Source organism: Macrobrachium rosenbergii, chromosome 25 (assembly GCF_040412425.1).
Source record: "Macrobrachium rosenbergii isolate ZJJX-2024 chromosome 25, ASM4041242v1, whole genome shotgun sequence".
Classification (NCBI taxonomy): Eukaryota; Metazoa; Arthropoda; class Malacostraca; order Decapoda; family Palaemonidae; genus Macrobrachium; species Macrobrachium rosenbergii.
In genome coordinates this window covers 28,375,475-28,519,653 of record NC_089765.1, presented here as the reverse complement: position 1 = coordinate 28,519,653, position 144,179 = coordinate 28,375,475, and the positions used below count along the sequence as shown (strand labels likewise).

The 144,179-nt window shown below is 37.6% G+C and overlaps 2 protein-coding genes across 3 annotated transcripts; one reads left to right on the top strand and one right to left on the bottom strand.

The window, feature by feature from the left end:
- The first annotated feature begins 47,650 nt into the window (after nt 1–47,650).
- Nucleotides 47,651–71,212, top strand: ppl (pumpless). Its single transcript, XM_067127212.1, has 5 exons — nt 47,651–47,837; nt 55,949–56,028; nt 61,051–61,114; nt 67,740–67,871; nt 69,349–71,212. The coding sequence occupies exons 1-5, from the start codon at nt 47,708–47,710 to the stop codon at nt 69,444–69,446; spliced, it is 504 nt and encodes a 167-aa protein (XP_066983313.1). The 5' UTR covers nt 47,651–47,707; the 3' UTR covers nt 69,447–71,212.
- Nucleotides 71,213–76,499: 5,287 nt separating this feature from the next.
- Nucleotides 76,500–128,591, bottom strand: Myt1 (protein kinase, membrane associated tyrosine/threonine 1). 2 transcript variants are annotated; one of them, XM_067127210.1, is made up of 10 exons: nt 128,446–128,591; nt 123,908–124,043; nt 120,221–120,407; nt 114,957–115,158; nt 110,767–110,889; nt 104,403–104,595; nt 97,616–97,761; nt 83,338–83,503; nt 78,887–79,055; nt 76,500–78,720 (listed from the first exon to the last, which is right to left on the bottom strand). In XM_067127210.1, exons 1-10 carry the CDS (start codon nt 128,572–128,574, stop codon nt 78,483–78,485), a joined length of 1,689 nt encoding a protein of 562 aa, XP_066983311.1. In that variant the 5' UTR covers nt 128,575–128,591; the 3' UTR covers nt 76,500–78,482. The 2 variants fall into 2 exon arrangements, with proteins under 2 accessions (XP_066983311.1, XP_066983312.1); XM_067127211.1 differs by lacking the exon at nt 128,446–128,591 and adding an exon at nt 126,895–127,002.
- Nucleotides 128,592–144,179: the final 15,588 nt, after the last annotated feature.

The following is a 144,179-nucleotide window of genomic DNA, read 5'->3' as shown; positions in this document are numbered from 1 at the left end:
ATACATGAATCTTGTTAGTTTTCTGTAAAAGAAAACTATTGTGCCGGCTTTGTCAGTCCGTCCGGACTTTTTTCTGTCCGCCTTCAGATCTTAAAAAATAACGAGTCTAGAGGACTGCAAATTGGTATGTTGATCATCCACCATCCAATCATCAAACATACCAAATTGCAGCCCTATAGCCTCAGTAGTTTTCATTTTATTTAAGGTTAAAGTTAGTAACGTAACAACACAGGCCACCACGGCCGGCGGAGAGTCTCATGGGCCGTGGCTCATACAGCAATATACCGAAACCACCAGATGATAGATCTATTTTCGGTGGCCTTGATTATACGCTGTAGCGGCTTTACAGAAAAGCTGATTGTGTCGAAGAAACTTCGGGCATTTTTTACTTGTTTATTAGCAACACGGCTCAGACTAGACTGACCCTTCGAAGGAGAATTCTACATTAGAAAATTTTTCCTTCTCCTAAAACACCCTCCTGCATCATGTACTCATTCTAACTTCATACTGAAGTATTTGTGCAAAGACAGCATTCATAAATTTCTTATATGGCTTTAAATAGTCAAGGATAGTAACATGATCCTCGTCATCATCACGTTTACCTTTTTCGACCGTCCTACACAGGTTCTCCTCCAGACAGAATTATTCAAGAAAAGCCTGACTCCTTGCAATGCAGGACTCTAGAAATAACTTCCCTTGACTCTTTGTAGTTTCCTATCGATCTTCAATTATCCCCTGGCAGCCCATTAGTCAATGTCTCAGTGAGAACACCAATAAAAGTTACCCATTGCCAATTTGTCTCAATTTGAAAAGTCCGTATGACTGCCAGGGTACAGCGGAACTTGGCTACTGAAAGGACCGTAGAACAACCTACCTTCTAATATTTCTGTCCAGCTCTTTCAACAGACTGCGGAAGGGACGAATTTTCGTTGCTTTGGTTAGATAGAAGACAGATTGAATATAGGGTTTAGGCCAAAGGCCAAGGGCTGGGACCTATGAGGTCATTCAGCGCTGAAATGGAAATTGACAGTAAAAAGGTTTGAGAGGTGTAACAGGAGGAAAACCTCGCGGCTGCACTGTGAATCAATTGTTAAGAGAAGGTTGAAAGGAAGATGGAAGAAAGGGAATATGAACGGAGGTACAGTAAGAGGAATGAAAGGGGTTACAGCTAGGGGCCGAAGGATCGCTGCAAAGAACCTAAAGTAATGCTTACAGTGTACCGCATGAAGTACACTGACGCCACTATCCCCCTATACGGGGTCGTTGCTTTAGTGACAATCAAGATATCTTTGAATTTAACGATTTGTCTGATTTGCAATTTTCGCTTCTTTAACTTACCAATAGAACCTCATGCACTTCCCCACCCCGACTACAACCCACCACACGCAAATAATTACCTCGTGCACAGTTCACTGGATAATCACGAGAGGCACACTGGACCTTGGCAGATATTAAGCCCAGAATACTCCTCAATATCGAACCGAAACCCGGCCGAGGCAAATGCACTTATACATAATTCTCTTTGGTTGTAAGTTATTCCCAAGGTCAAGTGAATCCGATATCAAGGGGTATTTATGGCTTAATATTTTAGAGCATATAACAGACACGCGCGAATTAGTAACAAAACTATCGTATGTATGTATGTTTGTATAATATATATATATATATATATATATATATATATATATATATATATATATAGTATATATAAATTTCAGAACTCCTACTTCACCTGTTTTATAGGTGTATGACAGAGATAGAAATTAGGTCAGATTTCATGGAAAATATTTCAGAACACAAAAACATGAAAACTTACAATTCCTTCGGAGAAAGCAGCAGAGATACACACACACACACACACACACACACAAACACACACACATACATACGTACGCATATGCATATTTATATATATTTAATATATAAATATATACATATCCCTTTAGCGCCTTAAAAAACTAAAATAACTCCATTCAGTTATGGCTATTTTTTCATTGTAGTTAAAGTTCCATACAGCTTTGCTGAAAACTTGGGACTTCCATTGGAAGTTCACCTTCCAATTCCAATCTGCGCTGTTTACGCCAAACGAATTTTGATTTTTCATGTTCTGTTATATGTTCCATAAAAATTGACCAAATTTCCTCCCCTATCATACTCTTTTGAACCCCTATAAAATAGTTGATGAAGGACACTTCTGGAAACTTCCAGGGAAGAGTTATTAAAACTTCAAAAGGAGCCACGACATTTCTCGTCCAAACTAAAACGATTGAAAATCTGCCCAACACTACACCCATCGGGTTGGGGATGATTTGGAAAATCTCATAAAAAAAGAAAGAAAGATTTTGAAGCAGTTTCAAAAGCATGGGAACAGGGGGAATCTATGTAACCTATACCAGCCCTTTAAGAGACAGGTCATTCCCAGTGATCTGAATTGGTCAATGAACCACCTCCACTGCCCTAAAATGGAAGACTGCAGTATCTGCAAAAATACAAAACTGAGAAAAATGGTAGATACTCCATTGCCTTACTACTGATTTTGCACATACTGCAAATGGGACCTCTCTAAATACTTGTGGAAAGCATTGAAGAATCATTCTGAAACTGCAGTGACTTGCGTATTAGTGTTTCATGAGCCCATTAAGTGGCATATCTCAGTTTCAAAAATTTTGCCGATACTGCAATTTTCCATTTTAGGCCAGCACAAACTTCTGAAAAGACCAGTTAAACAAGGCTGACGACAAGGTCTATCTCGACAAGCCTTTAAAAGCACTGCCAGTGCTTCTACAGGGAAGGCAAGCAGTAGACCCTCATTGTCCCAGGTCTACAGGTCTTCCGGCCAGACCATCGAACTATCACACTTTAGTCCAGCGCCCAATTTTCTGAAGCACTCCAGGAGGTGCCCGAATTGTACTTGAAACAGATGATGATAGCTGATCGCCATAAGCAATTCTGGACGTCATGGACTAACGTGTATTCTGACCATTCACAGTTCTACAATATCAGGCTTTAGAATGTATGGAAGAAGAAAACTGGTGATGTGTAGGTTTGTGTACTACTTCGAACTTGGGCCAAGAGTCCTTGCAAAGTAAAAACTTAAAACTTAAAAGGCACTCGCCCCAACCCAAGGGTCTGATAGCCCAGGAGCTCGGTAATAACTTTAAATAACTGTGTGGAAACATTTTCCAACACAATGTACACACGTTCTATATATATGTGTATATATATGTGTATATATATGTTTATATATATATATATATATATATATATATATATATATATATATATATATATATATATATATATATATATATATATATATATATATATATATATATATATATATATATACACATGTACAGTCACATTCAAAATCGTCTCCTATGATAGTACAAATTACAAGGAGCTTGAACAAATCAGGAACAGAAGAGAGCCATCATGAGTTAAATTCCACAAAACACGGCAACGTATTTTTATCCATATCCAGTTAACTTAAAACCCCGAGATTTTCAGAACCATTTTCTAAACCACCGGCGTCGTACGATCCTTACGAATACCGCATTTTTCTCATGGCAAGCATCGAAGGGAAGACTATACATTGAAAAAGACCCCACGCCCACTGCAAGGCACTGGTGCAAATTAATCAGCGCCCTCGTGAACTAACAGCACTTATCAGCCAATTTCCTTACGCAGCAGAGCGTAAACAGCTCCAGGACCAATTTCTCTCCATTTTCCCGGGCTGATTTCCTCCCGCCTTCCTCTCCCGACAATGTGGATCAGTGGGTCCGAAATGGGTTGCATTATGGGGAGCACTCCTTCGGTTCAGCAGCAGAGAGAAAGTAAATATTCACCTTGAAGGGACTGATCTCGTTAAATATGCTATAAAGGAAAACATTAGTTTGGATATATAAACAGTTAAAAATTAAACAGTTAGTATTTTGAACATAGCCTACTGATCTCCGGTGTTATCAAAATTAAACAGGTAAAAATGCGCCGACGTTTCTTCGGCGCAGTCAAGTTTTCTGTACAGCGTGTAATGCTGTATGAAACTCTCAGCCACGGCCCATGAAACTCTCAGCCGTGGCCCATGAAACTTTCAGACGCGGCCCGGTGGTGGCCTGTCTTGTTGGCACAAAGAGCTGTGTAAGATGCACGATCATGGCTAACTTTAACCATAAATAAATAAATAAAAACTACAGAGGGGAGAAGGCTGCAATTTGGTATGTTTGATGATTGGAGGGTGGATGATCAACATACCCATTTGCAGCCCTCTAGCCTCAGTAGATTTTAAGATCTGAGGGCAGAAAGAAAAAGTGAGGACGGACAGACAAATAGCCATCTCAATAGTTTTCTTTGACAGAAAACTAATAAAAACGAAAACAGTATTTATCAGAGCATCCTTTTTATGGAAAAAACTATATTACTGATTGAAAAACAGTCTCGCGGCTACCGTTGGGAAAAAAATCTTAAAACTCACAAGGCTTCACACGTAGGCTACTTTTGGCAGTAGGATTTTTTTAAAGTTTTCTAGAAAATTTAGCATCGGTCAACAATTACTCATATCCCCGTTTCGGACCTCTACGTCCTTCCTTGTGTGATATGGTTTTTGTGATTATAAGCAATTCCAAAGTAATTCACATTTAATTAATTTCGAAAATGTATTCATCAACGAGAATGCGAGGATTTTTTTATCCAACCCATTCAGTAAAGACCTAAGCAATGTCTTAATCATTTTGCTGGAATTACTATATTCCATGTACAGAAGATTTAGCATACGGTCATCAAATGTGAAAGGAAGATCTCATAAGCAACTTGAATGCAAGAAATTAATGTTAGCAGAATGTCCAGAACAATGACAACAAGCATTGAAGCAATTCTCATAAACCAGCTGCTAAGAATATTAGGCATTACACACTGAAATGTGGCCCATTTGTGAGAGACTTAATTCATAAGATTCAAGATAAGATAAAGCTGGAGTGGAGGTCATGTTATGCAAGATACAGATATCAAGGCACCATATGTTTGTATTATCAAAGATAAAGTCAGACAGAACAGAAATGCTCTGCTCAGGGAGAGAGAGAGAGAGAGAGAGAGAGAGAGAGAGAGAGAGAGAGAGAGAGAGAGAGAGAGAGAGAGAGAGAGCAAAGACAACGAGTAAAATCCAACTGAAAAGGTACAAGAGAGAGAGAGAGAGAGAGAGAGAGAGAGAGAGAGAGAGAGCAAAGATAACGAGTAAAATTCAACTGAAAAGATACAGGGGAGAGAGAGAGAGAGAGAGAGAGAGAGAGAGAGAGAGAGAGAGAGAGAGAGAGAGAGAGAGAGAGAGAGAGAGAGAGCAAAAACAACGGGCAAAATCCAATGGAAAACGTACACGCAATAAAAGCCACAAAAGGGAAGAATCGAAAAAGATAAAAAACTGACAGACAAACAGAAAACGTTTTCATACCTCCAAATAAAAAAAAATAGGAAATTCCAAAATGAGAGAGAGAGAGAGAGAGAGAGAGAGAGAGAGAGAGAGAGAGAGAGAGAGAGAGAGAGAGGACGGTTCTGCAAGAGTGCAATGAATCACAGAACAAGAGATTGTAAAACTACGGTTTAAAAGTGCATAAACTAGACGAGATATCATAAGCCTGACGTGAATCATGACGTGAATGAGAGATATTCTAAAACATTAGAGGAGGAGATTGAGAGGATTACAACATGACTGACCATGGGCAACAATTCTTAGTAACTGCAAATAAAATGTGTTTTACAAATATTGCTTGGATGGAAAAGGAACAGTCAAAATTAAATTAGTAACTGCGATGATAATAATAATAATAATAATAATAAAATAAAATAATAATAATAATAATAATTTTATAATAATAATAAGTTGCTTAGTTTTATGGACCAAAGCTGATTAACAGCCTCAGGGCTGGCCTGAAATTAAATGAAGATAAGGATTGGTTACTTACAACGGGACCTACAGCGTATTGTGGAATAATAATTAATAATAATAATAATAATAATAATAATAATAATAATAATAATAATAATAATAATAATAATAATAATAAAAGGTTTTCGAGAGGTACTTTTATTTTAGAGCTTTTGAAATATCTGCCATAAGATTATCTCAAGAAGATATTAAAAACATTCGTGGATTAGCGATGCCCTCAAAGCATCTGGCTGGATGCCTTTATTGCCCCAAACAAAAGAGAATCGACACAGCGCCAAAGATTAAATATTAACAAATCAATCCTGGCCGCAGATTTTTTAAACGTTACTTTATAATATCGTGTGTCAACATGTTATTTTATGACAGAGCTTTCATTTCCAGAAATCTGTTACGTAACAACAGGTACCCAACGTTGGAAGGAAACCCCTACAAGAATTTTAACGTAGTGCTACCATCACATTATTGGCATACTTCCATTCAAAAAAGAAATTAAATTCACCAGCACAAGTAGGAACTAAGAATAATATTTAATTCCGACCCCAACCGCTCCGCCGCAACCCAAAAAGAAAAAAAAATGACGTCGGCATGATCTATTCCCAGAACGTGTGGCATCAATAAGATTCTTGGAAAGGAAACTCTTTAAGCTTAAGCCTGAGGGGGAAGAGTAGTGTTTAATCAGACTAATTCGAGACTCCAGACTTTCCCGGATGCGGAGTCGGAAAGGACCCGGTGCCAAGTATAGACGACAAAGGTGTGGTGTGGTCCACGTTTTCTTGGCCAGTTCAAAATTGTTTGAGATGCATTTTACCTATTATAAAATACATGTTTGAGTGCATGCGCTCATATATATTATATATAGAACAAATATAATATAAATATATATATATATATATATATATATGTATGTATATATATATATATATATATATATAATTAGGTATATATATACAGTATAATATACAAATATGAATGGAATAGAATATATATATATATATATATATATATATATATATATATATATATATACATATATATATATATATATGTATATATATATATATATATATATATATATATATATATATATATAGATAGATAGATAGATAGATAGACATAATGGAGCTATGGAAAAGCATTCTGTTTTCTATCCATTTTTTAAAATGCCGACGTTTCGTATCGCTTGATACATCTTCCAGGCTGAAACAGCAATTAAAAATAAACAGTTTTTGCCTGTAAAACATAAGATATATACACATTACATACTTATTTACACCATATTAGCGGTTAAAAAACAGAACAAGGGGAAAAACCAAAAGCAGAGCCGAGAAGCGTAAAACACCTATACACACAATGGTAGCGCAAACCAGACTAACAAGAAATGCAGAACAGGAGGGGGAGAGAGAGACGGGGGGGGACGGGGAGCACAGACACAGAGGCTGAAAACAAGAGCAAACTATGCAATGAACAGTTGGGTTGATGCTGATTGGTGACTGAGGGTAGGGACAGTCAATTTGATCATTATAGAGTCAAGGGTGGTCAGTTCCTCCATACTTCGTGTTCTACCCACAATACTAAAGTCCTTGGCGTCTATATGTGTTTTGCTTTTCCACAGCTCCATGATGTCTACTGTCTGCGTGTCAGCTCCTGCCTTCGTATATATATATATATATATATATATATATATATATATATATATATATATATATATATATATATATATATATAGTCTAAAAGGTTCCATATTTTGAAATACAATCATACGCTGTGCTGTAAGTCTTTATATGAGCACGGCATCTCTATCTTGCCACAATGTGATTTTATTTCCATTTCTTCCTTAATTGCAGACCCATATGCTGTAGGATTTAACTCGGACAAATGAATTCCTAAACTCAATATTGACTGTGAGTGAAGGACTTTTAATTAATGAACTACAATGGTACAGGAACGAAAAGAAATATAAGTTGCTGTGGATACGTGTCTGCGCACGCGTGTTTTGTGTGTGTATGAGAGAGAGAGAGAGAGAGAGAGAGAGAGAGAGAGAGAGAGAGAGAGAGAGAGAGAGCAATGACTAATATTCAATGGAAAACGTACAAGAGAGAGAGAGAGAGAGAGAGAGAGAGAGAGAGAGAGAGAGAGAGAGAGAGAGAGAGAGAGAGAGAGAGAGCAAAAACAATGACTAAAATCCAATGGAAAACGTACAAGAGAGAGAGAGAGGGGAGAGAGAGAGAGAGAGAGAGAGAGAGAGAGAGAGAGAGAGAGAGAAAAGGTACAGAGATCAAATTGAAAAAGGTACAAGAGAGAGAGAGAGAGAGAGAGAGAGAGAGAGAGAGAGAGAGAGAGAGAGAGCAATGACTAAAATCCAATGGAAAACGTACAAGAGAGAGAGAGAGAGAGAGAGAGAGAGAGAGAGAGAGAGAGAGAGAGAGAGAGAGAGAGCAATGAGAAATCCAATGGAAAACGTACAAGACTAAAATCCAATGAGAAAGAGAGAGAGAGAGAAGAGAGAGAGAGAGAGAGAGAGCAATGACTTAAATCCAATGGAAAACGTACAAGAGAGAGAGAGAGAGAGAGAGAGAGAGAGAGAGAGAGAGAGAGAGAGAGAGAGAGAGAGAGAGAGAGCAATCCAATGGAAAACGTACAAAAGAGATGGAGAGAGAGAGAGAGAGAGAGAGAGAGAGAGAGAGAGAGAGAGAGAGCAATGACTAAAATCCAATGGAGTACAAGAGAGAGAGAGAGAGAGAGAGAGAGAGAGAGAGAGAGAGAGAGAGAGAGCAATGACTTAAAACAAATGGAAAACGTACAAGAGAGAGAGAGAGAGAGAGAGAGAGAGAGAGAGAGAGAGAGAGAGAGAGAGAGAGAGAGAGAGAGAGAGATGACTAAAATCCAATGGACAACGTACAAGAGAGAGAGAGAGAGAGAGAGAGAGAGAGAGAGAGAGAGAGAGAGAGAGAAAAACAACGGGGTAAATCCAATGGAAAACGTACAAGAGAGAGAGAGAGAGAGAGAGAGAGAGAGAGAGAGAGAGAGAGAGAGAGAGAGAGAGAGAGCAATGACTAAAATCCAATGGAAAACGTACAAGAGAGAGAGAGAGAGAGAGAGAGAGAGAGAGAGAGAGAGAGAGAGAGAGAGATCCAATGACTAAAATCCAATGGAGAGAGACAAGAGAGAGAGAGAGAGAGAGAGAGAGAAATCAAATTGAGAAAGAGAGAGAGAGAGAGAGAGAGAGAGAGAGAGAGTAAAATCAAATTGAAAAGGTACAAGAGAGAGAGAGAGAGAGAGAGAGAGAGAGAGAGAGAGAGAGAGAGAGCAAAAACAACGGGGGTAAAATCCAATGGAAAACGTTCACGCTCTAAAAGCCACAAAAGGGAAGATAAATCGAAAAAGAGAAAAAACTGACGGACAAACAGAAAACGTTTTCATCATACCCCCAAGTAGAAAAAAAAAGTAGGAAATTCCAAAATGAGAGAGAGAGAGAGAGAGAGAGAGAGAGAGAGAAACGAAACTACGCAAGAGTTTTCCCGGCGAAAAAGAGCGAAGCCCCGCAAACCTGCGAAATCGGATAAAAAGCTGTCTTACTTGACGAAACCTTTGAGAGAGAGAGAGAGAGAGAGAGAGAGAGAGAGAGAGAGAGAGAGAGAGAGAGAGAGAGAGAGAGAGAGAGTCGTGTTTGGAGGCTCAGTCAGACGGGGACGGAGCCAGCCTGTAGCGGAAGAGGGAGATATCACAACTGCAATAAAATCGACAAAAGTGAGGAGCGAATAAAGCCCTGAACTTGTCAACTGGAGAGAATGTGGCCTGATGGAAGTCGGGGATCGGCAGAAGAAAGGGATGGACGCCGACGGGGGCGGGACAGACACACGGACAGGACGGTGACTGAACAGGGGAATGATTGCTCGGCGTGGGACACAATGAGTACCCGTTGTTGACTCTGCGGAAGGGATAGGGGACGGAGGAAGGGATACGACAGGTGATAGAAGAGGAATGAGATAGATGAAGGAAGGTTAGATGAAAATCAAACATGAAACAGTGAAGTATTGATTGGGAAATAATACGCGTATTTGGGGAGGATGTAAATAACATACAGAACAAGGGAGGGGAGGAGGAGGAGGGAGGAGGAGGAGGAAAGGGGAAAGGGTTGGATAAAGATCTGGAAACGCGCAATGGTGGGAAGACGAGACCGGGGAAGGGAAGATGGCACTTTGTGGGAGAGGAGGAGAGTGAATAGGCATAAAAAGAGAAAATGACAGAGGGAGAAAGAAATGAGAGAAAATGAAAGAAAATGGAACAGACAGAAAGGAAAAGGGAGAAGGGACAGCCGGCGGGGAGGGTAGAGTAGGGTAGGGGAAGGGGGAGAGAGAGAATGGTGAAAAGGGGAGATTATGGGAGGGCGAGGAGAGGAGCGAGTGCCAAAGAAGTGGGGCCATGAAATGGTGAATGGAGGGAAGGGAGGAGGAGGAGGAGGAGGAGGAATTGAACAGCGAGGGAAAATTAATCTCCCTCCTCTTAATTATCTGGCAAATGTGATTCATCCCGTTCCACTCCGACAGGACATTTGCATTTTGTTAATTCATTTCCTCTGTGCTTCGCTCAAAAGTTTCGGATGGTTGACCGCGAATCGGAGTCCATCCATTTTGCAAGCTGCCGTGAGTAAATTGATCGGCGAGCAAGAGCGCTGTACACTGAGCACTTCATTCGGAGGGTTGGGGGGCCAGTTTAATGTTTCTGGTTGACGTCATGACCAAGTTTCTTCCACTATAAAAAACGCAGTTTGCAAAGCTGCTAATTACAAGAAATACAACGAGCGTGGTGATCATTGCTTTCTCTGTTTAGCTATTTTCAGTTGGTGGACGCAAAAGCTCGTTTAGCCAGATTTAAAAGGAATGTTTTGTATGATGAAACTAAGAATAAAACTGTTAAAACTAAAAGTGTTCAGTGAAAAGATTCATCGCTTCGACTTGCGTGATTAAGAAAAGAAATTCTTCCTCTATGCACAGGTTCACCTCCAGACGATGAATCACCCCGTCGAACTCCCCTCCCCCCCCGGGCTGACGCCGCCGCCACGCAGTCTTGTTCCCAGGCCCCAATTATATACCTAATAAATGCATTGCTACTCCTCAGCTTTTTGTTACGACAAAGTCTGCCTCGTCAGAAACCTGAAGAGCTCCTTCTGGTGAGGATGGAACAGAACCAGTCATCGAGTCAAAGAGGGGAATACTTAGGTGCAATAAAGGGACAGAACAAGGAAAACTCTCTCTGCACAAACCTCCATTCTCCACTTCAAGTGTCCTACCACAGGTTTCCTTGCGACCGAAATCACGTTCACTCTTTCCCTCGCCTCCCCTCCTCTGTCGTCTCCGTTTGACGTGAGCTACAGCAAAACCTATGGGAGAAAAAGCACCATAGACGGAAAATTCAACGGCTTTCCAACGACGTTCCAAACAATAAAGGCAAAATTCCTTGCAAAGATGATTGTCTAACAAGTATCAATCGTCTTTTCTTTTATATATAAAGTTTCGTTACTACAGCTAGTCCTACTTGCGCTGCAGCCTGCAGATTTACATTATACTTCGCCTCTTCTCACCAACAGTAGAATATTTACCGTCAAAACAGACTTGAGTAATTAAAGTGAAGAAGGGAAGAGCACTATCCCGAATGCATTACTTTCAAAGTTTCCGCCGCGCAAAATGAACGCTGCATAGACAACTTGTATGGCACAGCAAAAATAATCACAGTTTCAAAGTGCATAAGACGATCATAATTCATATGGATTAAAATGAAAAAATCTGCGAAATAGAAAGGAAGGGGGGATTACGTCAATGAAGTCTAAGATGGAAGAAGAACTGAGGAGATGCAATTACAATAACCTCCAATGAAGTCGAAGTAGAATGAGAAAAACCACACACAAACCACCAAATAAAGGGAGGTTTGATGATCCGGATGACCTTAACCTTTCACATCATCAATTTTAATAATGTTCCGAGACCACCACAGCATCCCCCGGGGATTTATGTCTTCGAAAACAACAACCCTGAAATTCCCCTTCCGAAAGGAGAAGTTAAGAGCCCACGCGACCCCCAGACACAAAGCAATATCTTCCATGATGAGAGAGAGAGAGAGAGAGAGAGAGAGAGAGAGAGAGAGAGAGAGAGAGAGAGAGAGAGAGAGAGAGAGTTAATACCCACCTCTCAAGAAGGTGACTGACTGATTAATATCAGATTATCTGGTGCCATAACGACGAAGATCATCAACACCGAAAAAAAATGTTAGTCCAATCATTTTTTTAAACCATAAAATGGTAACCATTCTCGAAAAAACGATGCAATATCAAGTTCAACCGCTTCAACAACCCAAACATGAAATGACCAACCGGAAGCTATGAAAAGTGAGAAAACAGGAGGCTCTGAATCAAGAACAGGGAAAAGCAACACGCGAGTCTCCCGGCGAAAAAGCACCAGAGCCAACACGCAGACAATAAATCCGGTCGAAATGCAATAAACACAAGTCCCGCACGATGCTGCAAAAGCCAGACTCTATCGCTTACGATCTGCATTTCGTTAACTTTAGCTCTACGTATGAATTACAGTTTATCGAGGCTTCTCTCTCTCTCTCTCTCTCTCTCTCTCTCTCTCTCTCTCTCTCTCTCCCCTCGTCGTCTTTCCTTCATCAGCAACCGCACACCCCCCAACGATCCAGACCCCCTCCCCCCAACCCCAATACGTTCGCCAACACTCATAATCACACAAAACAATCAATAAACCCCGACGTGTCCGAAGTCATTTGGAACACGGACGATGACCTATGAAACACCCATGTGATTAATGGGAAAAATACCATTATTTTGTCATCGCTGTATAAAGAGGTATACAGCAGCGAATCAAAAGCCATTTGCAATTACAGTTACCGCTGGGGTCATTTAAATCAATGAAAGGGAACAAATGCAGAGCGGACGAACCATAGAGACCATACCAGTTATGGGAACGATCTCATCGGGACGGATCGCTCAACGCGCGAGGTTTAAGCACTGCGTTGGAGTGAGTGGGAGTCGGTGAGTATGTCTGTACGTACGTGCGTGCGTGCGCGCTCGTACGTGCCGCAGCTCCGTGTGCACAGCTGGAAAAAACGCGCGTGTGCCTATTCATTAGGCATAACGAGGTGGCTAAGGTGATTCACAGGATTCCCTCGGCGATTCCTTCTCCGGTTCACACAATGGCCCCCATAATAAGGCGAGATCAGGTGCACCCATACCATTATTACGCTCGATTTAGGCGGCCTTCCAGCCCTTCCACCCCCAACAAAACGAGGGCCCGACGGCACCGCAGCCTGCCATGCGACCCTCAGTCAGTTACCTCACTCGATACATCGTCAATAAACTTTCGGGGAAAACGGAGAGGCACAAAACAAGTGGTAGATAAATGTTTAATGGAAGCAAGAGCTCTTGCACATGAATAAATCAAAGAGAGCATTTCCAGATAAATTGATATGCCAGCTCCATATGAGAAAATCCTCCAGAAATGAACAGATTAAAATTTATGAAACTTTCTAGCAAAGAGAGGGACTTCGGTGCAAAGTAAGTCAACAAATCAATTTCCAGCTGCACCAGGGACGGACATATAATTAATAATAGTCACTGATATTATTGACTTCCTGTCAGTTAACATCAGCAAATGACAGACTGCATCAGTTTCACAGTAGACAGAAGAGTATTGTTATAATTACATTCAAACTGGAACATAACGTGAAAAAATTAAAAACGGTATAAGGAAAGAACTAACGTCAAATACAAATAAAATGAACGAGTGAATACATTAAGAATTAATAACAAAACCTCACCGACTTTAAAAGAAAAAAAAAAGAGAAAAAAAGCTTTTTATCCGATCATGGAAAGAAATGCAACTCGGGAGACTTAGTTTTTAAAACTTTCTACTTTTTTCGTCAAATGTACATTTTCCCAGACTTTTGCAAACACGGCAAATGTAATTTGTCTCGGGAGAGACAATCTCATAACGGAATTCCAGCCTCTTAAGTATTAAATAATGAAGGAATATTTATTATTCAAGGCCTCTCCTTAACGAACACTCCTATATTGAGATACCAGGAAAGCAAGAGTTATAGGCCTACCTCTCATTTTCATATATATATATATATATATATATATATATATATATATATATATATATATATATATATATATATATATATGGTATAGATTCTCTCTATCTCTCTCTCTCTCTCCAGAAGACCCATGTCAAATTCCACACCGCATGGCACCCACTCGAACACATTAATTAGGAAACTGTCGAATTTTTTCCTTTCGTTGGAATAGATATATCAGAGGACTATTTCGACCACTGAGAACGAAGTCCGACTATTTTGTTTATCTCTCAGTATATGTATATATATATATATATATATATATATATATATATATATATATATATATATATATATATATATATATATATAAACACAAATACAAATATATACATATATATACTGTATATATATATATACAATATACAAATATATATATATATATATATATATATATATATATACAAATACACATATATATATATATATATATACATGCTTAAAAATCACAGTAGATGCACGTGACTTCAGTGTATAAGGAATCCCCAGGAAAAAGACAGGCAGAAGTTTCAGTAGCACCAAGCGCTTTCACGTTTATTGACGCATCGTCGGGGCACATTTTGTGCCCTGACGATGCGTCAATAAACGTGAAAGCGCTTAATACTACTGAACTTCTGCCTTTTTCCTTTTTCCTATGATTATACATATACATATATTTATAATTTTATATATATATATATATATATATATATATATATATATATATATATACATATACATATATTTATAATTTTATATATATATATGTGTGTGTGTGTAAATATTGAGTCAATTATGGAAAATAAAATTCACTGCTTCCACGGTGGTATCTGGTAGTACACTCTGGGCTTTGCTTCCCCAGGAATACCAATGGCTTGGGGCTCTGATGCACCATATCCAAAGGCATAGAACTTTCTTATCGTTTTGATTCGCAATGGCCCTAAGAAGGCAGAAGAAACTCTCACTTATTCATGGCCACAGGGAACCACAAATGCCATGTCAGTCCATTTAATGAAAACTGCTGCTGCATTGGTATTAAGTGGTTCATCCTGGACAATGCTACCTTGTTTAATGGCAATGGCTTGGATATGTTGCAGTAAGACTGTGAAATCACCAATTCACTTAGGGACATTCGATCCCCAAGGGGCTAGTACTAAATACGGCGAAACACATTTGATCCTACAGGGGCTAGTACTAAACACGGCGAAACGCATAAACCGATACCCGAGAGGCTAATACTACCTTATTTAATGGCAATGGCTTGGATATGTTACAGTAAGATTGTGAAATCACCAGTTCACTTAGGGACACTCGATCCCCGAGGGGCTAGTACTAAATACGGCGAAACATTTGATCCCACAGGGCTAGTACTAAACACGGCGAAACATTTGATCCCCGAGGGGATAGTACTAAACACAACGATGCAGTGTCAAACATGAATCACTGTTTCGCCGTGTTGATGCGTATGAGGCTGAAGAAAAACATTGCCCTAACAGGGATCAAATGAAGGAAAACATTCCCTATGTGAACTGTAACAGATATATACGTATACTGGGGAGGGTGGGGTGAAGAAAAACATTGTGATTTCACTGGGGAATTGTGAAGAAAAACAAATTTCAGGAATTTCGTGAAGAAAAACATTGCCACTGGTTTCTCAGCCACTGTAACAGATATGTGTAACAGATATACGTATACCGGGGAGTATATGTGAAGAAAAACATTGCCACTGTAACAGATATACGTATACCGGGGAGTATATGTGAAGAAAAAGTGTCCCTAAATGTCAGACAAGCCTCTTTCGCTGAGGTGAAAGGCGACCACGCTTTTCGCTCCAGTTGGGTGCCATGAAGGGATACCAATAGCATTCTGACTGCTCTACAAGCTGTGAAAGTCACCATGGTTGGGGCTATGGGGACTGCAGCTCCATAACCCCGTTACTGTACTGCAAAATACGGAGAAATAGTAAAATACTATATCGTTGGGTTTTGAATGAGAATAGATGGGGTGCAGGAATGTACAGTATAATAACTGCTTCGTGTTTTGACACTTACTGAGACAAAGGTGAGACAACAACAATGTGCAGGAATGGGAGACACAAAGTGTGTCTAGTCTGGGATAGCTGAAGGTACTAGGGACGGACAGACGAAAAGCCATCTCAATAGTTTTCTTTTACAGAAAACTAATAGATGTGGAAGTTCCAACCACAGCCGTCCATCTTCAATTTAAACTGTAAAATTAAACTGCAAAAAGGCAGAACAAGAAACATGCAAATAAAATACACAAAGCAGACGCTCACGTAACAAATAAGAGGTCATAATAACACAAAGACCACAAATCTAACGTAAGACACGAGAGAGGCAGTTTCGTGCCCGTGTTACGTCATCATGCTTCAAGGCAAAGTCAAGTCAGTCATAAATGCGCATCGAACCATTTCCCAATACGTCTTCGCCCAGCGGACACTATCTCTCCTGGGGAGTCTCGGCTCTCTTCTCATGATGAAGGTATTCTTATTTGAACAGTCCTGGAAAACTCGAGGTGCACCAGAGACACACACACAGAGACAGAAATAAAAAAATTTTCTAAATATTTTATAAATGGTTTCATTCCTGTGGGGAGAGGATTACGCCGTCATTCTCTCTCTCTCTCTCTCTCTCTCTCTCTCTCTCTCTCTCTCTCTCTCTCTCTCTCTCTCACGCTATGACCTACGACAGTCACAGCAACAAGGTACCCGACTGACTGTTGAGTCAACGGAGGAAACCAACACTTTTAAGAAAATCGCTCATATCGTCCCCTCCTCGTCCTGTTTCGGGATCGAACGCTACCACTTGCCCTTAGAGAGAGAGAGAGAGAGAGAGAGAGAGAGAGAGAGAGAGAGAGAGAGAGAGAGAGAGAGAGGGGGTTGGGAGGCCTGCTCAGAATTCACTCGAACATTCTATAGAGAGAGAGAGAGAGAGAGAGAGAGAGAGAGAGCTCAGAATTCACTCGAAAAATCCATTAATAATCAATACATTCTTATATGCAAGGTTAACAATCACGAGTTTAGAGAGAGAACTGTTAAGATTAGGACACTTTTACATCAGCGAGGCCCTTTCATCAATATTGTCTCGTAAGTGCAATCAAGAGCTAAAGAGGCCAGCTGTGGTCCTCTGGACTCGGTCTAACCAAACAGAATGTTTATACCATCCAACCAAAATGTTTACCGAGTGAGAGAGAAGGGAACTTCGGCTGTAACCTAATTCCTCCGACATTAAAGGTAGGGATGGTGACACGGAAAAAAAAAAAAAAGTACCTACAGCCCAGAATGACGGGAATATCAGCGGACACATAACGGAAGAAAACGAAAGACTACAACCAAATAAACACAAATTCAGGGCTAAGGAGAGAAGAATGCACAGCTCCTACGGAGGAGGAGGAGAACGCAAAGTGATTTAATGGCTGAGGAGAAAAACCCCTGACTCACCCAGAAGGGAGCGAGAAAAGAAAATGCAATTGGGAAGACCGGATGTGAGTATAAAGAAGCGGGAAAATCGACATGAGTGAGTTTGAGGAAGTGATTCAAAAGAGCATAAGAATTCCGAGGAAAGAGAAAATGAACCGAATGAGAAACTTGGACTAAATTGAATGGAATGGAATGGAATATAAAATTTAGGCTAAAGGCTAAGCGTGGGACCTATGAGGTCACTCAGCGCTGTAAGGGAAACAGTAAAAAGGTTTGAAAGGTGTAACAGGAGGAAACCTTGCAGTTGCACAATGAAACAATCGTTAGGAGAAGGTGAAAAGTATAACGGAAGAAAGAGAATATGAATGGAATGAAAGGGGTTGCAGCTAGGAGCCGAGGGGACGCTGCACAAAACCTTAAGTAACGCTTACAGTGCACCACCCCCTACGGAGTAACACCTCGGAGGAAAAACCGCAAATTCATGAGATGGGGCAAAGGTAGGAAGATACCCAACAAAAACAAAGCCTGGACTTAACCTCTGCACAAAATCCAAGACAAAAAACTAAATATTTCAAAATACTGAGAGATCAGAAAAAAAGTATCCCTCTTCCAATATTAGCATTAAACATCTCCAAAAGAGGAGCTTTTGTTAAATATATAAAACGGCATCCACTTGAGAAAAGAATTCCTCTTGACCTGCTAAAAGGAAACAGGCCAAGCCAACACTCGAAGAATAAAAGAACTGGTGCGAGGTCTATTAAATTAAAGCCACGGAAATTCCCACAAGAGAGCGGCAGCCACACGGAATGAGGACTGCAGGACACCGTCAGGTCCTCCAATGACGCAATTCCCCAAAATACAAGAGAAACGGGACGATTCTACAAGTGTTTACTTTTCATTTGCAATTATCCACCGAGTACCCTCACGGGGACGGTGAGACCATAAACGAACATTAAATAGTAGAATAACCATCGGCTGGGTCTCTCTCTCTCTCTCTCTCTCTCTCTCTCTCTCTCTCACCCAAGAGCGCAGCAATTTGTGCTGCATTAAATTACGCTTTCCCTCTCTGAGGAAATGCCTATGGTAGTACCGACATGATGAAATTAGTTTTCCGACCATTCAGTTTAATCATATTTGGTGAGACACGCACTTAAACAAGCTTTAATTTTGACTTACAGTATGGGAGAGAGGTGCTTATTACCACTATCACAATATCTAAGTCGCAGTCTCTCGACGCGTCCCGACCATATTAAAACATTCCGACTCCCATACCAGCGCTTCTCATCTTGAGTTCCATTTCTACTAATATTATCCACTTGTGCCGATTCTCCTGCATTTATGAAAATAGTTCATCCTTAACTGCACTACTCAATTTTCTCATCACTTGTCATACCCTTTTTTATTTCAACTTTGTGGATATTGTTGATAGATCATGACTGGGTTTATTATGAAACTATTTTATTCGATTATCGTTATTTCAAAAATTAATGTTAGCTTTTTGACATGTAATTCTTCACGATTCATTTTATACAAATCGGTCTATATGTTTGTCAAAAAAATTCCAAGTTTTTAGCAGTTCCATTTTTTAGCAAAATCAGACTTCAACCCCTTTTGAGGACCTGCATTTAAATTCACAAAATGCATATCAACTCTTTTATATCTCAACACCCTGCTCTTCCGTAAGCTCCAGCATAGCCTTTAATGGAATTGGAATATAAAATTTAGGCCAAAGGCCAAGCACTGGGACCTATGAGGTCATTCAGCGCTGAAATGGAAATTGACAGTAAAAGGTTTGAAAGGTGTAACAGGAGGAAAACCTCGCAGTTGCACAATGAATCACTTGTTAGGAGAGGGTGGGGAGTAAGATGAATAGAGAGAATATGAAAGGAGGTACAGCAAAAGGAACGAAAGGGGTTGCAGCTAGAGGCCGAAGGCACGCTGCAAAGAACCTTAAGCAATGCCTACAGGGGTCATAGCCTTTAATGGAGCCATTTTGCTGTTCCATCTATGACCATTCTCGAAAGCGGTGACATGTACTGTTTTATCGGGGTCTGCTTTTACAGGAACCCAATCACATCCGGTCTATGTTGTGGAACATTTGGTTACTCTTATTTCACAGAACTGGGATATTACTCGCCAAACACTGACGCATATTAAGTCTCAACACATCTCGTGGCCTCAATTTTAACCAAGTCTGATCTTGGTTGATCAGTCTTCCTTTCCGTTATCTATAATTTACTGATTTTCTAACCGCTCTCCTTTCCAGTCATTAGGCTGATTTATCTATGATGTAATTTTTCTTTTCGTGTCTGTTTGTCTTTTTTAATGTTTTTTGGTCCTGTGTCTTATTTGATGTCTTTTATTAATCTCATCTCGAGTTTGCTTTTTCTTAGTTTTATTGGCTATTGTAATTCACCGAATTGTATTAGTTTTAAGTCACTGTGTTTTCTTTTCTGAGTAGTGTTTTTTATGGTAACGTAGTTTATAAAAAAATTATTCTCGAGTGTGGCCTTTCTTTCGTTTCCATTTTACTAGTATAGATTTTTATGTTTTGGTGTTTTGCCTCTATTTTAGGTCGGAAATGGCTTAGTGCGTTAAAGCCGAAACGTCCAAATGGAATAAAATGTTGACTATAGCGTTTGTTTGGCTGTTCCTGATGAGGATCAGATTCCCTAGGAATCAATCTCTAGGAACTATATCACATCATAAATTATCGGAGGACTCAAAGTCCATTGTCGTTTACATGATGTTTCCAAGAGTTCTTCAACAAGGAAGCAGAGACCCGGTTATTCCAGTAGGTTTTGCCGCTATATAACAAAATTTCCTCGAAATTTTGCACGATTGAACAGGGGAAAAAAAACAAGTAAAAATGCGCCGAAGTTTCTTCGGCGCAATCAAGTTTTCTGTACAGCTGCTACAGCATATAATCAAGGCCACCGAAAATAGATCTATCTTTCTGTGGTCTCGGTATAACGGTGTATGAGCCGCGGCTGATGAAACTTTAACCACAACCCGGTGGTGGCCTACCCTACAGCGTTGTCAGAAGCACGATTATGGCTAACTTTAACCTTAAATAAAATAAAATAAAAAATACTGGTACGTTTGATGAGTGGAGGATGGATGATCAACATACCAATTTGTACCAATTTGTAGCCCTCTAGCCTCAATAGCTTTTTAAGATCTGAGGGCGGACAGAAAAAGTGCGGACGGATAGACAAATAGCCATCTCAATAGAAAAAGAAAAAGTGCGGACGGACAGACAAAGCCGGCACAATAGTTTTCTTCTACAGAAAACTAAAAAGAAATACTGAGAGATAATCTTACAAACACTCCACAAGAAATATAGCGTATCCTTCTCAACTCCCGCCTCGGTTAATTTCCTATCGAGCGTCTTTCCTCCAAGGACAGGACAAAACACCAATCTCCTCATCAGCTGCCACCACCTGACAGACGTTCTCGTGGATAGACTGCCATACCTTCCATCGTCTGTTTAAACCTCGGGCCACTTGTCTTCTAAAATCATGAAATGAGTAACACATTTTATTTCACTTTGGTTTTATGTACAGCCCTCCACAGGGATAATTCCCTCTCTGTACGTTTTCAAAATAAGGTTCTTCTTATATTTTATAATTGTCTTTCAGTGTTTTCTTGTCAGTATCGTAGCTTTCTGCAGAATAGGAGAGTCTTTAGTTCTTTTTTAAATTTGCTTTCTTCTTGTATTAAATTGCGTGGAAGATTATTAGTCAACGCCATGATCCGTATTATTTTTCACCTTTGACACATATTCTTTATATACTGTGCACTTATTGCCATCATAAGTTTTATGTTTAGTATCACTATGACCTTTCTTCACACAATTTTTACACTTGGAGATGTTGCTAGCACATTCATCTGATGTGTGATTTTCACCACATCTAGGGCAAGCTTGGTCTTTTCCTTACTCATTTTAAAATTCACAGCAGGGAGAACGAGTAGCCTTCCATTTAGGTGAGCATTTTTCTGATGACTCATGATTACCGAAGCCAGACAACTAACAATCAATTAAGAGTTCAATCTTGCATCAACCGCTCCAAGCGAAGACATAAAAAAGGAGAGAGAGAGAGAGAGAGAGAGAGAGAGAGAGAGAGAGAGAGAGAGAGAGAGAGAGAGAGAGACCTCCAACATCTCGCCTTTCCACAATCTTGGTTCTCTCAAGAATTTACATGTGCCTTTTTTTATCGAGCTTTTCAAAAGTTTTCGTAAAAGCTTGTCTTAAAAACTGAAAATCTTGGCTTTTGTTCGTTTTTAACAATACAGAGCGCCCCTCTGTTCTTTTCAGAAAAATTGGGCCTCTGAAAAGCATCACAACTTTACAACTTTTCAACCCAATCTCACGGAGTCCTTTTCAGAGTGTTGTTTGCAATGGTGGCCACAGAACGATGGCTTATCCCAAGTAACGGGTCTCTTAACTAAAAGCTACGTCTACATTTTAAATTTATATCAACTCACCACCATTTCATATACACAACACCATTGCATGCAACATAAAACAAGTAAAAAATTCGCCGAAGTTTCTTCGGCGCAATCGAGCTTTCTGTACAGCGTATAATCCTGTATGAAACTCTCAGCGCCGCGGCCCATGAAACTTTCATCCGAGGCCCGGTGGTGGCCTGTGTTGTTGGCACCTATAGCGGTGCCAGACGCACGATTGTGACTAACTTTAACCTTAAATAAAATAAAAACTACTGAGGCTAGAGGGCTGAATTTTTGTGTGTTTGATGATTGGAGGGTGGATGATCAACATACCAATTTGCAGCCCTCTAGCCTCAGTAGTTTTCAAGATCTGAGGGCGGACAGGAAAAGTGCGGACGGACAGACAAATAGCCATCTCAGTAGTTTTCTTTTACAGAAAACTAAAATTGTAAACAATTAAGGAAAACTATCCTCCACGTACAGTCTGCAAATATTTCGTGAACCAAATCCACTTTTTTTTTTCTTTAATTACTTCACGTTTTATTCTTTATTTCAACTGAATAAAATTTTAACATTTTACGCGAAGTCGCATAAATGTTTATGTACTAGACATACTTGGGAGTTATCAAAAATTACCAAAACAGCAAAGCCATTATTATCGTTCCAACCAGACTGATATTCACCAAATTAAACATTCCATAGCCGGAACAAAACGGCCGCTGTTTGTGCTAACAAGCGCTGTGTCCAATCGCAATTCTCGTAAATTTAAACAACAACGGGATGATGTAGATCGTCCCTTTATTTTTATATAAAATAAAACATACAGAAAATTTGTACCAAAAGCAAAAATATCATTATGAGTTATGCATAAAGTAATGGGACGTGACTAAGCTTGTTGTGATGAAACGGCGCGCACTGCTTCAGAACAGACTGTATGTGAATAAAAACGGTATTTAAGTAATGTGTAAACTACAAACACATCACACACACAAAACAGATATCTAAAATAAAGGGAATCCTGACAGATAAGGACGAGGAAAATTGGCTGAAGAATGAGAACTTACAAGTTATGGCAAATCAAACAAGTAGAAAATGCGCCGAAGATTCCTCGCCGCAGTCGAGTTTTCTGTACAGCGTATAATGCTGTATGAAACTTTCAACCACGGTCCATGAAACTCTAAGCCGCGGTCCATGAAACTTTCAGCCACAGCGTGGTGGCCAGTTGTTGTTATCTATAGCGTTGCCAGACGTACGATTATGGCTAATTTTAACCTTAAATAAAATAAAAACTGCTTAGGCTAGAGGGCTGCAATTTGGAATGTTTGATGATTGGAAGATGGATGATCAACTTACCAATTTGCATCCCTCTAGCCCCAGTAGTTTTTAAGCTCTAAGGGCGGACAGAAAAAGCGCGGACGGACAGACAAAGCAATCCCAACAGTTTCCTTTTACAGAAAACTAAAAAACAGATGTCTAAAACCCAGGCACTAGATAGTGAATCTCCCGATACCACATATCTCGAACCATGACAAAAGACGTCTACGACCCACATTCAGCGAACACTCAAACACAGCATCTCTCTAACAGAAAACTTGTAAACGAACAGACGTTGGACGCCTGGAATCCAGACTCTAAGCAGCAGCATTTCTCAACCAGGGTTCCCTGGAACACTAAGGTAACGAAAAATAACCTGATAAATAGCCTTATCATTACGCGTATTCATTTTTGTCAATGCCGAGGATGAAATACGTGTGCGACTTTACCTCAGGTCAAACAATGAATTACTTGTTAGCGTACCAACAGACATGTACAGGTTTCAGTATGCAAATTAGCTTCAAAAACAACATTGCTTTGACCCATTTATTTATTCACATGACAAACTGCCTTGATTCAATTTGCCCTTTCAACATTGTCAATAAAATATCAAGTTATCGCGGTAGATATAATCTGCTTTAGGTTTTACCTTTAATAAATTATGCTGTTTTTATGTGTGGGTTTTGTGTTTGCAGACAGGGTTGATGCCCTGGGCGAATGAAAACCTCCTTACGATTTTTCTTGAACAAACAGTTTGATTTCATTTTTTCTTCTTTGCCGATGTCTTGTAAAAATCAAGTTAACACTAAAATCAAAATGAACATTCGTTATGTTTTCCTTATGGAATTTAGGTTTATGAATGAGACCGAAAGAGAGTAATGCAGATATAGGACAACTTTTATGTTGGAAATCCCTGATACATGGGTTCTATCGGGGTTAGAAGGTTCAGAAACGCTGCTGTGAAGACATTAAAAGCTGGATTCCGATTTCTAAACGCTTGAGAATTACACATAACCGTCATGGATTCTGGAATCCATAGTCCAGGAGTGTGGAGCAAATCAAGAACATCTTTTAGATCTCAACACTAAACGCAACACCAGACGTGAGAGAAGGTCACTGGAACGCAGACCACGAGATGTTAGGCATCTACAATCTGGACGTCAAAGAACCCCAACAGTAAATAGAGGAACCCTTGTGAACACCGCACACCAGTCACCAGATCAGATATCATAACGAGTTATACGGTCGTAAAAAAAAATTAGATAAAAACAATCACATGACGGAAGATGCCTCCGGAAAAAAAAAAGGTCCAAATGTCACAAGATCTGAGCGCGGCCTTTGACGGGGAAAGACCTTTATTACAATTAAATATCTGCATAAAGATACTCATTGTAATGATATGTGACCTTAATAATTATTTAATTTGTATCATATGATGGCGTCGCTGCAAGAAAGGTCAACGACAAAAAAAAAGAAATTAATCACTACAAGTCGTTACGATGCACTCGATACCAACACCCACTCATAAATCAGCCATCAAACTAATTACTTAAGCAAACAAGCGTCCCCTTATCATGATCAAGAGTCCCACCAACATCAACTACCAAAAAAACTTCTTTTATTCTCAGAGGAAGACCAGCTTCTTCGACTGAATAATATATATGCCCATGCATTTCAGAACAACTTCCCCTTCCAGCACCCAGGAGGAGAGATGGCTATAATTTTCACCATGTCACTATGAGAGGAAACACCAATTCCTAAGACCAGGCCATTTAACTGACAAATGCCTAACCTTTGCATGCAAAACCCTTTAGGAAAAACACAGCTGCTGCTTGATGCAATTCCAAAACAATTCTCGTTTCTTGTGTGTCAAGTGAACACGTTCGCTTCTCTGACAGTTAAAATGTTACTGCAGTGAATATAAACTGGTGATGAAATAATACCTTTCGGCTTATGTAAAGGGTAAACTGCAAATACCTTACAATAAGCTTGAACTGTCACCCTGTTAATAGAAATTTAAATTTAAAATGTATTTTGACGTAAATCGCGATAAAAACGTGCAAACCGTTTTGTTCAGAAGACATACAGCAATTTACCATTGAAACCATGACTACCCTCTGCGGCAAGCATGATGTAGACTAATGGAGCCAACGCAGAACGAACATTTTTGGAAACGGACTCCAGGGCACAACGCATCCTGGTTATTGAATTGGTTGGCAAAAAAAAAAACTATAACACAAGACAAAGCACTTACCTATTCACAAGCAGTTTAGACACGGAATAACAAATTAGTCAAGATAAATGAACTACGTGTGGAATGACAGTGATCTCCCCGACTGGCTGAAGCAGGGCCTCCAGAAAAAAAAAAAAAGGTGTGATGATCAGAGGCCCACCAAGCTGAACTTGATGCGCGAAAATTATGTACACTGTATATACGTACACATACATGCACTATATACTTATGCATATAAATACATACATATACACACACACATATATATATATAAATATATATATTTATATAGTAAAATATATATATATATATAATTATGTAGATATATATATATATATATATATATATATATATATATATATATTTAATATAAATATATATATATATATATATATATATATAAACGGTAACCTTCGACCTGGAATGTGATATCACTTGAGGAAAACTGTGTATCTTCTGCCATCAAGAGGAACATATCAAACGGTCGTTTGATATGTTCATTCTGATGAGGGGAGGTGGAGAGTCAAAAGATTAGTCTTAGAGCCATTTTTAATGCAACGCATTTTAGAGATACTTTTGGCGAAACGAAGAGACTCGTCTGACTGAGCTCTAGAACAACCGACATACACAAACAACCTGTTTCCCGTTTCATACTCAAGTTTGGGCTAATAAGGGCATTTGGTTTCCCACCCTGTATGTTTTTGCTATGACAGAAAAAACTGATATAATCATCGCCATAAATACATTTGACAACAAGAGGATTTTGAGTCTGGTTGCTATCAGCCTGGTAGTAATTATTTTGTCATTAATTACCGTGAAATTGCAGTGACTTGGGAGTCAGTAATACAGAACTCTGGCCTTGTGTTGTTTCAAACAAAAAATATATATATTACATTAAACGTTATATTATTAAATTTTACCGGTGACCCCGATGTGGTGTTATCACATGTTGATTTCACTGCTGACGCATCGCTATTAAACATACTAAATACAGTAGAAAACCATAAGAACATTAGCCTACAATACAACGCGAACATGCAGCAGAGAATAAACAACTGGTATCCACATGCGTGCAAAAAGAATTTCATGTTACTTTCATTCAGAGTCAAGATAACAGAATCTTTCGCATTTTAAAAGTCAGCATGACGAGATTATTCAAAACCCCAACTAGCCAGCTCACCAGGATCTTCTCTGGAGATATGGGAGCATCTCCACGTCTGGGCTTGGATTGACTCTTGACTTAGAAGACGCAAGACAACTTAAGTATCGGTACAAAATAACGTAATTAAGATGCTATCGTTCACTCCTAGGCTACTGTAACCCAATCCGCGGTGTGGTCGTTTTCATATCCCATGCATAGCCCTTCATCACATCCTATGTTTATCTCGAATCATCTGATGTTACAATCGGGAATAAACGTCTCAGATTGTTGTTTGCAATTCGTTAATCTTTTTAGCTAATAATCGTGTCTGACAAAAATTACGACAGTAATAATGTACACGCATCTCTTTGAAAAATATGAAGAGCATAACTGTTTTTCCTTTATATATTTAACCTAAAACAGTGCTTTAGCGAAACTACTGGCACCGCTACACATCTCCCGCTTAAATAGCCTGTCAAGTCGAATGTCAACAAAATAGAAGTACACGTCTACCATTCACGAGGTTCCGATGAAGGCAAAAAGCCCAACCGATCATTGTCATTCCTTGATCAAAAAGGCCACATTCAGAAGAACGAAGACAAAACGACAAGTTTTACTCACCATTCAAAAGGACACCTGCAAGACCGAATGAGATATTGTGAGTGGGCAAAATTGCGGCGACCGATGGACTCCCATCTACAGAAAACACTTGCAGTGACACTGGGCTAAAACTGTTTCTGGAAAACGCGATGCGATTGGTTGACTGTCGACAAAGCTTTTTAACAGTATCGTGTCTGTTCGACACGTAACAACACTAACGTTAAAAAAATACGGATGGAGAGTGAAAGAGACGGCGGACGCGGTTTGCTCGACTTCCCTCCAGTAGTTCTCCACGCACACTGTAGTGTCTCCCCTGGAATCGTCGCCGTATGCTACGATGTGGATCCTTTCCCTCCCTCCCCCCCTTACCATCCAGTACCCAACGGCCCATCCAGCCACTCCCCATCCAAGCCTCCCCTCCAAGCCGGAGGGAAAACTGGCGGGTTGTGATGAAAAGGTTTCCCCTTCTTTTTTCGTATTTAGTCTAAAGCCATCGTTTTCGAATGCACATCTTGCGTACTGTATGTTCCTTCTAGTCTCAAGATTTAGTCAATCTTCAATTTAATTGCATCTGAAATAGTGTATTATTGTATGACGTAAATGTTTTGCCCATCTCTCCCTCATCCCCTCTCTTGATATTCTTACGTAACCAGTCATGCACAGATATTAGTTTATGTAATAGTGAATTATCGACATCAGCTAACATGCTTTCACTACCATTATCATACTACCGCAAGGTTTTCCACTTTTCAAGGCACATTTAAATGCCTTGTCTTCACACACACACACACACACACACACACACACACACACACACACACACACACATATATATATATATGTATGTATATATGTATATATGTATATATGTATGTATGTATGTATGTATGTATGTGCAGTTTATAACTTCTGGAACGAGCTTTGTTAAAATTTTCAACAGCTTTTCATATACAGTACAATAAACCTGAAAAAAATAATGTAATTATGTCGGCATGGCGGATTTTAAACATTTTTTAGCTTGGCCATTTTTCATAAAGGTCTAGAAATAACACAAGTCCTTTAATGAAAAATTATTAATTACGTTTATAACTCAGTTGGCGCTATGTAGATTCTTTTTGCCGTTCTTTTTCATACGCGATGGGGATTTAGCCGTAAATTGATATAAAAGAAAAATGATCATTGATTCTGTTCATTTCTTTTCTGCCTTTGAGTAATATGAAAAGGGGAATCACTCCTGCCATGGCATCGATACTGTTGTTTTCCGTAGGGGGGTTAGTGCGTCAGTGCACCTCATGCGGTGCACTGTAGGCATTACTTAACGTTCTTAGCAGCTGCAACCCCTTTCATTCTTTTTACTGTACCTCCATTCATATTTTCTTTCTTCCATCTAGGTATCCACCCTTTTTTAACAATTATTTCATAGCGCCACTGCAGAGGTTTTCCTCCTGTTTCACCTTTCAAACCTCCTTTACTCTCAATTTTCGTTTCAGCGCTGAATGACCTCGTAGGTCCCAGCGCTTGGCCTTTGGCCTAATTCTTATATTTCTATCCTTCCAATACTGTTTTTTTTCCATGAACAGCAGAAGTTTGAAAATGCAATGACGTCACAGAGACATCACTTATGTTCCATTAACTGCCTTACAGTCTTCCAACACTTTTAAAGAAAGTGTAAATGGTACTCAAGGAATTAAAGGGTAGCTGACTGGAAATCAGGACCACCTTGGTGTGGGGTGGGGATACCCGAAAGAGAATAAAGTTGTTAGGAAGTGAAGTAGAGGACAGTGAAAGTATGGAGCAGACCACCGTGCACTTGTTTTTAAAGGAAACTATCATGAAAAAACCTTGATCTACAAACTTACGTAAACTCAGGAGGGCTTCTTGCAAAAATCTAATCGGTTATTGGCTATTGGATGAGTGATCTCTTTCCTTGAATCTGAAACTAGTTGCTACAAAGAAACAATGCAGTTCTTTGAAAAAGCGGTAATTCCAATGGAGCGTACGGGATTTGCAATATTTCGAAAATGATAAGTTGAGTATACCTTAGCTTAACCAGACCACTGAGCTGATTTACAGCTCTCCTAGGGCTGGCCCGAAGGATTAGACTTATTTTACGTGGCTAAGAACCAATTGGTTACCTAGCAACGGGACCTACAGCTTATTGTGGAATCCGAACCACATCATAGCGAGAAATGAATTTCTATCACCAGAAATAAATTCCTCTAATTCTTCATTGGCCGGTCGGAGAGCTAGCCGAGAACGGTACCGACCCGTCCAACGAGGAACTTTAGAAAATGATAAAAATTATTATATCGATACAGTTGTATTACTGTACGGAAACGATAAGGATTAGGAAATCATATGTTAATTAACTGTTTTAACAAACCTAATGAAACCGGCTGTTATTCTAAGGCCTATATCAAATGGCACACTCATGACTTCCATCTAAGTATCAGGGTAGACACAAAAAAATAGAAGGATGATATGACCAATGAAGCACCACCTGGCAGTTAGGATTTTCTATAATTGGTTACAATGAAGTGGGAAAAGTTTCTAGAAATACAAAACACCTAATTTCGGTTGAATAACTTTCACAGAATGTGCTGTATAAATAGAAATGATTCATGCAGTTCTCAGTTATTCAGGCTTTTCATTTTACTGGATAAAAAACATGATGGCTATCTTTAGGTCAGTCGTGACTTTGGATACTGTTAAGGCACTATGCTATTACATATCGTTTACCAGTGCAATACTCGCTGAGCATATATTTTTCATTGGGTTAGCTGGGATGCTCAGTATTCATTGGTGAATGTGTTTTATATTGCCACATTCCACTGAATACGGTTATATGATTGTGTTGGCGCATTCGGGTCGTTTCGGCCGTAAGTCGTTTCGTTTACGTGCAAAATGGGCGCGTGTTTAGTACCAACCCCTTGGGGATGTACGTAAAACACAAAATAATAACGGTAGATACCATAAACAAAACGGTAAATACCATAAACATAACGTCTTACATTGTTTTGGATGTTACGGCCTAAGTGACTTAAGGCCGAAACGACCAGGACCGGCGTTGGCAAGGCACGAAACGTCTATCTTGAGAGCCGTGTGTTCAGTTGTGGGGAAACTGATTTCCGATTCACGTTTAACAGGAAAGCCCCCGTAGGAGGGTAGTGCCGTCAGTGCACTGTAGGCATTACTAAAGGTTCTTTGCAGCGCCCCCTCGGCTCCTAGCTTCAACCCCTTTCATTTCTTTTACAGTACCTCCATTCATATTATCTTTTTCCATCTTGCTATCCACCCTCTCCTAACAATTGTTTCATAGTGCATCTGCGAAGTTTTCCTCCTGTTAAATTTTCAAACCCACCTGCTCTGAATTTCCGCTTCAGCGCTGAATGACCCCATAGGTCCCAGTGCTTGGCCTCTGGCCTAAACTCTATATTCCATTCCACAAGAAAGCTGCCGAAGCTTATCTTCTATACGAACACCGACGGAATGGGGATTTAAAAGGAGAGAAAGAAGGACAAAGGACAAGAATAATCCCAGCTCCAAACGAAATGACTGATCCCCATCTCGAAAGAAGGAAGGGTAAAATGAATCAAGCAACCAGAAGCCAGCAATATATCACGCATGAAAATAAATCAATACATTTCCAGTATCTATCCCATGATGGAATTTTCGATCTTCAATGTCCCAAATTTTGGTTGACAGTGATAGAGCAAGCTTAATACTTGTGGTACTCTGAAGAGGATTAAAATAGGTTACATATACACTCGTATAATTTACAGCTCCAGAAAACTGCCTTAGTAACGTATCAGCAACTAAAGTATATATTTAGACAAGGAAAAGCGTTCCTTGCTTGCCCAGAAAAAAAGAAAGTCCTTCACGTTCGTACCATTTCAGAGATACTCGTATCTACATCTGCAGTTCGGACCGGGATTTGTTGATAAGTCCGTAGCCCCTCTTGACTCCCTCAGCCTGCAGTCGAGATTTCAACTCTCTCTCTCTCTCTCTCTCTCTCTCTCTCTCTCTCTCTCTCTCTCTCTCTCTCTCTCTCTTCTCATATAAGTGAATTTTCCTTTTTTCTTTCTAAAATAAGATGGCTTGCAGTGCTATTTGGTAAACGTTGTATTCCTCATTATAATGTTTCTTAGTACAAGTGCATCTCATGACACTGATAAAAATAATAACACAAAGCCTGTCTCACATGTGAGTTCATCCAGTATCATGAGGAATCACGGGGGAGCATCTGACCTTTGGAATTTGTTAACCTTCATTTTAATGAATTGTGAAATTTGTGCAAGATTTTGACTTTGGATTCTTGTTTTCAATCTTTTTTTTTTGCCATACTCATTGGAATTTCGTTCCATAGTAAATCTAGTGTATGCCCGAGGATGTCCATGGGTTAATGTCAGAGAACAGCTGTCGGCTTGGGAATACGTGAGTGGAGCGACATAGCAAAGGTTTTAGTTTATTCCTTTAAGACTTCAGAACTGAAGATAAGGGGAAACAGCGGAGTACGGAGCTGTTGCCAAAGAAATGTAAAAGGAAGACTGTTTCTCGTATATATATATATATATATATATATATATATATATATATATATATATATATATATATATATATATATATATATACATATATGCAATTATATATATATATATATATATATATATATATATATATTATTTACTTATATATATATATATATATATATATATATATATATATATATATATATATATATATTATGAAAATATTTATCCACTAATACATATATATATATACAATATATATATATATATATTTATATATACACTATATATACATATATACAATTATATATATTTATTTATTTACTTATTTATATATATATATATATATATATATATATATATATATATATATATATATATATATATATATCATATCTGAAAACTATTTATCCACTAATATGATGATGAAATCATGATGCAACTGTTCTCAATTTTGACGTAACCATTTACTTCCAAATCTTCTTAATGGGGTCACATACTACGAATGAAAGTTACAAATTGACTATCATATTATGACGTAAGACATTACTAATTAAGTATCCACAGTATTCGGAATTTTCGTTACTTCTGTTTTACTTCCTTTTTTAAACCCATATTTTTGTTCACAGCTGGCAAGATTTTACTTTTACTTTGTTCGTTAATGATGTCCTTAGCATATCAATGTCACGTGAATGGCAGAATGAATTACTGGTTTCGTTGTAGGTCTCAAAAGTTAGTGGTCAACTCTTATGAATTATTATTATTTATAGCAATAAATAATAATAATGTTAATTGTCATTATCAGGTTTATTTTGTAATATATATATATATATATATATATATATATATATATATATATATATATATATATATATATATATATATATATATATATATATATATATATATATATATATATATATATATATATGTATAATTTTGATATTAATATTTACCCGTAGTCATTTCTATGCAATGAATTTTGTTTTTACCAGTAACCTTTATATTATTCAGCTCTCCTTCTCTGTAACAATCTTCTATCTTCAATTTCATCATGGCCTCTGTTGTATATTGAGTCTAAACAGCGCGTCCTTAACATCCAAGTATAAAAGTCTAGCAGAGTTTAGCAGACGGTCGTAAATACGAAGAGCAAGAAAGCAAATCTTGCTCTCTTCGGCGAAGTTCGAAGGGATTTCCGCAAAGTCTATCGAGTTCGCTGTCACGGGACTCATACCTGTCACGCGCTCTCGAGAGCAAACAAATTAAGCTTTTAACAAACTCCAACAAACGATGCGGTCATGTCCTAGTGCTTCATGCTGGATAGACTTCCAGCTTCCCAGCTTATGTGTAACGCTGCTTTTACCTTGTGGTTTTTTTTTATTGTGTTGTACGTCTGAACCAAATGATACACAAGTTCTGAGCTTCGTAACACTCTTGTCCTATATACTTTCCCCTTATTTGTTTTCAAGTATTTCTCCAACATGAAATTAAAGAAAAATATGTGTACTTAGTGTTCCTGCAGTGTCTGAGTTCAGAGCACTATTCATTCCACTCCCACCTGCTTCTGCTTGAACATATGCAGCAGACAGAGTTCAATGCGAATGAGGATTTTGGCTAAGTTTATCCAAGGGTTGGCGTCTTCTTGGTGTTCAGTACAGTATCTTATTCCTTTGGTCATCTTCTTTTAGTCAGCCTATTTACCGTGCATTTGTGTAAATGTAAATGCGACTTTCCATTTCCTTTAATTTCTAAAGGTGGGCTCCCTTAATCATGAAATGCTTTTGAGGACCAAACTAACTAAAGAGAAAGAGTCCTAGATGATTGTCACACTAGACGACAGGTGAAGGAATATCCTTAATTTAAAAAGTTATTGAATTGGAAGAAAAGTTTTTAATCGTTTTATTTTGAGAAATTCGAGACCTATTAATAACTTACATTAGAACGACTAGAAAACATTCAAAGTGAAGAGTTCAGTATAACAACCACCAATCACTGCAACGCACCTGCATGACAATTCGAATAAATGGTGATTTGCTTGAAGCGTGTTACCTGCGACTGAGAAGCACTACAAAGACTAAACTATCTATTTATTTTCATCTCTCTGCCTTGTTCTTGGTTTAGTTTGGAAGCCTGACTTGAAGAGTAAAATAGCCTTCTTTCTTAGACTGATTTTCTACCAGTTACTCCGTAATTTTGGAAAAATGTGTGACTTCTTTTGCCAAAGATATGATTTCATTTCTGTGGCCACTGCAAGAAGAAATCTTGTCAATTCAAAGTTGATGTTATTTTCTTTATGGTGAAAAACATCAGACATGCTTTTCTGTGAAAGCCTCGTGAATGGCAAGCCACGTGAGAAAGGAAAACTATAATACAGAAGTCTCCCTTGGTGGCTCTGTCTAAAGCGAACCGTGCAGGTCATGAAGAAGGCAAACGTGTAAGTACAATGTGTGACAGATATGATTTGACTTACATAGTATTAATAGATCACACACAGTTAAAATAACTGGAATAGAACAGAGAGAAATAAATGATTTATGAACCAAAATAAACCTTTAATATTGAAGTACTCCTCAGGCAAGAGATGCCAGACGTCGCCTAGCTAATTAAGATAATGTGCGTCTAGATGAATTTAATATCCCCCTAAACGATTCAGTTGGTTGAGACAATGACCGCATCTAATAACTAGAGAGTCCTTTCATATCTATAAGATATAGTGATGGAGAGGAAATATGGATTCGCCTGAGTTACACGCAAGGTTTCTTGAGTCTCTACGGGACTAACAACAGCGACTTCTTGGAGTAATTTCGATCGTCTTCTGGTTGCGTTCTCTCTTCAGGAAGGGTTAATTCTATGTAAAATTATTCTCAACATCGAATTCGTATCTCCCATAACATACCATTATGTATTATACAAATATGACGGCAAAAATAACGTAGTCGTATTCCGGACAAAATTTTCAAAATAATTTGATAATTTCCCATATGCAGTTCATGGGAGGTATTTCTGAATGAGGTACACAAAACTTGGGTAGTATCAACGCTCCCAAGATCATTTTCTTCTCTCACTTTACCTTGTCTTCTCTGTCTTTGAAATCATGTTTACTAACTGGAAATATAGCCCTTCAGATTTTATAAGTTATTTATACTTTTAAAGAAATGCTGGAGATCTGGGCAAGTTCATTCTGCCTCTAGGCAAAAGCATATTCTGTTCAGATACCACAAGCTCTTGTCCTCTGAAGATTTCATCCAGATTTATTTGGGACTTTTCCGTCCCTGACAACACCCCCTACTGTTAAGTCAGCAGAGTGGCAAATTCCATTGTCAATTGGCACAAGTTCGAGTCACATTCAGAATAAGAAAAGCAACCGAACAGGTCTGAGAATCCCCATGATGCCAGCCCCAATCTCTGAGTAAAAGAGAAGATCTGAGTTTCAGGCTGAATGTAAATGCAATTTACCTCCCAAGAGGGTAAAGTTATCCATCCATTGAAAAAGCCGTACTCTCCTATATGGGAAACTCATCTCATGCTTATATACAATTTTATGGTTTTGACTCAAATGCTCTCTAATGAGTGAGTGCCGGAGATATTTCTCTGGTGAAATTAGTCCTACAGAACATTTCCCTTTTAGAATAAGGGAATCTATGTCTCCCCCTGTGTTTCCTGATTTAATGACACCTCCTCATTTTAATAGGCCAGTTAACTTAACATTAAGGATATATGGGAATGAGAACTAAAATTTAGTCTTTTGCACACCCCTACCAGTTCTTAGAATATACAGTTCAATATATATATACTGTATATATATAATATATATATATATATATATATATATATATATATATATATATATATTTATATATTTATTTCTATAAGTACTTGTCACTATGTGACGATGTAGTGTTCAGCGCATTCCAGCGCACAGGTGAACGCCTGATGATCTGCGGAGCTCAGCACGGAGAGCCCAAACGAAAGTCACCTTTAGATACAGCTGTATCAACGACACATGTGCAGAGGTGCTTAACCCCTTTTTTTTTTTGTCTCGAATGTTCTAGAAGCCCTGTCCGGTTTAGATCCGGATATGGGTGTGTCGTGAAGAAGGTGTTCGTACGTTTGTCGGCGATGAAAAGTGGTTTGTAAGCCATACATTCGATTTGTTGGAGCCAAGTGAGAAGGACTCTCTGGGACCAAATTCCTTGCTGTGAAGGTGAGTTTTAAAGTCAAATAATAACTTCACATTTTAGTGGCCTGTCATTTTGTTATCATTTCTTATCATTTATTTTATGGTATTGTGCAGTGTCACAGACTAAGTCTACTGAGAGATGATTTCTCTCTACAGATTTTTCATGCAGGTGCTCGTGGATAGTCATGTATTGCCATGCATGCTCATGTGTGTCATGTGTAGACACACCTACATGGCCACTTTTGGATGTAGCCATTTAAGTGAACTGGTGGCAAAAGACAGATAATCAAAGTGGTGACTAACTAGTGAGTGTGGGGGTTGAAATGGGAAGAATCCCACTTATAATTTTGGTGACTGATCAAATGTTTGGGGAAGACATTCATTTATCTTTTTCTTTTTCTTTTTAGGATTTTGTCTATTTACCATGTTTAATCTGTTATGTGTTAGATTTTTAAGAATAAACTTTTGTTGTAGAACACGGTTTGATTTACACACACTAGATGTGGGGTAATTAATATTCACGAGAGAGAGAGAGAGAGAGAGAGAGAGAGAGAGAGAGAGAGAGAGAGAGAGAGAGAGAGAGAGAGAGAGTTGGGGGGTGGAAAGCCGCTTGCCCACGTCTACCAACACTTTCAGGTAAGTCTGTAATTTTTGGTTACATACATACATATATATATATACATATGTATATATATAAATATATTTATATGTATTCATATACAAATATATATATATATATATATATATATATATATATATATATATATATATATATATATATATATATATATCAAGCAGTAATAAGGCCAATCAGAATCAGATTTTCCACGAATGCAAGACGCCATTATAAAATTCTAAGTTACTCATGTTGAAATAATTTTCACTATTACTTTAAACTATAAGTTCAAATTCCGTAGAGTTGTATCTTGTCCGTGGCCTAAATGTACACAGATCAAGGAAATCTATACCGTTTCTCACTGACAATCTAGCTGTTTTATGTATGTGTGTACATATATGTGTATACATATATATATATATATATATATATATATATATATATATATATATATATATATATATAAAGGTGTGTAAGAGACAGCATATTTATCCATATAATTTCCACCATTATTCATAAGTGATAGAGTTACAAATAGAGAGAGAGAGAGAGTACGCACGATTATGGCAAACCAATTTATTTTGGATCAGGGGACAATTCATCTTCATACGCTCATACCTGAATGAGTTTACACAAGAAACTTCCAAAGTGATCCGTGGAGCAGCTGTCCTAAGTACAACTGGTATCACTGACTGACAATGCCTTAGTCACAAAGAAGGGGTTGCGTGAAGAGGAAGCCAGAGATTCCTTTGAGCATCATTAGATTCCGAACACCTGCAGTAACGTTTACCGTTTCATTTCGCCTCCTCCGCTGCACTTTTGTGTGGCTGAATATTCTAGCTGAGCTGCGAGGCGGAAACCTCTGAAAGATGAGGTCTCTGAATAAGAAAGGAAGATCGTTTGCTCACTCCTGAAAAAGTCGACGTAAGACTGCATTCATTTCTCTCCACTGCACGTTACCGGAATTTCATTTACTCCCTTTGACCGCAGTTGAATGAAGAGGAAACCATATTATAAGATAAGAGAAAAAAAAAGACAATGGGAACTTCCACCCTGCAGGTAAAGTGTAAAGTCCAAAGTCCTTTCAGGACTTTACGTATTTATAATTGTTGAGTTCTTCATGCAAGTGAAGCTTGATTACGTAAGCGAATGAAGGGAAGTTTTTAAGGTGAATGATTGTCTACGTGACAGATGGGGGCATGAGAACTGGCAAAGGTAGAAAGAAGAGTGAGGGAGTTTTGAGGGTGTTTGCTCCTGTAGGCACAATGATCCTAGGGTTGTGTAAACAAGTCAAACAAGTAAAAAATGCGCCGAAGTTTCTTCGGCGCAATCGAAGTTTTCTGTACAACCGCTACAACCTATAATCAAGGCCACCGAAAATAGATCTATCTCTCGGTGGTCTCGGTATAATGCTGTATGAGCCGCGGTCCATGAAACTTTAACCACGGCCCAGTAGTGGCCTGTCCTATTTCGTTGCCAGAAGCACCATTATGGCTAATTTTAACCTTACATAAAATAAAAACTACTGAGGATAGAGGGCTGCGATTTGGTATGTTTGATGATTGGAGGGTGGATGATCAACATATCAATTTGCAGCCCTCCAGCCTCAGTAGTTTTCAAGATCTGAGGGCGGACAGAAAAAGTGAGGACAGAAAAAGTGCGGACAGAAGAAGTACGGACAGAAAAAAGTGCGGACTGACAGGCAAAGCCGGACAATAGTTTTCTTTTCAGAAAACTAAAACTGCAGGAAGAGAGGGGAAACCTTTGAAATATGAGACTAAAGGTGTGGCCAAAGTTTAGGAACTGGAGCTCCTTAACCATTTATAGCAGCGGCCACATCTGCCCTTATCCTAAGTTAAAGATGGCAGCTAATGCAGTAACAGGATGCTTCTGAATCTATGATATGCCTTTGTAAACAGAATTTCAATCACTTCTAGAGCCTGGCAATAACATCATCAAAAAATAAATGGTTTTCTTCTGTAACATCGATACAGACAGACTTGCAGGCAGATCGCATGAATTATCACCGACTGTTTTAATTATGAAGCCCACTGTTTTCAGCACGTCATATTCGTAACCTCAGGTAATGTTCATATTTTGAGCATATGGTGTGAAAATTTAGATGAATTGCTTCCGTCAACATGCGTCGCCTATGTGAATGGAAGCGTTTGTCGTTGGAAGACAATTATAAGTTTTCTGTAAAAGAAAACTACTGAGGTGTCCGTCCGCACTTTTTCTGTCCGCCCTCAGATCTTAAAAACTACTGAGGCTAGAGGGCTGCAAATTGGTATGTTGATCATCCACCCTTCAATCATCAAACATACCATCAGTAGTTTTTATTTTATTTATGGTTAAAGTTAGCTTCTGGCAACGCTATAGGGCAGGCCACCCCCGGGCCGTGGCTGAAAGTTTCATGAGTCGCAGCTCATACAGAGACCACCGAAAGATAGATCTATTTTCGGTGGCCTTGATTATACGTTGTGCAGAAAACTCTACTGCGCCGAAGGAACTTCGACGCAATTTCTACTTGTTATATGGAGTAATCGATTTTGTTTCCGCAAAGTGCTTACCAATGAATCATTATCCTACTGACAAAGAATGCATACATCATAAATTTTCCCACTAAAAAGGATACATACATCATACATACGCTGCATCAATCACAAAAATGAAAATACACTGGCCATAAAAATGTTGAAAAGGGAAATATCCGCTGGACAGACTTCACTTTTAATTTTGAAAGTATACCAAAATGAGCGTTGCATGAACATCACCTGTTTTATAACCGTGCGTGAATCATGAAAGGGTGATTGCATGTGATGCCATTTCATTTAGAATATTAGACTATGGCGGCTCTTTCACACACACACACACAAAAAAAAAGAATTATGATTATAAAACATATGAGGTAAGCCGAAAATGTCACTCTTTGCGTCGTAATCATAAAGGCATGAGATGCATACCTTTGATAAGATAATCCTTTTGGCTTTCTGTAAAAGAAAACTATTGCCATGGCTATTTGTCCATCTGTCCGCACTTTATCTGTCCGCCCTCAGATCTTAAAAACTACTGAGGCTAAAGGGCTGCAAATTGGTATGTTCATCATCCACCCTCCAATAATCAAACATATCAAATTGCGGCCCTCTAGCCTCAGTAGTTTTTATTTTATTTAAGGTTAAGGTTACCCATGATCGTGCGTCTGGCATCGCTATAGGTGCCAACAACACAGGCGACCATCATCAAACATATCAAATTGCGGCCCTCTAGCCCCAGTAGTTTTTATTTTATTTAATGTTAAAGTTACCCATGATCGTGAGTCTGGCACCGCTATTGGTGCCAACAACACAGGCCACCACCGGGCCATGGCTGAAAGTTTCATGGATCGCGGCTGAGAGTTTCATGGGCCGTGGCTGACAGTTTCATACAGCATTATGCGCTGTACAGAAAACTCGATTGCGCAGAAGAAACTTCGGTCCATTTTTTAACTTGTTTATATTTAAGTATTAGACATTAATATAGGGCTATGCAACAGGTATATTCTCAACTTTATTTTAATATATTTTATAGAAAGAAGAGAACCTCAAGAGGTGTAACAAACACGCAAAGAGAAACACACTAATTTAGTTTATATCGCCTTCGCCGTGTAGGTGATAGGTAATGAATATGGAAGACTATTTACCTTATTATTAAGATAAAAGGGCTGTTTAATCACTTTTCTTAGGAAAACAGAGAGGCCATTCAGTCACGTTTTGCAAGCACCTCTTTTTTTTCAATGATCTATTCATTTTTTTTTAAATAGCGGATTTAGTGTTCATGGTTGCGTCTGCGTTTCATGTTTATCATTGTACATATATTATAGCAACAAATAAATACATATTCCATCTAAATTTGCTTGCAGCATATCGTGACATCATTTTTTGCATATGAAACATTAAAAAAATCAAGGTCTATAAAGAAGCAAGCACTAGTTTTGAGCTATGGCATGACACGTATGAATACAGCGTCCGTACCTTCCTTCTGTCTGTCTGTCTGTCTGTCTCTCTCTCTCTCATGGGATGCTCTAAGAACAAGAGCCCATGCCAGCCCAAGGTTGGATTGATCCAGAACAGCATCTGTGTGTGTGTGCGTGTGTGTATGTGTGTGCGTGTGCGTGTGTCTGTGTGCGTGTGCTCTGGCCTTAACGGTGATGATCTCTCGGCGGTGCAAAATATCGATTGCACTGAAGCAACAGGACCTGGCCACTTCCCCGCATTTGTATTGAAAATATGCAAAAAAGAACTTAAAAACATTCCTACTATTCTGCAACTAATAACACTGCAAAAATCTCCAAAAGTGCTATTGCTTGACAAACACTAAAATCCAGTGGTGAAAACTATCTGCCGAATTCGTACCGGGCCAGTTCGCTAACAAATGTAAAACATCTAACAGATAAAGATATCCCCTTAACCAACTGGTTTTACTCGGGGTAGATCTACGGTATCTCAGCTGAGTAAGCAAGGAGATTCGAAAATCAGTCATTGAATCAGAGAGCGAAATCGATACAATTTACCTTCACTTTGCTAAGGCGTTCTACAAAGCTGATCACTTTTCAGTAAGGAGCTAAACAACGCAACTCGATTTCAAATCGTGCGTTTCACGCACTATCTAACGAAGTATTGTCCAAAGTAATTTTGTGTTCCACAAGGCACAGTTCAGTTCTCGGTTCGCTGCTGTGTGTCAAAATGAGCTATATACAGTGATGAAATTCATCCCTGGATGCAGAAAAACAAGGTAATCTTTAATAGGGACAGTTTTGATTTGATAAGAGATCACAAAATTTCGCTCAGTAGCCTCATCTAGACGGAAATTTTATTTCGGTAACGCCCATATCTTAAGCCTTGGGGTTACCAATTCTGACAATTTAACATGGTCTTACATGTCAGAATTATAGCACGTGTCATGAAAAGTTGGCGGGCTTCTAGGAACATTTTCAAAGTGAGATATCAGTATCAAGCGCACACTATGGGTAAAGTTGATTAGACCAATTAGGAACTATTGACCACCGATAAGGTCTCCCTATCCAGTTAACTACATCCAGATGAAAGACTGCAAAGAAAGCTTAGTAACTTTACAAAAGTAAAAATACAGCACTTGCATGACGTCCCCTGGAAGCAATTCAAATAAGCAATGTTCAGCATAGGTATGACTTCTATAAAATATTATAAATGCACAAAATCAAGGATGGCTTTGTTCCAGAGCCTAGTCATTCGCGCTCGCGACCTCTTAACTTTGAAATTGTCTCCCTCGTTACATTTCGGCCATCGCTAACCCATCAATACTCATATTTGGAAATAGGTGAGATGAGCTCCTGGATATTCTGCTGTGAGAGCCAAAATACCTCTATGACCCAAATACAGAACGCAATATCAAGTCGATTTGACACCTTGGGGAGCGCCTCAACAAAGTAAGCCTAGCCCCGGGGAGGAGTAGAACCAGTACACAAAAAAATCCAAAGACAATCTCTCTCTCTCTCTCTCTCTCTCTCTCTCTCTCTCTCTCTCTCTCTCTCTCTCTCTCTCTCTCTTCTCATTCCAGTTTCTAAGCTTGTATTTACAAAATGTAACACATACTTAGTTGATGGGTACAGACATATAGAAAGGAACAAGATTTGTTACTTAAAAACAGCCCTTGATCTAGTGCTCAAAACAACAAATTACTCTATAGCACGAGAGTTGCCTTAGCGAGCAAATGGAAGGAGAGCCAAGGTTAACTGAAAACCATTCCTTTCTTGACTGTGTAAAAACTTATTGGGTATAATTAATAAAAAACTGCCAATTTACAGGGTGGCAAACGCATAAACTTAACAAAATCTAGAAATGTTGAGGAAGAAAAAAAAGTATCATGTAACCAGTAATTATAAACATTCCCAACATTTGAGGACCATTGTGTGTGTGTCTGTTTTCAACTCCCAAACGGTTCCACTTTTCTGCCTGCCTCATTCAAATATCTCAAGATCATAGAGTTTGGAGAGAGAGAGAGAGAGAGAGAGAGAGAGAGAGAGAGAGAGAGAGAGAGAGAGAGAGAGAGAGAGAGAGAGAGAGAGAGAGAGAGAGAGAGAGGCGGGGTAATGTGAGTAACGCTTTAAAAGATCAATAACAGCACATTGTCATTGATCAAAGTGGAACAAAGTATTGATCTTGAACTGTTGTAAAGCAAATGTCCTTCGCCTTAACTGTCCTGAGGATCTGAAAGCTCTACTACTTCGTTAAGGCCGCTTTTCTAGGGAAGATGGGATAAAAGACAAGTACTGCTACCCATGCAAAACCAGTTTCTCTGAAAAAGATATTCCGGTTTGGGATCATATCAGAGGAGGGTTGCTCAAATTATGCACTCGATGTTCAATGGTGGTGTCCTTCGGTCCCTTAAAATTGCGTGTGCTCCCTGACCTTTAGCATGAGAGTGCAACGTAGGTTGTTACGTTGCTGTAATTGAAACCCAGTGGCTAGTGGGATATATACATACCTTTTAAGAAGCCCAGCCAAGTTTAGAAACGGCAGCGATAATTCAGTCTCTTGACCTTGACTCTGCTATCACTACATGGGTTGTCTCTACTGGGCCATCTTTCTCAAAACAACGGTTAGCTTTACGTATAAAGAGTGAATATTTATGTTCGACATTGATAGCATTTATCGTTAAGCCTGTAACTGCATTGACGACTTATACAATGAGTGATTGATACCTGTTTGATAAAGAGACAAATATTTGAAGAATAAAACCTTAGTATAGTCCTTGCCCGATATCATCACCACAGGTTATTAATTCTGAACACACCAGTTAAGATTTTCTCATGCAGCCGAACAGTACATCTGTCGCAAAAAAACACTCTTGAAAACCAAGGTTTAAATCAGCTCGAGTAGCGACATTCCATATATTATAAGAACCGTTCATTATCTATTCCTAAATACCGAATTTCATCTGGCTACCTAAACAGCATCTTAAACTTTCAACCACACAGAAGCCTAATCTCTGGTTATATAAATCATCTTAGATCGTGGAGTAGTGCTGAAGGACGAAACAAGCTTATGTAGTCGCTTGAGCGTTGCTCAAGGGCCCTAGAAACTTGCAAAATTATTTAGATGTAGATGCTAATATTGCTGTGAGACATTAAATAGGACGCAAAAAGTAAAAATGCCGTGAACATAATCTTGCATTTACAACCTAAACGCGTACTCTGTGTAGGTAGAGACGAACTTTTCAGGCGCTAAGATAAAACGAATATGTCACAGTAGAGTTGTCATGGGCGGCTATATGACATAATAGATTACACAGGTAGTAATTAAAAATATATATCAATAAGAGAGAGAGAGAGATAAAACATATGCTCATCACTCGGCTATTGTTTTCATTAACCTTGTAGTTAGAGCGGAGCAGAAAGTATCACAAACAAGCCACCCAAGTTATTCGTTACGTAAAACAAACCTGAATAGACGTAAACAAGCTGCTAGTATGAAACGTAAAATAGCCATTGGAATATGAAATATATAATATAACAAATGAATGCTGGGTCGATTGTATGTGTAAGTTCATTTAGCATTTAACAAGGAAATTTATTAGAAAGGGTACCAGCTACTGAATTTCAAACGTTCCATTTTGTTGTTTTTGTATCAATCCCTGCTTTAGTTTTGTCTTGCTCCTGTTACGCATATGTCTAAATATGTTCTGTTTAGCTAAGCGAAAGATGAAGAAGGCATTGCCATTTCAAAAAAAAAAATCTCAATTTCAGAAGTATATCTCATTACATAAGAGAACGCGAGGAAAGGGGGAAAAACGCGCTTTCCTCAGTTTCGTACGAACGAGAGATGCGTATTACTTCTCTCACAGTCTATAGCAAGGTCTAGACCTTGGTCTATAGAACGTGTAGCGGTAGCGGTCAGAGCGACCTTTGACCTTTTAATGTAATACTTTTACTTCTTATTTCACAAATGAGATGGCAAGAAAAATGAGACTCTAGAAGGAGATGACGTACAATGTATGATCTATCTTTCGTGTCAGTCGAACAGATACGAACTATAAATGGAACCTGGAGTACGTGATGTTGACAATAAATCGTCCTATTTCACACCAAACAACATTCTTCACGCAAGTTTCACCATTTGTCACATAAAAACCACATTATAAGCAATGCGTAGACTTGCCGACGTCCAGTCCGAGGCTAGCTTCTCTCACCAGTGGTTTGCAGATTGAGGGGATCTTGGTTTCAACTTCGGGACAGTATGTAACATCCCCAGAGTGGGACGTACCGTCTTGACTTTCTCTCATTTGCCATAATTTCTATGGTCCGGCTACATTAGTAATATTATAATCTCTTTGAAAATGAATTTATTTCTTTGCTTATTTTTGCATGGAAGTCTGTCTTGACCGTGAGCATCTCTCAGTTCATCACCACGCATAGAATTCAATACATAAAGAACCTGTGATGTGACTGGTTATACACATAAGAATTTACCCTTGTGCGAATCTGGGGGACTTTGCAGAAGGACTAAATCTCACTTCCGATGCCCACTCGACCTTTCGTCAAGACCAGCTGATCACTCCACTATAACATAATAACAAAACAACCAAACAGTTGACTACAGACCTGACCTATAACTTGTTCTTTATCACTTAAGTTCTTCTCAATCTTGGCGATTCCACGTTAAGGAATGATAAAAGTGAATCGGTCTTTAACAATTTACCAAACTGAACATCAACTTCAAAAGAGTAACTTTAAATCATTCTGGGAAACGTGATTTTACAAAGTTTATTATAATTTTTCCTACGGAGATGCTCCGGGTCACAGGTTAACTCGTGTGACTGACTGACAACTATAAATATTTGCTCTTAACTGCAATGTTAAATCGATTAATCTATTTGCTAACTAAACAAAATGATTAAGAGAGTCAGCATGACAAAGACTGGCAATTATTATGGGATTAAGGTCACGATAAGTGTCACCCACTTCTTGGAAAATAAATTACAGACCCAATGCGTACAGGTGAGCTGGGTGGCAGGGTTGAAACCAATGGGTTGAACAATAAACTGAAACATTCAAGAAGACCATGTTAGAGGGGATGACCGCGGCGATGGCTTCCATTTTGCATGTCTGCTCCCTCTGCCACATGACATTTTTTTATTAATCGCGAGGAGGCTTCTAGCCACCTGCTGAAAGCCAAAGCCACAGATGAGGTACCCGACCAGAGTCAAGGCCACAGGTGACCGTGAATTAACTGAATCGCTTTAGAAATTGTGATGTGAGAATTTCAGACAAAAAATTGAATAGCATAAGGAGAATCGGCAGGCACTGAGGAATTCCACTAAGCCAAGAGGGTGGGGGTATGACTACGTAGGCATCTACTTGAATTCAATAGAAGGAGTTTTGAAACAGACTCCTGCATTCTGTTCAGCTGTCTGCTAGCTAGGAAAGCAAAATAGTGGGGTGTTGGATATACACAAGAATACCACATTACAATTATTGGGTCAATTCCTGTTATAATCTGACTTTTTATAGAACACACAACATTCTAACTAAGATCTCATTTATGGAGGGATCACAGGAATGCGAGCAAGATAGAGGTGAAAGAGTACAATTACATAAGGTGGCTGGGTTCGACGTATGACTGATGAGACTACCACTTTGTTGGGCAGTGACTACAGGTTTGTTTCTTTGTAGTAATACCTTCTTTTGAAAATGGCGTATTCGCGTAAGGAGAATAAAAACTTCAATAATAAATGTGTACATTTTTAACAATTTATCTCGCTTTTGTCTAGACTAGAAATCTCAGTCGTTCTTAATACTTAGAGATGCCCGTGCTGTTGCGCTAATGCCACACGAGTTTGTTTTCTCGTACTCATGCAGTTACTGTGTAGCCTACTTGTGTGTCTTTCTTTGGTTAAATGGTATTTATTTAAATATTATAGTACTTTTTATTTCAACGACTGCAAAATATCATCTGATACCATGAACTGACTCGTACACACGCATTCGTTAGCATGTGTTTGAAAGCTTACACATGTGTATAAACTAGAAAGCACATGTTTGTTGCCACAAATATACTTATGTGAGTGCTATTTTGTCCCGGGTGGCGGGCAAAGAATCAAGATCTTGCGTGGGTGCTGTTACTATGCAAAGATTAGGCAACTTCAGAGAAGTATCTGCATTAGTGCTGATGTAAGAAGTACACTTTATTGGCACATGCTGTTACAAAAAATCACCATCGTTGTCAAGAATGCTGTATTATTTTATCAAAGAAATGCTGCATAATCATAAGATATTTTTATCGTTGCGTACTCTCTCCTGCAGTTAAATCTTAAGTAACGTTTTTCAACTAGCGCGGAACTTAAAATAGCGGGACTAAGCAGTTTCAGGTGTCACTGAACGCTACCGGATATGCCGCACTTCAGGGTAGAGCAGAAACTACTTTACTGCTGCTGATTAAGTAACAAACATCCTTGACTACTAATGGTTATAAATAAAATTCATGTACTACAGAGAAAAGTCTACTGATATTGCCAAAATCAAAATAAACATACGAAGAAAACTCGTAACAGTAAGTCCACAGACTTGTAATGTAAGAATCAAACAGGATCATGGCGAATTACATCGTCTTACATAGGTACTCTCCCACGTCAGATATCTTAGGCTTTATCAGTACAACTGAAAAAATTTGCCATATTTGGGAAACAAGTACACCTCACCATAGTGCATGGTTCACAGTGGGTGGTGAGGAGTTATAACTTGAAATTTACTGTAATGAGTCTCATTTATGAAAATGAGATTACGCACTAAACATTGTTTTGTTTGATGAATAATTTATGAGTAATACAAAACTATACAGTATTTAAATATATTCAGGTTAAGTGTAAAATGGCCATTTACAATAATTTTCTATACACCGATGTATCTAACGTGTATACATAGTATAGGTCATCCATACCATGGTAATTGAATTAATATTCTTCAAATAGTATTTTACTATAACGAATTTCAAAGCAGATAAAAACAGTACATATACAATGTGGCTAACAACAAGTGAGAAACATTATAAACTTTCAATCAGAATGGAATGCTCACTGTATCGACCTTTTCATTTCTCGTCTGCGTCTCCACTTAGTTCGACATGGCAGTAACACTCCGCTTGGTGTCTCGCTGTATTCGCCCAAATTTTTATCTTCAGAGATTACCCCAAGCTATTCCAGCCTGGCAAAATGTGGCTAGACACCTGACCACGACGAAAAGCGTTTTAGGAGGTAAGATCAAGAATGCACGAGGGACTTTTTCAGAAATTGCAGTCCTGGTGTCTCTCGCATGGAAAATCAGCTGATTGCTGGTGGGCCATCGGCAACAAGTCAGTCGTCTGAATTTGGGGAAAAGATGTGATGACAGTTGTCAGAATCTTAGAAAGATGGTCATTCGTGGGCACAGAGGGTTTTCGATAAAAGTATGAAATGTGGTTCTTTTTATGAAGGCGGATTTGCTAAGTCCTTCTGTCTCTTGCATTCTTAACCGGGACCCGTCTGCCCGAGTTAGCATAACTTAGTCGACAGCAGGCAAGCCCGTTCTTTAATCTTGGGTTATTATTATGGCGTAGACTACCCAAGAGATGTTTCTTTATGTCACTTAGCCCGTGGGGTGTAAGTTTGGAGTGACAAAGAAGGGCTGACATCACTTTTTCGAAAGTGGCCATCAGTTTTTTTTTTTCTTAAGACTACACGCTGGGCTACTTTAGTGTTTTGTGTGGTAGATAATGGCAAGTGTGGTAGTAGCGTATCTGGTACTTTCACTATTTGCAGTTTTTCATTTAGAGTCGTTGTTAATGAGTTATGGGCGCGTCCCACGGTTGTCCACACTACCCGGGGTAGACATTGGTAATTTCGCCTCCTAGCGTAAATTTCCGTAGAATGAAAGTTACTCTGCATGCTTCAAACTACACAAAGGGTAACTTACGTGGTTAATTTCTGTCAGTTTGCCGAATTACAGTTTTTTTTCTATGGAAAGTAACTTTTGCTAAGTACCCACTTGGTGTGAATGATGTCCCGCTTTCCCGCAGTTCTTACGGTAACCATCATTTGTTGCACTGACCACTTCGAATTCAGTTCATGGGTAATTTAAACCTGGCCAATCAGGTTAGGGCACAGTGCCCTAAGTCAGGTTAAGAAGGGGAGGTTTGGTTAGGCCGGGACATGGCTTTCTAGGAAAGGTCAGGTTTGGCCCATAGTCATGGTTGGATTTCTCAAGCCTACCTGTCTCCCTACCCTCCATCCACTCTTTGATACTTCAATCCTTAGCCAAATACATGATCCATATGTTTGATATTCTCATTCTTAGCCAAATACATGATCCATATACTTGATACTTTAATTCTTGGCCAATTACTTGATCCATATACTTGATACTTTCATTCCTAGCCAAATACATGATCCATATACTTGATGCTTTAATTCTTGGCCAAATACTTGTTCCATATACTTGATATTTTCATTCTTTGCCAAATACTTGATCCATATACTTGATACTCTGCCAAATACATGATCCATATACTTATGGATGGCTATCTAGTGTTTTATGCATTTCTTTCCATTATTATTAGTGCAGACACTGCACTCATTTTGTGTCTTCCTCTCCCCTTTATATCCAACAGTTATGTTGAACCCCAGTATGTAACCAGGGTTTTGAGTAGGATAAAGCCAAAAACAAAGAGAATTGTTCAAGTTAGAAAGGTAGGAAATGGTTTTTTAAGAATATTTGATGTAAATTATATTGTTTTAGTGTAAACCATTATAGCAATTTGGGCTTGAAAATATAATTTTGTTTTAGGCTAATGTCTGCTATGAACATTTTTGATATTCATTTCAGTATCAAGTGAATACTTTTGAAGATAGGGGACCCCACTTGAGAGTGGAAGTAGGATTTGGGGGAGGGTGGGGAGGCGAACAAAATGAGTGGAGTACGTGGGTGTTAATCCCATTGATAGTTCTCATTCAGAATAAGGTAAGTTTATGGAATGTATTCACACTGATATCATGCACCAGGTTAAGGACTGGGTGCCTTAGGTTAGGTGTGAGTGGTTTCACAATAGCTGGTGCAGTTGTTGAAGCTTGGCAACAAGGTTGTCAACTGGCAGTTTGCAAGTGATGGGAGAGGGGAACCCACTGGCTCATTTGGCAATCAACACTTTTACTTCAGCTGCTTTGCCTTGCAAATTTACAGTAGCCATCTCTCTATCATATGGCTGTTATTGAAACTTGACTTGCTGAGCATTTCTCTGTTAGAGTTGTTATTGATTGTGGCATGTTTATGGATTATTCTTTTTGCGCATGGAATGTTGACTAGAAAATTATTCTTATATAAATGATCAGTGTAGGTAGCCTGGGTTTGATTGAGTGTCTTTTGTTAACTATTGACCCTCATTATAGATGTGCATCATGCAGAGGCCAAGAATGGTTAAAATTATACTTTAAACCTGGACTGCCTCATAGGCTACACACGATATTTTTCTTGCTTGTTTTGATGGTTTTTGCAGGTTTCATACCATTATTGTTTTGAGAAATGCTTAGTTTTCTGCTTTTTTTTTTTAAAGTAGAAGGTCATTGTTCGGAAGCCTCCAGCCAGCATAAAAAAAAACATTTTTTCCTGATAGTTTTCTTGTTTTGTTGTTTTCTGATGTTATGATCTTCAACAAAACTATCATTTTCCGATTGTCACTACCTCAACATAACCCAACAATGTGGGTGAGGCTATTTTTTTAATGGTCATTTTTTTTAACATTTCTGCTTTGAGTTTGGGCATGGCGGAATGGTGCTTCTCGCCTTATCTGCATTTTGAAAGATTCTTGGCAAGCTCGTATAATCTGGCAGGCAGTAATGTTGCGCTGCGCGCGCTAGCCACAGGTTACAGAAAACGAGCGATGTGAGGAAGGTAGTAACAGAAGACAAGCGATGCGCAGAAAATAATAAAAACAGCAAAACAGAACAAGAAAACTAACAGAAAAAATATTTTTTTATGCTGACTGAAGGCTTCCAAAAAATGACCGACTTTAATTAAAGTTGAAAACTAAGCATTTCCGAAAACAATAATGGTAAGAAACATGCAAAAACCATCAAAACAAGCAAGAAAAATATTGTGTGTAGCCTGAGAGTCACTCACTACGAAATTGCAATACTTTCTCCACTTGCTTTTACTGTAGCACACGTAACAGTCACACACCCACTGCTTCTTGTCTTCTCTTTATCTACAAGGTTTTTCACACTTTCTACATGAAGCCTGCATGGGCAGCACCCCGTGTCTTCATAAAAAGTCCACTGCCTTCTCCACTTCAAAAAACTCGTTAAAAGTTCGAAAGTAAGATATATTGCACGAAACACACAATGGGAGTTATTCCTTTCTTGAGGTGAACAACTAAGTGATTTGAAATTTGAAATATATCCGGAGTCTACCCAAAGACATTTGAATAGTGAACTCCCATTGGCTAGAAAAGACTGGGAGAGGCTTCAAATAACACGCCAACTGGAAAAAATTGAATTTATTGGATGATTTAACTGCGTGGGCGGAACTTCACCCAAACAATCTTCAACGAACAAACAGGAGCAGTTTCGGGTGGGGGTAAGATGAACTTGAGACAAAATTTTCAGTTTATTGAAGAGTGAAAAATCGGGTTTTTAAATAAATTTGTTATATAAGTAAATTTTGGTTTGCAAGTAATGATATATGGGTTCAAAATGTTAGTTTTGAGGAGCCCTACACGACTGTGTTGGTTATATAGCTCTATTGTATATTGGTAACTTTTCAACTTTTATCAATCATATCTCCGAAACTGTTAATTAGCGAATGGAAAGATGGGGGTGTTTTGAACTCCTCTCATTGCGTACTACCTATGTATGTGGGTTTCATAGTTGGGTTGCAGAGTGGGTGTAAAATATAATAATACCCAAGAATGTTTTCTTTCTCAACTGTTATATATTGTGTATTTAGTTACCTGCCCAGTGGAGGAATTATGGTTTGAGTAGCAAGAAGGTAAAGAAGATTGTTAGTGTCTTCCAAGGGCAATGCTCTGACATTATTACTTCTGTCCTGTGCTGTGCTTACCCTAAACCTTGCTGCTTCTACTGAAACGATGACCACATGGTGCACTTTGTGCATGGTACTATTGTTTGAGTCTGCTTTCTCCCCCACCTAACTTGATGCCTGCCTCTTTGGCTTCCTCTAGTTCGACCCCAAGACATCCCCAGGAGGGACAGTAGCTGCTGAGTGAGCTGTAGCCTTGGCCAGAAGTTCCTTATTCAGATAGGTGTTTAAGGATTCCATGGCTTCGACTATGGCTCCCCTCCCACAACTATGTGTATGTTCCTGCTGTTCCCATTGTTCCTTACTGTAGCTTGTTTGGCAGCTCTTGCTGATGTTCCTTTGGGGATGTCACCTTAACTGTGGTCTTGGTGGACATTGGAACAGATGAAAAGCTTCATTGTTGTGGAAGGTCAAGCTTTGTTAGTACTGATAGATACAAGAAAGAAGTATCCAAACAGTGTCTCTATAACCTTGGGAAGTTTTCAAGCAGGTGTATGAGTCATCTGACAGCTGAGCCAAATGTACATCCTGTGCAAGGGCTCACAAAGTCAAGTCATTCTCAGCATCACAGTACTGAGGGCAGGTATGTGGTGCAACCAAACCACTGTACCTCTATCTGAGAAATGTTCTCCTCAGGACTTTTGGTGGCTACTTAATGTTTTGCATTGCTATCCAAGCTTCATTGGAAAGAACAGCATCTTGCCTCCCAAGATTTATGGTGGTAAAAGATTGGGTTAAAGAATGACTGGTATTCTTTCCCTTCTTTGATCTTTCTCCCAACAACCAGTGGTTGTGCTCTTGCTGGTTGAGCCATACATGGGTGAGTTACTCAACAGAGCTTCCAACTTCTGGCTTTCATTAGTCAGTAACTGTGACTCTCTATGTTCCCCTTATAACATTTAGGGACAAGTTTTATAGTATATACAATATATTGGAATTTTGCGATATACCTACTACCTTTTGGGCTGTTCTTCCTTCCTGCACGGAAAACCTAAGTCAAATCCTCCCTTTTTCTTGGAGCGAGGTTACCGAGAAGTCGCACTGTGACACAGGGCTGGTGTTCTTAACTTCGCATGTGCCGGGAGGTTACAGGAGTCATCCATCTCATGCTCACCAAGTGGAAATTCAGTGCCAGTCTTAACCTCTAAGGCTTATATTCTCATAGGAACAAACCACAAATTTTTAAGATTTGCATTTATTTAGATGACAAATCTGAAGTTATTATAATCCCACTTGTAACGTCCTGCAACTGTCTGGTTTCCGAAGTAAAAATTGTGTTGCTTATTAAGTGAATGGATGGATTCGCTCCCTCACCAGATGATAGTTACCATGTTACCAATCTTCAATGACTGGACCAGGTATTGCTGAAGATAATCAGTATAAAAGACTAAATTTATATATCTTGGAAAAAGGTAAATATCTTTAAAATTTGCAGTTTACACAGTATTGTGTCTGATTGTAGCTTTAAAAGTAACACACCATTAGCAGAACTATAGTAGGGAGCCACTGCCTTGTATGGTGCTTTAGTTTTTTCCAAATACTCTTAGTAAATTCCATATATCTCTGTGAATAAAGCACGGTTTACACGCTACGATAAATTGTAGTGATTTATTGTAATGAAAAGGTTGTTACAATTTGTCGTTACATGTAAACAGGAGATCGTAGCGATTTATTGTAGCGATCTCCTGTTTACACGTAACGACAAATTGTAACAACCTTTTCATTACAATAAATCGCTACAATTTATCGTAGCGTGTAAACCGTGCTTAAGACGATGTTTAGATAAGACGAGGTAAAAAATTATGGCAAATTTTCTTGGATTTATCTCATGTCTGTATTATGAGATGACTACTAAATTACAAAACCATCTGTGTATATGCTAGCTTTTGCAACAACAGTTATCTTATGAAATATTGGTTATGTAAATATGATGTTATTACAAATGCTGTTTTACTTACTGTATCCATAGAAATTCAATATAAATGAAATAACAAAGCCGGTTTTACATCATGTTTTTCCTACACACGTCGCCTAAAAGGGAACCATTGTTTTGTGTACGTTTCATCGCCAATCACAAACAGTCCTTAACAACAATAAGATAATGTACGATACTTATCATACATAATTATTGTTCGTATGACTGAATTGTTCTAAACAGTTACAAACAGCCTTGTGTATTAATGGCCATGTACTGTACTAAACCTCATCAACATTCACAAAATTATAACATTTTTTATTAACCACCAGCGAAAAGAAGAAAATATGAGGCTAGTTTTAAATTGAAAGCCATAGAATTAGCAAAGAATTCGAACAACTGTGCTGCTAGAACATTTGATGTGACCGAGAAGATCGCATGAGAGTGGAGAAAGAATGAGGATAATTTAAGAAAAATGTGCAATAAGAGGAAGCACTCATTGGCCAAAGTTGCAAAATGATGTTGCAGAATGGTAGTCCAGCAGAGACAAGATGGCCACATTGTAACCAGAAATAAAATATCATATGCCCTAAAATGGGCTACATCAAATAAAGAAGAAAATAAGAGAGAAAACAAAAATTCACCCAAAAACTCTCGAGAGATCTCGATCACAAGTACGGTAACCATTTTCACCATTTCGTGATTCACCTGAGGAAAAGAACTAAAGTTTCCTCCTGGTATTTTTTTTTTTTTTTTTCATTTTCATGAGAAAGGATGGAAGGACGAGAGTGGTGTGAAATTATGGATTGAGAATATTTGGAACAGAATTCAAGGTTTGACTTTTAGAATGGTAGTATAAGATGACCCCTAATTTTTAGGGGTGAATTTTAGGATTTAAAGGTGTTCTTATATACAGAAATATTATATGGTGTACTGTATACTAAATGCTAAAGATTAAAATTTTCCCATGACATTTTACAGTATATTTTTACATACTGTATGTAAGAAGCATTTTAATATGCTTATTAAAGCCTAAACATATGACATAGGATTGCTAAAAAGAAAACATGACACAAATGCATATTTATCAGCGAAAGTAGCTAGGTTCAAATTTTGTTTCTTGTATTCTTATTTTTTGTCATATGTGCATTTTTAGGCAAGTACAGCATATATACTATGTACTTTATAGTTCATATATTTTAAGACACTTTATTTTAAAAACTACAGTATTACAAATGAAGACTTTGTAGATGCAATTTATTTTCTAACATTTGTAATAATATGTAAACACTGCTAAATTATATGAATACTTGAGTTTGTGAATCTCCATCAAGAAAATAAGGTCCACCACTAAAAACCTTTTGGTCTGAAAGTACTTTCTTGTACTGTATTGCCATATTGTAAAGTTAGTATTATAGCAGTATTGTTTCTGTGGTGGTTTAGTTTTTAATTACCTTTTGGCAATGCTTCTTTACACTGGAAGGTTTAGTAAGTTTGTGCATTTGTTGACAAGTGACTGGAACAAGACTTCTATAGCTAGCTAGAGAACAAGATTTACTGTAGGTGTCATGTTGAGGAGAGTACTTAGTTTTTCAAGGAAGAAAGAAATTTTGTTTGGAAATCTTTCTGCCTCAGAAAAGCACAGGGAGCTTAATTGCTTTTTTTCCCTTTGCTTTGATGGCATTAATCGTTAAAGAATCATGCTCAAGCCTCTTTTTAGGTTATGTGACACAATACGTATATCCAGTGTCCTTGTTGCTCTTAAATGCTATATACACTTGTCTGGAGGCAGGTTTGGTATCTGATGAAGGGAAGTTTAAGCTTATGACCATGTTTCAGACGAGCAGAGAAATGATCATCTTGGGTTAGTGGTGTAAGTCACTTTTTAGGTTATTGGTAATGGCAGAATGTTACTTGTCACAGACTTATTGTATAGATTTGTACAGTTTTGTAGAAAGAGGGACATGAGTTGTTGTTACCATACCAAGTTTGTTGCAACATATTGGATATCATTATGTCACTGTAGGTAGTTTTAGTAGTTTCATTAGTATAGCAGCTCCTCATTAGGAGTTAGCGCTGGATAATGGTACTGATTTTTGAGTTTTTGATGGTAACTTGACAATGTTTGGGACAGATCAGGAGTTGTTGAAGAGAACTTAGTAATGTATTAAAGGTAGAATTTAACTTGGCCATTCACAAAGCACTGCACTACATTAACTACTGGTAATTTCTGTACCTTCATAGTTGTTAATTTAGACTGAATAAAATACTTACCTACTTTGTATGATTCACAGTTTAAAGGTGAAAGGTTTTTTATGTTATGAATATTCTATTGATAAACCTGAACATACTGCATATCTGCAAAGGTCCCATTCTTTCCAGATCGTAGATTTACTGAAAAACATGAATGGGTGGATGTCACAGGGAACATTGGGACCATTGGTATCACAAACTATGCTCAGGTGAGTTATGCTTTTTTTGTAACCAGTTTTGAGTGGTGAAATCCTCCATTCCTAATTGTTTCTTTGTGAGTATGTAGTGCATTAACTTGAAAATTACAGGTACTGTTTGTGTACAGAACTGACCTATTATCCTTTTGAAGCATTTTCAGCTCTGTTCTTAAGTGATTTACCCGAACTATATTTGTTTTAACACAAATCCCATAAGTTTGCAGGAGCGTATCTGTACAGTCTGCTCTTCAGTAGACAAACTTTAAAATGAAGAACACTACCCTGTTCAGCCTGAGCATGCCTGTCATTTCTAGTCCCATTTTTGGATTTTTTTTTTTTTGCTTGACTAAATGATTTTTTGATCCTGGTGTCTTCCAAGGTCCAATTGTTACAGGACTCTCTCTCTCTCTCTCTCTCTCTCAATGACATAGATTAGCAAGTTCAGAGAATTGCCACCATAATTCCTATTGGGATAGGAACAACCTGGTCAGCATTGGCAAATTATGCTTACTCATCTGTTGCTTTTGAACAAATTCACGTGTTATGAGTGGAGCATTCAGTGCTCTACTCAGTTGTGTTTGAAGTAGCTTCTGACACTCCTTGTCCCCTTCAGCAAAGAAGGATGGATGAGTTGGCAAAAACCTCCTGGTGGGAGTTCCACTGGACACCACTTTTTCAGAAATGCATTTATTCTCAGATGCATTAAAAGAGATATGGGATGCACACATGAATGACTCATTCACTTCAGGAGTGTTGACTTGAGACAGTTCTCAACGTGTACATCAAGAATCTCAAAATGGGTACAGAGCTGCTAGCACTGCAAGCATTTTGGGGTTGATTCACAACATACTCATTGTGGTGTAAATCAATGAAGAAAGTGGAATTGTCTTCCTCCTTTTCTGCAGGTTGCTGAGGCAGGTGCATTGTCAGATACAGTAGAGCCCCAGTCCTCGACGGTATTCCGTTCCAGAAGGAGTGTCGAGATTCGATGTAGTCGAATTCTGAATCAATTTCTCCCATAAGAAATAACTGAAAATGGATTAATCCATTACTGACCACCAGTCATTACCCCAACCTTGCCTTTTTATACAAAACATTACACAAATTACAATTAGATAAGTTCAGAGTTGAATAACGTACTGTATCAGAAGCACTTTTTACATTTTTAAATGCATACTGTATCAAAAAAATTGGCCTACGACCAATGCGGCCATATTACCGATGGTAGACCAAGTGCCATAGGCTAGGCTAGGTAGCCTATAGGCACCACCAGAATGTACTATAATGGGTACACACAAAAACTGTTGTTAATAATGATAACATTTAAAAATATGCCTGATTATTACAGTAAATTAATAATACAGTATTTATAAGTTGAATTAGTGTGTGTCTGTTATCATAAAATCAAGAAAAATTTCGTAAATTATGTCAGCACTCGGCAGCTTGTGGCATGAGCAGATGTAAACAAAGCACAGTGCTACCCTGGTGGTGTATCACGGTGCTAATTACATTAACGTTGTTTACATTCAGTATTTATGGTAAATTTCATACAGAAAGCACTGGAATAGTGTACAAAATCACTGTAAAACATCTTTCAGTAAATATTAAGATACCCTAACATTTTGGAACCCATGATTGGATGAAAATTCAGTGCAGAAAGCCAAAAAAATTATGATATACCTGTACAAGCGTGTACTTCTCCAAACAACAGCAGCAGCATGTGTGGGCTTTAAATGCTTTTAAATACGTGTGGGAAGAATGCCACCAACAACGCCAACTAGCGGCAGCCACCCAAAACTCTTTTTTTCTACAAACATCATATGATTCATCAGGTCAGATTCCGGTTTGTTGTTTGAGCTCCAACGCAAAATTTACTGAACATTTCGCGTCGAAATCCGATTATGTCAAGTTCTAGTATAGTCGAGGACCGGGTTTCTACTGTACATCCTTAGCCATCAGAATGTATTGGCAGACCAGCTTAGTTGTCAGAGGACAGTCATATTGACAGAATGGTCTGTGCACTCTTACATGGCAGAAAGGTTTTTTAAGGTTTGGGAACAATGGTGATCAACCTTTTTGCCACACAGGTACATAGGAAGCTCACTGTGCTCTGATTTCTTGTACTGAACTTGTGGCCTGCTTTGGGAGAGTTTCCAATACTCTTCGAACAACCTTGGTGCATATGTCTCTTCCCCCTTTCCAGCCTGATCTAATGAATGATCAACTGTGTGCTGATTATTCCCAGTTGCAGAATAGTTTGGGGGCTCCTTGTTGGCCTTAAGCAAAATTGTATCCCAGTCTGATGGACCGTCTCACCAGGGAACTAAGAGTTACCTCTCTGGCCTTTGTTGCTCTAGCAACCACTTATGGTGAGGTATCTAATACTTGTGGAGTTGCTTGTTATTCACATCTGGAGACAGTGTCATCAGAGAGTTTTTCTGGTCAGAGCCACTAATCAGCAGATCAGAGGGCCTCTCCTCATTCTCTACTGCTGAGCCCTTTCCAATGTCTTATGGCTAGGGTATGGACCTCCTGCCTTTGTTAAGGTCTTTATGCTCTAGAGGAGCTTTGTGCAGTCTTGCCTGCCCAGCAGAACTCAGGTTTCCGGAGTGGGATGTGACTTTGTTCCCCTTAGTCTCACCCAAGTCAAGGGGTAACAGCAATTTGGTCTTGTTAGGTGATAAAACTAAACCTAAGAATCTTGATCTTCAAAATGGCAGTAAGCCATGCTTTCTTATTGTGATGTTAGAATGCAGGTAGGTGGCAGTTTGCTATTGACAACTGGGGTTGGTGACCTGGTGTAGGATACCTGGCTTAATCATATGACATGCAGTTTTGCTATATAATACCAACTGGAGTGTCTTCTATGCCCTGAACTCTTTATTTTGCACTCTTGTAGATAGTATATGTTAAGTTTATCATCGTCTTCCAGGTCAGACTGTTTTATTCACAAATGAACACTTGTTCTGAAAGTATTCTTTGTCCTTAAACACCTGCTGTACTTCAATTTGCTAAAATCTGGCAGTGACAGCATCCTCAGTAAATGCAGGTTCTCTGTATTTTCACATTTTTGAGCCCATACCTATCACTGGGGTCCTTAAAGGTCGGGTGCTTTTTGGCGCAGTTTTTGGCGCCGTTTCTTGGGCTCCAGATTTTTGGCGACAAGTTTTTGGCGCCCACACTTTTGCGCACTGAAATTTTTTCACCAAAATAAGAATGAAAATATCAAGAGGATTACATTAAAATGAAAATTTGAATGTTCCATCACAATACCACACGTCAGAATTCTCGTAAAAACACAGTCCAGCTCTGTCTTCGAAAATTAAAATTCTTTCGTCTGATCGACCATTGTCACCAATTAAAAAGTTTTCATGCTCACCATTGTTTTCATATAAAGTTTGTATTCATCTGGGATCACTAATTCACAAACATTGACAGGATTTAGGCTTATTTCTCCTTCTCTTTATTATTTGCTTCATTATATCATCACCTGAACTATAATACAGAAGGCTGATCAATTTTTTTTAAACTAGTTTTAATAGCAGCTACTTCTACACTTGTATTATGTGCACCATAAGAATGTTCATTTATTTCATTTATCATTTCATTGTCAGTGTGGATACGGGCTTTGCACTCACTCTTATTTTCACATCTCCAAACTTTGTACTAGGTTTTCTTGCATTAAAGATTGAATATTTGGGTTTATTTTTCTTACTTAGAATAAGTTTAGCCATTTCTGTAGACTATTCTTAAATTTTAACATGTGGGGGTAGTAAAAAGCTGTTTCTGTACTGTGGAAATTGCTGTCAAGTTAAAGAGAAACACTAGATAGATAGGCAGTTAAAGAGAAACAGATAGATAGGCAGTTACAGAGAAACAGATAAATGGCAGTTAGTAGTAACAGGCAATTTCTATTCTCTCAGAATATTTTTAACATGTTAAGAATTTTTCTTATTTTTGGCGCCAAAAAAATCGTCGCCAAAAACCCTGGAGCCCAAAAAACGGCGCCAAATAGAACCATTCCGTCCTTAGAGCCATCCTTTACTTGATGAAAATGGTGTCATTGATGATTTGGAAGTTATTTAAACTCAGTGGTTTCTGACACATGTTGCTGTCCATGGGAGCACATTTTCTGTTTATGTTGTCAGACCATGAGTGTAAATACTTTTATGCATTCCTCAAACACTTGTCTCTTACCAAGGATGTTTCTTTGGTTGTTAAAGTGCCAGAAACAAAAACCAAATTTTTTCTTTTTGCATTATTACCACAATAAATTACTCATTGTTAGTAAACATTCGGGTCAGTTCTGCAGTTGTAATTTTCTTTTGATATATTACATCAAGAATTTTAATTTTTGACCAAAGGAAGGGACTTCACAGGTTTTTTGTTTTGCAAAACTACTACAGTATCATTGCAATTGCACTTTCGGTCCATATTAGCTGGGATTTTCACAAAAGGCCACTACATATACAGTGGCAATAATGTGAGCAAGTGTGGATAATATTGTCCAGACTGTGGATGCTAGAATGTAATTGGTACATCAAGCACGGATATCACATTGCTTGGTGTAGTATGGGGAACAGTTGCATGAAGATGAATGATGAGCTTCTGGCCAACATGGTAGCCACAGGAAAGTTTTGAAATGAAACAGCATTTTCTGGATGTTTTTTGTTTTATATTTAATGTTCTTCAGTTAAAGATAACAAAATGCTACTTCCAGTGATTGATAACTGCTTATTAAGTATATGTTCAAACTAATGTATGTTGTGTTATAAATGAGCTAGTATTTTACATGTTTGTTTTCCAATTTTAACAATTAGAAAATCTGTTGCCAGGCAAAATTCATCCAAGACTAACCTGAAAACTTTCGTAATAATGGAGTTGGTATTGTGAGATTCTAGTGTGCAAAATTATTTTTAAATGCTCTTGTCTATTTGGTTACTGTAATTTTTAAACAAATTTTTTTAAAAGTCTCTGATACAGATGGAGAATGAGATAGAACTTGTAATCCTAAACTATTATTGTGTTTTATAGGAATCCCTTGGAGACATTGTGTATGCTCAGCTACCTGAAGTTGGTGGAGAATTTGAACAGATGGGTAAGTCTAAGAAAATGCATTGATTTCTGTCAGGTAATACGTTTCAGGTCTATCATGTAAGCAAATTTCAATTTGCTTGTTTCTCAGTGTAATTTTTATCATACAGTGAGTAGCTTTCAGAGTATGTGGATAATTTTTAGGATACTTTAGTAAGAGTATGTTAGTCACACTTCATGACTCATAAGGCTTACCAGAAGGATTGTTACAAGGTAAAATTGGAACGAGGGTGGATAGAGACCAAAAGGAATTATTGAACAGTGATGGATAAGAAGTCATGCAGGTAGGGCTGGACATAGCCTGCTAAAAACCTTGAGTACTGCCTGAAGTGTGCTGTGGAAGGCATATTGTAAGCCACACTCCTTACAAAGTATGAGAGTAAAATTCCTTAACGAAATTCATGGTTCTCAAGTTAGCTCTGAAAGATGGTAGAATGTACCGTACCAGTACTGGATTGCATGTGCTCAAACCATTACTTATAGACCATTTATTTGATAATGTAAACCATAAATATGAAATGAAAAGTTTCAGATACTAGTATAGTGTCAGTATAGTACTTAGGCTAAGTTTGTTTCCTCAGTGACAATGTTCTATCCCTCCACCAAAGAAATACAATGGGTAAACAAACAGTTTGGGTCTTTGTAATATTGGGCTTTGCATAGATTTTGAAACTGGCACATCTAAAATTATTAGGGTTTTAGGTAATGCAGTTCAGAAGTATAGCAAAATTATTTAAATTTTCAAAGTCTATTTTGAAGTTACCACTGAAATGAATAGTACATAGATGGATCAGGCTAGAATAATGCTATGTATATGTTAAGAGAAAACCAGTGAGTACAGCACAGGTACTGTAAATCTTTTGAATTCTGTTAAGGAGCAAAGAAGGAAAGCTGGTGTCAACCCATGAAGGTACAGGTATTGTTGCTTGATGATAGCAAAACATACGAGGTATGACAATAAAGAAAAGAGACTTATCTCAAAATAGTTTTATTACAAAATCTACAGAGAAATTACACATTGTCCCCTTCAAAGTAATCCCCCCAGGGTTAATGCACTTCTACATTCGCGTCTGCCACCCATGGGAGCACTCGGCAAAGTCCTCTTCCCTTAGCTCCCTCGTCACAGTGGCCTTGATCTCTTCTACAGAGGTGAAATTGGTTCCTTTGAGCAGTCTTCAGCCTGGGGAAGAGCCAGAAGTTGCATGGTGCAAGATCGGGAGAATAAGGAGAGTCATCGAGAACTTTGATCTGTTTGTTGGCCAAGAACTGCCTCACACTGAGCGCGGTGTGTGCAGGCGCCTGCCTGCTGCGCCACACCCAGTCATGGAGGCAATTGAGGACCTGCTGGTAGAGGTGCTGGTTGACTGTCTGACCCTGAGGTATGAACTCATGACGGACCACTCCCTTCTGGTCAAAGAATGTGGTCAGCATGACCTTGATATTTGATTTGGGCATGCGAGCCTTCTTGGGTCTGGGTGAATTTGGGGTCTTCCACTGCAGGTTCTGTCTCTTGATTTCTGGGTTGCACTGGAAGACCCAGGTCTCATCTCTTCTGATGACGCATCCCCAGTCGACTCCAGCAAGTCTCGACAAACACTGACCCAGTGCTCCTTCTGGTCATCCGACAAAAGCTTGGGCACCATCTTGGCGTACACCTTATGCATTCCCAGCTTCTGCACCAAGATGGTCCTCACTGGCTCCCTGTTCAGGCTGAGCTCCTCCTCTATCATCCGCACCGTCAATCTGTGATCACTCTGCAACAACTGTTGCACTGTCAGTGTTCTCAGCTGTCTTCATTGAGGAAGGCTGTCTTGGCTTGGGGTCATCCTCCACCTCCTCGCAGCCACTCTTGAAGCATTTGTACCACTCGAAGACTCGCGGCCGGAAGAACGCATCTTCTCCATAAGCCTCTTGGAGAAGTTTGAGACATTCGGTTGGACCCTCCCCCAACTTAACCAGGAATTTCAAATTGATTCTCTGCTCCGTTTGTGCCACCTCCAGTTACGTGACAAGGCCTAACAGTAGTGTGATACACAACAGCCTGAAACAGAAGCACAGAGTGAATGAGGTGAACAGTATAGCAGAATAGTGGTGAGATGTTGTGCAAAGCAGTGACATAAGCGGTTAGCCAATTGGCATTGAGGCATAAGTGTGGCTTCCAGAGTCTCGTTTCTTTATTGTCACACCTCGTATTACAGTGTAATTTGGTAGTAATGTGAGAACAAAAATGGCCAATAAGTAAAGTTGGAGGTCTGTATGATGGTAAACAATCACCCCATGACACTTAAAACCAATTTATTCCTAACCTGCTAGGATAGGAAATTTAAAATTCTTTGATATAGCCGAGTAGCTGGCATCCTCAAGGCCTCCTTTAAGAATTTGATAGCACATACTACATTAACACTTCTTGTGAATAAAAGTACAGAAGCTTCTCATTTTATGGTAAGGTTACCTTATGTTTTGATAGATTCTTTTTAAAGTGAAAAAATTAAGAGAAAATTACCATAGCATAACTTAATCTAGCCAAAACTTGAAGCTTCAGGAAACATTGAAAGAAATTATTACAAATACCTTAATAAATAGTTACCCTAACAGCATTTAACCCTTTCCTGCCCAATTGACGTCATATTACGCAACAACCCCCTACCCCCCTTCTTGTCTGACTGACATAATTTTACGTAAAATTTACCGATAATTTTCGTACGTGTGGTAGGGGTAAATTTTTTTAATTTTTGGACAGTTGGTGGTTTCCATAGGCTAAAGCATACCTTGGACCGTGTAACTCAGGCATCGATACGCCAGGCAAGCAGTGCCTATACTGCGCATGCGCAATTCCCTGGCATAGTAAATTTCTCACAATGACATCAGCTGATCCTACCCACGTTTCTCTCTCGTATCTTAAATTTTTTTTTATAAAATGTAGGATTACATTATAGGAAACACTCTGTTTGGTATCCTCTATTTTCTATAAATTTTTAAGTTCCTCTACTGTGCATGCGCAAATCCATGGCGTAGTAAAATTCTCACAATGACATCAGCTGATTGCACCCACGCAGGCCTGGCAGGCCACACTTCTGTCAGAGACCATGCGTACGAGGTTGGGTAAACACGTGTCGCTGTTTACATACAGCGGCGTCAATCGAGAACAGTTTCCAACATGCTTTCGCAAAGTTTTTACGGTAAAACTAGCGGAAATTTGTTAGTGCATCACATAAGAGACGTCTGGATTTTAGGCAGGGCTCTGAATCTCATTTTTCATTATCATATATATCGTTATTTAGAGAATTTTGTTGGCTTTCTCATAAAAAATAATTCATTCACCTAACTGTTATAGCTTTTGAGCTACGAATGATAATGTTGACAACGGTAACATTTTTTTTTCGTTTCGAACCGCTTATAACGTCAAAATGAAACTGTTGCTGTTACCAAAGCCATTTTTCTTAACTCACTTTATTCCCTCAACCTTTCCTCTACATTTTTGTATATTTACAAAGTAATTTCTATGAAAAAATCCGAGGTAGGGCTCTTGAAAAAAATGTCTAGCGATAATTCTCACCGTATGCCTGGCAGCGCTCTGTTTCTTACCCACTTTTCTATCAATTTTTCACCAGCTGGACTTATTAGTTTTCATTGTTTTTTATGTCGTTATTTAGAGAATTTTCTTGGCTTTCTCATAAAAAATAATGCATTTGCCTAACTGTTATAGTTTTTGAGCTACGAACAATAATGTTGACAACGGTAACTTTTTTTTTGTTTCGATCAATTTATAACGTCAAAATGAAACTGTTGCCGTTACCAAAGCCATTTTTCTTGACTTTCCCTTTATTCTTCAACTTTTCCTCTACTTTTTCGTATATTTACAAAGTAATTTCTATGAAAAATAACCGAGATAGGGCTCTTCAAAAAAAAAATTTTTCTAGCGATAATTCTCACCATAGGCCGGGCAGAGCGCTCTGTTTCTCACCCTCTTTTCTATCAATTTTTTCACCAACTGGACTTATTCGTTTTCCATTGTTTTATATGTCAATATTTAGGGAATTTTATTGGCTTTCTCATAAAAAATTATTCATTCGCCTAACTGTTATAGCTTTTGAGCTACGAACGATAATGTTGACAACGGTAACATTTTTTTTCGTTTCAATCAATTTATAACGTCAAAATGAAACTGTTGCCGTTACCAAAGCCATTTTTCTTGACTCTCACTTTATTCTACAACTTTTCCTCTACATTTTCGTATATTTACAAAGTAATTTCTATGAAAAATAACCAAGATAGGACTCTTCAAAAAAACTTTTTTCTAGCGATAATTCTCACCATACGCCGGGCAAATCGCTCTGTTTCTTACCCTCTTTTCTATCAATTTTTTCACCAACTGGACTTATTCGTTTTTCATTGTTTTATATATCAATATTTAGAGAATTTTGTTGGCTTTCTCATAAAAAATAATCCATTCGCCTAACTGTTATAGTTTTTGAGCTACGAACGATAATGTTGACAACGGTAACATTTTTTTTCGTTTCAATCAATTTATAATGTCAAAATGAAACTGTTGCCGTTACCAAAGCCATTTTTCTTGACTCTCACATTATTCTTCAACTTTTCCTCTACATTTTCGTATATTTACAAAGTAATTTCTATGAAAAATAACCGAGATAGGGCTCTTCAAAAAAACTTTTTCTAGCGATAATTCTCACCATACGCCGGGCAGAGCGCTCTGTTTCTTGCCCTTTTTCTATCAATTTTTTCACCAACTGGACTTATTCGTTTTCCATTCTTTTTTATGTCGATATTTAGAGAATTTTGTTGGCTTTCTCATAAAAAATAATTCATTCGCCTGACATTCATAGTTTTTGGGTTCTGAACGAAAATCTAAAAATAAGTAAAGATTTTTTTTTTTTGAAATAACTCACATTTTTTTGTATTTAGAGGGCTGGGACTCTTATTCTAACTATTCCACCATAAAATATAAACATTTAGAAAAAAGGACAGCAAAATGAATGTTGTTGGCATAAAATTTCTATTTTTGCTGAATTTTCGAAATTATTTTTTCGCACTGTCGAGCGCTCCCAGACACATCGGGGCTCATGTGCCCTCATTGATGTGATAACTATACAGATATGAAAGGGTTAATTGTGAAAAATAAAAAATATCCTAAGCCCACATATACATAGAATATAAGTAATCACCTAGTAATCAGTTCCTTGCTGGGTGAGCGGGTTCCGTTCTCAGCTACCACTCTGTTGGTTGCGAGTTCGAATCTCCGACCGGCCAGTGAAGAACAAGAGGAATTTGTTTCTGGTGATAGAAATTCATTTCTCGCTATAATGTGGTTCGGGTTCCACAATAAGCTGTAGGTCCTGTTGCTAGGTAACCAATTGGTTCTTAGCCACGTAAAAATAAATCTAATCCTTCGGGCCAGCCCTAGGAGAGCTGTTAATCAGCTCAGTGGTCTGGTTAAACTAAGATATACTTAACTTAGTGATGCTCCTAGAAGAATACAAACCTTCATCTTTTATATGGATATACCTGGTGCAACTGTTTTGATTGTTGAGGCTTGTTAACAGGATAGTTAAGTAGTGGCAGGAGGTGGTGGGGTTGATGTACAGGTACCCACAACTCACTAGACTGCCATCCCTCACTTTTTCTGCATGTCTGCTGTGGCATCGGTCATGGAACTTGACTTTGGTTTATAAACCTGTATTATAACTTGTTAATTTTAGTTGTTCTGTTTTTCAGGGATACTAGGACAAATTTAATTTTTGGTAGTCTGTAACCTTTATAGGTTTGCTAATTTTGATGTCATCTCCTTGGGAAGTTAGTATACACTGTTTTGGGCTCTTAAGGTTACCCCTATTCTGCTGATGAACCTGCCTCTCTTTTGGAAGGTTTAAGTTGTAGTAATTTGAATACTTTAGGCAGGTGAGACTTCAAGATTCCTGTTAGTCTCAAAGTCAAGTCAGACCAGCCTTGAAACACCTTTTAGTTTATTTGCCCTCTCTCTCTCTCTCTACGACACATAGAGGATATCCTTTGTGTTGAGGAGAAAATATTCTGATCATTGTGGAGAATACAAGTGCCACTCTGGATACATAACTTTGTCAAGACCAGCACCCATTTTTTTTTTTTTTTTCCAAGTGCTCCCTCCTGGTCTATTCTTGATCTTCGTTTAACTTCTCTATCTAGAATAGAGCACTTAGAATGTTCTACATGGCATTCTTCATCTCCTCGTACATTGTGGTTTTGTCCGATCATTATATTCTAGGTTTCATCTGATACCCAGGGTTTCCTTTTTGTTACCCCGTATCCCAGTACTTTATCCATCAGACCGACATACACATTTAATGTTAAATGAGCCCTTGTTGATTATCTTTTCTGCTTCAGATATGGATTTTAGAACTGCATATCTATTGCGGCATTCAATGGTAGTATGTCAAATTTGATAAGAGTAGTAAAAATGGTATTGCTAAACTTTCCGTCTATGAATAAGATAATCTGTGAAACCATTTCATTTCCAGTGTCAGTATTTTATTTATATGCTAAGTCATACACCCTTATGAAGAAATAGTTATGTTATATGATGCAAATTGCCCATTGTGCTTGCTACAAGTAATCCAAGATTTTATTTACAGATGAATGTGGTGCTCTGGAAAGTGTCAAAGCTGCAAGCGAATTATACAGTCCTGTATCTGGTAAAGTAACAGAAATAAATACTGCAGTGGAAGAGCAGCCAGCTTTAATCAATCAGAGCTGTTACGATGAAGGTTTGTGTGTGTGTTTTTCTTTTGTGTGTAAATAACTGTATTTAATTATAACAGTTTAAAATTTATACTCTAGGATAGTCTTTCATTTTTGAATTTTGAAAGACTGCTGGTTAAGGTTGAAGTTTGATAAATGATCTCTCAAGTAATTGTATGAAGGCATATTCCTATACTGTAACTGTTAGGTTCCTTAAACTTGGAAATCTGTCTGTTTATATGATAAGAATACATGAGTATAAACACTTGTTTAAAATTATGGTCCCCTGTGGCAAAAGTCCTCAGACAGCACCTCAGTCTGGTTGACAAGTAACTTGCAAGGGGGAATTGTCTAATTATTCAGATCAGCCTCACTTTTGTTGCATGAATAACTTTTCTTTGTTATTGCCTGTAGTGAAATATCCTTGCTATAATAGCTAATAAAATTGATATTGACAAGAAGCTGATTGTTGTAAGAAGTAGAATTAGCAAAAATGTGTGTAAATCAGGACCAATCATACCAAATGTTGGCTCAGATCCTTTGATGTTTATCATAGCCCTTTGTAGCATAATTAGGATCAACAGTTGTAAGATATAATACCAGAAGAAGTATAGCTGTTTTATAGTCTTTCCAAGTGGAGTGCAAATTATATATTGTAATAATAAGTAAAAAATTAATAAGTGGCACCTCAACGTAACAGACAGTGGGGAAAGGTATACCCTTTTCAGTAAATAATGAAATAGCCTGCTTAACAGTATCCTGGAGCAAGCTTGCTTAGCTTATAGTGAACAGCAATTCCATATAACGTAATTGGTAACCTATCGTGACTGGTATTTTTGTAATTATCTTTCAATTTAAAATAATTTACTTATTGAATTTCAGTGACATACCTGCAGAATAAATAAATGTATACAATGCTGCAATACTGAACAGTTTAGATTAATAAAAACAGGTGATTGCAGTAGTTCTACATACATAAGCTAACAAGAACTGTAAAATACATAAAACTTGAACAATTTAAAAAAAAAAGTGGGAGAGGTTGCAAAAGATTGTGGGAAAGGGACACCTGGAAGGTTTTTCATGTATAATAACTTACTGTTTAATAGGTGGACAAGTGGAATGGAAAGGAGAGGGCTAGGGTGGCAAATCTCATTGTCTTTTTATTGTACACTTTTTCTAAAATTACTATATAGCTCTATCTAAATATTTGTCATCAGCTGAATTCATGTGCTGAGGATAATACATACTTTTGCCATACACTATTTTGTCCACATAAACAAAAACAAAAAGCAGGGTTTCCATACACACCTGTTGATTCATATTAAACCTTTAGTGACAGTCTTATGTTCTGAGAAACATTGCCGACTGTGATTGCGGGCTTAGTATGACTGATAAGTTGGTGATGAACAGTTACATTTTCACAACATAAAACAAGTTTTTCAAATTGTGTGTATATCAGACACAACCCACAAAAATTGTAGGTAACTGAATTTTATTTTCCAGGCTGGTTGTTTAAAATGGAACTGACTGCCCCTGCTGAGCTGGAGGAACTCATGGATGAAGAGGCTTATGAAAAATTCTTGAAGGACAACGAAGCTTGAAAGTCAACATAATTTTAAACTTTTTTTACTTCAAGTTAACATTGGTTGACATGTTGGGTATTTGGATTTAATTTTTTATTGTTTTCTTCAGATAAACTTAATCATTTATCAGATATCTTTGTGCCTTTATAGATAATCATTCCCCATATTTTCATGTTTAATAATTTTTTCATGTTGCTTATTCTACACTGTGAAAGAGAGGCTTTCCTTACTCCTATAATGTTAAGTCAGATAATATTTTACAACACATTTAGCACAAAAAATGAATGAAAACTACCTAGATCTTTTAGTGTGACATTGAAATATTTGGTTTATGAAGGATTTTGTCAATTTTGCAGTTAACATGCCCATCCAGTATTGGTGCTCTAAATGACAGGCATCTATTTTCTGTATATACTGAATTAACTCAAGGCTGTTCGACCAAAATTAATTTTTCAAAGTTTAATCACAGCCCCATTGTTATTGTAATGATTATTCCCTGTGGAATATTATACCCTTTCTTAGGTGTAGGCCATGGAGCATCTGAAATAGTCCGGATTTGTAAAGGGGAAGGTCACAAAATGTATATGACGTGTGTTCACTTACCTGTGATGTGATGTATAAAGTGGCATATTAAAATGCAGTTTACATTTGTTACAAGCAATTTTTTTGCATCCATAGGATAGATCTTAAGAGAAAGCTATCATTGTAATAAACTTTTCTTAGAAGCCAGTCCTATCCATTATCACTATTTTTCAGTTTCTTTTCTATTTAAGGAGACAGAAATGTCTGATATCACATTATAGATTTAGGAATTACAGGGGGGGAAGGGCAGTTGATTTCCTTTTGATACTTGCAGTTGCACTCACCTTATATTCCTCAAGTATTTCATATAACCTGTTTTTTCAAGTCAGAAGATTCTGTACCTTCATGAGACAAACTACCTTGAAACTGTTCCCAAAAATTTCTTGAACGATGAAGTAACTTTACTAAGCACATTGACTAAGAGACAATTTTTAGATTGGTATTGCCATTCATGTGAGATTCCAGTAAATCTCACATGAATGTAGAAAATGTGATGATGAGACCTTTTGCTTACAAAAGGATGCATAATGCAGAAATTTTTATCTTTCCCTGGGTTCACCATTCATTTCTGGTACTCTTAGTTATTATAAATCTTAACAACTTAAAAATGTTAGACAAAACCAGGTTTCAATATGAGCTTAAGATTGATGTATATTTAAATTTATGGTATGGTTTTTAGATTTTCTTCTACTTTTGTGTGCTTGTTATACTTAATTTTGTCTTGTAGCAAATGTTGTTGCACAACTTGCATGTTTTTTCCTTCAGTAATTGTCCGTTTCATGAGCTGCTGGCTATTTTCTTTTCTTCTGAGCCATCTTGTTTGTGTAAGCTCATATGTGCTTTTTTTCATTCTGCTTCTACATACTATTTTGCAAAAACTTATAAAATCAAGTTTTCAGTTTGTAACATACTTATAGTAGTACAACCTGATTATTGTAAGTATAAAGCAAGTTAGCTGTTGTAAATTAGTTGCAAGTTTTATTAACCTCCATACCAAATGCCATAGTACCAGCTTCATTGTTTCTTTTGTAATTCATTATCATTTTCTCTCCATAATTATCACTGAAGTTTCAAAAGTATAATACAAGACTGTTAGTATGGCATGTTAACTGTAGGATTTTCTTGCCTCTCATTCTGTTGAATATTTAAAGCATTAGTATTTTGCCTTTACTGATGTGTGCAATAAAAGCTTGTATTGAAAATTTCATTCTTATTTACAATTCTCTCTGTAGGGATTATGGGGAATACTGCCATTCTAATTTTTGTTGCTGTGCTTTTTAAAGCTTTTAAGCTTTAGATGTAGTTTGTGTTTTCAAGGTTAGTATGTTGTGATTTGTTGACTTTTTAACTATTTATAAATACTTACAGTAAAGAATAATTTCAGTGAGAAATTTTTCAAAGAAAGTATGTAAAATTCTGAAAGTGGATGAGTGGCCTCAGTTGAAAGTGTACAGTACATGGAATTTGAAAATGAAAGCTTTACCAGAAATAATGAATACATTACTCTGTATATTATATCTGTTAGTGAGGAAAACACAACCTGTTCTCTACATGAAAATCATGCTTGTCTCAGAGCTTCCTTAAGAAATGAGGAATTTTAGTAGGTGGTGAAAATGTGTTTTGAATCTAAACATTTGTGTCCTTGTGTGAGAAGAATGCAAAGCCCCAGAAGCTCCTGAAGTTTTTGAAACCATTTTTATTCATAAAGACCTAAATGTATCCAGACCTCATTTAGTGACATCCTGTTTATCAAGATTTTGCAGTAATGACCCCCTGGCTCCTAGCCCCTTGTCAAATGGTGGGCTTTAGGGAGCAGATGCTAAGAGTCAGTTCAGAACATGTATGCAGTACCTGGGTAATTGCTCCAATTTAAGTTTATTTGGCATTCTCACCTCATACCTTGTATGTTTTCTCTTCTTCCACTGTCAGGATTGACCCTTAGCCAACAACACAAGTGCATAGAGAATGTATTGTTTAGATTACTTTAGAATGTGGAGGAAGGTGAGGGTGGATGGCATGCCTCACAAGTGGAATTTGAGTAGCTTGATGTATGTGGTCAAGCAAGGCTGAAGTATTGTTAAACCTTGCTCTCTGTACTGGGTCCAATCCCTAGAAATATGTTGGATTCTTGCATACATTAAGGAAAAGAAGCCAATAAAGCAACCAGAGCTGTGAGTACTGTGACGATGATTATTATTATTATTATTATTATTATTACAGTTAGTGCTCTAGTTACAGTGGGGATACGTTACAATGACCCCATTGTTACTTGAAAATATCATAACTTGGAGGCACCGTAGCCTACACTATATAGTCTATACATACACTGTACAGTACTGTACTGTTACTTTTTTTATTTTTAATTGGTCTGTAATTATTAATATCAGCTAATTCTTTTTTATTTTCATTTGGTCTGGAGGTTCAATGCAGATTGGAGATTTCACAGCCAGTGCACCAACGAACAAGACTTATGATAACACATGTACAAACAAAGAAATTGCATAACACAAGAATTGGATGTGTACACTATTCTCCAAGATTCAGTCTGTCGTCAGGCATACCTGAACGATGTCAGGATGTTGATGGCTACGTTGAACTAAATTTTGTAAGGGGAGGATGGCGATGACAAAGCAGCAGGTTCATCAATGTGCTCCCCTTCAGCTGTTATTTCTTCGGTGCGCGCAATTTAAAATATTTTCAATATTGTCACATCGGTATCTCCATCATGACTTCAAAATGTCGTAACCGGTATTGCATCGTAACTTCGAAATATTGCAGCTCAAAACATCGTAACTCAAGGACTACCTATTCAGAAGATGAACCTGTTCATATGGAAAAAGCCCACAGGGGCTGTTGACTTGAAGTTCAAGCTTTCAAAGAATTTGGTGTTCTTTAGAATAAAGTAACACAAAAATATTCTAATTATTGATCATATATCTCTAAAACCCATTACAGTAAGTAAATGGCAGATGATTTGGAATGATGAACAGGACAGTGACAGATTAAAATAGACCAAGCTTAATACTGGATATGGAATTCATCATATTGAAAGGACAGACATTCACTCAATGTTTGATGTATCAATATTTGATGAATAGCCTTTATAATCCATTCCCTATGTTTGTACTGTAGAGTAACATTAACAGTCAAACCGCTTTTGTGTGAATGCTCAAAATATAGTAAAAAATAAACGTCAAGTTTTGGATACCGATTGGCTAGAATTTTGTCATTCTCCATTTTCAAAATTAATCCATTAAATTTTAGAGATGTGCAGTCAACCCCAGGTATTCGCAGGGGTTAGGGACCACAACCACCCATGATAAGTTGAAATCCAGGATAGATGGAACCCCCCCCTCCAAAAACACTTCCAAGTGCCAATTTTAATAGTTCTAACACCAAATATACCTTGAACTCTCATCCTGAAACACTTTAAAATCATTTCAGTCATCTTACAACATTACCCTTAAAAATACGTATATGACTTACAGCTATGCATGAACACTCCTACAACTGTTACTGTACTCTTACAAGGCAAAAACCAATCAAGTTATCCCTGTACTATACCTATTTAGGTAGACACGTCTTTCATACAGTATTCAAACCTTACCATTTTCTTTTAACATAGGGTTGACATTGGTTAAGTAGACAAGTGCAGTCACTAGGGTCGGTGTTAGCGATAATTGGTCTTGACACCTCAACGTTTTGAAGAATTGTTTGATCTAGGAAGATGATTGGGTTAGTCCTTCAGTCTTGACACACTGAAGCTGTTACTGTTTGGCTCTGTCTTTAAGGACCATGGGCATAACAGCCATCGACCATACCATTAAAAATATCTTCTTGTCCGGTCAGAGAAGTTGAGAAACAATTTGGCTGGTCAGTACTTGGATGGGTGACTTCCTGGGAACACCAGATGTTGGCGTCTAGGAATCTCTTTCGCATTCATGGTTAGAAATGTTGGGGTTAGTCAATACTTGGATAGGTGACCTCTTAGGAACTTCAGATGCTGTTTGCATCTAGATATGTCTCGCATCCACGATTCAAGTCTTGTGCTTACGACTTCCTGTCATTCTGCCCGATTCATCAAAGACTGACAATGTGTGAGCATTCCGTTTTTAAGGACCCAAAAGGATACCAAGTGCCCAAAGGCTTTTTGCATTGTCACTTTGGACTTCACCTCCAAACTAGTGACGACAACTTGATTTTGGTTCCAAATCAGCCAAGAAGTGGTGTCTAGTACCTCCACTTCTTTTGACTTTATGTTATGGTCAAACGGGCGTACTCCACAGCGGTCATGTTGGACAACAATACGTTCCGTGCAAGATTTCGTAAGGTCAGGGGCACTGGTCTGCCCCTAGCATTCAGGAAGAACCCATCAGACAGGTACTAAGGATGGGAATGCGGTCACAACAGTTCCTTATTGTACTCTTGTTGAGGGGTTTCCTGATCTGCTGGTCCTCTGGTCGGAGCACCATAAGAGCAATTAGCCCTGTTTCCTTGTCTACCTCTCATTCACTTTGCCATTGATCGGTACAAGTCCTGCATCTTTACACTAGAATTTCCAGCAACTCCTGAGGGTCTGATTTTCTTGCAGGGTAACAGGAAATTAGTAGTGTACCTTTGAAGTTTTTGGAGAACATGCTTACAGGGGTGGTGCATCTTCTATGATTAAGATAATCCAAGACTTCCCCCTTTTACTTTATCCAAGCCAGGTCCCTTTCAGTGTCTTTGCAGCCTTTCATCTGATTGGGTTAGACCCCTTCTTGGTGGAGCTCACAATATACTGTAAGTGCAGTACGTTCTCTCGAAATTTTCAGTCCTAAGTGACTCGTTCTTGGTGCTCTAAGCCTGACAAGAACTTCTTTCAAGATTTAGATTGTTCTTTCCTGGCCTTAGCATATACTGTATATGTTGAGGGTGGCTCTCATTCCATTTTTCCTCAGTGAGTGGTAGCTCATGACTCATCTCTTTTGACAAGATTAGGAATCTAATTTCTTATTCCCTCCGAATGCAAGTTGGAGATCCAGATGAGACTTGGTGTTGCTGGCTTGTGCTTTCAGTACTTTCTACAGTTATCCATTCCTGGAGTTGGATTGTATTCTTCTTTTATTAGTGCTGATTAGTCTGGAAAGAGTAGTCTAGGAACTTTTTATCTGACGTCTCAGACCATCACCACCACCTCCTCTGAGGAGGTTGGTTCCCTTCCTGTGGGAGGGATCTCACCGTTTTGTTGAACCTCTTGGATTTCTGGGTAATGAGAGTTGGTGTATTATTTTTCCCTATTCCTCACTCTACCTGAAGGATGTTCCCTTGTAAGTCCTGAATGCCCTTCTTCAGGACATGTGATGGCTGTCCAACAAGTTGTGCAGTCCCCTGGTTCAGTGTACTTTAGCCTGGAGGTGGAAATGGAATGACTGGAGTCCATTCCATCCTTATTTCCTCTTTCAGTAGCAGCATCTTGGCTAAAGTACATGCTGGAGTCTGGCAGGGTACAGGTGACTGCACTCTGGGCATTTTCTCCCATTTGATAACTGGGAGGCATTTCCCTCATTCCCTTTTTTAACAATGGAGAAGGGGGACTAGGTAAGTTTAATCTGGCACCCATTTCTGGAATTTACCAGGACGAAACTGCCAACTAACATGGTCTTCTGCAGGAAACGTCATGTTCTCCAAATAGTTTCTGAGTAACCCTTCTAGCCTAGAGGCACTAGAGTCCAGGTCCCTACTAATCAGAACAACCATTTCCCCAGACTGGTAGGAAGTTGCAGGAGACATGACAACTGGGATCATGGCAATACTTTGGTGGTTCTCCAGTCATTTGAAGGGGACTGACCTACCAAAGAAGCAAGTCTCCTAAATAAAAAGTGGTGGTTTGTATTCCCATAGGTACGAATAAATATTGAATAACAATTTGTATTTTTCCCAGGTACACAAACCAGAGCACTTTATACTTTTACCTTGCCTCAACCACCCCGCTCAGTCCCTGTAACCATAGTGAAGGTAACGATCAGTAAATGAGGGATACTCCCCCCCCTCCCCACCTGCTACCCACTTTGTTACCAAGTTATAAACCAGTTCCTGCTCATGCTGAAAGGTACTCCTATATAAGATGCTGTGGTTTATATAATAGGGAAAAATACAAATGGTTTTTTAAAATTTTTAATTTTTCTATAAATGAAATTCCAATGAAACTTGGTATATATAATGTCCTAAATGTGTTTAAATTTTATACCAAATTAATAGCATAAATATTGTAGACTTATTTTCCTCTATGAGGAAATATAAATCAACTTATCCATAAAGTTTACATGTTTAACAAGTTGACCTGAGAGGAGCCTCGAGAGACAATTTCATTCTTCATAATCAAACTAATTCCAAGTCAACTGCATATGCCCTAACACCAATTCCAATAGCTCCAAGTTTGACATAAAAGTAGCTTTTCTCTAAGTTACACTGGGAACAACTACAGATAAAATGATAAATAAATTACAATGATATTCAAAACTATATTCAAATTACAAATCTTTACAAGCTGTAGAGTACTATTTTACATCACTGAGGTATATACAAAAATACAGTAGTTTTTACTTATCTTCAAAATCAGAGGCAATTTACATCTTATAATTACTGACTAAATACAAATTTTATAGTGGAAATGGGTACTTGATACGCAGAGGCTTCACAAGAATACATCAGTGTGAAAATAAAATTAACAAATGAGCCAGTTTTAACATTTGGCTCAACCCTGAAGATTTTTTGCTCCATGTACCACTAATAAATTTAAATGGTTACAAAAATAAACTTCCAGTAAGCATTTAAAAAATAAAATTAGGTTTTAAATAGACTGAGTACATTGACTACATACTACTATTATGGTCCTATTTCCAATATTATCATTATTAATCTAACCAAACCCATGGTTTTATACTTTCCTAGGAAAAGAGAGGAATGAAAATGGAGTGTTAAGAGATACTGTATTCCTTATATTTCTATAAAAAAAAAAAAAAAAAATCCTAAAGTTAGCAGCTACTGTACATAAAACAGTGCCCTTTATTCAGTTCCTGATTGAATTCGATTATTGTTACTTCCATGTACAGTAATTTAGGTACTACTATATAAAAATTCTCTAACAAACTGTAAATTTTTACTGTATCACTAAAAGTTGCAAATCCAAGGTTAAGTGTTTAGCCTTGGAAAAATATTTACTGCAGACACTATGTTGCCTAATACTTGGTCAAAGAATCCTAAAACTATTTATATAACTGACAAGAATAAATTAAAGTACCACCAGAGATATAGCCAATACAAATCACAGTAAATTATATTCCTGTACAATCACAGTCATCTTCTTGTATGTAGTTCTGACCAAAGAAAAAGACTAAATATTTCTGCAAGTCAATGCATGTTCAAACCAAGGTAATTTTAAATTTCCCTTGCAAACCCATCATTTTACATGAAGTTGATGAGGTGCTAAATATATAGCCACATACTGATTATAGAAAATCACTTAAGTATATTTTATTTTTAAAGGTGGGGAGGGCTGTTCGGCAATTTAAGTTTTCTTGTAGCAAACTAATATTTTAAAAGTTACTTATGATTTAACAAATTCCTTGTCTATTGCTTTTATGTATTGCACAAATTTTACTGTTACCCAAGTACTAAAGCATTAGTTCCAAAAGTAGTTCACCCATATTGTTAGTGGAAAAGTAAAAAAAAATTGCAATTTCTCTTTTAAAGTGCTTACCCTTTGAGATGGGATGCTGAAGTCTGGGATCTAGTTCAACTGTCAAAAATATTCTGATCACATAATTATTACTATTATTAACAGACTGGAGAGAGAGAGAGAAATTTGCTTTGCTGTTTCATTTCAGTTATAAAACATACAAAGCCGGAGAGCTCATTTCATTATAATGATGAATGTAAAAATCTCAAGAATGAATGACGAGTAACTTGCATATTGTGCTGCTATATACAGTTAAACACTAATTATAAAACACAAAATAATCAATTATCAAGATAGGTACTGAGGAACATAGCATTTTTTGGTAAACTTAGGTAGAAAAGTACTCTGTATTGTATATCATTACGAATCTAAGTAAAATTAGAAAAGTACAATGTATCATATATCATTACCAATCTAATCATTATGAATTTCAGCCACTAAATGCACTGCAACTGATTTATAAACAAATAATTACTTCCATTATTACCAAATTTAGTATAAAATACTGTACTTGAAATGTATGAAGAAAATTTTCTATACAACAAATGTAAAAACATTTTCCATAACTTTCATATCCATGACTTTTTCATGTAAGAAATATTAACAATCCAAAAGTTCATGGCAACTACAGACTGCATAATCAAAACTATTACATGTACAAGGCTTTAAACACAATCTGCTCCAAAACTAGTCTAGACTTGCTTAACCACTTTATAAGCTATTTCACAAACCAGCATATGAAAGATTGCTATTCAGTCTTCATCCGATTCTGCTGCATTGAACAAATCTATCAAGTTTCTTGAAGTTAGATTCATGGGTGGGAAAGGATCCTCATCAACTACTACCTCCCTTTTAGGACTGGGAGAATCACTGAATGAAGAAGCAATGCTCCCACTCTCATTTTTTAAATCAGGGTGCTTTTCAGTTTGATGCAATCCTCGTCGCCTAAGAAAAGACGGTGTATCAGCAACTCTTGGACTTGAATTAAAGCTGCAATACGTAAAATACCATTCATTAATACTGCTCCTAACAGTTAGAGCTGTGATAATAGAAACTGATATGTCAGCATAACAAATTTGAATACAGTATCATATGAGAAACAACATAATAACTGGAGCAATTATTTCATGTCAATGAATGCCATCAAATACCACACCTATTTCTAATTATGGGAGAAGTTCTGATGGCTTCATGGCGTAGTTTGAAATGGTGGCCAATTGGGGTAGAATTTCCAAAAGGGTGCCCATGATAGTGATTTACTTCACTGCTTGAAGTAGATATGTCACTCAAGGGATGAGCAAGGCTGTGATCATCTAAGCCCTCATCTGAAAGAAAGGAAATACATAATGACAATTTTTTTCTACCCTCATGTAAAATATAACCCCAGTACCTTTAAATTCTAATTTTTGTATTAAATTTTCTGAAACAAAATCAAGTGTATTCCATGGTTTTCAAAGTAACTATGAGCAAAATGGGACTTTTAGCCATGGTAAGGTGTCATGGCATTTTGTCAGCCAGAACCTAGAAAAGCACTACACTATAGCTAATCATTGCCTTACCATACTACTAACCCTACCATCAATGAAAAATATCCTTAAAACAAGGCAGAAGGGCAATTGTTAACCTAGAAACCTGGCTGAAGTACTGCCAACACTACTGAAGGCCAAGGCTACCATCTATATCTGAGCATTCAGAAGTTGCAAAAAAAGAAGTAGCCTGACTGGAATGATCCTAAACATTGCCTGAGTGGAAAGGATGGAAAAGTGTGTTTTAAATCATGAAATACCCAAAATGCATTTATTTAATACATTTTTACTTCTTAAATTTAAACCAACTATTATAATACAGTAATGAATTATGACCTGACTAGCTAGTTAAGCAAGTACATCCTGAATGAAAAGTTCTAGTAATTCTCCACAATTAATACATATTCCCACTGCTTAAATAAGGGGACCCAGCACTACATACATAAACCTGTCATTCTGTGTTGATGAGGGATGCTTAATATGATAATCTTAAATGTGATTGGGTAGGGAGGAAGGTCCTTCTAAGAGTACAAAAGCCTTATTTTCTACAATAACTTAAAATCTTGATTTTATGTACTTATCAACAGACAAACTTAAGCTCAGTTACTACTTACAAAGGGAGGAAGTCTGTACCAACTCTCTGAAAGTGACCAAATGGAGATGCAAAATCCTGACTGTGGGAGCCTAAAACTTTTCACAGTAAGGAATGAAATCCCTGAAATCTGATAATGCTTACCTGCCAGGTTTCATTTGGTGAGTAAGGATATGTGTCACCACGACCAAAAAGAATCTACAATTTACTGCAATGTAGACACAAACTAGTCAAGCAATGATCATGAGGAAAGACATGTCCATGAGAAAATCTCAGCAGATGAAACTGTTAAAAGCTGTTTAATATTTCCAACACCACATTAATAACTGAGCAAACACATTCCTTATAAGCTAGATCTATAGTGATGGTTCTATTATCTGGTTTATGACTGATTAACCCTTAAACGCCTACTGGACGTATCATACGTCGACTAAAATTGTCTGTTGGGTGCCAAGTGGACGTACCGTACGTCGACTACAAAAAATTTCAACCTTCGGTCAACTTTGACTCAACCGAAATGGTCGAAAAATGCAATTGTAAGCTAAAACTCTTACATTCTAGTAATATTCAATCATGTACCTTCATTTTGCAACAAATTGGAAGTCTCTAGAACAATATTTCGATTTATGGTGAATTTTTGAAAAAACTTTTTCTTACGCCACTGCGGTAACTCGCCGAAAATTTCAGAAATTCTTTCGTCATTTTGTCATAATTTTTGCACTGTTCTATATTAGCTGTTACATAAAGTTTTATATATGAAAATGTGCACAATTTCATGTACAATACAACAGAAAATAACTCATGGTTGTAGCTTTTATCAGTTTTGAAATATTTTCATATAAATCACGATAACTGCCAAAATTTCAACCTTCGGTCAACTTTGACTCGACCGAAATGGTAAAAAACGCAATTGTAAGCTAAAACTCTTACATTCTAGTAATATTCAATCATTTACCTTCATTTTGCAACCAATTGGAAGTCTCTAGCACAATATTTCGATTTATGGTGAATTTTTGAAAAACTTTTTCCTTACGTCCGAGCCAGAAATTCTTTAAATCACGTTGTCATAATGTTTGCACTGTTTTATATTAGTTGTTACATAAAGTTTTATATAAGGAAATGTGTGCAATTTCATGTAGAATACAACAGAAAATAACTCATGGTTGTAGCTTTTATCAGTTTTGAAATATTTTCATATAAATCACGATAACTGCCAAAATTTCAAGCTTCGGTCAACTTTAACGCGACCGAAATGGTCAAAAAACGCAATTATAAGCTAAAACTCTTACATTCTAGTAATATTCAATCATGTACCTTCATTTTGCAACAAACTGGAAGTCTCTAGCACAATATTTTGATTTATGGTGAATTTCTGAAAAAAAAATTTTTTCCTTACGCTCGCGTATGTAACTCGGCCGAACATCTTGGAAATTCTTTCGTCATGTTGTCGTAATGTTTGCATCGTTTTTCGTTTTACATTAGTCGTTACATAAACTTTTATATATGAAAATGTGCGCAATTTCATGTAGAATACAACAGAAGATAGCTCATGGTTGTAGCTTTTATCAGTTTTGAAATATTTTCACATAAATCACGATAACTGCCAAAATTTCAACCTTCGGTCAACTTTAACTCGACTGAAATGGTAAAAAAACGCAATTGTAAGCTAAAACTCTTACATTCTAGTAATATTCAATTGTTTACCTTCATTTTGCAATAAATTGGAAGTCTCTAGCACAATATTTCGATTTATGGTGAATTTTTTGAAAAACATTTTCCTTACGTCTGCGCTGTAACTCGGCCGAACATCTCAGAAATTCTTTTCGTCTCGTTGTCGTAATATTTGCACCATTTTATATTAGTCGTTACATACAGTTTTATATATGAAAATGTGCGCAATTTCATGTACAATACAACAGAAAATAACTCATGGTTGTAGCTTTTATCAATTTTGAAATATTTTCATATAAATCACGATAAATAGAAAAAATTCGACTTTCGGTCAACTTTAACTCGACCGAAATGGTCGAAAACTGCAATTGTAAGCTAAAACACTTACAGTCTAGTAATATTCAATCAATTAACTTCATTTTTCAACAAACGGGAAGTCTCTAGCACAATATTTCGATTTATGGTGAATTTTTGGGAAAAAAAAAAAAATTTTTTTACGTCCGCGTTCATTTAATTCATGCATCATTTTGTGATAATATTTTCTCTGTGTTGCTTTGATCGTTTTACAATTTTTTATATACCAAAATCATCGCAATTTAGTGTACAATACAAAGAAAAAAAATTAACTCATTAGCTTTAACCGTTTTGCTTACAACGCGATTTGTATACAATTATATAAGAGTTTTTTTTGCTGTCATATATTCCAATATTTATATATGATAATGATATTTTTTTCATTTCTGATGGTTGCATACTAAACTTCAGGCAATGACAAAAAAAAAAGGAGCCAAAAATGAACTCTTAATCTTAAAAACTAAGCGTGCTGTGACTTTTTGAAAAAAACTTTTTTTCTGCTTCGGCGCTAACTCACCAAACGCCGCCGGCATACGGGAGACGTTTTTGTAAATAGAGGCTCGGCGTTTAAGGGTTAATAAGTTAACAGGTGTCACAATATCAATGGCTCCAAATACTGAAAGTAAGTTAAAATTCATGTATACTAAACATTTCACATCCATATTTCCATATACTCAAACAAAACTGATCAAGTCATGAAACATTTATAGACCCAATCTGACTAACAACCCTAACTTTACAGTACCTGAATAAAAATGTACTTATTAGGTTATTATAAAAATATCTTATATAATAAACTTAAAAGCAATCCTAAATAAAAAAACTCTCTTCCAGTACAGGCAGTCCCCAGGTTACGACAGTCTCAACATATATTGATCCAACCTTACGACACTTTTCAAAAATATTCATAAAAAATTCATCTCTGACTTAAGGTGAAAATCCGAAGTTAAGGCAACGTTAGGCTGGGTAGTACATATATTTTTCATGATAAAAAAATTATTTACTAATTTTCAAATAACACTAATGTAAACACAGCAAAATATCAGTAAAATGTTTAAGCAAAATCCCTTAATATTGATCTGTTATCATCGTTATTTATGCACTGTATAAAAAAACCATCTCAACATTTGTAACTGTTTACTGATGTAAACATAACTCATTCACCAACCCCACTCTCTCTCTCTCTGTGTCTCTCTTTCCCAAGTTATTCTCTCTTTCTGTCGTAATTCATGAATAATTTCTTACCACTACTGGTAATATAGAAGTGACAGACATATATGGGGCATTTATTGACTAATGCTATCAGTCAAGAAAAATATTTTAGTACACCAATTCACTTATTCAGCAATTTGACAATATTACTGATGTTTTACAAAAATGTAACAAAGTAACCACAGAACCTACAACTGAGGTATTGGGTAATTAACCACAACATACAGAAATTGATGCTACAAATGTACTTACCATCTGAATATCCACTTGCAAAATCTGACTCTGTTATCTTTGAATTATCAGGTGAGCTCCCAGAGTGAGTTCTCTGGCAGACACTTAAGAAGGGACGTGAAAGGAACATAAGCATTACAGAAATGTACAACCAAGTCTGCATCATCACTAATCTGGCCTTCATTACCTGTAACAATAAGTTGAACCTAATTAAAAAAATGTAACACAACAAGAATTACATAGATCAGTTTAAAAGATAACAAATGCAATCTACTCTCCAAGTCTACACGAAATCTTAAGAATACCATAAAATGTATGTATTCACAGTTACCCCACTAAACATAGTAATGTGACCAAATCCACTTAGCCACATATTTTTGGCATATACACTCTTCAAAATGTATAAAATTCCCATGAAATTGGCAGTCACATCTTTCTCTAAATCTTTAGCAGAAAACCCTTATGGACACAGGCAACACACTATAAACCCAAGGAGGCTCCACAGAGAAATAAATCAGCTAAGAGAGAAGCTAAAGGAAAAGGCGACTCTACTCCTGTTAGTTGCCTTTGAGAAATTGTGAACCACAATAAATCTGACTGTTTTCTATCCCATCAGTCATAGACTAATGTCCAGGGTCAGGCTCATGAGGTCTTTGTTGGCCTTCAAGATCTCTGCCATCCTTAGAACTGGTACTTGGCATTACCAGAACACTCTGTTGAGATTTTTATCTGCATGATGAGATTAAGTCTTTTTGGTTTGTACTCACTAGCTCCCATCACTGGTTTATCAATCGGGAGGGATATGGGCCATTCACTTTCATTCCTCTTGCCTGATGCACACTTAAAATTACAATTTTATAATAAAATAAAGTTTTATATATGCTTACCAAGTAATTACATAGCTATTAGTTTCTATTAACCAGCAGCTAGAATTTTGAAATTCGCAGTAGCTCTACTGTTATTTTGGCTAGGCAAGCGACCCCACCCACTTTCGGGGTAAGAGAGGAACCAATTAGCAAACTGTCTCTATATGTTTATGCCTTCCTAATCATGCGAGGGGGGGAGGGAGGGCTTTGATTATATAATTACTTGGTAAGTATATATAAAACTTTATTTTATTACAAAAATGTCATTTTTATATAAGCTACTTACCAAGTACAGTAATTACATAGCTGAATCCCACATTGTAGGAGGTGGGGTGCATGGATTATCTATCCTAATACATTAAAATTGTAATGTAAAAGAAATACACTTGCTAGTATTAGTAAAAATGCTTGCTGGTTCCTTACCTGTCGAGAGAGCTGCTGCAGGAAGGTACTGCCTCTGGATGGCGCTCATCTCAACATATAGCGGTGTGGTGGTGTAGCCAGGAGTCGCCTACTACATTAGTGGGATTCCTTTGTTGCAAAGGAGTGTCCGATTGCACACAAAGAATTAACAAAGTTGCCCCTGCACTAGGCACAGTACCAAAAAACAAAACCAAAGAATAAAAAACACAATCGCCTACAGCTAAATGTTAAAAAAAATACCATTACCCAAGCACTAATAAACAAAAAATTGGTGAGCACTCCAAGTTCATCCAGGCTCCCCTACAACTCAACACCATGAATCCAGGTGAGAAAATAGGAAGGATGAAGGACGACTTCCTACACTCCCTCTCCCAACACCATACCAGCTACCGAAATAGGACCCCAGGTACTGCAATTTTCACAGACAATTTCAATTTCACACAAATAATGAGCTGCAAACACCGATTTGCATATCCAAAACATTGTTTGTATAATAGAGGTAATAGACAAATTATGCCTAAAAGCCAGGGATGTGGCAACTGCCTGACTTCATGCGCTTTAACTTTCACTACGGGCAACACATCCTCTTCAATTTGAGTGTGCGCGTCTAGAATAAGAACCCTCATAAAAAATGCCAAGGCATTTTTTGAAAGAGGGCGAGGACAATTCTTTACTGAGCACCAAAGGTTGCTCAAAGGCCCACGAATCTTTTCTGTTCTAAGTAAATAGTATTTCAATGCCCTTACAGGGCAAAGGGTTCTCTCTACGCCCTCCAGACCTAAATATCTATTAAACTTTTAATAATGAATGAGTGAGGCCAGGGATTGGAAGGGGTCTCATTCTTAGCTAAGAATCATAGGGTAAATGAGTAAAGTGCATTACCCTGAGAGAATCCAATCTTTTATCAAAAGCATGTAACTCACTCACCCGCTTGGCAGTCGCTAACGCTACTAGGAACAGAGTTTCCTAGTTAGGTCCCTCAAACAGATAGATTGCAGGGGTTCAAAACGTGGTTGTAACAGCCACTTCAGAACCATGTATAAATTCCAGGCTACTAGCTCATCATCTTTCTGTTTGGTTGTGTCGAACGACTTGAGATCAGAAAGATCTTTATTAGCGGAGAGATCTAAACCCCTATGTCTAACTACAGAGCTCAACATTGCCCTGTAGCCTTTAATAGTTGAGGTAGACAGATTCCTGGAAGACTTTAAACAGAGCAGGAAATCTCTTATCTCTGCTACAGATGTCTTAGAAGATGAGATGTTGTGTCTCCTACACCAGTCACAGAAGACTGTCCACTTGCCTTGATAAACTGTTCGAAGAATGTTGTCTACAACAAGCAATAGCATCTGCAACTGCCTTTGAAAATCCTTTGCTCGAACCAATCTGTAGATAGTCTGAAAGCAGTCAGAGTCAGAGTGGACAGTCCTTGATGGAACCATCTGAAATGTGGTTGTTTGAGTAGTTTGGATTTTAGAAGCAACAGCCTCAGAAAATCCAGCAAGTCCGAGAACCATTCATGTGCTGGCCAGAATGGGGCTACTAGGGCCATCTTTACATTTCGATGATTTCAGAACTTGTTTATTACTTCTCTCACCATCTTGCATGGGGGAAAGACATAAAGGTCCATGTTCAACCAATCTAAAAGCATTGCGTCCGTCACCCATGCTGGCAGATCTGGCGCTGGCGAACAATACAGAGGGAGACGATGGTTCTTTGCAGTCAAAAACAGATCTAGAACTGACCTTCCCCACAGTTTCCACAACTCTAGGCATACAAGAGGGTCGAGAGTCCATTCCATGGAGAGAACGTGCTTTCGACGGCTGAGTTCATCCGCTAACACGTTGAATTTCCCCTGAATAAACCTGGTTAAGATCTGGGTTTGATCCTGATCAGCTCAAATGAGCAGGGCTCTTGCTGCTTGGCAAAGGGTAAACGAATGAGTTCACCCTTGTTTTCTGATATAGGACAGTGCCGTGGTATTGTCCGAGTGGATGGACACTGTCCATCTCCAATGCAAACATTTGCAATCTCCAGTGAATTCCCATCAATTCTTTCACAATGATGTGCCATTTCCTCTGTTCTGAAGTCAAAAGGCCTGAAACTTCCTTGTCTCCCAGGATGGCTCCCTAACCTAGGTCTGATGCATCTGAATAAACATTAGGTCAGGGTTCAGAGGGAGCGATTTTCCTTGAGTGAGCCTGTCTCTTGAATTCCACCAAACAAGATCCCCTTTTATTTCCTTTGCTATCCGAAAAACGAAAGAATCCTGCGTATTTCTTTCTGTTCCAGTTGATTTTCTCATGTGCAGCCTTCCCAGGGACACAAACTGTTCCATGGATGAGAGAGTTCCCAACAGGCTCATCCAGCTGTTCCCAGAACAGGACTGAAGGGTGAGAAATTTGTCTACCTTCTGAAGGCACAAGTCTACCCTTTGGGGGGAGGGAAAAGCCCGAAAACCCGAGAGTTTATCCCCATCCCCAAATAAGCTATCTCCTGAGAAGGGGTCAGTTGAAACGTTGGGAAGTTTATCAAGAGACCCAAATCCTGGGCAAGAAGAAGGGTCTTGAGAAGGTCCCCGACACATTTTTCCATCGACTAGGAGTGAATGAGCCAATCATCGAGATACAGTGAAATGTTGACCCGCCATCAAGTGTAACCATTTCGCTATTGGGGCTAGTACACGCATGAATACCTGTGGGGCTGTCGACAGGCCGAAGCAAAGGGCTCTGAACTGGTATGCTTTGTGCTGGAACACGAACCTTAAAAACCTCCTCGAGTCCTGATGAATCGGGACATGGAAGCCTTCATGTCTATCGAGATCATCCAATCTTCCAGACGAATGGATGCAAGGACGGACTGGGACATCACATTTTGAATTTTGTTTTCCGCACATACAAGTTCAGGGCACTTACATCCAGAACCGGCCTCCAGCCCCCCAAGGCTTTGGGTACTACAGTACAAACAGCCGACTATAGAACCCCGGAGAGGAGGTGTCCTCGACCAGTTCGACTGCAGCTTTTTTGAAGAGTGCTGACACTTCTTTGAAGAGCCTGCCGAGTAGGCCGTCAATGAGACAGGCTTGTTGGTTAAAGGAGGTTTCTTCAGAAACGGGATCGATCTCAGGACTTGTACAATCCAACTCACCGCTCCTCTCGCGTCCCAATGCTCCTAAAAGTGGAAGAGTCTTGCCCCCACAGGTGTGGGGAGGACTACATCCTCACTTACATGCAGGTTTATTAGAGGACTTCTTGCTTGCCTGAGGGGTGAAATGGGCGTTTCTGCGAGGTCTGGGGAAGCCTCTTTGTCAGCCTCTACCCTGAAAGGGGTGAGATTGAATTGGAGAAACTGTCCTAGAGTTGAAGGCTGGAGACTCTCTAGGTTGCCTCACTGATTGTGCGAGAAGGTCCTGAGTGGACTTTTTCTGCAGATTAGAAGCAATCTGATCTGAGGGAATAGGAGCTTCTTGTCAAGAGGAAAGAAGAGGAGCATGGACTTCTGAGAAGGTGTAACTCCCTTTGAGGTGTAGGAACACAAAGCTCCCTTTTCTTGAGAATTTCCATCACAAATAGCAGGGATAATTCAAATGAACCATCTCTAATTCCTTTATCTAGGCATGAGATGACCCCCAAAAATCTGAAGAGAAGTCTTCCAGAATATGAGGGCAATCCTTTAACCCTTTAACGCCGAAGCCCTATTTTCAAAAACGTCTCCCGTATGCCAGCGGCCTCCGAGAGGTAGCGCCAAGCGGAAAAAGTTTTTTCAAAAAATCACAGCGTGCTTAGTTTTCAAGATTAAGAGTTCATTTTTGGCTCCTTTTTTCTCATTGCCTGAAGTTTAGTATGCAATCATCAGAAATGAAAAAATATCATTATCATATATAAATATTGGAATATATGACAAAAAAAAACGTATATAATTGTATACAAATCGCTGTAAGGAAAACAGTTAAAGTTAAAGCTAACGAGTTAATTTTTTTGTTGTATTGTACACTAAATTGCGATGATTTTGGTATATAACAGATTGTAAAACGATTAAAGCAACACAGAGAAAATATTATCACAAAATGATGCATGAATTGCAACGGGCGGACGTAAAAAAAAAGTTTTTTCAAAAATTCACCAAAAATCAAAATATTGTGCTAGAGACTTTCCAATTGTGCCAAAATGAAGGAAATTGATTGAATATTACTAGACTGTAAGTTTTTAGCTTACAATTGCATTTTTTGAACCATTTCGATCGAGTTAAAGTTGACCGAAGGTTGATTTTTTTCTATTTACAGAAGGTTTGAAGGGTTTTTTTTCGTAACCCGAAAATTTAAGTCGGAACATCGTTATTCAAAATCATAAGAAAATATTTAAAATCTGCATTGAAGAGCTGCAAATTGAGAATGATTTATTTTTGTTGTATTCGTTACATGAAATTGAAGAGCTAAAGGAATGATTTATTTTTGTTGCACACATTTTGATGTATAACACTTTATGTAACGAATAATATGAAAGGGCGAAAAATTACGGCAAACTGACGCAAGAAATGACACGATTTTCAGCGGAGTCCTAATGGAGCTGAGCGGAGGAAATTATTTTTTCAAAAATTCACCAAAAATCTAAATATTGTGCTAGAGACTTTCCGTTTGTTGCAAAATGAAGGTAAGTGATTGATTGTTACTCGAATGTAATAATTATGGCTTATTTAATGCGTTTTTCGATCATTTCGGTTGAGTCGAAGTTGACCGAACGTTAAAATTTTGTCAGTTATTGTTATTTCGTGAAAATATTAAAAAACTGTGAAGAGCTAAAGGAATGATTTATTTTTTGTTGTATTCTACATGAAATTGCGCACACTTTGATGTATAACACTTTATGTAACGAATAATATGAAATGGCGAAAAAATTATGGCAAGCAGACGCAAGAAATGCCAGGATTTTCAGCGGATTCAGCGCGCGTGGAGCGAAGGAAATTTTTTTTTCAAAAACTCACCAAAAATCTAAATATTGTGCTAGAGACTTTCCGTTTGTTGCAGAATGAAGGTAAATGATTGATTGTTACTTGAATGTAATAATTATGGCTTACGGATGCGTTTTTTCGATAATTTGGTCGAAGTCAAAGTTGACCAAAGGTTGATTTTTTCTATTTATCGTTATTTCGATGTAAATATTTAAAAACTGTGAAGAGCTAAAGGAATGATTTATTTTTGTTGTATTCTACATGAAATTGCACACATTTTGATGTATAACACTTTATGTAACGAATAATATGAAACAGCGAAAAAATTACGGCAAGCTGACGCAAGAAATGCCACGATTTTCAGCGGATTCGCTGCATGGGATTTTAAGGAAAATTTTTTTCAAAAATTCATCAAAAATCTAAATATTGTGCTAGAGACTTTCTGTTTGTTGCAGAATGAAGGTAAATGATTGATTGTTACTCAAATGTAATAATTATGGCTTACGAATGCGTTTTCGATCATTTCGGTCAAGTCAAAGTTGACAGAATGTTAAAATTTTGTCATTTATTGTTATTTCGATGTAAATATTTAAAAACTGTGAAAAGCTAAAGGAATGATTTATTTTTGTTGTATTCTACATGAAATTGCGCACATTTTGATGTATAACACTTTATGTAACGAATAATATGAAACAGCGAAAAAATTACGGCAAGCTGACGCAAGAAATGACAGGATTTACAGGTGGATTCATGTGGAGCATGAGCGGAGGAAATTTTTTTTTAAAAAATTCACCAAAAATCTAAATATTGTGCTAGAGACTTTCCATTTGTTGCAAAATGAAGGTAAATGATTGATTGTTATCGAATGTAATATCACGTTTTCAATCAGAATGAAAGTTGACAGAATGTTTTTTGTCAGTTATCCAAAAAAAACTGTGAAAAGCTAAAAAATTTATTTTTTGTTATATATATATAATGCGCACATTTTGATGTATGACACTTTATATATAATATGAAATGGCAAAAATATAAGAAATGACAGGATTTTATATATATATATTTTTTTTTCAATATTCACCAAAAATCTAAATATAGAGACTTTCCGTTTGTTGCAAAATAAGGTATAGGATTGAATATACCAGAATATGAGATAAATATATACCCAAGTAAAAAAATATATATATATATATATATATATATATATATATATATATATATATATATTATTTTATATTATTTATATATATATATATATATATATATATATATATTGTTTTATATATATTTATATATATATATATATATATATATATATATATATATATATATATATATATATATATATATATATATATATATATATTATTTTTTACTTTGTTAGTAAAACATAACTAAAAGGAATGGTTGTGAAAAACTTTGTTTTTGCATAAAACGAAATTATACAAAACAGCAATGAATACAGATATATAAACACTTGTAATAAATATAAAACTAAAAATAAATTCAATGCAGAATACTCACTCGTAAATATAAAACTAAAAAAAAAATAAATGCAGAATACTCACTCGTAATCCTGACTCTTCATGCTGTTTCTTATTTTCTCCCTCCTCCATTGAAGAGTCTTGCATTTTTTTTCCTCCCGACATGACGGGGCACAAGTGGAGGAGGGAGACGCGCGCCCTTACTGCTGGTGGGCCAGCCTTCATTGGCTCGCTGCGCCCTCCGGTGTCGCTCGGGCAGGCGCACTCCAATAAATAACTGCATTGTGGTACCTGCGGTTACACTCATCCAACCTGCAAAGTGCTACCTTGAAGGTGCAACACACGTACCGGCTGTCTCTCCTCTTGCCATTCATATGGCACACCCGGCAACGTTTCTGTCTGCCCCCTTCGATGAGCTCCAGTGTGTGATCTTCTGGCTGCAGCCGACACACAGGGTCGGCTACCCGACAGGACACTGGAATTCGAGGGGCGGCACCTTCAGGGGCGGCAGCATCTTCAGGGGCGGCGTCATCATCAAGGTCGGGGCAGCAGGGGCAGCGCCGGCAGGATGAGGAATTATGATGTCGGGTATCTCACGACATCTGACCTTTCCTCTCGGGCAGAGCTGGAGCTCGGAGCAGGGGCGCCGTTGGAAGGCCACTCCTCCGGATCGAAGTTGAGGAGGGCATTCCCAGCCACCTCAAGAAACTGGATGTGGGTCAACCTCCGAGCGTCCGAATTATACCCACAGTAAATGATGTAGGCATTCTGAAGGGCCAACTGAAGGAGGTATTTGAGGAGCTTCTGTGTCCACCTCCTGGTTCTCCTGGCGAAGGGATAATACTGGATGAGTTGATCAAAGAGATCAACTCCTCCCATGTGCCTGTTGTAGTGCCCGATGACAGTAGGGCGTTGGACACGAAACTCCTCATACGTAACTCGGCCCTGCCGGCGTGTCTTCTTCCGCTGGGTGATCTCCTCTTGGATGGGCTCATGACTCGTCGTAATCATGGGCACGAGTCGGACCCCCTTCCAACAGATGACGAAGACATCTCCCTTCCGCTGCCACTCTGTCTCTCCTCTTGCAAGATGTTGCGGGTGGCTAGCAAACCTCTTGAGGACATTCGGGGCCCAACGCACCAACCAAAGGGTACCACTGACGTGCACACCTGCTTCATACAGTTCCTGGGCCAGGGATACCGAGTTATAATAATTATCCATAAACAGGTGGTATCCCTGGTTACAGAAACGATTCACATGACCGAAGACAGAGTCACGCAGCGTGGAGAAGACCCCAGAATACACAAAGAAGTCCACGACGTATCCAGCGTTGGCTTCCGTAATAAAAAATAACTTTACACCATACTTCTTTGGCTTCTTCGGGTTGTACACTTTGATACTTAGACGCCCTTTGTATGGCATCATACCCTCATCCAAAGAAAGGTTCTTGAAGGAACCACGAGAGTCTGGCATCGTTCACGAATGAACTCCAACACTGGGCGGACTAAGATGAGGCGGTCGGGGTTATTCTGGGGTATAGCCCTTCGGTTGAAGGCGTTGAAATACCTGTCCAACGCCAGGAAACTATCACGGACATAATGCCGCCACATTAGGCGTTTAAAAAAATTCCGCCTCCAATATTGCCTGACGTCAACAGCAGGCATCATCCCAAAGAATATGTGGAGCCCCAAAAAGTGCGCCATGTCCGTGAGGTTGCAGCCCGCCAGCGGTGCGGCGTCGTCCGCAATTCCTCACGGCAGTACCGAGCATAATCTACCGTCTCCGAACCAGGAATTCAAGCAATTCCCGCGTCAGGAAAAGCTGAATGAACCCCAGTACCGTGAGAGGCACAGGGATGGTCAGTCCAGGTACTGCCGTGAATGGGTGCATGTTAGGTGGGGTGGGGTCCTCCGACCACCCCTCATCACTTTCGGACGAACGGCCTTCACCTGGGCTACCTCGACGTTGCGACCTTCTACGGGTTTGCGCTCGCGCACGTGCACGGGCACGTCTTCGCACTCTCACACTCCCAGCTGGGCCGTCTCCTTCACTTTCCCCATCACTTTCTGTTTTGTCCCCACCAGCCACAATCGAGTCATCCTCTTCCTCCTCCAACTCACTTTCTCCCTCGTAGGCACTAAACCCACTAAACTCTAATTCACTTTCCTGCTGAGGATCCCGTACGGACATTGGTGGCAAATATTCGTCATCGCTCACGTCAGGCGTTATGTCGTCATCGCTAGATGACCAACTACCACCGAAATCAGGACTTTCGACCTGCTCTCGATCGAGCTCCAACAAGTACTCATCAATGTCCTTCTGTTGGAGGCCTCCCAAATGTTTTCGGATGCCCCTCAGGACACCCCGATGCTTCCTAGGGGTCGTAAAAGGAACGGGATGTGGTCCTTGGTCGCCATAGGTCACACGTGGCCGAACAACACGCTGCTGAGAAGCTGGGTCACTCTGGTTGCTGGGTCCTTCTCCAGCATCCAAGTCCAAAACTCTCCTCACACGCTCACTTCCGACAGGCACTGTGTGCCTTTCACGCTCCTGACGCCTTTGCGACATCTCTGCAAACGTTCTGTTGCAGCACGAATACGCTAACACTCGCAAAAGCTCAACAAAACACATCTGCATCAAAATATTGCTCCCGCAAGGCGCTACTCTGATGCTCTCTGATGCGAGATGGGGGAAATTCGCGCATGCGCGTCTGGGTGACGCTCAGAAACAAAACAACAGCTGGATCCGTGAACTCCCAGCATCCGCCGAGGCGCAGGATTTGAAATCTTCTGCAAACTAGGCTTATAATTATTTTTCCGCGAATATTTCAAAAAAGCATTTTCAGTCGACGTTTGCAACGTCCACTCGGCATTCGACAGACAATTTTGGATGTCGTTTAAAACGTCCAACAGGCATTTAAGGGTTAATTTGCGGACAAGAGCTCCTGCTGCCCAGTCGAGAAAGCTGAGAACTTCCAAGACCTTAAACAAGTGTTTGGTAAGGTGGTCCAATTGCAAGGACCAGAACAAAATCTTAGCTGAACTGAATGCCAACTGTCTGGAGGAGTCAATTAACCTGGAGGAGTCAATTAACCTGGAGAAGTCTCCCTGGGAGGAGGCGGAAACTCCAATGGATGGGACCTCTCCGGTCGCATACGAAAGGTATTAACTATTTTCTCTGCAACAATCTAGACAGAGGACAACTAAAAGAGGGTCTTCCCTCCTCCCTCTTGCTCGAGAGCCAGCTTTCCACTTCACGGTGAGCTTTCTTAGCTGAAGAGGACAGCACCATTTTAGGTAGTCTCGAAGAAGTCATCTGATTGTCCATTAAGTACGTCGAAGCTGGAGAAGCCGGAGCTGTCAGAGAGAAGTCTGGAAAAGTCACCAGCAGAAATCTGAGTAAAGAGGCATATGCCGAAGGAGCGGTAACAGGATCTACTTCTTCCTCCTCAGAAGAAGAAATTGGCGACAGTTCCTCAATGGGCTGAGGGGCCGATGGCACTTTCTGAATTAAACCCAGGATATTATCCAATTTGCGTTGCATCGACTGAAAAGAAGGATCCATAACAAAGGGAGCCTGTTGCGCTGCAGAAGACTAAGAAAAAGACGTAACTGGGAGCGAAACTGCAACTGCCGGAGCAGGAGTAGGCAGCAGAGAAGAGGACACAGGTGCTGCCGAAGAAACGGACGAAATCGGGCACTTGCAAGCGGAAATAGACTTGGGCACCAACAGAGTACCTTCAGGCAAATGGTGAATGGGTGCCAATGGGCGCTCAGAAGCTGATGAGCACTCAAGAGCTGGGGAGCGCATGGGAACCAGCGGTCACTCAGAACCAAAGGGCCCTCGGCTAAGGGGCGCTCAGGAGACGATGGTTGCACAGAAGACGCAGGGCGCTCGGAAAGAGCCACACAACAACAAGCAGCACGTTCAACTGGTAATGGAAGTTCTGGCACCACTGGGCACATTGGCACCAAAGACTGCTTCTCAGAAGCCAAAGAACGTTCAGGTAAAGCTGACTGTTCAGGAGCTACAGGAGCAGGAGCTGGGCACAGGGGAGCTGATAAGCGCTCCGACATCACTACATGCCTGGGCAAATCCTCCTAAAGTAAAGATGGGTGCTTAGAAGACGACAAAGTCCTCGATGCAGAAAAAGAGCTTGCAAGCAGTAGCGCGCCTAATAGGATGAAATTGTCCCACTAACTCTGGATGATCCTGGGAGAATTGTTCCAGACTGTCCCAAAAGCTACAGGAAGGTTGATGCTCTGGAGAAGTTTCTTTAACCTTCTTAACAGGAACTGCAGGAGGCTGAGAAACACCTGAGGCATGCCTCTTCAGAGGGCGAGACTCACCTTGAAAATGCCATTGGTGCCTAGGAATGGAGTCACTGTTGGAAACACTAGGTGAAAGACGATCCACTTCCATAGAGATGCCTTTTCAGCGGCGCTCTGTCTTAAGCTGGGACTTGGCAACAGGTACGACTGAGGGAGCAACTGCCTGTGGGCAGATCCCACTGACCTCCTTTGAGCTGCCAGTTTGGCCCCTCCCAGGCTTAAAGGAGTTTGCCAGGGACCTTGGCCTAGGAGAATCGGCAGGACAGACAGCCACCTCCTCCACTAACACTTCATCATCACCTTTCATGTTCACCTTATCCATCAGAACTTCAACAGAAGCGCCAATTTTCTCAATCGTATTAGCCAATAATCCAAACTTGAGGTTAATTCTAGATTCAAGAGCTGGTAACGAGGTCGGGATCGAGAATAAGGGAGCCAGGGTGCGGAGTGATTGGTACCGATTGAGATGGGATCAGGTGGAACAATAGACAAAGAATCAGAATTATCAGAAACAGATTTTGCAGACACCTGACTCGCTAAAGTCTCCTTGCTACTATCTCTAGCTGCTGCTTTCCTCTTTTTGTCACTGTCTAAATTGGTCAAATGACTACTCAGTCTTCCACATTTCAGGATCCCATGAAACATTCCTCACAAGTCAAATCAGGGGAGCATATCTGACCCCTGCAAGATGTACAAAGAGTATGAGGGTCATAGCAGAATTGAGTCAGTTGTGTACTGCAACCTTTACAGCAATACCTAAAAATTTTAGATCCCAAATCGGACATTGTTGACAAGTCACGAGTCAAAAAATTCTCAAAATCGGTAATACTGGTCTCCAGTGAAAACCTAACAGTGTCTAATTGTGCCGAAAAAGGCTACCATAAAGAGAATACTTTACCAATGATTCCAAGATCAAAAGAGAAGAGAAATTCCAAAAAAAAAGCTGCTGCCAATCACTGTAACCACAGCCATCAGCTGGCAGAAACATATTGAGATCGTTTGCTAAGCTGGTTCCTCTCTTACCCTGAAAGTGGGCGGGGTCACTCGCCTAGCCAAAACAAAAGTAGCGCTAATGCACATTTCAAAATTCTAGCTGCCGGTTAATAGAAACTAATAGCTATGTAATTACTTGGTAAGTAGCTTATATAAAAGTATGTTTTCCTATGGTATTTTCTTAGGATATCAGTCTTTGCACCTCATAATTAGTGATCCTTGCATTGGGCTCCACCTCTTCCCTTGCCCTAAATTGACAATCTAAGAGCTGCATTTCCTTTCCTTTGATGGGCATGCCTCTCTGCTAGACGAAAGGAGGCTGTTGCTTCTCTTCTGTTGCTAGTAAGACCCACTAGGGACAACTGGAGGCTTGTATGAGAGTTATTTCAGGAACACTTGCCCAGTAGAGCAGGTAATGTACAGCTGTGTTTATTGGGCTCACTCTGAGTTAACTACAATACTCCTCAATATCTTAGCAGAAGGGGGAGCAATGTAAAAGCTAAGAGACATTGGGGAAGGACATGTCTGAGCCTGCCAATGCTTCTTTGAACCCTAAAGTACCATTTCATAAAATCTTAAGTGCTCCCCTATAGGGAATGTATCAGCGTCTTTGCAGCAGCATCCAAAACAGGTCCACATGATAGGGGATCTCCCTCATATGCACTTCAAGGATAGTGGTAGAGGTTAGAATTGAGGTGGAGCTTCCCATGGAACTCAGAAGTGGTTGTCCTATCCGAAACTTTGCCCACAGGGGTACAGAACTACTGGGTAGCCTCTTCCTGCAGGAATTTTTCCTGTTCAAAGGAAAGGACAAGTGTTGCCCTTTGTGAAGTTGTCAGACACTGGGATAGGTGAATAAAAGGTTTTATTTCTGCCAGAGACTCGCTTCCCACTAACTGTGAAGTTCTGAAATTATGTCCTCATATGATTCATTTATCTTAAGGATGAAGGAGCAGAAGGCTGGGGCCACCTGGAGGGGGTACTGGTTTTCCAGGATGATCGAAGTATCATAATTTCCATTAAAAAGGAAATTAAAATCACTACTGAATACACAATGTTACCCTACTATCATAACACTGAAAAACTGTAAATCGCACTAACGTACAGAAGCATTAGTACTTGAAATACATGGACGAGAAGATAGCAGATTAACAGAACAAAGGCAGTTGAAAACAGTACAGAATTTGGTAAACCATACAATAAAGTAAAGAAAAGTTAGTTACAGCTTTAAATAATATCATTGATTAACTACACTTACTGATTTCCTGTAACAATCTCGAAATCTTTTGAAGAAAAGTACACGACTGATACAAGGCAAGACAAGTGCCTGTTCTGCAGTCAACCTTTCCTTTGGTTTGGGATTAAGCAGCCCCTTCAGCACAAACTGCAGTTCACTGGACAAACCTGAAAGAGGACAAGAAAATCAATTCCTTGACTGGCTGTAATTTATCTGGCATTACAGCTACAGTACCGTAACACTAGCAGTGACAGTAATATTTACCTGCATCTACATACTGCTACCTGTTTAAATAACCATTCAGAGTTAAACACAGGCATTGTGACTGATGAAAAAAGAACCACACACCATGCACCTCTTTTCTCTTTGTGTGTTGTCAATTTCCCTGCAATTCTCTTCTTTACTCAAAATGTCAAAGTTGACTAGGTGTAGCAGATACATCTAATGGGGAAGGTAGTGACCAGCAGCTTCAACCACTACAATGTCTGATGTAAAGGTCCATATGCATTTAGCATTTTCTTAACTATTTTCAATATTTTGTGCATATAATCCCCTTTATACTATAGTTATATGAGTGATGACATTTCTATAAAATTAATAGTTTTCCTTAGATTTCCCTCATATACCCATCTCCTCTCTCATAAATATACCTGTATCAGTTTATACTAGACTTCCTTAGGTTTGTTGCGATTTACATGACTTGTCTCAGTTAGGCTCTACAGGTAACTTTACATACCATGTAATAATGTTTGCTTGACACTGTGCAAACAGTAGACTTCCTTTTATTTCTGTTTCTAACTTCTAACATTTTTCTTGTATCATATGACTGTCAAGATAATTATTGCAAAGCATGTCAAGATATTGGAAAATGTTTGTGAATCTGTGCATCAGGTTCAGGAATTATTTTCTTGATTACATGTGGTATTTGTAATATTAAATATGCCAAAAAAATATGCCAAAAAAATATTAAATAGCATCTGTTGTTTGAATGTAAACTTGTTGTGTGTGGATCTGTTGTGTGTTAAACAGTTGAGTAAATGCTGAAGAGATGGTGTTTGCTGTTGTTTGTGCTTGTGTGAGTGCACATTTTTAGTCTACTTACTACATTCTAGCTGTTGTGTAGTGGTGTTTTTAATATAGTATTTGCTATGTATTTTTCTTGTATATGGCCAAGAATTGAAATAAAGTATTATTATTAATATCTATTATATTAATTTCCTTGGTTGCCTTTGCGTGTGTTTTGTGTGAGTGTTCCTCTCTTTGCCCTTCCCCCTTTCCCTTTCCCCATCACTCCTCCTCCTCCTTTCCCATCCCTCTTCCTTTTTCCAGGTTTTATGATAAAATGTGTTGAGATTGAGTACTATTAACAAAATGTTTATAGATATGTAACAACATTTTTTAATAAATGTACAGGTTTTTCAAATCAAAATATAATTGCTTGACCTTTAAAATTTAAGAAATACTTAATTAACTTGATGTGGTAACTATGAACCACCTGCATTATGAGGATCACAGTAAATACTACTCCTGTTATATAACTGGAGTTTTTAAGATTTAAAAAGACATTATAATCCAATGAGCATTTCTCCACAAGGTGGAAGAAATGATTCCGAAGACAAATTCTGGATTTCTTCCCTGAAGGGAAGCGGATCTGACAGGAATCCGTTTAGGAGCTGAAGACGGCTTCACAGGAGCCTGGAGTCTTTAGGAATCTAAGATGTTATAATTCAATGGGCATTTCTCCAGGAATGCTTTAGGAGCTAAAGACTGCTTCAAAGGATCATGGAGTTGTGAAGACATCTTTCAAGAATATTTTAATAACTGTCCAGAAATTTTCAATATTAACTGACCCAACGGTATATAATAAAAGATTTTTGGCTGAGCTTTGTTATTTTCATTTCGAAATGGACTCAGCGGGTAATTATAGAACAACAGCAGGCACTACTGGTGACGGTCCAGAACCACCACTGGCATCAGCATTGGTTCAAAACCCATCAACAGCTGCTTCTGCACCTACACCAAGACATGGTCAGTTGTCTGTATAAGAACGGAAGGTAAACAGGGCTGGTGCTGCCTGCAGACTTTTGCTGACTATTGTTAGTAGGGTTAATTTAGCTGTGGGTATGGGTATGGGTATGGGTATGGTACAGGTATGGATATGGTATGCATATGGGTATGGGTGTGGACATAGGTATGGGAATGGTATGGTATGGTATGGTATGGGTATGGGTATTGGTACGGGTATGGGTATTGATACGGGTATGGTGCAAATATGGGTATGGGTATGATGTGGATTTGGGAACAAGCATTTGCTAGTTATTATTATTATCATTATTATTATTATACGACATGCAATAATTATATAATCATAATCAGTTACAATGTAAATGGTCTTATGACCAGATTCCATCTTTCAGAAATACAGTGTCTCCTCAAAGGCTGTCAACCAACAGCACTATGTTTAAAATATATAAACAACCCAGTACCATCAACAGGCCCATTTAGAGGGGTATCGCTATCAGCACAGCTCACGTGGAGCACTGCAAGCACTGCCAAAGGGTGTTTGCAATGTCCATTTTGGCACCTGGCTTCATCCACATTTTAGCTTTTTACTTGACTCCGTTCCTGCTTCCTTTCTTCAATTAAACTTTCCACCACCTCTAACTGTTACGTCTTTGCGCAGCTGTGGGGTTTCCTCCCAGTTTCACCTTTAGATTCTAGAACTTCACTTCCTTTTTCTGGATCCCCTTATCTTGCTGTAACCACTCCAACTCCCTCTTTTCACTGTCTTCAGCACTGAATGTCTGGAGGTGCCCCAATGCTTGGCTTGAGAGCCTAAATTTCATAAATCAAATCAATCAAATTAACCATCAAAGGCAAATATTTACAAGACACAGCATCGCATGAAGAAAAGGAATCTTAGGCACTGCAATATTTACACAGTAAGATTTTAAAAAATGTGATAATTCTGAGCAACACTGATTTACAAATTTCAGCAATCATATTACAAACAGAGAATACCTACACCATCCACAACTTTATATAATCAACTGAATAAAAACCATAGTTTAAATAATCTTCAAGTATTAAGTAATCCAAGAGGGTCCATATTAGTTGTTGATTTTCATGCCCATTTCCCCCATTTGGGGTTACATTGTATATCAGATGATTTTGCAGGAAATGCAGTAGAACAAACCATAATTCAAATCATTTATGCTGTCTAAATGACACTGCAAAAAATACTTTTTTCTTAAAAGCACATGGGACTTTTCACATGAGTGGATGTCACACTTTGCTCATCCAAAATAGTAGATATATTTCACTGTAAAACATGTGATGACCTGTATATTAGTGATCATTTGCCAATTTTAATTTCACTTTTGCAAAATAACCCCACTAGACATCTTACTCATTAAAATATTCATAAAGCCAACTGGGAAATAAACCAACTGTACATATAAATCTTTCCTGAGAGACAAAAATGAAACAGATAATTTCATTACAAATTTAACAAAAGCATCATAACTCACTCTATACCACATCCTAACAGACATAGCACCTTATCTATGGTGCATCACTAAACTATGACTGGAAATATTGATTAAAAATCACAATTATCAACAACAGCAAAAACTATTTTGAAAAATAAAAGTAAATAAAATGACTTAAAATGGGAGCTTTCAACTGTTTACACAGCGGTCCTCTTGGCTGAGCAACACTGTCATTCACACAGTTGAAAGCTCCCAATTTTAATTTTTTTTTTTTTACTTGTACTGTTTCAAAATACATCTTATGCTTATATACTGTATACAATTGTGGATTTGTATTTACTAAGTGCCTTATTGGTATGATACTCTATCATAATCAATAAAATAAGCCTTTAATTGCTGAAAGATTTGACAATATAATCAAAATGCTAAATAACACTGATAAATCATAACTTTACAAGGATGAAACTTACTAAATGATGGCTTATAATATTAACAGAGATTGATACAAACAACACACTCTCTGCAATGTTAAGAAAAGCTATAAAAGGAAGAATATCGTGGAGACATAAGTTATACAAGGAAAAACATCATCAGATATCTGTAGCAATACTCCTATAAAAATGTAAGGCAGGCATTCAGAAAAATATATCGAATTTCTGTCAAATCACCAGGACATGCTATCTCAAAAAAATAGGAACAAGATATAAGCAACATATTAGGAGAAAAAATGGCCAAAAAATCTAGTAAGGAAGAATTATATTATGCCCCTTCAAATTATAACAAATCTGCTCTAGAAGATATAAGGTTTGTTTTAAAATTATCACACATCTAGTACCATTAGCCAAATCATACTGTATATATTCTAAAGTTTATAATCATTTGTGGCTCAGAAATTTGTTTCATGAAGAATAGTGTTATGCTGTAATTATTCCCATCTCCACACCAAGAAAACTCCCAAGTATTGTAAACAATCATGAAACAATTTCACTAAAAAGTTGCTCTTGCAAATTGTTACAGAAACAGGTAAATATATGATTCATATGGCACACGCATGAAAATATATTGGCACCTACCCAGTCTGAACCATACAGCAATTGACCAATTATAGATTCACTATCCCACATGGAAAGTCATATCCATTGTACATCCGAATGTAAACACCTAACATTAATTATTTTCTTTGATTTACAAAAAGCTTGATACCACATGTAGTTACTAAATATTGAAAACATTGCACAAAAATAATATATGTGGTCACTTGCCACTTTTCAAGGAAAACTTCTGGATCTTTTCACTCGAAAAGGAATTCTAAAGGGAAGTGTTCCTAGTAGCAATACATGACATCAGTAATTAAGTACCATTCAAAATAAAAAAATATGTAAATGAACAAATATGCTATATACTAAGCAGCTTCAAACACAAGACATGTCAAACGTATCATAAATACTGCTATAGTAAAAATAGACATATGGACTTTATCCGGAGGTTTCCATTTCTTTACAGACAAGACCACATCAGCTATTTTCACAAAAATGTAAATAGTTAAAAAACGAAATGACTGACTTTAAGATTAGAGATCATCACATACCCATAAGTTAAACAGCAAGTTGTAAAGCATAATGTTTGACATGCTAAACTGGAAGTTCATATAGTCTATATAAAAGCCAAATACAAAAATGCATTAACTGAAAAAGAAATCATCTCATGCAAATTGGGGAACTTACAAACTAACCTTGACACTGCTGAACAAAGCAACTGTTCAGTCTATTTGAACCTATGGATGTCAAATACACAGTTCAGCCTCAGATGCAATTCTGAAGATTCTAGACCCAGTTCATATTGAGGAACTCATATGCACTGGAGCTTTTAAAACTTACCATAACTATTCTATTATAGTTGAAAGTGGTAAAACACCTCTAACTCTTCTTTTTGACTTAGTAATAATTAGTGTAGTAGAAACACAAACACGTGATGCAAAAAACTTTTTGATCCTATAATCTATGAATATAACCAGCTTTCCCAATTTGGGTCAACAAATGTAAATATAAAATTTGTTCCATGGGCCAAATCATCAGGCATGGGATTTGCAGCTATATAAACAAAAAAAATGTGCCAATTTTACTTGTTTAACAATACTTGTTCACAGCAGAGATATGTACCATAAGATCAGCCATGAAAACTATAAAAAAATATACCATCACAGAAATGTGTAATTCATCAAATCAAGAAGTGCTACTGAAAACTTCCAAAATTATAAGCCAAAAAATACAACTGCACAATAAATTAAATTTTCACTTTCATAATCAATAAATGGCAGAGTATATGGAATAATGATGACAGTAACAAATTTAAACAAATCATGCCCAATGTTAGAATGTGGAATTCATTGTTTCAGAAGAAACGACACACACACACACAAGTAATTCTGACAGTCTTTGAATTGGTCAATGTCATTTGACCACTGAATATTTGTTGAATAACCCACATGACCCAATCCTTATATGAGCAGAATGTAAACACCAACTGTTAAACATTTATTGTGTAATTATCAAATATATAATAAACGATGTCAAGTTTTGGAGACAAACATGTAAAAAATGTTTTGTCAATAAAATTTTCAATGAACCTATTTATAACATTTTGAGAAAGCTGTAAAAAATACCTAAAATCTAAGCTTCATTATCAAAAATTATTCTTCAGACCAGTCATGTGAGAGCTAAATAAATTAACTCATTGGTCTAGTCAAATTACTTGATAAAATAATAGACCTAGAGTATTTTCTGTGCTAAAAAACTACAACATCAACAATGAGATCATATGTTATTTAATCTAAGATACCAAAGCACATCCACTTGGTAAAGTGAAAACAATGAACTCAATCTACTATGGCCCAGGAAGGGGTAAACAATGGAAGAACTAAGAGGTAGGTTATACAACAAATGATGTTAAGGTTAATTTCATATTCAAAAGAGAAACAACAGCACTTCACAAATCATTTAAACAAAACCAAAATGAGAGTAAACAATGTACATCTAGAATGATGCTAGAAAACTTAAAGGATATGAAGTTGTTCTGACCCAAAGGAAGACCCACATCTAAGCCCTAATAACACATTAGTTTGTACTTGTACAGATGCATCTTACTAATATATTACTTATAAAAAAAAATGTATCTACATGAAGCTTCAAGCAGGCAGAATGAATATTATACAAAAGCACTGGATAATATTAGTTCTGAGCCCTTTCCACACTTGCTACAAAAATACTCACACATTGTAGCATAGCCAAACATGCAAAAATAATAATACTGTAACTTACATGAAGCAGCAGGTGGCATTTCTCCCTGTCTCAGTTTTTGCCAAGCATCACCATGTTTTGGAAGATCAAGGTCAGTGGCCAATTCCAGAATGGTCATACCCAAACTGAAGATGTCAGCTGGTGGGCCAAAATCTAGATCCAAAATCTCAGGAGCCAGATACTTCGGATCACCTTCTATTTCTTCCCTTTCTCTCTGAAATGAGTAAAAGTATCAAAGAGATATGGTAAAATGTTGATCAGACTCTATTGGGGAGGGACAGGATTTCCTATAATGCTGTTAGAATTGCTGGGAGGAGGGAACATTTGGGTGATGGGATACTATCAACAGTAAAAAAAAAAAAAAAATTATATCACTAAAATCCCATCACATATGCAACCTAAAACTGCTAAATGTAAGTGTTCCAGCTGCTAAACACCATATAATTTCCCTGATTTTAACCTTCAGGATACAGAGAGCTGGAGAAGAATGTCAGCAATAACAGGGAGTTATATAATACTGGGATCTTTGACAGCATTTGACCCCAAACATCTATTCTATGGATGTCATAAACAAGAAACTATATGAGAACTACGATGATAATGATGAAAACCACCCTGAGTCCTCATTTGAAGCAGTTACTATTAGTCAACCTGCTACTGCTGGTCTTGCTGAATATATGCTATGCAACCATCTATGCATTACATTTCTAAGGTAAAATATTCCCAAAGGTTGACTGGCACTTCTAATTACATGCCCATAAATTTGAACTGAAACCAAGGTTACCTTTTATAAACTGAAAATAGAGTAAGGGCTCTGATTCTGTGCTGCTTTGCAATGTCACATTGCTATGTGCACTTAGAATAACCTTTTTGAGTCAGTGAGAGGTTGCATTCCATGCTATATTCTTCTTGGAACAGCCTACGGAAATGAAAAAATTAGAAGTACCTTCCCTGACATCTGGTCTTTCAAAGTTTAAGATAAACAGCTACACAGGCAAAGAAGTACATTCTCTTCCTCTGTGATATGAGGAGAGAGGGAGTAAAGTTGGGTACAGTAAACCAGTCCTGGATACCTGGAGTTTTTATTTTTGCCACTAAGTCAGCTGCAAAAGGTAAGCATATTGAATGAATGAAAGAATCATGAAATTTAGGCCATAAAGACAAGCAATGGGGCACTTTTATGTGTAATGGAATACATCTATCTCTGAGCAAGAGATCTGAGATTATTGGAGACTTCAATCCCTGATGATAAGCAGCTCTGTCTGCAGACAGGTCCTTTATACGACAGTATTATAAGAGACAAAAGAGTTGCTGCAAAAAACCTTTAGTACCATCTACACTGTGCAATGTAAAGTACACTGTAGGAGGTTCTCACTTGCTGGAAAATACTGAGTTGAAGATAATACATTCACTGCCTTGAACCCTCAAAAGAAAGAGGGATGACTTGTCTTGTTGACTACAAAGCTAACCACCAGTGGGTTTTATCCCCAATGAAAAAATCTGCATTGTTGCTTGACATCTCAGTGAACCTGCCATTGTCACATTAACATCTAGATTAAGTTTACAAAATAGCAATGTGAATATAGGTCTTAAATTCTGTGCACATTAACTTTAATATGGGAAACTTTACAATCAGTCATGTCAAATAATCCAAAAATAACCTTCTTGAGCAAACACAAAATTTTTGGTAACTGGCTTTCCTGATGTAACTTGTGGACAAGAAGGGTCACACAGCTGACAGTGACAATCACCAGGACTGACTGCCATCACTAACCAGAAGTCTAGTCTTATCTTTTTCCAGTATGCCAAGACTACCCCTGGAGACAGAACCCTGGTAAATGCCTGTGGGGTGGTGGCCAGTCCAACATAAGGTACATTACTTTGATCTGAAACACATTTCCTACCAAGACAAAGTAAAATTTCCTAGAATCTTGACCCTCTTGCGCTTACGGGGATTCCTATAGCGCTACCTGGTACACGACTTATGCCATGGAGGGAAAAGTGGGGCTCAAGCAGAAAAGTTTTTTGTAAAATCGATACATCCAAACTATAACTGATATAGGCTTCTGGTTTGTTTTATGATGCTGGCAAATGATTGAATTTTTTCCTAAAGCAATCAGAAAATCTTTGCAAGGCTTGGAAATAATAAAAAAGATGTGATGAATGTGAAATTTTTAGGGAAAATCATAGATATTTATTTGATGAATTGGAGATTTTTAGGGAAAATCGTAGATATTTTTTTGAAATAATCATGAATAATATAATAATTAGGTTTGGGGAGTTTATTTTATACGTGAAAGCAATCATTTTGCTATAAATATTTTTGCTAATTAGCTGCTACCGATTAAAAAATGCTAATTTTTTTATGGAGTGCAATTTTCAGATTTTCCAACCTAATTATGTTGACATTTCATATCATACCTAAGTAAGGAATAAAGATAGAAAAAAATAAAGGTGGCATTAGAAAGCTGAATAAATTTCCTATAAAACGCACAAAAGAAAGATATATGTACAGTGTTGTTAGAATAAAACTGAGCAGTTGTCATTAGATTACAGATATTCTTTTTTTTTTTCTAAGAAAATATACGGCAACGATTATTATATAGAAACATCGATATTTTTACAATTTGCTGTTCAGGATGATAAAGTGCAAAGAATGGCTGTTCGAATGATATGTAATACATTCACATTGAAGCTATCTACAGATGCACAAACAGGCATAAAAAAAATTATCTACGCATGTATAAATTCCAGCCAAACTATGGCATTCAACACATATTCATATATACACTGACACTTTTCGTAATTACTCAGTAATAAATAATGCTAGAAAAAAAGTGAAAGCTGAATAAATTTCTTATATATATATTACTTAAAATCAATAGGTGTTCCCAGTAAACAATTAAGCAATTGAAGCTCAAAGACCTAAGTTTTGTTTTTTCACCTGAAGTTAATTGTTCGCTAAAGATTTTTATATAGAAACTTTGATATTTTTACATCTTGCTGTATACAGCACGATAAAGTACAAAGAATGTCCATTCGAATGATATATAATATATGCACACTAAAGTTATTTACAGATGCACAAACAGGCATACAAAAAATTATCCACGTATTCATGAACCCTAGGCTGAACTACATGGCTCGACTGGGTTCTTGATTGCTCATATTTACGCTTACATTTTTCGTAATTACTCGGTAATGAATAACGTTAATAAAAAAGTGAAAAGCTGAATAAATTTTCTATAAATAGCCCATGTAGAAGCAATAAGTGTTCCCAGAAAAAATTGAGCAATTGAAGCTGAAAGATGGAAATATTGTTGAAAGACAGAAATATATGTAAAAAAAGTAAATTCTTCACTATTTTTCTTATCAAAAAACACTTGAAATATTATTCAAAATAATCAACAATCACTTGCAAACACTTTTATAACAATAACAAAAGCGAAAGCACTTCACAAATGCAGATAAATGATGACAAAGCAAAAAACGTCAGAGCTAAAAAGATGTGCTGAACTCTGTCAAAACAGGAGGTGAAGTGCTTGAGTTGGGGGAGGACTGTGGCACATGCGCGATACCTGTTGGTTTCCTCTTTATGTTTTCTTGTAGGTCCAAGCGTCGTCCAAGCACTTACGGCAAAAAATTTATTGCCGCTGTTTCGTGTCATCGGATTACCCGAGGGTTAATGGACATTAACATAAAAAAACCTCCCTCACTCTGACAGAAATCCATTGAACTGAATTGAACCCAGTAGGGGGGTAGTGCCGTCAGTGCACCTCATGCGCGCACTGCAGGCATTACTTAAGATTCTTTGCAGCGTGCCTGCAGCCCCTAGCTGCAACCCCTTTTGTTCCTTTTACTGTACCTCCTTTCATATTCTCTTTCTTCCATCTTACTTTCCACCCCTTCCTAACAATTGGTTTATAGTGCAACTGCAAGGTTTTCCTCCTGTTACATCTTTCAAACCTTTTAATGTCAATTTCTGTTTCAGCGCTGAATGACCTCATAGGTCACATTGCTTGGCCTTTGGCCTATTTTTCTATATTCAATTCAAGACAGATATCAAAAATCCCAAACTGAAATCAGTGATGGGACCCATCACCCTGTCATTCTGAAACAATGATGTGGCTGCAAAATTACTCCCTGTAATAACTTTTTCAACCGGAGACTTCAACTCTGTCTAGAGCTTGGTACCTTTCTGAATGAATTCCTTCAAGTGTGAAAATTAAATGGATGTAGCATCACTGCAGGGGACCTCTCCAGAGGTAAAAAAAAAAAAAGTTTGAAGACAAGGTTTCGCTGTAAATTCTCCCTCGGCCTCCAGTATGTCTAGAGGTGTGCCCCACTGGAGAACATGGGCTCTAATACCTTCTCTGTTCTTTTACCTCAAAACCCTGTGAGATGCCAACAGACAAGGTCTGATGTTCTGTCCTTTGTAGAGCAGTCTCATCTGGCCTTAGATACTTGCTTTTTGGCTTAATAAGGGATAGTATGTTTCTTTCCCTATTTTTATTAATATTTCCTACATCATATTCCACCAACTTCAAGCTGTCTGACCTCTGACTACTACCATATTACACCTTTTCCTTTGCCTTGATTACTGAGAAGGGTTAGTTACTGGGACTGGAGTTCATTTCTCTGGACAACTGTATGAGCCATGGTCTAATCAACCAAATGGTTTTTGGAACTAAAGTATTCAAGATATATTTACTAATACCTTGAGGGCAAAAATATCTATTCAGGAATAGGCTGATATTTGCAGCAGGACTTACATCATTCTGTGAACTGTCTACCAACACGATTTGCATAGGATGTTCGTAATCTTTGAACTAAATTAAACATTCTAGTGTCTTTTCAAGATGTTCATTTTTTTATATAATAATAGATACTGTATTTATGATGTCTAGGTAGTAAGATTTCTTACATATTGACAAAAAAAGTTAAGTATACCTTAGTTTTACCAGATCACTGAGCTGATTAACAGCTCTCCTAGCGCTGGCCCGAAGGATTAGACTTATTTTCCGTGGCTAAGAACCAATTGGTTACTTAGCAACGGGACCTACAGCTTATTGAGGAATCTGAACCATATTTTAGCGAGAAATTAATTCCTCTAACTCTTCATCAGCCGGCCGGGAAATTGAACTCCGGCCCATCGAGTGACAGTCCGCAGCTCTACCGACTCACCCAACGAAGAGCTTTGACAACTTGCAAAAAAGCTTAGTCACTAATCTGACAAATAACTTTGATCAAAACAATTTTTAAAAATAATTTTAAATCCCAACCATCATGACAGTCCTGTAACAATACTAAATGAAGACAAAAAGGACACAGTGAACCTGGATTAATGATCCAAGTTAGTGTAATATATCAAATGTGGTCAAGTTTTTAAATTTACTTGGGTAACATAGTTTTCAGACTAAAAAGAATGACAGTACATTAATGCAAAATTATAAAACATCCAACCCATTTTCTATTCCAGTTCACTCCCTACAACCAATAACCCCTAGAAATTTTTTAAAGTGATGCTGGTAAATCCAGCTACCTCCAGCATACAGAGCCTGTAGTGAACTTGGCCCTACCCATACTGATGGAAAATTTAGGAATACTGTAGTAGTCAAGAATAGGCAGATTTCAAAATGTGACAAGGCCAATAATCTTCAAAGTCTTCCCTTTTTGCCCAAACATGACAATTATTAACTAGACAAACTGGTTGCTGCTGACAAGGAATAAACAATTATTTCAACTTAAAATCCAGATAACCTACAGCTAAAATCACTTTATAAAGTTTAATACCTAGACCAGTGCACCACAGTATTTCTACGACAGAAATCATCTACAGTATATTAACCAACAGTATGAGAAACTGAATTTTTTCAATGAAAAATGTATAAACAAGCTTAGTTATTCCATATAGGAACTTCCAGGTTACTGTCTGAATTCACAATTAATATCAATACACAGTAAATTGATACTGATAAGTATTTTTATGCATAAAATATATGAAAATTCTAAAAATACTCAAAAGGATAAAGACTGAAATTGCAAAACAATTTTACAGTTGCTGAAAGATAAATACATAACTTAAATATGAAAAATTCAATGCTTTTAAAAATTCTTACATGGAAGGTAGGGGAAGGGGTTGTCAAAAAGAACACAAAGAACAGCCCGTCAAGAGTTTACAGCTGAAATTTTACCCCTCTTTAACCCTTCATGATATTGAGGTTCTATTATTCATGCAAATTTGCTGATAATCAGCATTAATATAAAATAAGAGTAGTTTTCTGTGCTCCAATATATTTTATTTTCTTAATACTGAGATTATCAATTTGATACCTTCAATTAATGCAATCATGCCTTCAAAATACACAAAAATCTTTCACATTACCTGTGACATATCAATAACTAGCCCAAAGTCTCCTAATTTACAGAGCCCATCAAATCCAAAGAATATATTTTCAGGCTTGATGTCCATGTGAACCAACTGATGTTTATGTAAATGTTGTACACCCTGGAAAAGAAAATGGTTTTGTAACATGAAACAAGTTTTTTCATACAAGCTCATCAATCACCTATCTGCAGTGCATTCATATCCTAAATGTTAACATGGTTCAAGTCTTTTTTATGATACACAGTAGTACAGTAACCGCACAATGCATGTGGCACCTGGACCCTTAGGCATCTCAATCACCTTCCTCACTTAACATGTAATTGTAGATATAACTGGAGCTGGAATGAGTGCACTCCCTACATGAATGCATGAAAAAAAGTTGGAACCAAGGCTCTAGCAGCTCACTGGGTCAATCATAGTAAAGGTTAAAACCACATTTTGTAAAGCAAGGCCATTATATCAGTTAAAGGTCTTTCTGATTGGAGAAAACATATGAAAATGGACTGTGAAGAGGTGGAAGATGACAAATTACAATGGTTATCCAAAAAAGGTAAAATATGACCACTGGAAGTTCTGATCCCAAATAATACAGGTCCATCAATTTCTGTATTATGTCTATGAAATAAAAGGTAGCAATGGTTGACTCGCACTGCCAGGGGCCTGCATTTAAAAAGGATGTTAAATCTAAATTATTTTTAAAAGTGGCAACTCCCAACTAAAACTTCTTGTTGAGAGAAGAGTACAGACAGTAGTCTATGCATCTTCTGGCAAGTCAACTTCCTCTGGTGAGTAAATGTCCCGAGAGTAACTTGCTTGATTGCTGATCAGCAGGGAACCCTCTGATCAACAGATCTGACTGTCAAACTGATCCAAAACACCACAAGCAAGCAGCAATCAAAGCAGTTGGAACAACTGCCTTGCCTCCTGAGTGTACCTTAAAGAAGAATTTCTCTAACCGTTATAATGTGATACACAGTAAGAAATGCATTTTATAATATAACCCAGTACACCTATATATAATCAATTGAACAAAAACTCTGTGAATTATATTCCTTTATCAACTATTGACATATGATAAATGCAAATTTAAGGAGGGACCCTATTCAAATAAATTACATTTTTTTAGATTCAACATGCCATTTGAAAGAGAACCTTCATAAGAGTTTTGAGGTTAAAGTAATTCCAATGGATTTTAGTGCTGCTTTCGATTTAGTAAATCACAAGACATTTATTTATAAACTTCAGAATCTTAGAGATGGTGGATATGTTTTAGGTTATGTTAAGATTGTCCTACAGGTAGGCAGCAGCATGTTGCTGCTGCTGGAATCTTTAGCAAATCAAGAGCTATTCTGTCTGGAGTTCCACCAGCTAGTGTTCTTCATCCACAGTTATTTTTAGTGTAAACAAGTGATATGGTTGTTGGTAAGCTTTGGAAGGAAGGGGAGGGGGGGGGGGCGACAGCACTTGATGATGACAACAAAGACAAAGACAAAGGCAACGATTATGACTTCCTTCTCCTCTTTTCTGACTTCTCATTCTTGCCAAGGGTGGCTACAGACAACAAAGTGTGGAGGAAGATGCCACCAAGTGATGAAGTTGATGGCAACACCTGGGGGTACAGTACCAACAGAATGTCTGGTGATACTACGGCAGTAGTGGTCACCCTCAAGCCGGTAAATACCATAACAGTAGAAGCATTACGGTTACAGAAGCAACAGTGATGGGAAAGCCCTGCACAGCCTTCAAGCAATGAATAAGATCACACACACTTGGCTCTCCCGTGAGGCCTAGGGAAGGCCACAACTCCACAAGTTCCTTGGGCTCAACAGCACCTGCAGCAAAGGTGAGACAGTCTCCCCCTACCCCATGAGGGAGCATCCTCCAGAGGACACTTCCAAGTGAAGCAAAACTGCCAGAGAAGAATCAGGCTGGCAAACTTCCCCCTTCAGTGGCTCCCTATTGACGAAGCAGCAGGAATCAGCAAAGGGGAAACCACTCCCTTAGGAGTAGTAACAGCAGGTGAAAGTTTGGCCAGGGGCAAGCAGGAATCAGAGACGATCATCGGTGTCACTGGTGGAGTACTGCAATCCAGTGAAACCGGAGAAACTTTCTTCCCTCTTCTTTTTCCTGGGAAATTACACCCACTGTTCAGTCACACCTATGGCATGAAACACATAAGGTATGGCGATCAACCTTAATAGAAGAAACTGATTATAAGGTTGGTCTTTCCCCAGGCAGCACCTTAGGATTGTCGGTTTCCTCTTGGTAGAAGGCAGTTGTAAATTAGGGGTTTGAATACTTTATTTTCAACATAACAAGCAAACAAACAAGATAAAAACTTAAAAAAGCATGAAAGCAAAACGCAGTAGGGCGGAGAGCGCAACAGACGTCTTCACTCAAAGGCGGCCGAAAGCAAAGTGGAGTGCAGACTGATGAGTGGGCAGGGCTTCCCCCTTACTGTTGGCAGTTAACAACCTTGTCTGAAACTTAAACGGCTGTTCCAGCTCGCATCCACAAGCTGAATCCTATGTAAAGAACGAAGGTTTGTATTTTTGTAGGAACAAAGAAAATGATACATTTTGCTTGAAATTCCAGCAAAAAACTTACTATAAATATTTAAAATAAAAAGTTTCCTTAAATGAACAGGATGTGCTTGTCAGATTCTATGTTTGGTTTCTAAGCTAATGTAGAAATTCCTAGCTCCCACAAATAAGACGTAATGATAGGCTCTCCCTTGACCTTAATCCAAATGGATGAAAATTTGAACTGCTCAAATCCTTCTTCACTTTGAATGAACTAACATGGAGCAATTCAGCCTCCCATTCAGGATTGAAGTTTAACTCAATTACAGATTCAGAGACCTGAAAATCAAGATTTTTATCCCAAGGTTCCCCTTTAAATGTTTTAAATTTCTGCACTGGTATATGGTTATTATAGCATTGGAAGGGAGAAGTGAGAAGGATCTGTCGGCATGAAGCATCCCATAAACTCAACACCCTTCACACTACCTGCCATTGGTAAAGTTAACTAACATTCAGCAGAGTGGAGCAAGTCTTCTTCACTAGACAGTGGCTGAAGAAAAAGTGCTTACTCACTAATGCCTTTCACACAACTTATCCATGGTAAAATTAACCCTTTGAGATTCTGATGACAATTGTAGTCGTCATCCAGTTTTCAACCTCCAAGATTCTGATGATTTTGAAAGATACTTTCTTAATAACTTTGCCAAAAATCATAAAAAGCATCATAACAATGAAATCTGAATATGGGGAGTATGAATGCTTGTTGCTGTTGTTATGGAGACTGATATTTATCATAATTTATAGAAAATAAAAAAAGTGACATAAGCCATTATTCTGCTCACTACTGTAGTATAATTTACATTTTTTCTAATGCACTTGTGACATCATACTTGGTTCAAATAGTAATGAATTTCATAGCACTGGAAAGGCAATTTACCATACTTTTTTACTCAGTAAACAAATTTTTTCATTACAGCTAACTTTTACTCATGATATCAATGTTTGTTTTTAATTTCTGTGAATTTCTAAACATACAATGATAAAGCTAAAACTCACTAGCTTTATAAGGGCACCAAATCATTATTAATGTAGCACAAAGTAAAACATTACACAGACCAATCAAAAGGAAATTAATGCTCAATCAACCAAAGAAAATTAATGCTGTCACTGAAGGACGAGTGTTCTGATGTAGACAGATTTAGATGGCCCCTCTCCCTCCACATATCCTCTCCTCACTTGACAGCAGCTGAAGAAAAACTGCTCATTGATGGCAAGTGATGCCATCTTCCCAGACTTACCTTCCTACCAACAGTTAACTAGCTTGTTACCCAGTTCAATTATTGATTCTAGCTCATGCTGAGTGTAGTCCTACATAAAAGGTGGTGATTTGTACTGCTATAGGAACAAATGAGGTTGTTGAAATATGGATGCCCGAGAGTTCATGGGAAATGAGTTGGTTGGTCGATGGATGTCTGAGGGTTCATAGGAAAAATGAGGTGGTTGGTAGAAGGATGACTGAGGGTTCAGGTGGCACAAGCGTCCCAAGTGTGTCTGGGTATCACCACAAACTGATGTGGCATTTCTATGATTAGTGGTTTGTTATGAAAAATGAAATAACATGTTACAAACAAGGGATAAAATACCAAAATGAAAATTTTCATTTACCTGTAGTAAGTCAACTAAATAATCCCAAATTAAAGATTCTGGGATATCATGACGGTCATTGGCGACATCTGCTAAGGACATGCAACAAACTTCTGTTAAGAGATAAAGATGCTGCCTCTCCTCCCATGCTCGATAAAATTCAACACAATTCTTGTGTTTTGGTAACTTTTCATGTTTCTGCACTTCCTCCATTCTTCTCCGTCTACAAAAGAATAAAGGACTGTTATACACTGACATCTAAATATCACCATTTTGGACATGGAAACTCACAACCAATCTTGATATGTCACAAGTCTCAATGGCAACATATGTGAAAAATATGCATTTGAATATATCACAGTAAGCTAAATTCACAATATCACAATACAGTGATACTGATTACTCTAAACAAAATGCATGAATGCATTCCAATAAACTTGATGCAAAAAACAACTACTGAAAACAAAATACACTTATGCCATCCAACGAACTTGATTACAACAAATGTATTATAAGGTAATATGTAGTACAACAACTGAGATGAGTTTTAAACACAGTCAAGGATAACCTACCACACAAATTCCAAACCTGAGACTTTGATATTCCTAACAATTTTCACAGAATGATGAACAGAAATAAAACTGAGAATATACTGCTCATAAACACACAATCTGTTGTGATATACAAGTAATCCCTCATTTAACTGCACTACGCTCATGCACCTTTCTCAGAGTGAACAGGGATATACACAATTAACCATACTACTGTACATGACAATAAAAGAACACAGTGTTTGCAGCAAAGATTAAACTACCTACATGGGACTGCAAAAAATACCTCTGCTCAGCCATGGAAACAAGCCATGTATGGTGACTGGCTCAATGAGTGTGTTGAGTATTAACTGCCTTATTGATAAGGAGGGGTGTTAAGAAAGAGCTTCCACTGCCTACAATTTGACGGTGTAATGCAATGATTTGCGGCATAATTTACACCATGTATTGTACATAATAAATTTATACTGTACAATAATGTACACTACAGTCACCATTCAAAAAATTAGAAAAAGGGCTACAGGCATTAAAATGCTATTTATTTAAACTCCATGCTTTTTTTGTACTGTACATCTAGATCTTTATTCAAATGGTGGCCAAAAGAACACACAATGGCATATGTATAAACTGATAGGCAAGTAGGATATGGCCATAAAGTTGTTTATTATTGGATTTACTGATGTAATGTACACTGGTTGCAATGTGTGTACAGTAAAACAAATAATCTACAGTGAGGTACAAATATAACATAGTCATGAAAATGTTCTTTTTCTTCCTTTCCTCCAGCTATAATAAGGTGTCATGTACTGACACACTGTTTCTTAATAACTTTTTTTGTTATTATGAAAGTACATAAAAGTCTGATATAGGCAATCAACAACTTAACTAGTTTTTCAGCCATCCCCGATTTGACAGGGAATGGTCAGGTAATACCCTTGGTCAGGTCCCTCCATACTGCAAGTGTCAACATCAGCAATCCTTTCATCACTTTAGGCTTGAGGATTCCTTCATGGCTGCCTTCCCCCAACTACCCACCTCCAATTCCATCACCATCACATCATATAGTTGCTTGACCACACCCCTTCACCAATTCTTGTATAACATCAGAGGAGGATATCTCACTTGGCCTCTGGATATGCCCTGGTGGCTTATCCAGATTGCCACCATAGTTGAAGGCAACTGAGATGTAATGCCTCCTCAGTACCATTAGCCACATGGGATACTGCCTTCAAGTACGTACACCAAAAATTTCAATTTGGTAAGTGTTGAAATTATTGAAATTACTTAATTATGATACCATACAGAAAGATGTATGAGAATCTCAATTTATGAACAGATTCAAATCATTAAGGTAAGGAATACCTCACTGAGACCCCCCATTATGATGGTATACATATCTGGTTGAGCAATGAACACTTTTTTTTTTCCTCTCTCTCCCCCCACACCCTAAATGTGACCCATTCATCCCTCCTCATCTGGACTGAGAATCAAATGTGGGTGATCCAGTTGTAAGCTAGGCATGCTACACCACAATACAAGCCAAGGCACAGAGAAGGAGAAACAAGAATGTTCCACAGCTTAATAATATAACTTTTTACTATTATAAATATTCACTGTTCAACCTCTCTTTCTTGCCTCTTAGTAGAATAGAATTAATTCTCTAGTTAAAATTAGGAAGAATACAGATTTCTCCCGTGAGGAAAGGTGAGCAGGAAGCAGTGTTTTCAAATTAAATTCGCCAAAGGGCGAGACTTTTAGCTTAGAAAGTCATAGAGGGATACAGTTTTGCTCGGCCAGACCTTAGTTATACTGTTCTTACAACACAATTTCCTCTATCTTGTGTACTGGCAAGTCCATTGTCATTTCAGGTCAGGCCCTGGCTAGGCAGAGTTTTGACGAAAACAGCAAGAAGCTGCCCAAGCGTCAGGAGACTCTCCACGCAGCTGCCACAGAGCATGGAAGACAGCATGGACGTGTTCCTTTGTTTTCTCCTCCTTTGTTCAAAATGAGGGAGAATATTGTTATTCCAACAGACCAAGGAATCTTATGTAACTGATCACTGCATCAGCTAACCCAGCGTTAAGTCTGATTTGACAATTGCTCCCAGTTCTCTTTCCCTTCAACTGAAACTCTCATTTTTCCTTGTTCAAATTTTCCTCTCTTAAACAGTCACTGACTAAGAAATCCTAGTAAAACCTATCCCATTTATGAAGTCACCTATTAAGTACAATTACTGTTGTCTAATGAAGTCACATAACTTATCCTCCATGGTGATAACAGTATTATTCTTGACATAAGAATCATCCCCTTGTGATTAAGTAATGACAAGTGAGAGTTTCTCTAATAATCTGGATTATTCTTTTTCCAGAAAAATCCTCTTTCTTGGAGAAGAATCTGCATCATCAGTACCCAGAAGCCTCAATTCGACCCTGCAATAATGCCTGATAAAGCATCTGAGGCACACATAAATCTGTTGCGTTCATTTCTATATAGCATTGAGGTTTGTCCTAAGTAGGACTAATATTCTAAGCTGCTGTTAGCTCCTGTAAATAATCCATTTCATTTTATTTTACTTTTGTTGAAACTAGTGTTCCAGTAAGTTTGCTGAATTCATTCCTGTGGTTATAAAATAAACCTCTATTCTTTGTTAACTAGTGTTAATTGGCGACCTGATCTATTCAATATCTGTCCTTTAGAGTTAATTTTAGCCTTACTTGACAGAATTACGTGGGTCTTAGGTAAAGCAAGGCAATATAAATCCAATTAACTAATTATTAAACTCATTAGCTGAATGACCCACATAACACTACAGATTCTAGTGTAAACTGTACACTATGCAGAGTACAGTACATATGATTGCCAATAATATAACAGTAAACCATATGTATTCTAAAGTACATAGAAAACAGGAGCCATATGAAATGTCAACAGCAGGGAGTTTAGTGAACATGAAGTATGCTAGCATCATGCTTACTAGTCATGCTTACTAGTAATCTCACCGTTGTTTTAATTTTCTTCGTAAACTTGTACATACACAGCATTCATCATACAGTAAAGTGCATAAGAAGCATTGTTTTTCAGGATTGTAGTTACTTGACTGTGGATATAGTTTTGGAAGGCTAAGGTGATATGATGAAGTTCTTAAATGATACATTTTGCTTGCTAAAGTATAATTTTTTGTGTAGTTTTGTCGCCAACACATTCCAAAAGGAGAATTAACAATTTGGGTAATTATTTTACAAATCAGGACCCTACACTGAGTTTGTAAAACATAGGTTTTGTAATCTAGTACCAATTCTGTTTCATCTTGTATTACACTAGGATTTTCTGCAAACCATTTAATAGTTTTGTATTTGATTTTATAATTACTTGCATCATTTAGATTACAATTTGCTTTGGCTATGGATGTGGCTTATGTTGGGACAGAATGATGGGAGCACTGTGCGTATTTATTTTAAATTTTAAAGATAAAAATGTACCACAAGGAATTTAATAAAGTATTTTCTTTTACAGTGTTAATCAAATTTTAGATGAACACTACACCCTCCATCCCAACACCACAGTCAAGGGGACCAACAACACCCAAAGACTCCTTATCATTCAGACAACCAGTACATGCCAGTCACAATAAGCACAAAGTATTCTACACCACACATAACAAACCTAACTTACCTGAAAGAGGAAAGATTACTGATATTCTGACTTTCGAATGATACAGATGCTTCAAGAGATTTTGTGCATTTATAAGGAATTAAGATGCAGAAAATTCAAGTGAAGAGAAGTGAAGAACCTTCAAGCTCTGGCAGGGGGTAGACAGAGAAGAGCATGCAAAAGTACACAGGGAGAGTTGAGAGGTTAAAAAGGTGGCAAAGGCAGAGATTTGGGAAAAACAGAATAAGAACATCAACACAGCTGGGGGGGAGGGGAATATTCAAGTTGGTGAAATGGCCCTGGAAAGATGGAAATCATGTGAAAAGGGCAAGGTATGCAGAAGTTGAAAACTGAATAAAAGCTGAAAAGATAATGGAAAAATTAAGGCAATGATATGAAAACCTTCTTAGCAAAGAAAATAAATATGAAATGGATGGTTCTGACATGACAGAAGGATTATCTGACATTATAACATCTGAAGAAGTTCAAAGGGCCCTAAGGAAGATGAAAATGTAAAAGTCCCAGGACACAACCAGAACATGTGATTTAATAAAATCACCAAGAAAACTAGTCAAAGACTTCGGATATGTACTGCATATAAGACCTGCACCACCACTCTATGAAGCAGGAACATGGAAATTCTGAAAATGTGCAAATACAGAATCTTTGTGGTTATAGTGCAGTAGGAAGAAGGCATTACGAATGTGGCAGTGCTGAAGAGATGGGGTATCAAGCGGTTGGAAAACTGATGTAGATCTCAGAGGTCAAGATGACTTGAACATGTGATGAAAAGAGATGAGAACATTTAGTAAGAAAAACAATATATCTGAAAGTAACACCTGTAGAAAGGCCCAATAAATCACAGGCAGAAAGTTCACAGGACAGACAAGAGTCAAGAGAACTCATTGCATGTCTTACCCCATGAGGGGAGTAATTAATGTAAAAACAATTATGGTGATGATGATAATGAAGGGGCCATACCTTTTCACACTTAAAAAATGCAGGTAAAGGCAGAAATGAGTTGTTACTATACCTGTCTCCTCTACCCCTAAAATATACAAAGAAAATTGTTTTATATCCTACCTGTCTCCTTCACCTCGAAACCGAAGGAGTGTTCTCTTGCAGGCATACAATTTTCCATCTTCTTTACTTCTAACTTTAAAGACCTCACCAAATGATCCAACACCAAGCCTTTCTTCAATTGTATAACACTGTTCAAAGTACAACGCTGGTTTTTCAGCACTATAAACAGGACTGTGAGCTATAAAAGCTGAAATACAATAAAAACAATACAACTGTTAAAGATTCAAATAGACAACCACAGCTATTAGAAATATAAAACTATTGTAAATGGCACTGTAGGAACTAGATGACAGTGAAATGAAGGTTAATATGTAAGGGATTTTTCCTGGCTACAGTTCGAAAGGTTATAGGTTTTTCAAGCACTCTAAGGTTGCCAGGTTGGGGCGAAATTCATGTGTTGTCAAATATCACATTCTTACGATTAAAAGTTCTGACTTATAAAAGCCTCCTCAAGTGAAATTTTAAAAAAATATATATTTATTAATTTAATGACAATGTCAAAATCATACTCAAATTCATATGTTTTTATTACAAACTTACTTTATTTTCATAAAAACAAAGAGATCTAGCATAATTTTTGGCTGACACTACCAAACCTGTTTTGCAGGTTGTAAAAAAAAAAAAAACACACACACACAATAGTGGCCACTCTGATTAAAGTACAATCGTGCTCATGCAGAGGCACTGAAAAAATGTAATCACATAAATAATAAATAACTCTAAAATAGAATATGGACTATTATCAAATAGCTTAAGAAACTTTTCCTGCCAAACCACCCACACAAATTTTGAGAATTAATGCATTTACCATTTCCAGTCCTACTGTAAGTAGAGCTTGCCTTCAGTATAATCAGTCACTGCTCTGGTTCGACCTATTGTTCCTTTTGTGGATCTAAGCACCATTCTCTATGGATTCTCCCTTGAACTTTCTACATTCTTATATAAATTTTCCCCCTAAATCAGCCCCATAAAACTTAAAAAAATGAACTGAATGTTTTGGCAGCCTTGGTAGGAGTTTAGTCTGGGATTTGGCTTTGTCCTGGCCTCTGCTTGTGGTAATGGTCATTCCACAACAAACCTGCTCCTTCGACTCCATACCCTTAGTTTTCTTATCGTCTGCACCGAAGCACATCCCTACAGATGATGATATGTCATATCCAGATGCACTTTATAATAAAGATGAAGAAATATTTGAAAATCCAGAGACTGATGTTGATATTAAGGCAGACGACAACAAAAGGGACAGTGGCTCGTCCCATTCTGAGCAACACTTGGGCAGACTGTAAAATTTCCCCCCTTCATGCTGTAATAAAACATCAGTTTTTGCACGGATGGAGTTCAATTGTCATTTACTGAACAAAAAACAAGGCTGAAGAAGATTAATACATTGTGATAAATTAATAGAACATTTAATCAGGATTGAAATGATATGAGTAACATTACTAATAATTGTCAGAATAAGTATCATATCAGCCACGATGAAATATCTTTGAAATCTGTAACTAGTATGGTGTGTGAAAATACCACAAAGAAAACAGCTTTTTCTTACATTAGTTTTAAAAGATTTTTAATTATATTCGACCATGACATTCATAAATGACTCCTTTATACAGTGCTCCCCCCACTTTTTCACTGGGATATATAGGTTCCAGAACCCACTGCAGAAACACAAAATCCCCTCTAAAAATGCTTGTAACTGCCAAATACCCTGTAGCCCTTAAACTAAAATGCTTATAACTGTCTATTTTAAAAATTCACTGCCTAATTTAGTAGTTCAAACAAAAATATACCTTACATTATCATACTAAAACAAGTTAATATCAGATCAAACAAAAATACATCCCAAACCGCCATCCCAAAACACCGTAAGTCATCTTAGATTAGTACCCTTTTTACAACTGTTACTCTTATGTACATATTCCCCCTAAAATGCTTATAACAATGATTTACTAATTTTAAAATATTACTATTAATAATGTAAACACAGTGCAATATCTATATAATGTTTAATACAAATTAAATCTTTAATAGAAATTAAATAAATCTGTTTTACAGAAAGTTTGACAACTAATCAAGTTACCCTGCATACATAAGCATAGACGTTTTCTCTCACAGTATTGAAGCCATCAAGTTTTCTTTATATATTGGTTAAAACAATTGAAATTATCGCTAATTCACTTTTTTCATATAGCAACACTGTTTATTCACTAATTACTGTATTTTTTCATATTGCGTTCATGACTAAATACAGATTTTTAATGATAAAAATAATTTACAGCATACTGTACTTACACTGTAGTAATGTTATCTAAAAAATCCATGAAATAGTAAAAGTTACCCTGTGGAAAAGTGAATACGTAACGTGTTCCACAAAAATCCGCAACAAAATGAAGTGCAAAAAAGCAGGGTAGCACTGTAATAATAAAACAATTTAAATAACAAAGAAGAAGAATTTTTCTAAATCTTTGTGTAGTAACAAAAAATCACACGGATAAATTGTCCTTCCAATAGTTTTACGTTGATGTCTTTTTATGGACTTCATTAGAGAAAGATTTGTCTGATCATAATCAGTATATATAAAGATGGCATTTTATCAGCTTTTCAACCATATACAATTCATATGAAAAAGATGAAAGCAAGAGAAATTATGCTTGTTTTTATAAATGCTTCTGCAGCTGCAAACACCTTTAAGTGTTACTGTCAATGACAGACCTAGAAAGGAGGAGCTGCCTGGCTGGGCTCTAAGAGGATTGGAAAGGGTTAAACACATAATATGGTACTGTTATGGTTATTATTACCAAAGAGCACAGCAAAGAAGGGAAATCAGCAAGAAGGACCAAAATATATTTAAGTTTCCTCAGGTAAAGCTTTAAACAATGGATTAACATTGAGGGTGCAATTTAAAACGGATAAATAGATCTGGCATTCCTGTATTCTTTTCCTGGCCACACCCTAGTTATCGTAGTGTCTGAAAGACTATAGTCAACACGGAATCTTACAAAGAAAAGCTTTTTTACTTGACTAACCTTGTAACAGGAAAAATTATTTCCACCAATTACTGTACCACCTAAATCCAAAGGATCTACTTTACTTTTTATACAATTACTTAAAAATGAATACCTGTACAGATATTTAACACAAATGTATTGCATGGATTAGAAAAGAAAAAATTTAATAAAAAATAACAACAGATAAATAACCCAACTAGTCCATAAAAAAGCCTTTCCTGATATGGAATCTTCCAAGCTTGTACTGTCTCTACTGACAGTCCTTTCTCAGAGATAACAGTATTTACAGGGCTATACCAGTTGAAGTAATCAAAATAGTAAGTGCTATACCAGCTGAAGCGATCATCATAGTAAGAATCTCACTCTTACAAAATGAGATGCAATACCCTGTGCTATCAGTTTTAGTTGTGCAACCAAGACTGCCAACAAAACTAAAAAAATCTCTCAAAGAAGGATTGCTCCTCATACAACAAATAACTTCATTCTCCTCATAATAATAATAATAATAATAATAAAAAAAGATTACAGGAAAGGAGTGACCTTGGGGTTCAAGCTACTATAGTCCTTGCAGCAAGCAAAGGGCTTACATTACAATTTCCCCAATTTTAAAAACAAAACTTAGAAATCTGGTTTACATTGTCAAATACAGTATCTGCATAGTATGAAAGCATATACTTACATGTATCTGAATCATCTCTAAAAGATACTGGCTGAGGACGATCACGTTCAGTATCAATTCTTGAAAATATTCTTGTAACTGGACAACTCTTCACTGGTGCCCTAGGAGGTGGAGCAAACTTTGGAGAACCACGAGACTGAAAAGAAGCCAGACATTAATGGCAGACAAGTTTTTCTTGTACTGTATTATCATTTAACCACTGAAGGAATAATCACTCGCATTATGCCTACAGTAACGTACTCCTCCTTCAACTATTCCAAAGACATTCTAGAAAATAACCACATCTTGCAGACTCATCTCCCAAACTTATATTATATAGCCTACGTATTTGGCCCAAAAATGTCACTAAACTAACAGAACCCATAGTAGCCTAGGCTACCTGTGTATATATTCTTAGTCTGAAAAAGCCATAAGACCATGAATGTTACGGAATGTCCCAGAATTCTGGAGGGAGGACGATGCAGAGGAGCTGCTGAAGGGCATACCAGTAGTCAATCCTTCTCTGGCAATTGGCAGGAAAGCAAAAATGCATAAATCAAAATTATGGCAGCTTCTCAGAGTAATGGATTTGAAATGAGAGAAATAATCCCAAAGAGGTAAATTCACTAAGCATATGAGACATTGAGGAAAGTACTCCAGGGTACACATATCTTTAAGTAAGCCACAAATGAGGGATGAGATTATGAAGATAAGGATGACTGACCCAGATCCCTCCTATCTGGTAAAGCATGACCTGCTACAATTACTGACTCCAATAAACATAGAGATTTAGGTTTACTATATTATATAAGGATCTTGTGAAGGTATCATGACATAGCCACATGCCTGCTCTTAAGACAACAGAGTGCTTCAAGTTGTACTTAAGAACCAAGGAACGGGAGATAACTTAAATCTCCAGAGACTTGATCTCGAGTTGCAAAATATATTTGGTGAAAAATCCAAGTAAGCCCTTGAAAGAGCTGACTAAAGTCAATACAAAAATAGGAATGGAATTCAATATTTCTGTTTTTAAGTTTTTACATGTCCTGATGTCTGACACTAAAACAGACAAAATTCAAATAGACAAACCAACACATGCCCACATGGATCATGCAAGTTTGCAATGAAATGTGGCTAAGTAGCCTGAGCACATTAGTAACCTATAGATGTCAGAAGCTATGTGGTTAAAAACTGAAGATTAGGTTGGTTTCCTAGCAACATACTGAAGAGAAGGCAAACCAGGTGTTCTAAAGGTCTGGACTAAGTTTGCAGAATGACTTTTAGCACAGTATACAACTTCCCAGACCAATTCTTTCTGAGAAGAAACAGCATACATAAGTGTTGTCTTCCAAGGTGGCCTAGAAAATAACTAACGCTTTTAATTCCATGACGAAAATCATCTTGTGTCTTTCCATTGAAAATACTAGGACCAAGTGAATAAGTTGTCTATTTACAAATAAAAACATTTAGGCTTGCATAATTTTCTAAGCCCATTTAGTGTTCCTCTGAAGGTGTTATATTCTGAAGTTTCTGGACCATAGGAGGTGTTCAAACATTGCTTAACAGCAAGGTATAACAAGAAATAATTTCAAATATTGCTGCACTACTGTATTTCCTACATTTGGAGTGGATTATTGTTTCTAGATACACACAATCCAATAATAATGGCAACAAAATCTTGCCTTATGATTGGTAACCACTTTGCAAAAAGTCTCAAATATTTTATCAATTCCACTGAGGACCCAACATCCGTCAAATGCACAGCCTATATCTGCATTTTCCAAGCTTGCTCTCACCAATTTCCAAAATATGAACTAAGCTTCCAATCTTATTGGTTATCTTCAATTAAAATGTCAAAGCAATGCACACATCTCTGAAGAAATTCCTCTAATCAACAGTTGTCTGATCAGCAGGTCATAGTTTAAGTTCTATCTAAATCAAATTCTTTTTATACTGTCTTACCATGCAAAAAATTAAAAGAATAACTCTACAAGATAAATGAGACCCTTCAAGTAATGATCCATGTCTAAGAGCTAATTTTTTCATTAAGACTTGTTGCTGTAGGGCCAAATTCATGTGGCTCACTTATGAGACTTTGTCTTGTGTGAACAATAGTACACTTTTCCACATTTGCAAGACATGCCTGACAACTGCATGTGCTTCAAATATTCAATACACTTGTCACTGCTTGCTGAAAGGGTGCCTTTATCAAGCATTGAAACTCTGGTTAAACTTGGAATTTCTTCAAAAATTGTCAGCAGGTGCTCATGTCACTGCTCTCTAAGTCTGAAATGGCTGACTGATAGCATTAGAGTTTAATGGAACAATGAAAAAATTGCTACCCTGGTATTGGTTTTAACAATTATAACTAGGTGTCCCTATTTTACTGCAACCTACTTATCAGTAAAATTCAAATAGCTCAAGAGTTAGGACAACAAACCCTGACAGCACAAGCACAAAATCCTGGATTATCACAGTACAAAAGCTTACCAAGAGCGGCACATGTCCTAGGGTAAAACTGAGCTGAGACTTAAAAAATCAACAATTCACAATAAGGTTGCCCAATATTTCTGGTAAAATTTCTCAGACAGATTTAATGCCAATATCACCAAACAGCCCCATTCCTTTACTTTATCTTAAAACTAAAATGGGACCCTACAGTGGATCTAAGAGAAGGGGTGGGGCAGGGGTCATTGCCACCAAGGACATGATGCCCTACGTAAGGCTTGGATGCTATCCCATAATTAACCCTGTAACGTCTGTATCCATTAGCCTATGAGGTGTTTGGCAAGAGTAAAGATTATTAGGCCTACCACACCTCTCTGGTTCAGTTAATAACAGTTTACATGCAAAATAGGCACCCTCTTTAGTACTGGCCCTATGGGGATGAGCGTAAAAACAAAAAGACATTAAATATCATCAACATAGCCTACACAAGAGAATAAATAAAAGGCAGTAAATATTCTAAGTGGAAAATGTGGAAACCAGGCCACTGTAGTATTACTCACCTTTGCCAAATTATTTAGAGCCATGAACAACCAGTAGGCCTATTTCTGTTGTTTATGCATTTACAAGTACTGTAAACCATTCCTGTTGGTGCAACATTCTTTTTATAGTTCTCATTCTAAAAAGCTTGGGTTTCCTAATAGTGTGCCCCCTTTCAATGTTTAGTTTACATACTGATTAGCTTTTAGGCTAAGGCTTGGTAAAACTGAAGACTACTACCGCACCCCCATAGGCTGGTAACTACCGGTTCATTTGCAATACGAGCACTGTTTAGTACCAGCCCTTTGGGGATGAATGTAGCCTGAAAACATAAGCAAAAGACAGGGGCGAGTGAAGAACGACGGGAACAGGTTCGGATAATGATAACATGCCTAACCTTTCCTAAAATGCTATGTCCTGACCTAACCACATCTTACCTTCCTAACCTCATTTGAGGGCACTATGCCCTTACCTGGCCCAGGGGAGGGGGTTAGGCTTCGCCCACTCTGGACCCCCTCAAAGTAACACTAATCATTAAAAACAATGGTAGATCTAAGTAATAGATACATGGCGGGTATTTAGCGAGAAATGGCATTTTCTTATAGTATTTTGGTTGCTTATTTACAATTTAACGTTATTTTTGGGGGTCAAATGTAATTAACCTGTAATTAAAGTCCACCCAACAAGGGATTTCCATACGCGATCTTCACAAGACAGAGCACGGGTACGTCTGTTTCGAACGGTTCATATCCCGTCCGGCAAGTGCAATAACTTGTTAACGTATGGGTACCCAACCAGCCCGCCCCTGGGGCCAATACTAAACACGGCGAAGGGACATCCCATTTGGCCGACAACAAACAAATGCACCGCCAGTATCAGAAGCCCTAAAAGTGTAGAAAAAACCAGTTGAAAAGGTAAAAACAGGCGCAGAGCTAATTTATAGAATTACCCATAAAGAAAATGTAGTAAATATCCTGGTCGGTTACTGGCGGGTTCCAGGCTGCAGTAGCAGTCCTCAGCGTCACCCATTTCTCTCGCTAAATGACATTACCAGTAGCCTAGTGACAGCTGAAAGCAGCGACATTCCTAGGCCTAGCCTTCTACGTAGGTGTGAAATTTGGCCAATATATTTTCCCATAAACATAAAACACACTTTTCACCAATTAGCTAGTTTTATACAATCACAAACAATACAAGACAGTTTTAGAATTCAAAATTAACGGCGAGAAAAGCATAAACCGCAAGTGAGCTGAAAGACCGGCTTACAGTGCGGGAAGTTTGGTGAGAAATCACTAGGCCCATCGAGGCAAACCTATCTAAATTATAAACGATTCCTACAGGTTAAGCCCCGATTAAACATCATCCACAAGCGCGAACTACTACCGATATTATAATTTGCGTTCGTTTAGCTCAAGCTAAGCCTACGGTAGAATATTAAGCAGAAGCAAAAACTTCCAGTCAGTCTTGGCGAGCTTACGCCAAGTTGATTCCGGGCTTCTATGTGATCTCTTCTCTCCAGCTTCGACAGTAATGATTAACAGCTACGAAAGTCGACACATGCTTCTAACACTCACTTTTTTCGTCGAAAGTGGCCGTTCGCCAGCTGAAAATACCGGTGCCGGCCTCTGATATAACAAAGAATTGTCGGAAGCGCTTATCAACATCATTCTCGTTTCGCGGTAAACTAACTTCAAAATAAACATTAGAGGCAGAAGTGCGCATGCGCCAACTGCGTAAGTTCAGAAATGAGTCTAAATTATATTGTATGTTATGTATTTTGTTTGTCCCATGGCACAGGTATTTTGATTTCTTAAAATTAAATGCATTAAATATCTTAGTACTAAAAAATTCGCCTCATCCTCAAAATCGATGAGCTACTTCAGAAAATAAAATTTTACGAAGGTTCACATGCATTATATCTACGTAAAAGATGAGAATGATTTTATTTAATTAATTTATCATTGATGATTGTCATAGATTACAAATTTATTTCCATTTGTTTTCTTAACTCTTAACTTAGACATAGACAACCATAGAGAGGGCCGACTTCCTATGTGCTGCATTGTAATTGGCTGAGCGCCGGCGGCCATTTTGATTGTGTGTAACTGGAGGTTGCTAGAGACGCAATGTCAATTGTGATCTTTTGTGTACACCTTCATGTTCTCAAAGTATACAGTTTATGAAGCAATTGTATGTTACAATGAGACTAAAATATAAATTGAAAATCAAGAATAAAGCATCCAAAGAAAAGAAATTACGTAAAAACAGAAAACTGTTGAAAATTTCCCATAAATGAATTCATATTAATCCAATGAGCATTTTGTTAACAGGTCTTCACACTGACAGATAAGTATGAGTATATCCATGTCTAGCTTGTTGTGTGTTAATGCTTTTGGTGGTGGACTGGTGGTGATTTTAATGCTAAACAATGTGTGCTATGTGTATGTGCCGATGCCTTTGGTGGTGGTACGTGATTAGTAATTAAAAATACTACCTATTTCCAATAGGTTGTGTACAGGCATAGCATTTTGGGCATATTTTGCTAAGGCATGGTATTTGGAAGGCTTGACATTTTGCTAGCATGTTCTTCTCCTAGGGGCTATTATATCTGCCATCATTTAATGACATTGAAGTACAATAATTACTTTTCCAGTTGCAGTCCTTTCACAGGTAATTTTACATAGCCTAAATGTTTGAAAATATGTATTATTTTATTTTACAGAACTTTGAATAAAATTGTTTAAACATTTATGGGTTATTTTTGTTTATAAATATACCACATAGGCCTACATGTCTGTAAGAATATCTGAGAAGAATAAATTTTTTATCCCACTAAGGAATTACCTAAATAGGTATTGTTTGGAGCAAAGTCTGTTCTGCTGATCTAGTCACATTTGGCTGTGATGTATCTGAGCAGTCCTCTTGCTGTTACATACTTATATAGGCCTATTTGTACCCTTATTTTCTGATATACGTCCATAAAATGAACAATCTAACAACTGTCAAATAAATTGGCAGTTTGTTGTGTTCCAGCATAAAGACAAACTGTTGGCCCCACAGTGGGTTGCAGTGCACTCAGAGTATGTTTGTTTACAAAACGTTGCTGTCACTGCAGCTCCAGTTACACACAATCAAAATGGCGGCCAAATTACGCTGCACATAGGAAGTTGGGCCTCCCATGGTTCTCTCTGACTTCCAGTCTCACTGGGGAAGAGTAAACCGTCTTTTGCCTAGGATTCGAATTTCGATCCTGGTTTATGCTAATAAAGCAAGCTCACGAGTCTCAATGTTACGCATGGAAATTCAGGAGACTAATAGTTGACAGAAAGAGGTATGCATATAGTTCTCCCATCATTTGCCGAGGTAAATGTAATGAACATTTTCTTTTGCAAAAAAAGGTTAAAAAATTACATTTTCTGCACGGCACATGCAGTCTAGGGTTATTTTTAGGGTGACCAGACGTCCCCCTTTACAGGGGACAGTCCCCCAATTCGAATCTCTGTCCCCCTAAAAATCACTACCTTCGGGGGACGTACTAATGTCCCCCTTTACGGAATGTGCCCGCCTTCTGTCCCCCATTGCATACACAAATAGTAATAAATTGCTAATTGTTCAAAGACAAGAGTTAAGATATTTTTTCTTGAAACCTCTAAGGCTCTTGCTGCAGCATAGCTACAGTAGGTCTTAAAATTTATGAATTGTGCTCCATACCTCTCTTGCACTCGTCCATGTACGGCTAAGTCCAACTGCTACGTGTTGGTAGTCGATTAATAATCAAGTAGCACTCCAAAGAGGACGGCATCGTGGCATCCAGAAGGAAGTGTACTTTAAAAAAAAATTAGAAAGTGAATATCCTTTCATAAAAAAAGCAAAAAGTGGAAGTGATGTCAAGCGTTTAAAGTGCACGTCGTACTTTTCGATGACAAACGGTGGAAAATATGATACTGAACGTCATTTAAAGACTAGTAGGCGCAGGAGTGCTGATGCCTCCTCCTCTTCTAGCAAGCCAATGACCACATTCCTACAGAAGCAAGGATTTGGAGAAAAAGAAAAGAATTTGAAAGCAGCAGAAGGAACTTGGGCTTATCATGCAATGCGACACAGTTTGTCATTCCGTTCTGTAGATTGCACCTCCAGACTTATTAAAAAGTGTTTTGACAATTCGCTTGCATGCGCTCGCACCAAAATGGAGGCAACTTTTGAACAATGTTTTCCTGCCTGACGCCTCAGAATCCTTAAAAGAAGATTTGTCTCAGAAAAATTGTGTGACTTTATATTGTAACTGCTCTAATCACGCTAATATTAAATTGTGTCCCTTATTGGTTGGATACTTTTTGCCCTGCCATGGTGTCAAGGTCGAAATTTTGGAAGTTAAAAATCTAGGTGGAGAAACGAGTGAAATACTTTCAGACTATGTACAAGAAACTCTCAGCTCTAATGAATTGTCTTCTAAATTGTTGGCATTGTGTGCTGATAACACAAATTGCAACTTTGGTGGATCATCAGGGGGGAGCCAAAATAATGTTTTTTACCGGGTGCAACAAAATCTTTGTGTTAAGTGCGCCGCTCATATATATACTGAATAACTGTGTGAAAGCTGCATCGGAGCATATATTTTACTATTGAAAGTAACACTTGCTCTGAATAAATGCTGTCTGAGTCATACTCTTTCGTTTATTCAAATGTTTGCATGTATATCTAAATATATATTTTTTTTAAGAATAAATCTCATATGCCAGAATGAAAAGACCAAGCAGCTGCAATTCTGTAACTCTCTCTCTCTCTCTCTCTCTCTCTCTCTCTCTCTCTCTCTCTCTCTCTCTCTCTCTCTCTCTCTCTCTATATATATATATATATATATATATATATATTAGGGTTATGCTTACGCATGGCATATATATACTTGTTAATTTATATGGGTGCCCCCCTTTCACACCTCAGATAAATGGTCACCCTAGTTATTTTAGAAGACAGTTGTGTTCGAATGTGTGTAGCGAATCCGAACTAGGCCATGTCAAGCGTCCTTACTTTATTTTCAATACAGCTATCAGGAGAATACAACTTTCGTGGCCAGTACTATTTTGAATACATGCTTTGCATATCAAAGAAAGCTGGCATCTGCTTCAAGAGGTCATAAATGTTTAAAGTACCATGAGTAAGCTTCCTTTGAAAGAATAGATGGTGACTGTGTTTCTTGTTAAAATGTTTGGTATGGATAGTTTTCTCTCTCTCTCTCTCTCTCTCTCTCTCTCTCTCTCTCTCTCTCTCTCTCTCTATTTATTTATTAGAAGAGGCAGAACATTTTTTATTGGACTATTGGAGGTTATGTCTTAATCTGTGTTGTGGAAATTACTGAGGAAGGAATCTATCAAGGGATTTGACTGATACTCGAGTCATGAATCCAAACTTTCAATACAGACATATATATACTATATATATATATATATATATATATATATATATATATATATAAACAAACATATATATACATGCTTATATATATAAGATATATATATATATATATATATATATATATATATATATATATATATATATATATATATATATATATATATATATATACATGCTTGTGTCACTTAATAGCATGTGACAATACATTTTGCTAGGACTACAGAGAAAATAAAATAAGTACAAAGCACTTTCGTTATTACCAAAAGACACCTAATATATATATATATATATATATATATATATATATATATATATATATATATATATATATATATATATATATGTGTGTGTGTGTGTGTGTGTGTGTGTGTGTGTATGTATGCATGTATGTGTAACTGAATCACGAATGCATGGAATGTGATTAATGTATACATAAAGGCAACTGTCACGAAGTCTGATTTAAAGAGTAATATAAGTAAACGCAATAATATAAGGGAATTCATGAAATGAACCCACATCACCAAATTACGATTTTCAGTCAAAGCTGCAGACTTCCATTTACTTTTTATTCTGATTGACAGACATCTCAACCCACCTAATTCTCTTGAACCCGGGATGACGCCAGGAGGAATCATCATGTGTCACGTCATTGCCTGGTTCGTGATCATTCTTTTCTTGCAGGTACGTTGAGACCTGGGGAGGAGAAGACGCCGACTATGTAAGCAATCCGATTAACAGTTACCAGTTCCTGCGTTGGCTCATCCACGGCTACAGCCAAGACCACCGTGGCACCGAGAGACAAGGCCTGTTGGATATGACGTCATGACGTGATGACGTCGACCCTGGTAGTCCGAGTCCCAACGTTAGCGAGTCTTTCTCTCTCGAGCTTCCTTCCTGTACATCATTTGAGTATGAGGTTTTCTCGTGGTTCCGTTGTTTTATTTGTTAACTGGACCATAAAATTTGCATGGCATAATTAAGTAGCGTGCCACGGATATATATCTTGTGTGTTTTATTGTATGAACTTCCTATGGTAAGTAGGTAAACGCAACACTAAGTTCACTGCAACAAGTTTTTGACTTTTGCCTCTGGATAACATGACGATAACTAGCGCTGAATAATCCCTCGGATTCCAGTGCTTGGCTTCAAGCCTAAATTTCATATTCAATTCCATTCCACATTAGTATAACTTTTGACTGCCATATAAAGGATGTGGTCATCACACTGAAACCAGTGTTACGCCACGTTGGGAACACAAACAAATGTACAGTTAGGTGTGTCTGGTAAGGTATAATTTAAGAATTCTGTGGCCAGAAAAAGAGATTTAGGTAGGTGTTCTGAGCAGCAAGGTAAAGCCCATTATAAAGAAAGACTGGTTTAGCTTAGATTGAATTTTAGTAGGAATTCATGTAAACTAGAGTTGACACAGAACTCCCAATGTAGCCTATGTCCAGACAACTCCCAGTGTAGCCTATGTCCAGACAACTCCCAGAGTAGCCTATGTTTAGACAATTCCCAGTGTAGCCTTGTCCAGACAACTCCCAGTGTAGGATTTAGCAAGAGCTTTGGAAATGGCACAGACAAAGAAGTTATAGGTTCATCACAAGTGAATGTACAGTATAGTGATCAGGAAGTAGGCAAGTTACTATTGCCAGTAGTCAAAGGTAAGGGACAAACCTTATTGGACCTAGTTTAGTTAAGGTGAATAAAATTAGACTGGCCTAGTATTCTAGGATTACAGGTACAAAACAGAAGGGATGTCAATAACTAACCTAACCTTATGGCATTACTGTGTTTTAATGCTCATAATTATATACATTTTGTACAAATATTAAAAGACCATCTTTTCTCTTCCACAGGTAACAGTTGAGTACAGATTTATGAAATAGCAAACTATACAACACAATACCCTACCTACAGTGAAGGCTAACTGCACAGTACATGCGTTTGTTCATGTTTCTGAAGTACGTCACTTAGGAGATTTAAACATTCCTACATAGGTTCATGATACGAATATCATTGAGTAGATATTGAATAACTTGCAGAGAGCTGACATTGGCAATTGCTGAGTGTATTTCTAAAATCTGCAATAGTATTGCTGCCATAAAATTAGTGATTTCACTTTTGGCAATAATTTTAGATGATCAGTCGAACATTTGCTTGTGCTGAAATTCATATTTGAACAACTACAGTTAATGACTGAATAAATTTGATTATTCATCAGAGCTGGTAATATTGTCCTCTTTGTTTTGTAATTGTTCCCTTCAAAGTTATAGAATCTTGAGAGATAAGAAATTCCTAATATTGCTGAGGTACTCTACCATCAGGAGTGTGTCTCCAAACAGTTTAGCCCAGCGTCAGAACAAAATTACTCATTTTCTGATGTACATTAAGAATAAATGTAAATCATTACCACCCAATGACAAAACAGTGGTACTGACGGTTGATGAAACTCACTTGAAACCATATTTTGATTATGAGAGTGGAAATTCAGTACACTTGTTGGGATGTAGGCTACCAGGAATAATTGGCTTGGTCAGAAAGATACAAATAAAACAATGAAGTTCCCACAGTTCTCCTTTGATGGAAATCATATTTTAGAAAATGAAATTCATTATGCACCATTCAGCTCTGAAAAAACTTCTTGAGATAGAAGATGGTTTGCTCTTGAAACATTATTATAAACTGTCATGAAAAGCATTCTCCTCACCTTTGAGAAACAAAATGTTCATTTAGCTTTACAAATATTCAATAAGTATCTCATTCAAGCTTTACTAACTCTTGGAAAAAAATCCCTGTTTCCCTTTTTATTCAGAAGTTGCAGATTTATGTTTTTTTTTTTTTTTACATTACATTTGAGGGGCAATAATGAATGTAAATCCCCATATAAAGGTTAAAGGTTAAATAATAAATATGCTACTCCAATAAGTAATGAAGGTCATTGTACAGAAAAAAAAGCAAAATTAATGGTATTGGTTTCTAACATTTTATTGAATAATTATTGTTCCCAAGAAAAACTAAATTATATTGTAGCCAACAAAAAGCTGAATAAAAAGAGAAAGTTTAAAACTTCAACTACCAAATAATAGCTGTATGTAAAAGACAATAATTAAGGTATTTCATTCACATATAGTAGAGTAAGCCAATGCACTGCCGTCTTGTAATTTGACGTTAACACTGTATAAAATTTTTTTAATGCAATGATAAACATGTTTGTACTTCGGTATATACCACAGTATATTGTAACTGTAAATAAATTCTTTTAGTTCAGTATTTTATATTCTCTTAACCTTTGTTTTGAGTTAATATTATTTGGTCTACACAAATTAGTGTAGACGAAAAAGATAAGTAAATTAACTAATTACCATAACTGGTAGGCAACAAAATGTCTATTTTGGTGACGTTTTGTTTACATTTCTTTCGTGTGGGAACGTAGTCAGTGCTAGCGACTCGGACTACCGTTGCTTACGTCACAATACATCGAACAGGCCTTGTCTCTCGGTGGTCTCGCTACAGCCCGGTTAAAAATGCTCTTTTAACCCTAATAATGCAATTAGTAACGTTCATTTGTGTTATTTTTCAGAAATCTTTGGATAATTCGCCTCATCAAGGTGATCGGATTTCTACGATGTTATTCTACGTCAGTATAGAAGCCGGGAGCAGTTGGAACCTACTCAAACACACCGCCACATATATGTGTATATATATATATATATATATATATATATATATATATATATATATATATATATATATATATATATATATATATATATATATATATATGCATGCATGTACATATATAATAAACCAGATGTGTATGAAAATATGTTTTTCCTGTGTGTAACAACGATACCCCATTGATAATGAATTACACGTTTCCGATTGCAACGTCCAGCCTTTCTCCTTGGCCCTGGTTTCAGAACGGTACATAACGTCCCTAGGGGCAAAACCTGCCGTCTCGACCTTCCCCCCCGCCCATTTTCTGTTATTCTTGAGAAAATTAGTAAACTTTTAAATATGTATTATTTTTTTATATTTTCATTATTTTTCACGTCACTTAGGAGTGAGCAGTGGTCGTTTCAATAGAAATTCTGGAGTAAACGAACTCTTAACCTTAATGTCTAGCTATATTTCAGGAGTGAAGAGCAATAGGAATAAAACACATCACACCCCTTTTAATCAGCTCCTTCCCGGACCTGGATAAGGATCTCCAGAAAAATCTAAAGCATGACTTCCTGAGGAGGCGTCGTGAAATGATTTTCCCAAATTTTTACTTAATCGCACTGTAAATATTTTAGGCGAATGGATAATCATGCTCAGTGAACTTGTACAACGAAATATTTCATTAAAAGACTTCATCACTGATGGGATAAGTTTAAACTGCTCTTGGTTGCTTTAAATTCCTCATTTGTGTTTCAGCTGAATGATGTGAAAGCAGGCGGATCGGCTGTTTTCCCAACTCTTGGAGTTGCGGTTCCGGCAAGACGAGGCCGAGGGTCTGCTCTGTTTTGGTTCAATCTGAAAAGGAGCGGCGAGGGCGACTACAGAACTGTCCACGCTTCCTGTCCTGTGCTTCTTGGAGAAAAATGGAGTGGGCATTTTGTCCTAGTAGTCTTTTTTCATGACATCTCACGATTCATGGTCTATTTTTTGACAACTATCTAAATCGGAATTTTGGGGAACATTTTAACGTACCCTAACGCCACTTGCTTATAACAAAAACGGATGTACTATTTGTAAGTACAAGGGGTTATCATTGTATCATCGGGACAATTGCAGGATTTTTTTGACATCAGTGATGCTCGGATCAAGAATGTAACCTATCAGGTATGTTTTTTTTTTTTCTAATAATGGCGTGCATCTTAGAATTATTCAAAAGTTTTCTAACTTTTACTGAAACAAATAATTTGTATTATTGACCGAAAAAATATGTTATGCATATTGAATAGAATATATTGTTATTTGTTACTACGTATATTAGCGCTGATACTCCCATTTGATGTAAATTTATGTCAGCAAATCTGTAATAATAATAATAATAATAATAATAATAATAATAATAATAATAATAATAATATGGTGCGTCTCCTACGAAGGGCATCCTTCTCATCCATCCTCTTCAGGCAGTTAATGATGTTCTGCTGCTCAGGAAGTGTTATTGCGCAAGCTTATCGCCCGTAACAGGGGCAAACTTCGCCTCCCCCAAGAGAGAGAAACATACATCAATCTGACGAAAAATATAATAATAATAATTGTAGGTTTGACACTGAAATATTTTCATTGCCTAACGAATTTTTTTTACTTCTAGTTGCCAGTTTGTGGATTCACGAATGGGGACAAGAGTTCAGATGGAAATGCACGAACGACCCTCGAGATTGATCATTCGTTTCTGAAGAGGACCCACCAAAACCACCTTCAAGAGAACAACTGAATTACCTTTACTCTTAGTTTTAGATTTTAAGATGAATGGTCTTACTGGCCAGTAGATTCCCTGTTATGAAGCAGAAAACTTCTTATGGCTGTTGGTAAGGCAGATGAAAAAAAAGTTAAGTGTATCTTAGTTTAACCAGACCACTGAGCTGATGAACAGCTCTCCTAGAGAGGGCTGGCCCGAAGGATTAGATTTATTTTACGTGGCTAAGAACCAACTGGTAAGGCAGATGAACATGTCAGGCCTACTCTAGACGTATATAAAGGTGATATAATTTTAACCAGTAGAATCAGTTTGGTTTTCTAAATACATGGAAGGTATCAATTTGATTAAAAGAATTTGTACGGATTTTGACCTAAATCACTGTTTTACCTTCATAACATTCCTATTATCTTTCTTTGTCTATTCAACCTGCGATTTGTATCGTTCCTTCCTTCAAAATCCTTAAAAAGACAAAGTAATCCTTGAGTTTGTCTTTTATATAAACACGCTAGCCTCACTTACAATGATAGCATAAGAGATTTCAAAAAGGTTTTCTGGGCATTATCAATAGAATTGTTGCTGTTATGTATCATGTTAACATTTCCTTCATGAAGTTATGCTGGCATTGGGGACTGTAGGTATTGTACTGTATTCATTAGCTTCTGACAGAAATGCAAGAAAAATCAAGATTTTGAAGATTTCGTGAAATGAGAACAAAAATGATTATGCAATGAGAAGTGAATATCTTGGTTTTTAATCTGAATGTTTGTTATATTCATTTATCACTTTCGCTCTTGATTGGACTAGAAACTTCAATTGGTAAGAAATGTGAAATGTAGAAATAATGCATGACTCTACTGAAGTCATTCTTGCGTGGCAGCTAAAGCACCAAATCCTGTTGTTGCAGTGAATGTCATTTGGTAGGAAACAACCTTACAACATTACTTTTAGTTTTATACTTCATTGTTACGTGGTTTTTTTGTAGATGAGGAACTACTCTTGTATTACTTTCAAGAAGTCTATTGTCAAGGAAGCTATTATTTATAATTTTCCTTTAAGATAGATTTACTGCTGACGAAGTGTCCCTTTGCACGGCGAATGTATAGAAAATGTCACAATGTACTAACGTTTTAAATGTTCCTGGTTACTGAAATGGTTTTCAATTGATGTTACTTAAGAGTTGGGAAATAAAGTGTATCTCCAACTATAAGGCAGTCCGGACTTCATTAAATATGTTGTTATCGAGGTGCTTATTGTTACTGTAACTGTTATTGCTGTTGTTCATGTTAGTTATCATTATTATTAACAAAACGAGGTTGTTAGCGCGCGCTATGCGCTCTGGAACGGCGCTGCTGTCTCCCCTACCTACTCCGCCTCCACCCGTGGCGGACAAACAGGTTTGCAGGAGAGGTGGCTGTATCCCCTACCCTCCCGTTCCCCTAACTACCCCACCCCACCCGGGGCGGACAAACTGGTTTGCATGAGGGGGTGGATATCTCCCCTACCCTCCCGTTCCCTTACCTACCCAGCCCCACCAGGGGCGGACAAGCCGGTTTGCAGGGGGTGGGTGGCTGTGTCACTTCTCCCCTACTGTCACCCTGGGGCGGGGGGACAAACAAGATCCACTCGGATTTTATTATTATAGATTATAGGCTTATTATCATTGTTGTTATTATCAAAAATCTTTCTAAAAAAAACTCATTGATACAAAACCGTCCAATTGCTATGCTGCTATCCCAAAGAAATGTTACGTTATTCTTAATAATAATGCTTGTGATGTAACACAATAAAAGACCAAGACTTAACGAATATATTATTCATTCCCATGGAAGCTGGAAACATGGCTTTTGCAGACCCGTGCATATAACTAGAATTCCAATAGGCCCTTAAATTCATTTTTAACCATATTGTTAAGCACATGGAACACTAATTATGGGGGCCAACCATCTGACTACATTATTGTTTCATACGTTTCATAATTCTCTTGTCTGATGATCCAAAAAATTTAGCTCACGTATTCATCTATATTTTTATTTTTTATAGTTGCGCTGTTGTTGGCCTAGAAAATCAGATAGCACTGAAGACAAATGAAGTAAGTCGTGTTGCACTCATTTGTTCTCACTCTGATGTTAAGTGAAATGGCAGGTGACCAGAAGATAATTCTGAAAGGACGAGGTAAGTCCAGAAAAATCAAGGCCTTATTAAGTGGCCGATATCCTACCATACTCCTACTCTGTGACTCACCGTGTAATGTCATGCTTTGAATGTTCACAGTCATTCCCTTCAATACTTGTATAGAAATAGTAAATTGTATATGTACCATTTATATATATTATATATATTTATATATATACATTGCACTGTGATTCATTGCATACATACAGTATATATATTTATGAAAGAATTGGTATATATACAATTTACTATTTCTCAAGGACATTGCACAGTGATTCATTGAGTAGGAGTATATAAGATATCGGCCAATTAACAAAGCCTTGATTTTTCTGGACTTATACATACATACATACATACATACATACATACATACATACATACATACATATAGATTATTCAGGGACTTTGTTCATTCATAAGGAAGTAGGAACAAGTGTATACTTGTTTAACCAAACACATGCACAGATAGTTTAATGACTGCAACTGCAGAAGTAATAATGTATTTTCTTGTTTATGTACTGTTTCACCTGTTACATGTTCTGTTGGAAATAACAAGATAAACTTCCAAATCTACTCCTACTTGTTAAAAGATTTGTTCATAAGAAAGAGACGACAAGTTTTACATCAGTTTTCTTAGTTCTTAACATTAAATTTGACTGTACCTCAGAAAAGTAGTTTCATGTTTTCTGAGAACCATTATGTGAAGCATATTTAAGAGCATCTCATCTCATACTATTAGTTCCATTTTGAAGATGTTTAGGTTTCCATCTAAATTAAGGTAGAAGTCTTATGGATGTACAAATAAGGATTCCGTTTAGTCCTAGATCATTTTTTTAAGCGTTTTTTTTTCGGGGGATATAAAGTGATCAATAGCTTGGCAATCATGTATTCATTTTTACACTTATGTCACATCTAAATGAGATAAAATGCACAGTATAAACTCCTCATAAAATTGTCATGGAATTCCTCATTCTTTATCTCAAACCTTCACAATCCTCACTCGAATTGGCTCCTGACGGACAGTGCTCTTGATGAGCCTTCTGCTTCAGTTGCTCTTCTTCCATTTCTTCGGAGTTGTATTTCTGGGCAATGATCTGGAGTTGCTCTTCTTTCCAACTGTTGTCTTTTAGCCACTTTTGCTTTAATTCTTCGCTCGTTTGTTCGACGGCCGACTGAGAGATCTCCTCTTGTGGTCTAATCTTTTCAATCATTCCATTGGAGAGTGTCCTGAGCCTACGAGAATGCAAGGAAAACGCGAGTTTCAACTCTATTGTCATCAAAATAACATCTCCTCCAAGAACTCATCCCTGTGACGCCATGTAACAGACATACACCTTAAGAAGGGCAAGAGAGGAAGTTATTATAATATTTATCATTTGTTACCATTATGTCAGGCACATACACCTGAATAGAGACGAGAGAGCTACAGTAGGTCGAAATTGGAGTTGAGTTTTTATATCCAAGGTGAAGGAGGATCAGGAATGGCATCTGTTAATTTCAGTCTAGAACAGAGAAGGTTATTCAAGATGGCTGCCATTATTTTTCTTTCATGGTTGAAAAGTAATGAGATCATTTCGTGAAATAACTTTAATTAACATTAAAGTTATTTCCTACGAAATTCGTCTCCTTTGGGCGTCATTGCCCAATCTAATTCTCTTGAAGAGATTAAAAAATAAATAAAATACAATCCAGTTTTAAAAAAAATCTGATCCCAGGATATCGTTAAGCAGGGAAACTGCTTTAATGAATAAAGAATCACGAAATCCGTTGTACTCCCTTTTGATTAGCTCAGCTCTTCGTTGGATGAGTCAGTAGAGCTGTGGACTGGCACTCGTTGGGCCGGAGTTCGATTCCCCGGCCGGCTGATGAAGAGTTAGAGGAATTTATTTCTGGTGATAGAAATTTCTATAATGTTTCGGATTCACTATAATGTTGGGTCCGTTGCTAATTAACCAATTGTTCTTAGCCACGTAAAATAAGTCTAATCCTTCGGGCCAGCCCTAGGAGAGCTGTTAATCAGCTCAGTGGTCTGGTAAAACTAAGGTATACTTTTTTGATTAGCTCAGTTTTTTCATTTGTGGGTATTTGGGCAACTTTTAAGGCACCTTTTGAACGAATCAATATTGCTACTCATTTTACGTCTGCTGTTGCTGCTAACGACCACTTCTAGTAGAATATTGCTGTTAAATAAACCCTCGAAATAATCAATGTTAGTGCCATTTCTGTTAAAGCTGTTAATACTAACTCTCGTAATACTGCTGCATAATTCACTATTATGCATTATTTACGTAAGCTTTTTTGCAACATTTGAAAAATTAAATACCTTGTTTGTTTTCTTTTTACTTTCAACCAGTGTCAAAATTCTTCTCTGGAGTCAATGACGACACTCATGAAATTATGGATGGAATGAATGACGACTCGGATGGGCCTGCGCAGAAACAAATAAGACTAGACACATAATCCTACAATGTGTCTCAAACTGTAAATGAATGTAATGATTATGGGGGAGTGCTCTGTTGAACATACCTACAAAGTTGTTTGGGTGTTGTCTAAGGATGTGAGACAGGCGCCTTTAAATTCGATTCAGCTGTAAGGGATACATAATGCAAGAATTCTTTTACTGCATCATGTATATATATATATATATATATATATATATATATATATATATATATATATATATATATATATATATATATATATATTTATATCATTCAAACTGGATGGTATCTAATGGATACTTGATAATGTGGACTGTTTGTCATATAACTTTTTCTGAATAAAAACTCCATTAGATACCATCCAGTTTGAACACTCTAATAATTTCAAACACAGATGGATAAAGTTAATAATGGATATTTATGTATGATAATGTGTGACTGTTTGTCCAAAAGCTTGTAACTTTTTCTGTATAACTGAATCACTAAAAACTCCATTAGATACCATCCAGTTTGAAAGAGGTATATATATATATATTTAGTATATATATCTACTGATGCATATAGAACAATTGTGTATGTGATAAAGTTAATATATATATTTATGCAATGAATTATATATATGTGAATATAGACCAGTATATGTACATTCTTTATATACTATATATATATCATCAGGCATTTTAAATAACAAATAAATACAATGAAATAAAAACACTCATTAAAATGAAATAAAATTAAACATGTGTGTGAACAGTGTTTGTATCAACTGAATCATACAAAGATAGTTACAGAAGATAGAAAATATGGCAAACGGTGATGAATACTTCTGTATATATATATATATATATATATATATATATATATATATATATATTTATATTTCATTTTAATGTGTTTTCTTTATATATATATATATGATATATATATATATATATATACTATTCCTTATATATATGTATATTAAAGTGAAATACTTACGTCTTTAAAGCTACTAAGCGATGCCTTCCCAACCTTAGCCTTCCACACTTCCAGTTGCGAATCATGTAGCTTCTGCTACTAGTCTAATATTCTCGCCACGTCTTCTCAGGACCTCTCTCAACTCAGGTACCTGGACCGCACAAAAGGAAAGGCGTAATTAACATTATTTGCTTTGACAGTGTGCTTCGTGTAACTCAAGACGAAAATGTTGTTCCGTTAAACATTAATTTCGGCTCTGCTTGAAAAGTAAAACAGGAGTGATCCTTCTCGAAAATGAAGGATGCTTTTTTTTTTTGTTATTGCTACCATGGATGAGTACTGGAACAGCATTCCCCAAATTCGGTTTGAAAACCCTCGGAGCATATGCGTATATGAAGCGCCCAGGGCTCCACGTATAATTTCACATAAAAGTGTTTTTATAGATTTCCCGTACTAACATACGTTTGTATTATGTATGAAAAATGTTTTTATAGATCTGCAAAGCCATTTAAATAGAAATTTACACCCTTATACACTTACGCCTCATAATATACAGCGTACTTGCATGATACTTACAATGTATTGAAAAAGAACAGATTACTTGCACTTGTTGCTATATATATATATATATATATATATATATATATATATATATATATATATATATATATATATATATATATATATATATATATATATATATATATATATATATATAAAACTTCTATTGTATGAGATCCATAAACAGAATATACTGAAAGTTCTTTAGTCTTCATTATAAGACAATTGGCAATACCTAAGTCATCATGGTAATCAGCAAGAATTACCGTGAATTAAGCTTTCACGATCTAAAGTTGTTTTAACAATTATAATCATTACTTTTTTAAAAATTTTTAAGATTAATAGG

What these genes read in the sequence shown, in the direction of transcription:
- Myt1 (XM_067127210.1), bottom strand. Translation starts at nt 128,574, where the DNA reads ATGTTTATTTTGAAGTTAGTTTACCGCGAAACGAGAATGATGTTGATA. An exon ending in ATTTAGTTGACTTACTACAG is followed by an intron (nt 110,890 to 114,956) that starts GTAAATGAAAAT and finishes TTTCTTTTCCAG; the next exon opens with GGTGTACAACATTTACATAA. An exon ending in TCTCCCATAATTAGAAATAG is followed by an intron (nt 78,721 to 78,886) that starts GTGTGGTATTTG and finishes TACGTATTGCAG; the next exon opens with CTTTAATTCAAGTCCAAGAG.
- ppl (XM_067127212.1), top strand. Translation starts at nt 47,708, where the DNA reads ATGGCAGTAACACTCCGCTTGGTGTCTCGCTGTATTCGCCCAAATTTT. An exon ending in TGGAGAATTTGAACAGATGG is followed by an intron (nt 61,115 to 67,739) that starts GTAAGTCTAAGA and finishes TTTTATTTACAG; the next exon opens with ATGAATGTGGTGCTCTGGAA. An exon ending in TCAGAGCTGTTACGATGAAG is followed by an intron (nt 67,872 to 69,348) that starts GTTTGTGTGTGT and finishes TTTATTTTCCAG; the next exon opens with GCTGGTTGTTTAAAATGGAA.